General features: G+C 46.2%; 1 protein-coding gene across 2 annotated transcripts; it reads right to left on the bottom strand.

Annotated features, from left to right (window-relative positions):
• Positions 1–55,350: 55,350 nt before the first annotated feature.
• On the bottom strand, positions 55,351–143,405 carry LOC127568104 (thrombospondin-2-like). 2 transcript variants are annotated; one of them, XM_052011420.1, is made up of 22 exons: positions 143,236–143,405; positions 142,898–142,975; positions 142,244–142,797; positions 141,962–142,040; positions 114,692–114,888; positions 114,323–114,463; positions 103,392–103,485; positions 96,649–96,819; positions 91,700–91,876; positions 90,129–90,302; positions 88,749–88,876; positions 88,509–88,661; positions 87,453–87,671; positions 76,984–77,091; positions 76,215–76,374; positions 75,321–75,439; positions 71,668–71,902; positions 69,410–69,637; positions 66,241–66,512; positions 62,047–62,144; positions 59,582–59,721; positions 55,351–57,677 (listed from the first exon to the last, which is right to left on the bottom strand). In XM_052011420.1, the coding sequence occupies exons 2-22, from the start codon at positions 142,968–142,970 to the stop codon at positions 57,670–57,672; spliced, it is 3,528 nt and encodes a 1,175-aa protein (XP_051867380.1). In that variant the 5' UTR covers positions 142,971–142,975; positions 143,236–143,405; the 3' UTR covers positions 55,351–57,669. The 2 variants fall into 2 exon arrangements, with proteins under 2 accessions (XP_051867380.1, XP_051867381.1); XM_052011421.1 differs by lacking the exon at positions 143,236–143,405 and adding an exon at positions 143,095–143,233.
• Positions 143,406–144,179: the final 774 nt, after the last annotated feature.

Raw genomic sequence — 144,179 nt, 5'->3', positions numbered from 1 at the left:
GGAGCATGAACTGCCTCTGCTTTAGTTCGTTTCTGTTTCTTGGTCCTTTGACCAGGAAAGTGATAAGAAATGACCATCTCCTTGGGTTATGGAGAGTTGCTGAGGCCTACCCTCCATCGGAAGGACACCCGCAGCCAACCTCCTCCACAGTGGGAAAGAAGGCACGGTAGTGTAGCGGTTAGCATAACGCTTTGCAGCGCCAGCGACCCGGGTTCAATTCCGGCCGCTGTCTGGAAGGAGTTTGTATGTTCTCCCCGTGTCTGCGTGGGTTTCCTCCCAGTGCTCCGGTTTCCTCCCACATTCCAAAGATGTACGGGTTAGGAAGTTGTGGGCATGCTATGTTGGTGCCGGAAGCGTGGCGACACTTGTGGGCTGCCCCCAGAACACTCTACGCAAAAAGATGCATTTCACTGTGTGTTTCGATGTACATGTGACTAATAAAGATATCTTATCTAAGTGACAGACAACTTCACTTCCCCCTCCATCCCCACCCCCCGACCACTCCCACCCACACCCCCCATCACTCTAGGCCACAGACCTACTTCCTTCCAGTCTTTCTCATGCATTGGATGGAAGGAAAATGTATAGAAAAAAGGAGGAAGTGTGAGAAGGAGAGAAGGAGAGAGGAATAGGGGTAGAGGATGAAACAGAGAATGAGAAATAAGTGTAATAGAAATAGAGAGGGAAAGGAAAGTCTTCTCAAGTTGCTTGAAAGCCAGTGAAGTATTGTTGAAGTGCGGGCAGCTGTGTTCTGCAAGCTCCATTAATGTGCTCCTTCCTTAACTAGGTGTCCAAGGATGCTCACACCCACTCGGTGCAGGGCAGATGGGGCCTCAGTTTAATGTGTTGTCAGGGAAGCAGCACCTCAGACAGTGCTGCACTGCCTCAGTACTGCACTGCAGTGCCAAGCTGGACAGTGTGCTCAGATCCCTGGAGGGAAATAGTGAAGCCACTACCTTCAGCCTCAGGAGGTGCAAGTGTCGCCCAGTGGCCCACATTGCTGCCTCTCTGTGACTTTGTTGGCTTTAGAGCCATATAATCATAGACCAATATAGTACGGATACAGGCCCTTCTGCCCAACCAGTCCATGCTGACCACGGTGCCCACCCAGCTAGTCCCAATTTCCTGCATTCGGCCCATATCCCTCCAAGCTCCGCCCCTCCATGTACCTGTCCAAGAGCTTCTTAAATGATACTATTGCCTTTATTTCTTTATGAAACTTTTGCTTCCTCTTCTCTCTTTCTTACTCTGTCTCTTCCTCATCCTCTTTCTCCCTCTTTTTCTATGTATCTTTTCCTCTCGTTCTTTCGTTCTGTCTAATGAATGAGCAAGCCTAGATACAGCCATAGTCATGGGTGCAGAGGCGGAAGGTGACATTGGCAGTTGCTGCCTCCTGCCGTTGAATAGTTTAATGTACCAATGGACGACAGGATGAGGCAGATACAAGAGACTACAGTTGCTGGAATATGGATCAACCCTCTTCTCCCTTCACATTGCTCCATCTGTCTTTTCTCTCTGCCTGCCTCCATCATCATCCACCTGACTCCTAACTCCACCCCCCTTCTCCTGTCCCCTGCCTGGAACAACCTGCCTGTCATCCTTCACCCCTCCTCAGTCCACCAATCACCTCGGACTCCCGCTCCTCTTTATGCCGGCCCTCTCCCCGCTCCACTCTCGGTCCCGATGCAGGGTTTACGACCCGAGCCCTCGACAGTTCCTTCTCCCCTCACAGATGCTGCTCGACCCGAAATTTTTGTTGAACAGGAGGAGACATTTCACTCTCTCGCCAACTTAACGGCAAGAGTTGTCTGTCCTTCTTGATCACCACTCACTGTGCAGGGCTGGTGCACCGACTCATCCCACACATTAGTTACTGAAGACAGTTAGGGCGACACTGGGACAGTCTGTGTGATGTGATGTGTCAGCAGGTCCTACTGCAACTTGAAACCGGTATGAAAGAGGGATTTGTATTTATATACTAAGAACTTGGGAGAAGATAAAGTGCTTTGGAGCCAATGAGGTGGAGTCATGGTTGTAATTAATGACAAGCCCCATAGAACTGAGCATTCAAAGGGCATCTGTAGTTACCTAGGGGCATCGAGCACAAGGTAACACTGTATGACCAACCACACCTTACAGCAGGGTTGGAACAGATATTGTTACAGCATTCTGCTGGGTCGTATCATCCCGGCTGCTTTTCTTAAGGTGTCACCTTACGTAATCTCAGCTCTGGTCCTCTGGACCCATGTGGTGTTGCAGAGACTCAGCTATCTGCTACCAATTGATCTGACAAAGTGTCCTTTGAAGCCAACTTGTAGTAACACAGAATGGCTGCGTTACACAGTAACACAGATGGAGCAAATGGCTTCGCCTTAAGTTGTATATTTCTGTAATAGCGGAACACTACAGAACGAGACACTATCACCTCAAATGTAAAGGTTTTTGTTTTGAGAAGAGGGCTGCTATTTACAAAGCTGGGTGCTCCATTCGACTGGTTAACCACCTTATCAACTTACAATGCCACCCTCAAGGATTTGGAATCTGCACAATTCTTCCTTTCTGTTTTACTTTTCTCGTTACGCCTTTAGAAACATTGTACTGTTGAAAAATAATGTGAAGCTTTAAGTCCTTTCCCTTCAGATCAGTTGGAAAGGAAGTTTAATTCAAATTATTCACAATGTTTAATTTCTTTAGGTAATGTATTTGATTCTATAGATCTAAAATGGACGAGAATGTTTACCAGGAATTGTTTGTATTGTTAGACTTTTTCAATTTGTTTTTTTTGGTGACTTTTATCTTGTTAAAGATTTTTGTGTTTTATTCTCTTTTAAATACTACTTTAATAATTTTTAAAGTTTGTATGATTTTTGATTGTTTTCAAATGCTTCTGCTTGTCTAAACATAAAGGGTTTTTGATAGTATTGACAGCTGGCCACGACAGTGTTTAGCCATCTGTCTGACAGCCCCTTCTTAGATGTGAAGCCCCCATCCTACATTTGATTGCTTCACAACAAAGAGGGCCCTATTGATCCCCTCTGCTTATCAAGTATTTATCTACTGTTGCCTTAAAAATAGTATGACTCTGCTTCAAAATTCACCCCATCTCTGCTTTGAAACCAACTTATAGTAACAGAGAATGGCAGGCAATTCCCTTATTTTTAATATAATGGTTCCCAGCTTAGATTCTCCCCCAAAGGGAAACATCCTCTCCACACGCACCCTCAGAATCTTATGTTTCAATCAAGACCTCACTCACTCCTCTACACTCTGGTGGACTGCTAGCTGTTGAAACCAGAACTCAAGAGGCATAATCATTAGAGCCATGCCTTCCCGAAGTCCGTCAGTCATTGTGCATGTACCTGACAAGACTTGCAATAGCATCCTCAGACTGTAGTCCTGGCTGTTCAGCACTGAATGTAGGCAGCGTGCAGTCACCAAGAGGTGACCTGGTTTGTGTATGTGTTGGATTGTGTCACTCCATCACAGTTGGTCATGAACCTGGGTCTCCCCTGGCCAGGTAGAAGCCTAGCAGGTACACGAACAACATTTAAAAGGTACTTGGACAGGTACATGGATAGGAAAGGTTTGGAGGGATATGGGCCAAACACGGGCAAATGGGACTAGCTTAAATGGGAATCGCTGTCGGCATGGACCAGTTGGGCCGAAGGGCCTATTTCCATGCTGTATGACTGTATGACTCTAGTGGGTAAACTGCAGGATCTGTGAGTAACGGCTTGTTGATAAATGTTGATAAAGAGCATGAGGGATGGAGAAAAGATTTGAACTCTCCCTGCCAACGATCAGCTGACATGAGGCCAAGTGTTGACTTTAAGTCTGAGATTGATTAACTTTTGTTCGCAAAGGTGTGAAGGGATTTGGGGGTTGGGATAGCATCACGTAAATGAATGGGCTCAGGGAGGGCTGAAGGGCCTGCTCCCCCTCTGTTCCTGCAGTGACCTGTCAGTTTTCTTTCCTGCCGCGCTCACTAATGTACTAAGCCTGTCACATAATAAAATTTAAGAGCTTTTTGAAACAGAAACGATCTCCATCTGTTTCTCTCCCATCTGCTCTTTAAATTTGCACTTCCAAACTATTGTGCTACAAGGCAGAGGAATTTGTGAGGAAGGAAGCAACCCATTCCATAAGTCACTGCTCCAGTGAGGAACAGGTGCATGGAAATACCATCATCTCTGGGCTCCAGTAACTTGATTAGTCGATCTGGACGTCTTTTGTCATCGCCCCTTCATCATCGCCGGGTCTAGATTCTGGAATCCATCCCCAGAGTATTGTGGAAGTGCCTTCATCAGAAGGACTGCAGCAGTTGAAGGGAGCAGGGGGTGGGTAATGAATGCTCGTCCTGTTATCGACCCCTTAAGTAGTCGGAGAATCTTATTATACATTTAATAATAAAGTCTGAATTTGAAGCGAGAGTATAGATATTAAGTGGAGTGTAGGAAAACTGTCTGAAGTTGTAGAAAGGGGGGAAGGCTGGATAGAAGGGTTGTTTGTGATAGGATGTAGAGGGAGTCCAGGTAACACTGGTGGTGTTGAAGAGTGGCTGGTGAATGTTCGTTAATCAGAGAAAGCATCCCCCATCTGGATGCATCATGGCTTGGTATGGCGCTGCTCAGCCCAAGACTACAAGAAATGTCAGAGGTTTGTGAATGCAGCCCAGTCCATCACGTAAACCAGCCTCCTCTCCATTGACTCCGTCCGCACATCCCGCTGCCTCGGGAAAGCAGCCAGTGTTATCAAGGACCACAGCCAATCCAAACCCAGCCTGGCCACAGCCAATCCAAACCCAGCCCAGCCTGGCCTCAGCCAATCCAAACCCAACCTGACCACAGCCAATTCAAGCCCAGCCTGACCACAGCCAATCCAAACCCAGCCTGGCCACAGCCAATCCAAACCCAACGTGGCCACAGCCAATCCGAGCACAACCTGACCACAGCCAATCCGAGCCCAGCCTGCCCACAGCCAATCCAAACCCAGCCTGACCACAGCCAATCCAAACACAACCTGACCTGACTTACATGTTTTAAGCACTTTCAAACCCCTTCCCAACTTAAAGACCTCCATCAGTTCGATCTCCTAACTCGATAGAAGACTAACAGTAACGGGAGTTACCCTCTGATACTGACCCACTCTGACTCGTGGGGTACCACAGGTATCAGTGCATATTACTGATTTGGATGACAGAATTAAATATAATATTTCCAAGTCTGCATATGAGACAAAATGGTGGGAGGCTGAACCTTGAGAAGATACAGGTTGAGGAAATGGGCAGATACAAGGTAGAAGCAATATAATGTGGATAAACGTGAGGTTATCTACTCTGATGGTGTAACAGGAAGGCATATTATTATCGGTCCATCATGAAAGCCAGCTTCCCCTCCATGGACTCTGTCCTCACTTCCCACTGCCTCAGGAAAGCAGCCAACATAATCAATGACCCCTCCCACCCCGGTCATTCTCTCTTCTCTCCTCCGGGCAGATGGTACAAAAACCTGAGAACACATACCGCCAGGCTCAAGGACAGCTTCTATCCTACTGTTATAAGACTCTTGAACGGACTTCTTGTACTATAAGGGTGAATTCTTAATCTCTCAATCTACCTCTTCAAGGCTCTTGCAACGTACTTGTCTACCTGCACTGCACTTTCTCTATAACTATAACCCTATATTCTGAATTCTGTTGCTTTTCATTTGTACTGATCTGTCTAGATGGCACGCAAGCAAAAGTTTTTCACTGTATCTCAGTTCATGTGAGAATAATAAACCAATTTCAATTACCAGTGTTTTCTGTTAATTAGAGAAGCTTAAGTGTAGGTTATCAGAGCTCATACAGTCCTGATGAAGCAAATTTGGAACTAGTTGTCTCACTGTTGATGCTGCCAACACCAGAAGGAAAGGGAAAGGTGATCATCACCGCAGAATCACAGCAAGGTCACAGCGCAGAAGGAGACCATTTGGCCCATTGAATGACAGTTACTAGCCTGACTCTTTCCTCAGCTTCATTGAGAGAAGGGAAATTGGAATACCCAGCAATGACCTGCTAGTAACAAACAATTGGCTTGGTTATATTGGTTTAGTATTGTCACACGTACGGAGGTACAGCGAAAAACTTTGTTTTGCATGTCATCCATACAGATCAATTCATTACACAGTGCATTGAGGTAGTACAAGGGAAAACAATAATAGGATGCACAATAAAGTGCCACAGTTACAGAGAAAGTGCAGTGCAGGCAGACAATAAGGTGCAAGGTCAAAACGAGGTAGATTGTGAGGTCAAGAGTCCATCTTATTGTACTAGGGAACCGTTCAATAGATTTATAACAGCAGAATAGAAGCTGTCCTTGAGTGGTACATGCTTTCGGGTTATTCTATTTGAAAAACACGATGATGTTGGAGGAATTCAGCAGGCAGTATCCGTGGAGAAAAGCAGGTGGTCAACATTTTGGGTCAGGACCCTTCTTCAGGATTTATTCTATTTTCTGCCCAATGGGAGAGGGGAGAAGAGAGAATGTCGAGGGTGGGTGGGGTCTTTGATTATGCTGGCTGCTTCACCAAGGGAGTGAGATGTGTAGACAAAGTCCATGGAGGGGAGGCTGGTTTATGTGATGTGCTGAGCTGTGTCCACAACTCTCTGCAGGTTCTTGTGGTTTCAGGCAGAGCAGTTGCCATACCAAGCTGTGATGCATCCAGATAGGATGTTTTCTATGGTGCATCGATTAAAAAGAGAACATGCCAAACTTCTTTAGCTTCCTGAGGAAGTCAAAGTGCTGGTGAGCTGGAGGGTCTCAGTGGGTTGAGCAGTATCTGTGGGGGGAATGAATTGACACGGGCGGCATGGACTCGTTGGGCCAGAAGGGCCTGTTACCTTGCTATAAATAAAGTTTTAAAGTTTTAAGTTTTAGATATTTTGGGTTGTTTGTTGCTGCAGGTTCCAGCGTTTGCAGTCTCTCGTGTCTCCAATAAAACTGCAAGTGTTGAGTGGAGCACTCGTAAGGCTTGCACTCATCCCTACCCCTATCCCTTCGCTCATTTCTTGCAGTCTGAACCTTACAGATCATCCACTGAGCTGTGTAGTTACACGTCTCCTGAATGGAAACCAAAAGCTTCTCTTGAAATAGGTGTAAATTTGACATTTCGCAACACCACTTTTAATTAAGTGACGCTATTTCTTGAAATACCCTGACCCTTCAGTGTAGCAGCTTAACCACCAGCCCCTACACATTGTCCTCCACTGAACCTGTAATCCTCTCTACCATTTCCTGTAGTAGTCCCACTACTATGTCCCACTCAATGGATTTCTGATCGCTGACTTGGGTGGTTTCAACTTTATGATTCATGAGACTTTTGCTTGACATTGCTGCTAACTTTCTGAGCTTCAATGGCAGTGTGAGACTTGTAGTTTATATTAAATAAAAACCTTTCTACCATCTACATGACGTGCCAGGAGTTTGATGGATTACCCTCCGCTCATCTGAATAAGTGCAGCTTCAACGCTCAAGAAGCTCAATACCACCCAGGGTAAAGCATCCACTTGACTGACATCTCATCCACCTCCCTTAACGTTCACTCCCTCCACCACTGGCACACAGTGGCTGCAGTGAGTCCCACCTACAAAATGTGCCGATGCTTGCTTGCGCTTCCAAATCTCGACCATCAAGAAGGACGAAGGAGCAGATGCATGGAATGCTACAACCTGCAGGCTCTCCTCCTCCATCCTGACTTGGAAGTACGCCCACTGGTCCTTGCTGGTCGCTGGGTCTACATCCTAGAACACCCTCCTCAACAGCACAGTGGGAGCACCTTTAAGAAGGTGGCTCACTGCCACTTTCTCAAGGGCAATTGGGGATGGGCGATAAATGCTGGCATTGGCAACAGCCCCCACATCCTGCAAAATGAATAATAAAAAATATTGCGTGTGACTTCTTCCATCGACTCGGACACTGTCAGTCTGTTAGTCTTGTACTTGGAAACGCTTAAGGCTGTCAAAGTCACTGGTATCAAATATCAACTGCAATAAATGTGGTTTGAATTTTTCAGGCAGATTTTAAGAATGTCAAGCTTTGCGTTTCTTATGTTTTTCCTCTTTGCGCCTCATTCTCTTTCTTTCTATTAACCCAATGTTTCTTTAGCCAGTCTTCATTTCTCTTGGTGATTGAATTCATCCTTTTCAAGTTTCTCCCTGGCACTTCAACTGTACTTCACCGGCTGTCAAGTATTTCGGACATCCTGAAAGAGATGGGACAGGCGTCAGAGAAATGCAAGTCTTTCTTTCCTTATCCATCCCTGTCATTATTTCCCAATCCTTAATATCCATTGGTTGAGGGAGCACCCTGCTATTTGCCCCCAGGGCAATAGGAATATCATCACCATTATAATTTGTTTCTGTACAATCCATCCAAATATGTACATTTGTTGGTCCACTGATTATCCAACTACCCTAGATGATTTTGGTAAGCTTGACTGTTTACCAGTTACTTAAATCTGCTTTTGTTCATTTTCATCTTACCGTGGATAATTTCCACTTAAAGTTTGCCACAGTCTTGGACCTCTGGAATCTTGGACTTGAGAGCTGGATTTGTATCCTGTGTCTTCAAAGCTTCATTACTCTCTGTCAGAGAAGATGAGAAATGGATGCATGAATTGACCAAAGACCCAGCTGCAAATACCACATATTTATAGTGCTAATACATCCACAAGCCAGCTTCATTGAATCTCTTTCCTGTTAAACATCCAGCCTAATAGAAGGTATGACTCATGTCAGGAAGCTGAAAGCTGAGCACAATATTCGTAATCCAGTGCTCTTAGCAACGGTTCTAATATTCCCAAGTTATAGTCAATGTCTTCACTCACTATAGAGGTGATTGCATGTCATCTGTTGTTTGGAGAATATTGGAAAACTCTCCGAAAGCATCAAAGTTCTTTTTACCTTGCATTTGCTATAGTCTCAGGAGGACAAATATTTTAACAAGCTGTCATCCTGTTTAGTTTCAAGCTAACACTCATGGATATGGTGGTGTTTATGGTGACATGGTGGTTATATTACAGGCAATTTAGATTCATGATTAAATAAATCTGCAATTAAGATCAGAAATGGGGAAGTTGAAACTATTGGATTGTCAATAAAGGCCATCTAGTTCACTAAGATGCTGTCTGACCCGCTGAGTTCTTCCAGCAGATTGTTTGTTGCTCCAGATTCCAGTGTCTGCAGTCTCTGGTGTCTCCTCCCTCACCCAGTCTGGCTTAGATCTGACTCCAGGGCCACTGAGTGTTTGATTGTAACTTCCTCCACAGTTCAGGATCAGTTGGGGTGGACAACAAATGTCCACAACCAATGAAGGAATAAGTAACTGAAATATTAAATGCTCATGTATGTGGAAATATCACCTCCAGGCAATGCTTTTTTGTTTGCCTTCTGGGATACAGACATCACTAGGAGCGCCGGCATTTATCACTCATATGACCCTTCAGAAGATGGTGGTGAGCTGCCTTTCTGAACCGCTGCAGTCCTTTCGGTGAAGGTGGGCAGGGATTTTCAGGATTTAGATCCAGTGATGATGCAAGATATTTCCAAGTGAGGAAAATGGAGAGAAATCTGCTGGTGGTGCTGATCCCATGAGCCTGCTGTCCTTAGCCATAGAGTTATAAAGTAATATAGCACAGAAACAGGCCCTTCGGCCCAACTCAACCATGCTGACCAAGGTGCCCACCTAAGCTAGTCCCATTTGCCCATGTTTGGCCCGTGTCCCCCTAAACCTTTCCTACCCATGTACTTATCCAAATGTCTTCTAAATATTGTTATTGTACCTGCCTCAACGACTTTCTCTGGCAGCTCGTTCCATGTACACACCACCTTCGGAGTGGTCCTTGTCCTTCTTGGTGGTAGAGATCAGAGGTATGGGAGGTGCCATCAGGGGAGTTCAGGCTGTTGGATCTCAAAGTGGGGGCTTGACCCTTGGCTGGGTCATGGGATGTTACAAAATGGGTTGTTATCTCCATTAAGTAAACTGCAGGCTGGGAGTTTGTAATTATTGGGCCAGATGGGAGAAACTTTTGTTTGAAGTGGGTCACCTGTAAAAAAAGAGTTTGAAAGGCACTGGCCTGGGCAAGTAACTGCATTGCATTTTGTGGATGGTGCACACTGGTGGTTCAAGAGGTACCAGTCAAGTAGGTGCTTTGTGTCGGATGGTGTCCAGCTGCTTGAGAGTCGCTTGGCTGCACTCATTCAGGCAATTGGTAAATTGGTTTATTATTGTCACATGTACCAAGGTACAGTGAAAAATTTATCTTTCATACCATACCAATCAATTGGTATTGGTATTGGTATTGGTTTATTACTGTCACTTGTACCGAGGTATAGTGAAAAACTTGTCTTGCCCACCGTTCATACAGGTCAATTCATTACACAGTGCAGTTACACTGAGTTAGTACAGAGTGCATTGATGTAGTACAGGTAAAAACAATAACAGTACAGAGTAAAGTGTCACAGCTACAGAGAAAGTGCAGTGCAATAAGGTGCAAGGTCACAACAAGATAGGTCATGAATTCAGATAATGAATTCATTCATTACAACTCAATTCATTACACAGTGCATTGAGGCAGTACAAGGTAAAGACAATAACAGAATGTAGAATAAAGTGTTACAGTACAGAGAAAGTGCAGTGCAGGTAGATAGTAAGGTACAAGGACACAACGAGGTGGATTGTGAGGTCAAGGATCCATTTTATTGTGCTAGGGGACCATTCAATAGTTTTATAACAGTGGGATAGAAGCTGTGTCCTTGAGCCTGGTGGTACGTGCTTTCAGGCTTTTGTATCTTCTGCCCGATGGAGGGGGAGATGAGAGAATGTCACGGGTGGGTGGGGTCTTTGATTATGCTGGCTGCTTTATTGAGGCAGAGAGAAGTGTAGACAGAGTCCATGGAGGGGAGGCTGGTTTCTGTGATGTGCTGGGCTGTGTTCACAACTCTCTGCAGTTTCTTGTGGTCTCAGGCAGAGCAGTTGCCACACCAAGCCATGATGTATCTGCATAGGATGCTTTCTGTGGTGCATCTATAAAAATTGGTGAGGGTCAAAGGGGACATGCCAAATTTCTTCAGCCTCTTGAGGAAGTAGAGGTGCTGGTGAACTTTCTTGGCTGTGTTGTCTATGTGGTTGGACCAGGACAGGCTATTGGAGAGAAGTGGAGAGTATTTCATCACACTCCTGATTTGTGCCTTGCAGATGGTGGAAAGTCCTTGGGGTGTCCAGAAGATTAAGATGCATGGGATCCACAGTGACTCGGTCATTTGGATTCAGAATTGACTTGCCCCTAGAAGAGGGTAGTGGTTGATGGGACTTACTCTGGCCGGAGTTCCGTGACTGGTGGTGTTCTGCAGGGATCTGTACGGGGGCAAATTGTAAATGGAAACTTAAAGGCAAAGTAAAAGATGTTCACTGCAGGAAGATCAAGGCTGAGATTGTCAAATCCTCTCGTGGAACCACAGCTTATGTAAAGTGCAGCCTTCATACCGACTCTTCACAGGGCTGTTCTGCAACATATTGAGGTAAACCCAATGTAGACGTACTTCTGGGATATCAGTTATCAAGCACCTGGTATTGCATGGCTAATTAAAATGCACTGGACATAGTAGGCATGAGTTACGTGTGGAGAACCAGCTTCAAGCTCATATCAACATCAGGTACAAGCATGCTTGGTGCTGGAAGGTTGAAACAGGTCGTCACAGAAGGGCCTGAGCTGAACTTGCTGCACTCAACCGGACGGATAGGTCAATAATTAGCTCCCGGAAGGAGAAGTATCCATCGTGTTTTCCAGTTGCTGTTAATCAACTCCTGCAGGACACAAGGTTGAGAAGGGAGGCTGAAGTTTGGTGGTGATGGAACATCCAAATCTCCATGGCCAGATTCACGTACCTGGGGCAAAATGGCAGAGTGTTAGTCCCACCCATGGAAGAATGGTTTTCTACCTTCAGAACAGCATAGAGAAATGAATGACTGAACAGGACATTGCAACTGTGATGCTTCTTTGAAAGTCCTTCCCTGTAGCCCTGCAAAATGTTTCCGGCATTTATCCAATTCCCTTTTGGAAGTGAGTTTGCTTCCACTCTTCTTTCAGGTAGCTCGTTCCATATCAGAACCAGTTGGCAGGGAGAATGAAGCAACTTAACCCACAGGGTAATTTTGTGCAGGGGCAGACCCACCACAACAGGCTGATGGTGTCGGAGCTTAAACAGAAAAAGCAGGCACACCTTCGGGCCCTGCTGGATAAATGTGCCCTGACAAATAGCTGGACAATAAGAATGATTTATGGAAACTACCGTGGAGACTTTCCCATTTATTGCTGTTCAATTTACTTTAGACATAGTTGGTTTTGCAAAGAGAAGCCAAACAGCAGATGGAAACATTTTGTAACCACATTCCTATATTATTGCAGAGTAGGTAAGTCAGTGTACAGTGAACTAAGCATGTAGGCAGCCAGCAGAGATGTCTGAGCTTGTGGGGGTTGGGAGCAGTTTGACCTTTAACATTTTCCGGCAAAGGAAGAAAATTAAGACTGTCACCATCTTGCTTGTGGATATGTGGCCAATTCATAGAGTCAGAGTCATACAGCATGGAAACAGGCCCTTTGGCCCAACTGGTCCATGCTGACCAAGGTTCCCATCTAAGTTAGTCCCATTTGCCTGTGTTTGACCCATATCCTTCTAAAACTTTCCTATCCGTGTACCTGTCCAACCGTCTTTTCAAAGTTAATGTACCTGTCTCAAACACTTCCTCTGGCAGCTCATTCCACATAGGTACCACCCTATGTGTAAAAATAGTTGCCCCTCAAGTTCCTATTAAATCTTTCCCCTCTCACCTTAAACCGATGCTCTGTAGTTCTTGATTCCCCAACCATGGGAAAATAGTCTGAATGCATTCACCCTATCTATGCCCCTCATGATTTTATACACCTGTATAAGATTACCCCTCAGTCTCCTACCCTCCAAGGAATAAAGTCCCAGCCTGCCCAACCTCTCCCTATAATTCAGTACATCAAGTCCTGGCAACGTCCTTGTAACATGAGATCTAGTTGGTGAAGCAATCTTATTTCTCCAACTTTCTACAGAGGAGGTGGCACTCAGTAGAACATAGAACATGGAACAGTACAGCACAGGAACAGTCCCTTCAGCCCACAACATCTGTGCTGACCATGATGCCCAATTAAACATCCCATCTGCCTGCACGTGATCCATATCCCTCCTTTCTCTGGATGTTCATGTGCCTGTCTAAATACCTCTTAAACGTCCTGGGTTGGGTAATGTTAGGGGACCAGCAGCTTTCAACTAAGCATAGACTGAGAACAGAGAAACGAGGACGATGCTCAAAAGAATGAGTTAATGGATTGTGGATGCCAGGGAAATTGGAAGCAGTGCTGGAGGAGGGGAATGGTGAAACAGCAACACAGGGTCCTTGCCATTGTTGATAATGAAGTGTTGAGGCCTTGTGAATGCTCCAAGCAAGAGTACTGCCCAAGAACAGTTACCTTCATAATTCTTCAGTCTCCGGGGACGGGGAGGAACATTAGATGCCAAAGGCAGTAAACGTTACACGTTCTCTGTGTGTGCTGCACGCATTCATTTGTAGAGGTGCAGCAAGAATAACATACTCTCCAATCCAGTTCTGCACTCATAATCTGTTACTGTATGATCCTTTCCAATATCATTAAGGATACTTGACATTTCAACAGTGTGCTGATTTTCTATTCGAGGGGAGACCTATTAAAATTCCATCTGGGAAGGTGTTGATACCACACTGTGATCTGGCACTGATCCTTTCTTTGGAATGGGTCATCTGTTCCCAATATAAGAGAGCTCACGTTAGACTCCGTCCCAAACAGCAGTCTGGCATCCAGATTTTGTTGAATCAGGATTCTACCTCTGCGGTCTCCCCAAGCACCGCTCTGCAGACAGGCACAGTGTCTACTGAGGGGAGCTGCTCCGTCACTGGGACTGAGGACAGTCAAAGTGACACCCTTGGCTGGCAAAATAGCCTGAAATAATTTCATACCAAAGATGGTACATCATCCCAACAGGATACATAATGCTTCAGGATGGCTGTTAGGCTGTTAATTAGTATCAGGCTGAAGAAAAAGCTGAAAGGCTGTTTAATCCGCTGGGATTTGGATGACACGAGATGAGTCAAGACATTAGGTAATGAACATAAGCCCCTCTTGTTGATTTGCTCAGTCCACTCTAATGCATTTAAGATGTCAACTGCTGGTGGGACCATGTAAGTAAACCCCTCCCTGGATAAAAATAGCCGTCAGCTGGGGCGCTGGACTCTGTGAACTCTCCCTGGGCCTAAACAACACCAAGAAAGTAGTGGACCCCTCCCATGCAGAGTGTGCTCAGAATGAGAGACTGAACCCACTTCCCATCAGACTGTGAGGAGTAGAGGCGAGCCTTGCATTACAGGGGGATTGTGCTTATAGAAAGAGGTCCATATCGCGGTTTTCTACAACACAGATCCACGTCATCTGCGCATGTGTCAAGGAACGACGGTTCATAAAAAAATTGGGTTTATTTAACCAGCCTCCCCTCCTTGGACTCTGTCTTTACTTCTCACTGTCTTGGTGAAGCAGCCAGCATAATCAAAGACCCCACCCACCCGGGTCATTCTCTCTTCTCTCCCCTTCCATCAGGTAGAAGATACAGGAGCCTGAGGGCACGTACCACCAGGCTCAAGGACAGCTTCTATCCCAGTGTGATAAGACTATTGAACAGTTCCCTTATACGATGAGATGGATGATGACTTCACAATCTACCTTGTTGTGAGCTCGCACCTTATCACACTGCACTCTCTCTGTAGCTGTGACACTTTGTACTGTTATTGTTTTTACCTGTAATACATCAATGCACTCTGTACTAACCAAATGTAACTGCACTGTGTAATGGATTGACTTGTACGGTCGGTATGCAAGACAAGTTTTTCACTGTACCTCGGTACAAGTGACAATAATAAACCAATACCAATACCAATACTTTTCTTTCCACACAGATTCTGTAAGACCAAATCTTATTCCGTATCTCAAATTTCTGTACAGTGACTTGTGAATTCAGTAAGGGAGAATTCCTGTTAGCCTATCGGTTGTAATGTGAGGGGAGGACTGCACTAAAAGACAGAAAACCTGTTTCTCTAACCCAGACCTTCCATTGGTGATATTATTGGAGACACAAGCGATGGCGGGTGCCGGGGCAACAATCAATCTGATGGAGGGGTTGAGCAGCGTCTGTAGCGGGGAAGGAACTGTTGACGTTTCAGGTCGAGAGTGGAGAGGGAGGATAGTCGGTCTAAAGAGGAGAGGGGGAGTGCAGAGACAGGGGCCAGAGGTGGACTGAGGAGGGGTAGGGGAGGAGAGGGGAGGGGTGGAGTTGGGAGGCAAACAAAAAAAAAGGCAGGCAGAGCAAGGTGGGGGGAGGTTGGAGGCGATGAGGAAGGAGGTAAGGAGGAACACAAAGAGCTGAAATTTGATGTGTAAGGAAGGTGATCACAGGAACCATCGGGGAGATGTGAAGGGCAGATGGGGAAGGGGGGGATCTGGTGGGTAAAATGTGTGGGTAGGAGCTGGATGGTGATATAATTGCTTTAGACACTATCCCCTGGCAACTGAACCAGACCAGCTGGAGCCAGGGTTGAGGTCTGGATCCCGCCATGACTAACGCTGCCTAGTTCTATCATTGTCAGAGTTCTTGGCTCTACCCCTGCCCCTACCCACCTCCTGCTAAAAGCCTCATCCTTTGTTACCTCAAGACTTGTCCATCTTTATGTAAGGTGATTAAAACAACAACTTGCATTTGCATGGTGCCTTCAACATACATGAGGAGTCATACCGTTATACAGCATGGAAACAGGCCCTTCAGCCCATTGAGTCCATGCCAGCCATTTACACTAATCCCATTTTGTTCCCCCCTCACATTCCCATTAACTTCTACCCCTCACCTACACACTCAGGGCAATTAACAGTGGCCAATTAACACCCCCCAACCCACATACCTCAGGGATGTGGGTGGAAAACTGCAGCACCCGGGGGGAACCTATGTGGTCACAGGGAGAACGTGCAAACTCCACATGGACAGCACCGGACGTCAGGATCGAACCTGGATCGCTGGAGCTGTGAGGTAGCGGCTCTACCGGCTGTACCGCCGTGCTGCACGAAGAGATTGGTTTTAAGGAGTGCTTTAAAGAGAGGCGGAGAGGTTTAGGGAGTGAATTGCAGGGCTTCAACTGTGTTATCTTGGCACCCAACAGTTCCAACACACTGCAGGATGTTCTCCTTTGATCTCGAGCTTCAGACATTCAAAACTTTGCTGCTCTGGGCCCATTGTTCACCCTCTGTACTCAGTGTCAATGTTAGAACATAGAACGTAGAACAGTACAGCACTATACAGGCCCTTCGGCCCACAATGTTGTGCCGACCTTTAAACCTCGCCGAAGACTATCTCACCCCTTCCTCCCACATATCCCTCTATTTTAAATTCCTCCATATGCTTACCTAGTAATCACTTGAATTTGACCAATGTACCTGCCTCCACCACCGCCCCAGGCATTCCATGCCCCAACCATGCTCTGGGTAAAAAACCTTCCTCTGATATCTCCCACCCATTACTTTAAAGCCATGCCCTCTTGTATTGAGCATTGGTGCCCTGGGAAAGAGGCGCTGGCTGTCTATCTATTCCTCTTAATATTTTGTACACCTCTATCATGTCTTCCCTCATCCTCCTTCTCTCCAATGAGAACAGCCTTAGCTCCTTTAGTCTCTCCTCATAATCCATACTCTCTAATCCAGGCAGCATCCTGGTAAATCTCCTCTGCACCCTTTCCAACACTTCCACATCCTTCCTATAATGAGGTGACCAGAACTGGACACAGTACTCTAAGTGTGGTCTAACCAGAGCTTTGTAGAGCTGCATCATTACCTCGCGGCTCTTAAACTTGATCCCTCGATTTATGAAAGCCAACATCCCATAAGCTTTCTTAACTACCCTATCCACCTGTGAGGCAACTTTCAGTGATCTGTGGATATGGACACCCAGATCCCTCTGCTCCTCCACACTACCCAGAATCCTGCCATTAACTTTGTAAATCCTGCCATTAACTCTGTTGGCTCCTAGTAAATCATACATTAATATTCTCAGCCTTCCCTTCACTTGCATTGCAAACCTCTGAGGTAAACTGTGCCCCTGCAATTCTGGCCATCTCTGAATTTAATCTCTGTGCCTCAGCTTCCAGGGTCTAAGCCCCACCTTCAGAGTCCCTCCTTCAGTTTCTCCGCCATCCTTTAAGGCACTTCTCAGCACCAGGATCTCAGGTGAAACCTTTGGTCTTTGGTGTTATTTTCACTGGAGGTGTGACCACTGGTGTTCCGCAGGGATTAGTGCTGGGACCTCCGGATGTAGTAGTTGGGAAGTCATACTGAGCTGTACAAAACATGGGTTAGACCACATCAGGAGTATTAGTGATAGAGAAATGGGAGGGAAGGGTTAACATTTGGGAGGGAAGGGTTAGATGGATGTTAGAGCAAGATAAAATGTTGGCACAACATTGTAGGCCGAAGGGCCTGTACTGTGCTGCAGCGTTCTATGTTCTATGACCTCTGTTGTTTGTGATATAAATGATTTGGATGAAAATGTATCTGGGCTGATTAGTAAATTAACAGATGACACAAATGTTGTCAGAGTTGTGGATATTGAGGAAGTTTGTCAAAGGATTCAGCAGGATACAGACCAGTTGGAAATGTGGGCAGAGAAATGGCAGATGGAGTTTAATCCGCACGTGTGAGGCATTGTACTTTGGGAAGTCAAATGTAAGGGTAAAGAATACAGTAAATGGCAGGACCTTTAGAAGCATTGATGTACAGAGGGATCTTGTGGTGAAAGTCCATAGTTCCATGAAAGTGGCAACAAGATAGCGAGGGTGGAGAGAAGACGTATGGCATGCTTGCCTTCATCAGTCAGGGGACTGAGTATAGAAGTTGGGAACTCATATTGAGCTGTACAAAACATGGGTTAGACCACATGTGGAGTACTGTGCGCAGTTCTGGTTACCACATAACAGGAAGGATGTGGAGGATTTGGAGAGGGTGCAGAAGAGGTTCACCAGGATGCTGCCTGGATTAGAGAATATTAGCTATAAGGAGAGGTTGGACAAACTTGGATTGTTTTCTCTAGAGCATCGGAGGCTGAGGGGTGAGCTGATAGAAGTATATAGAATTATGAATGGCATTGATAGGATAGATATTTGAAATCTTTTCCCCAGGGTGGAAATGTCAAATACTAGAGGGCATGGCTTTAAGGTGAGAGGCGGAAAGTTTAAAGGAGATGTGTTGGGTAAGTTTTTTACACATAGAGTGGAGGGTGCCTGGAACTGGCTGTCAGGGATAGTGGTGGGAACAGATATGACAGGAACATTTAGACAGGTACATGAACGGACAGGGAATTGAGGAACATTGACCATGTGCGGGGAGAAGATGTTAGTTTAATTTGGCATCATGGTCGACACAGACATCGTGGGCTGAAGGGCCTCACACCTTGTTCTGCGGCTGTTTTTGGTAATGCTCCCGTGAAGTGCATTGGGACACTCAAGGCACCATTTGAATACAAGCCGTTGTTGTAACCAATAGACACAAGAAGATAAAGCAGCAGTCAGCAATGTGAGACCAGAATCATGTTTATTACCACTGACTATGTTGTGAAATCTGTTGTTCTGCGGCAGCAGTATAGTGCAAAGACATAAAAATTACTATAAGTTACAGAAATAAATAAATAGTACAAAAGAAGAATAATGAGGTTGTGTTCATGGGTTCATGGACCGTTCAGAAATTTGACAGCGGAGGGGAAGAAGTTGTTCCTGAATCGTTGAGTGTGGGTCTTCAGGCTCCTGTACCTCCTCCCCGATGGTAGTAATGTGAAGAGGGCATGTCCCGGGTGGTGAGGGTCCTTAATGATGGATGCTGCCTTCTTGAAGCACTGCCACTTGCAGATGTCCTTGATGGTGGGGAGGGTTGTGCCTGTGATGGAGCTGGCTGAGTCTACAACCCTCTGTAGCCTCTTTCAATCCTGCACATTGGAGCCTCCATATCAGGCAGTGATGCAACCAGTCAGAATGCTCTCCACTGTACATCTGTAGAAATTTGCAAGAGTCTTTGGTAACATACCAAATCTCCTCAAACTCCTAATGATGTAGAGCCACTGATGTGCCTTCTTCACAATTGCATCAATGTGTTGGGCCCAGGATAGATCCTCTGAGATGTTGACGTCCAGGAACTTGAAGCTGCTCACCCCTTCCACCGCTGACCCCTCAATGAGGACCGGTGTGTGTTCTCCCGACTTCCCCTTCCTGAAGTCCACAATCAATTCCTCAGTCTTGCTGACGTTGAGTGCGAGGTCGTTGTTGCGACACCACTCAACCAGCCGATCTGTCTCACTCCTGTATATCTCCTCATTGCCACCTGAGATTCTACAACAACAGTGGTGTCATCGATGAATTTATAGATGGTGTTTGAGCTGTGCATAGCCACACAGTCATGAGTGTAGAGAGAGTAGAGCAGTGGGCTGAGCACGCATCCTTGAGGTGCCCCTGTGTTGATAGTCAGTGAGGAGGAGATATTATTACTGATCCGCACTGACTGTGGTCTCACCTGTTTTTTCAATAAGACTGTGGTGAATACGAATTATAAACCAAGCAAGGGGCACTTCGTTACTGCAGATTCCCTCTCATGAAATGCAGGCATTTATGTCATAGGGAAACACAGTTATTTTAGATCGTGTTGTGGGAACATTCAAAAGGTTGATAGAGCAAAGGCTGTTAAAGGGTGCAATGGAGGGTTATCATTCCATCATTGAGCAGCTAACTCGGTCAGAGATAATTCTGGATCCAATCTTTCGTCATGACTCAGGCACTTTGTTTAGTCTCAGTTGGGGAATGGATAGATGTGATAAACCTATTGAATAGGCTTCATGTGAACTTTTTGGAAGGATTTCTGGACAGAGGGAGTGGGAAAAGGCAGCATGTTGGGTCTGGATGTGAGGGAGGGAGGGCTGGGTAAGGGGGGGTGGGATTTAGCATAGAAGAAGGGAATGTGTGGGGTATCGAGGGGTAACATGCTGGGGGAGAGGGAATGGGGGTGGAACGTTGGGGGAATAGATAGGAGCCGGGGAAAGGCAGGTGTGGGATATCAGGAGAGGGAAGAGCTTGGGAAAGGAGAGGGTGGGACTGGGGAAGGAAGAGGATGGGGAAGGAAGGGGATGGGCACTGGTGGGAGTTGCCTGCCCGGGAGGGAGAATATAAAGAAGGGAGGGGGCGGGATATCAGGGAAGGGAGAGGACAGGGAAGAGAGGAGATGGGGAGTGGTGGGGATGGGATCAGGGAAGGAAGAGGATGGGGATAGGCAGGGATGGAACATATGGAAGGATGTGCGGTATGTGAGCAGAGAGGGGATTGGATATTGGTGAGATGATGTGGAGGGGAAGGGGAAGGATCGGGAACATCTGAGGAAAGAGGAAATGGGAGAGGGAGGAGATAGAATGTGGGAGGGAGGTGGGACGGGAAGAGAGAGGTTGGAACATTGCAGGAGAGGATGGAGGTACTTCTGACTTGTAGTCACTGAACTAGCACACAACAAGCTGCCTCAAACAGTATAACGAGATAATAACCAGATAATAATCTCCTACTGAGTGTTGACTGAGACATGAACGTTGTCCAGGACACAGAGGGGAGCTCACCAGAACAGACCTCAGCAAAGCCTTCTCCCAAAGGTGGTTCCTCTGACAGTGTGGCATTCCTTTGGTACTGCGGTGGAGTTTCAGCTTCTTGTTATACATGCAAAGGAGGCAGACATCTCTAGCAGTGCCAGCTCTCATTGCCTATTTCCAATGAGCCAAGCAACACTCCCATAATCCAATTAAGAGTCACACGTAGATACTGGTGGAGTTGGAGCAGCAGGTACACCTTCCACATCAGAAATAACGAACCAGTTGTTTTTTCACAACTATCCAGAAGTCTCATGGTCACTGATACAGATTTCAGGTTCCTGATATTAAGATAAAATTTTTATTAGTCATATGTACATCAAAACACACAGTGAAATGCATCTTTGCATAGAATGTTCTGGGGGCAGCCCACAAGAGTCGCCACGCTTCCGGCGCCAACATAGCATGCCCACAACTTCCTAACCCGTACGTCTTTGGAATGTGGGAGGAAACCGGAGCACCCGGAGGAAACCCGCGCAGACACGGCGAGAACGTACAAACTCCTTACAGACAGTGGCTGGAATTGAACTCGGGTCACTGATGCTGTAATAACGTTACGCTAACCGCTACACTACCGTGATTCAGATTTACCTCGGCGATTGGATTTAAATTCCCAGCTGCAATGGTGGAAGTTGAACTCAGTCACTGGAGCAGTGGTCCAGGCTTCTCCAGTGACTGGTCCAGTTACATAATCACATCCCACATTCACAAATCATGTTCATCATCCCAATCCAGCTCTGATCTAATGCAACAAACAATCTGTTGGAGGAACTCAGCGGGTCGACCAGCATCTGTAGGAGGAAAGGAATTGTCAGCGTTTCGGGTCAAAACCCTGCATCAGTCCTGATTCATCAACAATTCCTTTCCTCCCACAGATGCTGCTCGACCCACTGAGTTCCTCCAGCAGATTGCCTGCTGCTTGGGATTCCGGTATCTACAGTCCCTTGTGTCTCCTACTCTGGCCTCTCAGTCTGTGGCCTCCTACAATGAGGCCCAACCCAAGCTCAAGGAACATAACCTCATATTCTTCCCGGGCACGTTACAGCCTGCAGAACTCAGTATCGATTCTCCAACTTTAGGTGACTCTCTCTCTGTATCAGAACCGTCTACTTCTGCTGTGATCCATCTGTGATTTTGGCTCAGTTCTTCTCTCTCTGCAGATGCAGCCTGGCCAATTGGACGTGTCCCACATCCCTGCTTTTAGCAACGTAATGCAAACAAAAGAGAATAATCACCTTTACAGCCACATTAACCCATTTGGTCTCACCCATCGGAGATATTCCCTGTGTCCTATCCTTCTCACCACCTGATTGAGCCTTAACAGGCCTACAGATCAAGAATTTCAAAGGTCATTGATCTGAAACACTGTTTCTCTCTCTCTCCACAGATGCTACCTAACCTGCTGAGAATCTCCTGCCTTTTCTGTTTTTATTTCAGGTTTTCAGCATCTGCAGGTTCTGGTGATTACCTCTTATGTAATCACAATGCTAACAGAAAATCAGGACAGACTCAACAGGTCAGGTAGCATCTGTGGGAATAGAAACAGAACTAAAGTTTCAGCTCGAAGACCCTGTTAACATGGCTTCTCCCTCGCCAGCCACTGCCCGATCTGCTGAGTGTTTCCAGCATTTCTTTTTTTATTTCAGATTTCCAGCAGTTTTTAGATTAATGCAAATTGCACAATCAAATAGACCATAGAACATAGATCAGTACAGCACAGGAACAGGCCCTTCAGTCCACAATGTTGTGCTGAGCTAATTAACTAGTAATTGAATGCCTAACTAAAATAGTCCTTTCCGCCTACACAATGTCCATGTGCCCTCATTCTCTGCACATTTATGTGCCCTTCTAAGAGCCTCATAAACGTCTATATTGTATCTGCCTCGACCACTACACCCCTGGCAGTGCATTCCAGGCACCCACCACTCTCTATGCGAAACACTTGCCTCTCACATCTCCTTTGATCTTACCCCCCTCTCACCTTAAATGCATGCCCTTTAGTATTAGACATTTCGATCCTGGGAAAAAGATACCAGCTGTCTACTCTATCTATGCCTCTCATAATCTTATAAACTTATATCAAGTCTCCCCTCAGCCTCTGCCACGCCAGAGAAAACAACCCAAGTTTGTCCTGGGATACAGAAAGATACAAAAGCAATTATTTCCATTTTCCTCTGCACAGGCATCTGCACAATTCACAGGTTTACAGCAGCTTCATGTGCTTTCACATTGTCCGTGAGTAAATCTCTGATTTGATCCATTGAACTAGATAACCCAGCTATAGTCTAAAGAAATTGTGATTTAGCATTACCTCACATCTGGCATCTAAACAGCAGATACGTGTCATTAGATTTGAACAAATAGAACAGAATCTTCACAACTGGTTATTCCCCCATCTTTCCATTTCATTCAGTGGCCTCACCATTGTACACCCCCTCACTGTCAACGCTCTGGTGGTTAGGATCAGAAACTTAACTAGACCAGCTACAAAACTACCACAGCTGCAAGATCTGGCCAGAGACTGAGTACCAGTAATGGACCCTTGGGCAGGAGATGCAGGAGCCTGAAGATCCAAGGTTCAACAACAGCATCTTCCCCATTGCCATCAGGTTCTTGAGCTGACCAGACAAGCCTTAACACTACCTTGGACTATATATATACCTTTTCTTTCTCAGTCTTGCAAGAGTGCCGTTATGTTTATCTTGTTTTTTTATTTGCGCATGTGTAAGTTATGTATAATTTATGTTAATTTAAATTTATGCTAACATGTTTGCTCTTGTCTTGTAATGTACTGTGCTGCTGCTGCAAAAACCTCGTTTTCTTGGCATTTATACCCTGTGTGTGCCTACGACAACAATAAGCTTGAACTTGAACTCATCTCCGTCACTGGCACTGTGACTTCAGCTGCCAAGATCCTAAGCTCTGGAATTCCCTCCCTAAACCTCTCCACCTCACTGCCTTTCTTTCCTCCATAAGTCTTACCTCTTTGACCACACTTTCTCTTATGACACAGAGAGCCCATTCAGACCATCAAGTCTCTAGCAGCTCTCAGTCTCATTCCCCTACTTATTACCCTGGAACCCATTCTCTCTCACACGCCCATCAACTGCCCTCTGATTCTTCTGTCACCCAACCACACCAGGGATCACTTCCATTGGCCAGTTAACCTACCAATCAGCACAACTGGAGCAGCCTCGCAAAAGCCCTGTTTCCGTGCTGTATGGTTCTATGACTCCATGACAGAGGTCCAATGGGAAGTCATTTCCCAGATGTATGTGAATCTTTGGGATTTTCCAGCCTCTGGGAAAAGACATCCCATCCCTTCAGCCCACTGAGTCTGTGCCAACCATCAAGCATCCAGTTTACAGTCATCCCATTTTATTCTCCCCACATTCCCATCGACTCTCCCCCAGATTCTGCTTACGCGCCGGAGGCAGATCACAGCGGCCAATTAACCTGCCACCCAACATATGGGAGAACCAGAGCAACTGGAGGAAACCCACGCAGTCACAGGGAGAACGTGCAAACTCCACATAGACTGCACCAGGGGTCAAGATCGAACTTCCACTGTGTGGCAGCGACACTAACTATTACACCACTATGCCACTCACCTGCCTGAATATCTCCTTATGGCTTGTGTTAGTTTTGTTGATGACATTACTATGTAGTATTTTGGGATGTCTTGCTACATTTAAGGTGCTACGTAAATGCAATTTATTGTCTGGGACTGGGAAATAATGCTTACATTAATAAGTTTAAGGTATTTATTCTTTAAAATAAAAACAAATGTGAAAATTCCTTAACAGCAAGCAGAAGTATTTTGAACAATTGCAACGTTTTTGAGTTAATCCCTCCAGTCTAACAGATCATTGCAAGCATTCACATTCTTTGATGAAAGAGATGCTTCCTGATATCTGTTTTAAATTTCCTTCCCATTGATTTCCAATCGTGTCTCCCTGGTCTGATTCTGCCAACTAACTTGATGATTTAGGCTCAGTTGGTTGGAGTAGATTGACAGCTGGAGAAATCAGCCTTTGATCACCAGTGCTAAACACATGCACAGCGATCGGCCACTGGTTGTACTCGCCCCCCAGCACTTCATTCCATTGATGTCAGTGCCCAATACTCATACAGTGCTGGTGTTTAAAGATGAATTTCTCCTTTGAGAGCACAAACCCCACACATGAACTTAAGCAGATAATCTAGATCAAAACTTCATTGCGGTCCTGAGGGAGTGCTGCGTCGTCAGACAGCCATTGTTCAGGTGAGATGAAAAACGGATCCAGATTACCAGGTGGCTATTCAAGATTCATAGCAAAGTTTAAAAAGAGCTGAAATCTCCCAGAGCAACACACAAGAAGCTGGAGGAACTCAGCAGGTCAGGCAGCATCTGTGGAGCAAAATAGACAGTCAACATTTCGACTTTTCAAGTCGAGACTCTTCATCTTCAGTTGAAACCATTTCCCTCCATAGATACTGCCCGACCAGCTAAGTTCCTCCAGCATCTTGTGTGTTGTTCCAGATTCCAGCAAGTGCAGACTCTTGTGTCTCTGAAACCTCCCAGAGTCCTGCCTAATATTCTTTCCTCAATGACTATTTTCCCTGGAGCAAAGGAGGCTTGGGGCGACCTTATAGAGGTTTATAAAATCACGAGGGGAATGGATGAGGTGGATCGTCACAGTCTTTTTCCCAGGGTAGGGGAGTCTAAGACTAGAGGACAGAGGTTTATGATGAGAGGGGAAAGGTTTGAAGGTGATGTTAGGTGGGCAACTTTTCCACACAGAGGGTGGTGGGTGTATGGAATGAGCTGTCAGAGAAAGTGGGACGGACAGGAACAATAATAGTATTGAAAAGGCATTTGGACAGGATCATGGATAGGAAAAGTTTAGAGGGATATGGGCCAAGTGCAGGCAAATGGGAGTAGATCAGGAAGGCACCTTGGCATGGTGCATGGATGAGTTATGCCAGAGGGCCTGTTTGCCATGCTGTATAACTCTATGCTGGGTGCCACTGGCCAGCTTCCATTTCCTCACTGTTGGGCCATTCCTCTGTACAGTTTGCTTCTCACATCCTGCTCTGTAAGGATTGATTGAAATTTGGAACTGGAATTAGCTATTGTTGTCAATAAACTTGTCTTGCATACTGTCCGTACAGACCAATTCATTACACAGAGCATTGAGGTAGTACAAGGTAAAACAATAACAGAATGCAGAATAAAGTGTAACAGCTACAGAGAAAGTGCAGTGCAGGCAGACAATAAGGTGCAAGGTCATAACCAGGTAGATTGTGAGGTCAAGAGTCCATCTTATCTTACTAGAGAACCATTAAATAGTCTTGTAACAGTGGGGTAGAAGCTGTCCTTAAGCCTGGTGGTACGTACTTTCAGGCTTTTGTATCTTTTGCTAAATAGGAGGGGGGAGGTGAGAGAATGACCGGGGTGGGTGGGGTCTTTGATTAAGTCACCTTAAGTCTTCTGCTACGCAAGAGGCAGGATAACTGAAGCTCAGCCAGGTCCCCAGAGCTCTCAGCTACACTTAAAACCTTTCATCTCTGGTTCGGCAAAGCGATCATTCTTGAAAGGAATATTTTTGTTTTATAGTTCACGAGTTTTCCAGCAACTGTATGAGTGTAGCAGGCTGGAGATGTGGTACAACTTTGTTGCTTGTTAAACTGACTCTGAACAAATAAAATCTCTGGTTTCCTTCCAGATTTTTCAACAAACCATAGCTAATCTCTTGAGAAACTTCTCCTTCGGAGTGCTGAGTAAATGGGACTCCCACAATAAATAACTCATGGCCTACAGATAATTATGGAATCTGGTAACGTGGCATCATCCATATCACAGGGGAAATAATAGCATTAAAATTACTTCTTTTAGTAAGGCAATGTCTTTTTAACTAAATGTGGAATGTTTGTAATAATAATAATATTTATTTATTAGTCACACGTACGTCGAAACACACAGTGAAATGCGTCTTTTTGCGTTAACAACCAACACAGTCTGGGAGCGTTCTGGGGGCAGCCCGCAAGTGTCGCCACACTTCCAGTGGCAACATGGCATGCCCACAACTTCCTAACCAGTATGTCTTCTTTTTTTGGAATGTGGGAGGAAACCGGAGCACCTGGAGGAAACACACACAGACACGGGGAGAACGTATAGACTCCTTACGGACAGCGACCAGAATTGAAACCGGGTTTGCTGGTGCTGTAATAGCGTCACGCTAACCGCTACACTACCATGCCGCCCACCACCGTTTGTAAGGTTGACGTTAGAATTCCCAAGTCACAAGGTTTAAGAATGGTTGGAATTCCTTTCTGTTATGAATCCAGCTCTGCACGTTTCTGCAGATCTGACAAGTAGATCACATCAGTAGAGTCACAGAGGGATACAGCACAGAAACAGGCCTTTCAGCCCTACACGTCCATGCTGACTAAGATGCCCTTCTAAGCTAGTCCCCTTTGCTTGTGTTTGGCCCATATCCCCTTAACAGTAATGGTCATATTCTGATAATGGAAGGGTTAACGATGGCCTGGGAGGCTGAGGCCAAGGCTCAGGGTAAGGTAATTTAAGGCAGCAATGAGGAGGAATTTCTTCCTTGTGGACCTTTGGAATTCTCTACCTCCAGCAAGCTCAGTTGTTGGAGCTCGAGGGAGTCAAGGAATATGATGTCAGGCAGGAAAGTAGAAGGAATGGACTGGTGTGGGGGAGGTGGTCCTTTAGCTTAACCCTGCTCCTATTCCCAATAGACCAGGTCACAATGCAGAAATAGGGATTTGCAAAAACGTTGTTGGCTCAGTGCAGTGTGCACTGTACAGATTCAGCTGGAGGCTGATTGCAAAATCCTGATATACTGTCTGGAATCTGATTCGAGGGCCACAGAGGAATAAGGTGACTGGAACAATAAAATAGAACCATACAATGGGAATTGGAAAGAAAGGATCTTTGACGTTTGGGGAAATGACTTACCTTCTGAACTGACCACAGTTCACTGAAGCTAATTCACTGCTTCCAACTCTCTGTTCTTTACCCAGCTCCTTATATCACATTTTCTTCCAAGTCGTCTCCCAGGAGCAACCTAGACAGCCTGAAACTAGGCAATCCATGTAAAATATGATTTCCAGATAAGTCTGCTCTAGTAGCTGGCCTAAGTGATAACGTTTCAAAAGATATTTTCAACTATTGATTCAATATTAATTGAGCAACCACAACTCAAGGTCATCAATGCACTCTGTACTAACTCGATGTAACTGCACTGTGTAATGAATTGACCTGTAAGATCGGTTTGTAAGACAAGTTTTTCACTGTACCTCGGTACAAGTGACAATAATAGACCGATACCAATAATGTTTATTAGAAGGAAAAAGTTCAAAGTCAAGGACAATATACTGCAGCCCTTGCCATTGCTAACATTACCAGGACATGGAGCAGAGATAAAGGGCTGAAAATCTTGAGGCCAAAATGCTCAAATATTTTTCATTCATCCAAATACAACAAATCTGCCTGACTTATGGAATTACTGGATTTACCTGGCATTTGCCCTTGGAGCGATGTTGCTGGCTAACCGCATTCTGGAATAACAGAGCATGTGCTTCATTCTGGCCAATGTTTCGAGTTTAGTCCTAATGAAGGAATTGAGTCCAGCTGAGCTTTCTCGGAGAGCAGAAAGTCAGATAGTCAGAAAGTAGCAAAGTCTCTCAAAAGAGAATTTTAATGGGTTCTCATCTTATTATACTCAGGAAATAATTTGCTTTTCTATACTGTCTTTAGTGTCAATCAACAAAAAAATACCTGAAGATGCTGGAAATCTGAACTAAAAGAATATAAGGTACTTAGATAGGTAAGATAAGACTAAGATATCTTTATTCGTCACACGTACATTGAAACACACAGTGAAATGCATCTTTGCATAGAATGTTCTGGGGGCAGCCCACAAGTGTCGCCATGCTTCCGGCGCCAACATAGCATGCCCACAACTTCCTAACCCGTACGTCTTTGGAATGTGGGACGAAACCCATGCAGTAATGGGGAGAATGTACAATCTCCTTACAGACAGTTGTCGGAATTGAACCCGGGTCGCTGGCGCTGTAGTAGTGTTACGCTAACCGCTGCACTACCGTGCCGCCATAGGAAAGTTTTAGAGGGATATCAGTCAAACGCAAGCAAATAGGACTAGCTTAAATGGGAATCTTGCTCAGCATGGACCAGTTGGGCCAAAAGGCCTGTTTCCATGACTGTATGACTGTAATATCCTGGAGATTCTCAGCAGGTTGTAGCATCTGTGGGAAGAGAAAGAGTTAATGTTTCAGATCAATGACTTTTCATTAGATGAAGCTTTGGAATTCTCTAATCCAGAGGGCTGTGTAGGTTCAGTCATTGTGTCCATTCAGAACAGAGGCTGATGGATTCATAGACATTAAGGAAATCAAAGGATATGGAGACTGTGCTGGAAAATGGCTTTGAGGGAGAAGTTCTGTCATGTCCTTTATGAATGGCGGAGCAGACTCAAGTTGGCCCAGCATCTCGGTACGTATGACAATAATAAACCAATTACCACTACCTACTCCTGCTCCTACTTCTTGTGTCCTTCTGTTCTTATATACCTATGACCTTGGTGCAATGTCTCTTCTGCAAGATGGCGCCTCCAATAGTGCAGCACTCCCTCAGCACCGCACGATAACTGTTCACCCGAGAACCTAGGGGAGATTTATTAGAGATGTACAGAATAACAAGGGACTTTGAAAGATTAAGTGAGCCACTGGAGGATGGTCAGTGATACAGATTTAAGATAATCCCCAAAGACCCAGATGGAAGATCAGCTCATGGTCGATCTTTTCTATTCTAACCCAACGTGGCAATAATCAACAGAAGGTTTTTTTGAGGGTGGGGTGGGGGGGGTGGATGTTCTTGGATCGATGGCTCTAACCATGGAGGGTACAAAAGCAAGGGAGTTCTGCCAAGCCTTCTTGGGACACTGGTTATGCAGTTTTGGGCATCTCACTCTAGGAGGGAGGTCAAGGCCTAGCGAGGGTGTAGAGGAGTGGTAGCAGGGCTGTGGGGAATTTAGCTTACCTGGAGAAACTAAAGCAGCTGGAGTTGTTCTCCTTAGAACAGATGAGATTAATGGAGATTTGAAAGATTGGTTCAAAACCTATGGGGATCTTTAGTAGAGAATAACTGACAGAAGTGGATGCTAGAACATAAGGTCACAAGAAATAGTAGCAGGAGTAGTTCAAATGGTCCCTTGAGCCTGATCTAATCTTGCCCCCAGCTCCACTTTTCTCACAGTTTCTTTTAACCCTTGGTTCCCCATGGAACAAAAATCTGTCCACCTCAATAACCAGAGGGAAGATGAGGAGAGTGTATTTTTAACTGAAGCGAATAAATTTCAATTGTACATGTAATTAAAAGGTAGCAGGGCTCTGTGGAAGGAAGAATGGGGTGTGACTAAATGGTTCAATGGCTCAGTACAGACATGATGAGCCAAATGGCCTCTCTCTGTCCTGCTCCTACTCCAGGAGGCGGTTCCTGAAGTCATTGGTGCTAAGGCTCCTCACAATGTGTAGAGAGCTCTTATTTATGTAGAAACTTCTCATCATAAACCACTTTGAGGAAATGTGAGTCAGTTTATCATAAACTCTTGCCAAAGTTTGTAAATCAGCCAGTCAGCTGTGGTTTTAGCCTGGCCCACAGACACGAAAATAGCTTTACACACTGCCCATTCTGACTCCCACTGAAGGGAACATCTTATTGTCTCTCATTGGCATTACCATCACTGACACCCTCCATTATCAACCTGAACAGAAACTAAATTGGAGATAGTGGCCTGGGTGTAAATATCACCAACAACTTTAAAGTAATGGGTGGGAAGTTCAAGGGAGATATCAGAGGAAGGTTTTTTACTTAGAGAGTGGTTGGGGCATGGAATGCACTGCCTGTGGTGGTGGTGGAGGCAGGTACATTGGTCAAATTCAAAACATTGCTAGATAAGCATATGGAGGAATTTAAAATAGGATATGTGGGAGGAGGGGGTTAGATAGTCCTAGGTGAGGTTTAAAGGTTGGCACAACATTGTGGGCTGAAGGGTCTGTATTGTGCTGTACTATTCTATGTTCTATGTTCTATGTTCTAATTTGTCCTGGTTCATCCACTTCCTCAGAAGGCTAAGGAAATTTGGCATGTCCCCAATGACCCTCACTGATTTGTACAGATGCAGCATAGAAAGCATCCAATCCGGATGCATCACAGCTTGGTATACAACTGCTCTGCCCAAGACCGCAAGAAACTGCAGGGAGTTGTGAACACAGCCCAGTCCATCACACAAACCAGCCTCCCCTCCATGGATTCTGTCTACACTTTCCGCTGCCTCAGGAAAGGAGCCAACATAATCAAAGACCACCCTGCTCCCCACCCCCCACCCAAGGAGGAGTACAGAAGCCTGAAGTCCCACACCACCAGGTTCAGGAACAGCTACTTCCCTACAACCATCAGGTTCTTGGACTGACCTGCACAACCCTAACCTCACCTCAGCAACAGAACACTACAGACCACCTCTTGCACTACCGTGGACTTGTGTCTGATTGTGTTCTTCTTGCACTAATGTCTTGTTTTATACAGTCTTTTTCTCATATAATTTATGTTCTGTGTGCTGTCTGTACCTATGTGTCTGTGATGCTGCTGCAAGTAAGTTTTTCACTGTACCTGTACCTCACCGTACTTGTGCACATGACAATAAACTCGACTTGACCTGACTTGACAGATCTTCTAGCTACACCATCGTGCTGCAGTGGTGGTCAATCTCTCTAAACCTCCAGTGTAGGGTGGAGGAGCAAGTCAACAAATGATCCCCAACGCTAATTGCCACATTTTTATATTCTCATCTGTTACCATTTTCCCTTCGGATTGAGTTTGGCTTTTTTTTATTATAAACATTTGCAGATTTATTGAGAACAGGAGCAAGTGCGATCAGGCAAAGGTTGGTTAGCCCTGCTGTCACAGTCCATCCCTTCCCATGTGGAGCCACACCAGGACCAATTGTTATTTACCTGAAATTATTATGGAAGGAATCTATATATAGAATAACCGAACATACTGTGAACATCTGTCTCACCTAAAAATATCCTCTACTAGCAAGCACAGCTTTGAGGAGAACCTGGAATAATGTTTCCCTGGAATACAAAGAACATAGAACAGTACCGCACAGAACAGGCCCTTCAGCCCACAATGTTGTGCCGACATAGCTAATCCCCCCTACCTACAGAATGCCCATATTTCTATATTTTCCTCTCATTCATGTGCCCATCCAAGTCCCTCTTAAACACCCCCAATGAATTTGCCTCCACCACCCTATCAGGCAACGCATTCCGGGCATCCACCACTCTCTCAGTAAAATATGTACCCCACACGTCTGTTCTGAACCTACCCCCTCTCACCTGAAATGCATGCCCTCTGGTATTGGATCTCTCAATAATGGGAAAAAGATATTGCTTGTCCGCCCTATCTATGCCCCTCATAATTTTATACACTTCCAACAGATCACCCCTCAGCCTCCACCGCTCCAGAGAAAAGAGGCCAAGTTTGTCCAGCTTCTCCTGATAGCAAATGCCCTCTAATCCAGGCAGCATCCTGGTAAACCTCCTCTGCACCCTCGCTAAAGCCTCGGCGTCCTTCCTATAGTGAGGTGACCAGAATTGCACGCAATACTCTAAATGCGGTCTAACCAGAGTTTATAGAATGTTCAGACTTTAATGTTATCTGTAACTCAAAATACAAAAGCCTGAAAGCATGTACCACCAGGCTCAAGGACAGTCTATCCCGCTGTTATAAGACTATTGAATGGTCTCCTAGTATGATAAAATGGACTCTTGACCTCACAATTTACCTTGTTATGACCTTGCACTTTATTGTCTGCCCTTTTGTAACAAGCACTGCACTTTCTCTGTAACTGTAACACTTTATTCTGCATTCTGTTATTGTTTTCCCTTGTACTACCTCAATGCACTGTTGTGATGAAATGATCTGTATGGATGGCAGGCAAAACAAAGTTTTTCACTGTATCTCAGCACATGTGACAATAATAAACTAATTCAATTCAATTCAAAAAGGGGTTCTTTGGCCCACCACGTCTATGTTGATCTTTTTGCCTATCTACAACAATCCCATTTGCCCAGATTAGGTTCGTATCTTTCTGTGCCTTGCCTATTCAAGTGTCTCCAATCATACTGAAACTGCAGGACTTCCTCTCTTTGTCCCAACCAGGTTCCGTTCTAGCAGGTAGGAAGGTCTGGAAGTGGCGAGCTGAATACGTTGGGATATAATGCCCTTGAGGAATTTTTTGACCTTCCTTTCTAACTTGGCTGACCACTTTCTGTGCCACGACCTGGAAGGTAACAGTTAAGGAGTCAGGAGGTGGGATTCAGCCAAGTAGCTCTTTCTTGGCTGATGTGGAACCATAGAACCATAGAACAATACAGAACAATACAGGCCCTTTGGCCCACCATGTTGTGCCAACCTTTAAACCACACCTAAGACTATCTAACCCCTTCCTCCCACATATCCCTCTATTTTAAATTCCTCCATATGCTTATCTAGCAATCTCTTGAACTTGACCAACGTACCTGCCTCCACCACCACCCCAGGCAGTGCATTCCATGCACCAACCACTCTCTGGGTAAAAAACCTCTCTCTGATATCTCCCTTGAACTTCCCACCTATTACTTTAAAGCCATGCCCTCTTGTATTGAGCATTGGTGCCCTGGGAAAGAGGCGCTGGCTGTCTACTCTATTTATTCCTATATCTACTCTATCTATGTCCTGGGCCAATTAAAATCGCCCTAAAATCCTGAGATACTAGTGCCCTTGCATCAGTCCATCACTGGCGGAAGTGCCTTTGGCTGTCTCAGGCTTAAGTCACTAATTCATTCACTGATTCACTCTGTTCTTCCATCTTCTGCTTGTTAAAATCTGCCACTTTCTCTAAATTTGTGGCCAACTGTACTAACATTTCTTTATGTTTCTTCATGTCAAATGTCATTTGATAACCCTGTGAAATGCTTTGGAACAATTGACTAAGTTGAAGGCGCACTGTAAACGTAAGTTAGTGTTGTTGTGAAGTCCAACACGAGAAGATAAGAACGGGAGCAGGAGTAGGCCACTCGGCCCCTCAAACCTGCCCCGCCATTCAGTGTGGTCATGGCTGATATTCCCCAGGCCTCACCACTTCTGTGCCAGCTCCCCATGACCCTCAATTCCCTGATCTTTCAAAACTTCTGCCTTAAGTACTCCCAATGATCTAACCTCCACAACTCTCTGTGGTAGAGAATTCTAGAGATTCACCATCCTCTGTGAGAACCTCCTACGCAGTATTAAATGACCGCACCCGAATCTTTAACTACGTCTCCTTCTTCGAGTTTCTCCTGCCAATGGAAACATTTCAACATCCACATTGTTGTATTCCTTAATCATCTTAAATGTTTCAATAAGATCACCTCTTATTCTTCTGAACTACAAAGAATATCATCTCTTTAGCCACTCATGATAGGACAATCCCCGGAATTATCCCAGTGAAACTCTTTTGGACTTCCTCCAATGTCAGAATATACTTCCTTAATTAAGGGAACTAAAACTAAACCTCTCTCAATAGAAACATTACCTGAGTTAACACACAAAATGGTGGAGGAACTCAGCGGGTCAGGCAGCACCTATGGAGGGAAGTAGTTGACATTTCAGGTCGGGACCCTTCATCTGGACTGAAAGATAGAGGGGACATAGCCAGTACAGAGAGGCGGGGAAGGGTTGGAGCAAGAGCTGGCAAGTGATGTGGATCTAGGTAAGGGGTGTGATAGGCAGATGGGGGAAGGGGGGAGATGGGGATGGCGTCAGAAGCCGGGAGGTGAGAGGTGGAAGGGACAAAGGGTTGAAGATGATGGAATCTGGTAGAAGGTGGACCATGGAATAAAGGGAAGGAGGTGGGGAGGGGAACCGGTGAGGAGAATGTGTGGGCGATGGGCAGATGGACGGGATGGGGGAGGGACGAGAGACAGGATGATGGGGACCAGGTGGATCAGGAGGAGAGAGAAAAGAGAAAAGGGGCAGAAAGGGAGCAGTTAGCGGAAGTTGGCGAATTCAATGTTCCTGCCGTCAGGTTGCAGACTACCCAGGCTACCTGAACTCTTTTGCTTTATAAATCACGGGGAAGGAGGGATGTTTGATCTCCCACCTGTCACAGGTAGGAAGAGTTGTGTCTGGGCGTAGGTATGTATTTATGGAAGATCACCTCAGGTCACCTTTGGACCATTAATCTAAAGACGCACGTTTACTGGGGAATTTAAATTCAAATAATTAGATACATCTGGAACTCTAAAGAAATCTTTTCTTAGTCATGGAAAGCATAAAACTACTGAGTTGTTGTAAAACCCCAAATGGGGTTTACTAATGTTTTTCAGGGATGGAACTTTGTTGTCCTTACCTGCTCTGGCCAATCAAAACAGCGCAGATACTGGAAATCTGAAAGGAAAGCAGAAAATGCTGGACACACTCAGCAGGTCAGGCTGCAGCTATGAATTAAGAGAACTGGATCGATGCATCATAACCTTACCACTATAGCTATCCTAGCCCCAGCCAATCACAGATATCCTTTCGATCCACCCTCTCAGTCACTGACTGATTCCTCCCTTTCCCTGTTCTGATGAAGGGTCTTTTGTCTGAAATGTTAACTTTATTTCTCTCTCCACTGATGCTGCCTGACTTGCTGAGTGTTTCCAGCGCTTTCCATTTTTGTAATGCATGATACATGATTCCAAACTCACCAATGTTGTTGACCCTTATCTATGTTAGTTTATGGGCAATTAGAGGTGGGCAGTACCATCCACACCCCTCATGAGCAAATAAATCCCAGTACTGTCCTTCCTGGAGAAACTTCTCTTTTTCCCCTTATTTCTTCTTCATGGCATTCCGAGTTTGGCAAATGTCAAGCTTGGAATCCTGATTCAAAGAGTGGAAGTCGAAGTAAGGAAAGAGGGAGACAGAGTACGTCTGCCATAGGCAGGCATGGTAGTGTAGCGGTTAGTGTAACGCTTTACAATGCCAGCGACCCGGGTTCAATTCCGGCCGCTATCTGTAAGGAGCTTGTACGTTCTCCCCGTGTCTGCGTGGGTTTCCTCCGGGTGCTCCGGTTTCCTCCCACATTCCAAAGATGTATGGATTAGGCATGCTATGTGGGCTATGTTGGCACCGGAAGTGTGGCACCATTTGCAGGCTGCCCCCAGAACACTCTACTCAAAAGGTGCTTTTCATTGTGTGTTTCAATGACTAATAGAGATATCTTATCTTATCTTGCTATGCTCTTTGCAACCAAAATACTTCTTAGTCAATGGTGTTTGTAGGTAGAGTCACTGTTGTAATGTAGGATACATGGGAGCTGGGGTGTGCATAGCAAGATTCCACAAGCTGCCATGAGATAGTGATCAGACAAGTTCTTTATCTGTTGTTGAGTGGGAGATAAACACTGGACACGTCTTTGGGGGAGCTCCCACCTGAGTGAACTGATGGGACCCAATGGTTTAATGATCCATACAACATTGCAGCACACCCCCAGCACTGTTCTGGAGCCTTCTGCAACCTGTTCTGCAACCAAAGAAGCAAAAGAAAAATAATGTGTTGCTGTTTTTTTCTCTGAAGCAAAGATGTTAGCAACATGAAGAAGTACAAATGCACTCCAATTGATCTCAAAACTTGTGAGAAGTAAACTCACCTTTTATTGACCGCTACAGTAATTCAGGTCCAGGCTATAGTAGGGTTAGACATGCCCCATCAGCATACACCGCACTGCAGTGCACATTTAACACTTCAATAACTGTGTATATCATCGGATCAAGTGGAGAGATTAGTGAATGGAAAGAGGCTAAGGCGATACTGTGCCCAGCTGTGTATCTAACCCTTCGATGCTGAATCCAGCATTAAAGTGATCCAACATGTGGGTGCAACTTATTCTTAATCATGGAAGTTCTTGTCACGCATGTTGTACTAGCAACTCTAGCCAGGGAGTGGAGCATACCCCACACAAGACAGAAGTCAAATTCGTGGACTAAGGCCATTTATACGCATGCCTTCCCTGAAGTTCTGGCTGATCAGCAGTGGGAGGATTAACATTGGCTTAATTAGTGGCACTGTAATCTCTGAGTCGAGGGTTCAAGGCCCACAGAAGGGGCTCGGGATGGAATGTAGTCTGAGGATACTGAAGGAGCACTGCATTGTTGGGGGTGCTGTCTTTCAGCAGTTTTGGGGTGCAAGATCATGCCAGGCTATTTGTGGAACTGTTAGCCAATGTTTGACGTCACCAATTTTTTTATAATTCATTCATCCATGGGATGTAGAGATTCCTGGCAAATCCAGCATTTATTGACCATTCCCAATTACTCTGGGTCACTTCAGAGAGCAGTGATGGTCTGCTATATTTATCATGGGTCTGGGGCCACATAAACGGTGGGGTACACATGGAATAATTCCTTCTCCATAGGCTTTAAGTGAAGCAGATGGGGTTTATATCAGTTTGGTAGTTTCATGGTCACTTTTAATGATGTTAGTTTTTTTTAAATTCCAGATTTATTTAAATAGTTGAATTTAAACGTCCAAGTTTCTATGGTGGGATGTGAACTTGTATTGCTTGATCAGCAGAGCAGGTTGCTGAATTACTAGTCCAGTAACTTAACCACTACATTACCATGCCCATACATTTGTATTGGACTTGCCATGAAACTATAAGGGCATAATAACCTAATGTAAAATATGAATAGTACCACCACAACAACAAGCATATTATATTTTTAACATGGGAATCTGTTTAAGAGGCTGTACAGGAGCACATTATGGATACTGAGAGAAATGTAAAGGGATATTAGACTTGTATTTAGATAGTGCTTGTTTCAAACTCAAAGCACCCAAAGTGCTTCATACCCAATGAAATGTGATCTCTGTTACAATGGAGGATTTGTCTGTGAAGATCTTCAGGGTGACCTGAGGTGATGAAAGGTGCTGTATAACTACAAATCTTCTCAATTGTTGAGAATTTACATCATGTCCAGCTATGCAAAACAACCTTACATACTGAATCTAGAGTTACATCATAGGTGTATGCCAAGGCACGGCATGGGTAACATGCATTTTGCTGGTCTGTGGGAGTAGGTAGAGCAAAACCCAAAGGGTGGTTTGTAAGAGAACATACAAATTTTACAGCATGTTTGTGTGTTTGTGTGTATGTGTGCACTTGCACAACTATGTGTGTGTGTCTCTGTGTGTGCACTCACACAACTGTGTGTGCACAGTCGCATAACCATGTGTTTATGTGTGGGTGAGCATGTGTGCGTGAATGTATGTGTGTGCATTTGCATGACTCTTTGTGTGTGTGTGTGTGTGTGTGTGTGTGTGTGTGTGTGTGTGTGTGTGTGTGTGTGTGTGTGTATGTGTGTGTGCTCATGCAACTGTGTATAGAACATAGAAAACCTACAGCACAATTCAGGCCCTTCGGCCCACAAAGTTGTGCCAAACATGTCCCTAACTTAGAAATTACTAGGCTTACCCAAAGCCCTCTATTTTTCTCAGCTCCATGTACCTATCCAAAAGTCTCTTGAAAGACCCTATTGTATCCGCCTCCACCACCGTTGCCAGCAGCCCATTCCAAGCACTCACCACTCTCTGAGTAAACGACTTACCCCTGACATCTCCTCTGTAACTACTCCCCAGCACCTTAAACCTGTGTCCTCTTGTGGCAACCATTTCAGCCCTGGGAAAAAGCCTCTGACTATCCACACGATCAATGCCCTTCATCATCTTATACACCTCTATCAGGTTCCCCCTCATCCTCCGTCACTCCAAGGAGGAAAGGCCGAGTTCACTGTATGTTTGTGCACTCGTGTGACTCTGTGTGTGTGTGTGTGTGTGTGTGTGTGTGTGTGTGTGCGCGCGCATAACAGCATATCTGTAAGAATACACCTATATGCCTTTTTATGTGGATACCTGCATGCCTGTTGCGACATGTATACATTGATACCTACATGTAGATGTTAGTCTTGTTTGTGTGGACTTTTACTCTTCAGCCCTCTGCTTGATGATTTACATTGCCTCCCATTGAAATTCTCAGTCATGTAACCAAAGTTTTACATGGTCTCTCCTACTTTCATCTCCTCCAGATCCATAAGCATCTGAGATACTCCAATTATGACCTCTTCATCGTCTCTGGATTTAACCACTCCACCACTGGTGGCCTTGCGTCCTGCTCTTTAAACCTCCCTACCCTCTTCTCGTCCATTAAGGTGGTCCTTAAGTAAGCTTTCAGTCATCTGCTTTCATGTGTCTTATGTGGCTCAATGTTGATTTTTGATAAATGGAAATGAGGCAAGGTGGCCGTGAAAGTCTGTAGGGGAGGGGTCCTTGAAGGACTGACATCCTGCATAGTTTCAAAGCTACGGCAAAGATGCAACAGCTCTCAGCAGGAACCTCATTGGTCTCATAACGCAAGTTTTATGTTGCTTTGTTTCTGACTTAACTTTATCCAATTTCACAAATTTTTCTGGGGGTCTGATTGGGTGAATACTTAGCTCACCAAAACAGGGTGAAATCCAATTTCCATGCACTAATATCTCCTTAATGTATGTCAGTATCAACATTTGTTTATTCCTTGGAGATATTTTGCTACATTAAAGTCTCTGTATAAATGCAAGTAGTTGCTTTTACATTATGTGACCATAGCAACTCCATTGTAAAACAATCCACTAGGTCTGTCAAAATGCAATTTTTATTTTTTAATAATTTCAACAGAAAAAGTCAGTTTATTTTTAGACATTTGATTGTTACCAATTTGAATTTTCAAAAGTGCACTGATTAGGGGTTTGGGATGGAAGATTTTATCCATGAGAATAAATCATTATAAGCTTCATATCTCTTCTCAAAATGTAGAAAGTAAATGTGTATAACTTAATAAATAAAAAACCTTACCTGCTTTAATTCAATATGTTCATTGGGAATAAGATTTTCTCATATTTTCTTCTGACATTGGAAATCATTCAGTTCCCTGAGTCTATGTCAGAACATTCCCATCAAGGCTATTCCCTCATTTATTTCCTATTAATCTGTTCTCTTTCACATTCCTACACCCAACACACCCTCCGAATTCTTCTAGCACCTACTTACACTAGGGCAATTTTCAGTCACCAATTAACCTACCGTGTCTTTTGGATGTGGGAAGAAGCCAGAGCAACAGGGGGAAACCCACATGGTCACAGGGAGAAGGTGCAAACTCCACACAGACAGCACCCGGGGTCAGGATTAAACCTTGTCGCTGGATCTGGGAGGCAGCAGCACTAACTGATATGCCACTAGATGCCAATAATGTCATATTAATGAAAAAAAATAGAAATAGTCAAGAAAATCTCAGGTCTTTTGTTTTAGTTACTATAGAACATGCATTAATTGATTTTAATTATTAACGATAGAAATATTTTTGTTTATTTAAGGTGAAATCAAAATTTATTGACATGTGACAATAAAAACAAATTCTGTCAAGCCTACTGTTCACATTAAGTCAACGTGCTGAATAGAATTCTTCCCTGCCTGCTTTCCATTTTGTTTTACAATAAAGAAACAATTTTTAAAAATAGTCCTCACTTTTTTTTCCATATTTGAATTTCTGGCACAGGACTTTGAAGGAGGCAAATAAATCTTTCAGGAAAAGAATGTTTCCTAGTCTGGGGCATCCTTCCAGAGCCCCCTCGAGTACCGTTAATGGTTTCTGAAATAGATTTGTGGAGATTTAGTAGTGATGGGTCAGTGGCCAAACTCCAAATCATTCACTGAAGAAGGCAGGAGACCCCTGCGGTGCACCACAGGATGTACGCTATTGAAGAAGCAGTCACTTTTTCCATTGAGGTTCATTGACTATAAACAGCCACAAAGTATCTGCATAACCAAGTCAAGGCTGCCATCAAATACACCCCATGAATGTTAAATGTACTGAATTTCTACTCAAAATGGAGACGTGGAAAGAATTTCATTGATCCACAGAGGATGTCTGCTTGCCAAGATCGAGCAGAGGAAGCTGGCAAGGTTGTAGTCGGAGATGGTGTTCGCCAAAGCCTCTTCCATAAAGAACAGACACTTGTGGAGGCACTGGAGATGAATGCCAGCCCAGCAGAGACAACTAGATGGTCTTCAACCTTGGTCACTGGTACTACACATAGAACATAGAGCAGTACAGCACACCAACAGGCCCTTTGGCCCACAATGGCTGTGCTGAACATGATACTAAATTAAACTAAACCTCTTTGACCTGCACATGATCCGTATCCGTCCATTCCCTGCATATTCATCTGTCTATCTAAAAGCCTCTTAAATGCCACTATCATATCTGCTTCCACCACCACCCCTGGCAGCCCGTTCCAGGCACCCACTGCGCTCTGTATAAAAATCTTGCCCCACACATCTCCTTTAAACTTCGCCTCCCTCACCTTAAATGCATGACGTCTCGTATTCGACATTTCTACCCTGGGAGAAAGATTCTGACTGTCTACCCTATCTATGCCTCTCATAATTTTATAAACTTCTATCAGGAGTCATAGAGAGACACAACATAGAAACAGGCACTTCAGCCCACCGACTCCATGCCAACCAGCATGCACCCATATTTATACTAATCCTCTCTAACCCATTTCATTCACCCACATTCCCATCAACTTCCCTCCCCTCCCACCCCCCCGCAGATTCTACCCCTCACCTACACGCTGAGGGCGATTTATGGTGACCAATTAACCTACCAATCTGCTTGTCTTCAGGATGTGGGAGAAAACCAGAACACTTAGGGGAAGCCCACACGGTTATAGTGAGAATATGTAAACTCCATCCATTCAGCACCATAGGTCAGGATCGAACCCAGGTCACTGAAGCTGTGAGGCAGTGGCTATACTAGCTGCGCCACTGTGCTGCCCTTACAGACTTGCAAGAGATTTGGTGGGAGTCTGTACTCTCATTCTGATTATCTCAAGGGAAGGGTGGGTTCGGATGGTGGTCCCTGGTCTGCAGAGTCTTTAGTTACAGTGCTTATAACTAAAGTCAAACCTCTAACCCAAAGTCTTCAGGAAATGTTGGATGAATTGGAACTGGAATTGGTTTATTATTGGCACATGTACCGAGGTACAGTGAAAAACTTGTCTTGCATACCGTTCATACAGATCAATTCATTACACAGTGCATTGAGGTAGTACATGGTAAAACAATAACGGAATGCAAAATAAAGTGTCACAGCTACAGAGAAAGTGCAGTGCAGGTAGACAATAAGGTGCAAGGTCATAACCAGGTAGATTATGAGTCCATTTTATCGTACTAGAGAACCATTCAATAGTCTTACAACAGCAGGACAGAAGCTGTTCTTGAGCTCAGTGTTAATAGTTGGCAGCGAGAATTGGGAATAGTGACCATAGGAGGCCCTTGAGTCACCCAAGCCAACTCAATCACGCAATGACTGAACTTCACCCCTTGCTGCTGTGGTCTTAGAGTCATGGAGTAATACAGCACAGAAACAGGCTTTTCAGCCCAAACTGTCCATGTCGACCAAGATGCCAACCTCAGCCAGTCCCATTTGCCCACATTTGACCCATAACCTTCTAAACCTTTCCTATCCATGAACTTGTCCAAATGTCTTTTAAATGTTGTCATTGTACCTGCCTCAACCACTTCCTCTGGCAGCTCGTTCCACATACCCACCACCTTCTGTGTGAAGAAGTAGCCCCTCAGGTCTCTTTTAAATCTTTCCCCTCTCACTGTAAACCTATGCCCTTTAGTCTTTGGTTCCCTTTCCCTGGGAAAAAGACTGTGTGCATTCACCCTATCTATGCCCCTCATGTTTTTATACCATTTTCTTTAATGATTTGCCAAATCATCAATGTCAATTTTGAAGTTTTCTATCCAGATGTTTCTTTGCAAGAATTCTGAATCCACAGCTATGATCATCCATAAGACCATAAGATTTAGGAGCAGAATTAGGCCATTCGGCCCATCGAGTCTGCTGTGCCGTTCAGTGTCCGATTTTTTTAACCCCATTCTCCTGCCTTCTCCCTGTAACCCCTAACCCCCCCTTACCAATCAAGAACCTATCAATCTCTGCCTTAAATACACTCAATGACTTGGCCTCCGCAGCCCTCTGTGGCAACCAATTCCACAGATTCACCACCCTCTGGCTGAAGAAATTCCTCCTCATCTCAGATTTAAAGGGATGTCCTTTTATTCTGAGGCTGTGCCCTTGGATCCTGGACTCTTCTCCTGATGGAAACATCCTCCCCATGTCCAAGCATCCTTGTCAAAGGCCCTCTGTACAGATGTAGGCCTGGAAGTCAACCATTCTACCACTGTCTTGCTGTGGCTCCGTGGGTAATTCTTCTTGCTTCGATGCTGAAGGCTATGAGTTCATCTCCAGCAACTGAACACAAACATTTAGGCTGGCCACTCAGTGCAGAACCAAGTGCGTGGAACACTGTCAGCTATACCAGCTTCTCTGTTGGATATTAAACTGTTGCCTCCTAAAGTGGACGCAAAAATCCACGTGGTGCCATTGTGAAGAAAAGTTGGTGGAGTTATCTGTACTGTCCAAGCTGAGAGTTCTCCTTCACACCACATTAAGATTAGATAAGCTAGAGTTGTTTTCCTTGAAATGGATAAGAAAAGATAAGGTATTTATTTATTAGTCACATGTACATCGAAACACACAGTGAAATTCGTCTTTTTGTGTTACTGAGAATGCCGGGGGCAGCCCGTAAGTGTCACCACTCTTCTGGCGCCAACATAGCATGCCCACAGCTCCTAACCCATATGTCTTTGGAATGTGGGAGGAAACCGGAGCACCCGGAGGAAACCCACGCAGACACGGGGAGAATGTACAAACTCCTTACGGACAGCGGCTGGAATTAAACCTGGGTCGCTGGTGCTGTAATAGTGTTACGCTAACACCTATGCTACCATGCCGTGGCGGCTGTGGAGAGACTAAATTGAGATTATAAATTTATGAAGGTCCCAAATAAATAGGAAAACCTATTTACCTTAGAAGAGGGGTGAAAAACCCAAGAGCAGAGGTTTGAAGTAATTGGTAGACGAGGAAATGTTTTTCAGTCAGAACTCACGGCCAGAAAGGGTGGTAGATTTAGAAACCCTCAGCTCATTTAAAAAGTTCCTGGATGTGTGCTTGAAGAAGCCAGAGCCTTGTAAATTCATCCCAATTAGATACTCACCCAGCTCCTTTTTGAACACAATAATTGAATCTTCCTCTGCTACTGGTGGCTAATGTTGTGCAAGTATTTAAGAAGGGCTGCAAGGACAACAAGCCATTGAGCCTTACATCAGCGGTGAGAAAGTTACTGCAGGGGATTCTGAAGGGCCAATTATCTGCATTTGGAGTTGGAGTTTATTATTGTCACTTGTACCGAGGTACAGTGAAAAACCTATCTTGCATACCGTTCGTACAGATCAATTCATTACACAGTGCGGTTACACTGAGTCAGTACAGAGTGCATTGAGGTAGTACAGGTAAAAACAATAACAGTACAGAGTAAAGTGTCACAGCTACAGAAAAAGTGCAGTGCAATAGGTGCAAGGTCACAACAAGGTAGATCATGAGGTCATAGTCCATCTCATTGTATAGGGGAACTGTTCAATAGTCTTATCACAGTGGGGTAGAAGCTGTCCTTAAGTCTGTATCTTCTACCTGATGTAAGAGGAGAGAAGAGAGAATGACCTGGGTGGGTGGGGTCTTTAATTATGCTGGCTGCTTCGCCAAGGCAGCGAGAAGTAAAGACCAAGGAGGGGAGGCTGGTTTCCGTGATGCACTAGGCTGTGTCCACAACCTTCTGCAGTTTCTTGCAGAAAAGCAAGGACTGACTAGGGATAGTCAGCATTGCTTTTTGCGTGGGATATCATGTCTCATGAATTTAATTGAATTTTGTGAAGAGGTGATCAAGAGATTTGACGAGGGCAGGGTGGGAGATATTGTCTACACGGACTTTAGCAAGGCTTTTGACAAGGTCACGCATGGTTGACTGGCCCGGAAGGTGAGATAACATGGTATACAGGGTGAGCCAGCAAGTTGGATACAAAATTGGCTTGGTGGAAGGAGTCAGAGGGTCGTGGTGGAGGGTTGTTTTTCAGATTAGAGACCTGTGACCAGTGGTGTGTCACAGGGGTTGGTGCTGGGTTCTCTTTTATTTGTCATAAATATTAACGATTGCGTAGTGAATGACAGGGCCTTGAGGAGTGTTGTACAACAGAGAGACCTTGAGGTAAAAGTACACAGTTCCTTGAGCGTGGTAACACAGGTAGACAAGGTGGTGAAGAAGACGTGTGGTACGCATGCCTTCATTGGACGGGGCATTGATTGCAAGACTTGGGACATGTGTAGCGGTTAGCGTAATACTATTACAGCACCATTGACCTGGGTTCAATTCCAGCCACTGTCTGTAAGGAGTTTGTACGTTCACCCTGTGTCTGCGTGGGTTTCCTCCGGGAGCTCTGGTTTCCTCCCACATTCCAAAGACGTACGGGTTAGGAAGTTGTGGACATGCTATGTTGGCGCCAGAAGCGTGGCGACACTTGCGGGCTGCCCCCAGAACACTTTACGCAAAAGATACATTTCACTGTGTGTTTCGCGTACATGTGACTAATAAAGAAATCTTATCTTACTTTATCTTATGTTGGTGAGACCATACCTGGAACACTGTGTGCAGTTCTGGTCACCATACTGTAGGGAGGATGGTGATTAAGCTGGAAAGATGCAGAAGAGATTCACAACGACGTTACCGGGACTGGAGGGCTTGAGTTGGAAGGAGAGATTGAATAGGCTGGGACTACTCTCCCTGGAATGAAGGAGGCTGGAAGGGTGACCTTATAGTTCATAAAATCATGAGAGGTGTAGACAATGGTCACAGTCTTTTTCCCAGGGTAGGGAGTCTAAAATGAGAGAGTATAGGTTTCAGGTGAGAGAGAAAAGATTTAAAGGGAACCTGACAGGTAACATTTTCACACAGAGGGTGGTGAGTATATGGAATGAACGGCCAGAAGAAGTGGCAGAATTACAGTGTTTAAAAGACATTTGGACAGGTTCATAGATAGGAAGAGTTTCGAGGGATATGGGCCAAATTCAGACAAGTGGGACTAGCTCAGGAGGGGACCTTGGTTAGCGTGGACTAGTTGGGCTGAATGGCCTGTTTCCGTGCTGTATAACTCTATGACTCTACTACCCCTGTCAGTACACTCCAGACCCTAACCACTTGCTGGGTACAAAAACGGTTTCCTCAGTGTGCTGTGGCCTGGCGGAATGTGTAATGAAAATCATGCACAAAAGAGTCTAAAAAGAATAATAACTTTACAACTGAGGTTATACCTAATAGAAAAATATTAAAATGGCTGTGGCTCCTTTCTCTAGTAAAGTGAGGAAGGAAGGATGATTGATAGGTGTCTTCGAGATCAGGGAAGGGTCTCACTGGGGTGATGTGTGGATGAGGATAGTGGTGTTGTTATAGCAACGATGATCATAAGAGACCCCCACCCACCCACCTACCTACCTTCCCCCTCTCACCTGAACTCACCTATCACCTGCCTGCGTGTGCTCCTCCTCCTCCCCCCACTTTCTTATTCTGGCTTCTGCCCTCTTCCTTTCCAGTCCTTACGAAGGGTCTCGGCCCGAAACGTCGACTGTTTATTTCCCTCCATAGATGCTGCCTGACCTGCTGAGTTCCTCCAGCATTTTGTGTGCGTTACTCCAGACTCCAGCATCTGCAGAATTTTTTTGTGTCTCACTACCAAATCTAGTTCAGGACAAATTCTTTTACCCATAGAGGGATGGGAAGCTTCAAAGAATCATAGAAACTGTGCAACACAGAAGTAGGCCATTCAGCCCATTCTGACTGTGCCGGTCAAAAAACTGCAACCTTACCCAATCCCACCTTCCAGCCCCAGGTGCCGAGACGTACAAGTTACGGGTCTTCAAGCACACGTCTAGGTACTGTTTAACGATGATGAGGGTTTCTGCCTCTCTCACCCTCTCAGGCAGTGAATTCAAGACCACCCCACCCTCCTGGCTTGAGAAAATAATCCTCCTGCCCCCTCCGGTCCTCACACCAATCACTTTAAATCTCTGCCCCCTGGGTTTTGACCCCTTTGCTAAATGTCAAAGTCAAAGTCAAGTTTATTGTCACATGCAGAAGTACAGGTGTAATGATAAACTTACTTACAGCAGCATCACAGGCACATAGCATCAGATAAACGGCATGCACAAGATAAACATAAATTAAATGTAAATTATGCACAATTTTCACAAGAAAGAACATAATTAGAACAGAAAAAAAACAAAGTCCATTACAGTGCAAAGTGATCATAGTGTCGTTATGCTGAGGTAGTGATTAAGGTTGTGCCGGTTGGTTCAAGAAGTGAATGGTTGAAGGGAAGTAGCTGTTCCTGAACCTGGTGGTGTGGGACTTCAGGCTTCTGTACCTCCTGCCTGATGGGAGCTACAAGAAGATGGCATGGCCCGGATGGTGGGGATCTTCAATGATAGATGTTGCATTCTTCCTCTACCTCAGCACGTCATCAATTTATATCGCTCCAATACAACCCCCCTCAGCTTCCTCTCTTCCAAGTAACACAAACCAAGCCCATCCAATCTTTCCTTAAAGTTATAATTCTCCAGTTCTGGCAATCTGCATCCTCTGCAGTGCAACTTCAGAGTAGCTGCGTTCAATGACATGACTGCATTTAGTGAAAGGCTAGACAAAGGAGAGGTTGAAAGGAATGGAAGAATATGATGATGGAGTTTGTTGGAGAGGGGTGAGGGAAGTCCAGGTGGAGCATTGATACCACCATGGGACCTGTCAGGTTGAATAGCTTGTCCCTCTGCTGTAACAGAGTCATAGAGTCATACAGCACAGAAACAGGCCCTTCAACCCAACTGGCCCAGGCCAATCGTGATGCCCATCTAAGCTAGTCCCATTTGACTGAACTTGGCCCATTTCCCTCTAAACCTTTCCTATCCGTGTACCTGTCCAAAAGTCTTTTAAATGTTGTTGATATACCTGCCTCAACCACTTCCTCTGGCAGCTCCTTCCATATACAGACCACCCTCTGGGGGAAAAAGTTGTCCTTCAGGTCCCTATTAAATCTCTCCCCTGGTACACTTTACTCTGTACAGTTGTTGTTTTTACCTGTACTACATCAATGCACTCTGTACTAACTCAATGTAACCGCACTGTGTAATGAATTGACCTGTACGATCGGTTTGTAAGACAAGCTTTTCACTGTACCTCGGTACAAGTGACAATAATAAACCAATACCAATACCAATACCAACCTATGCCCCCTCGTCCTTGTTTCCCCAAGCCTGGGAAAAAGACTATGTGCATTGGTCTAATCTATGCCCCTCATCATTTTATACACCTCTATAAGATCACCCCTCATTCTCTTACGCTCCAATGGAAAAAGTCCCAAGCTGCTCAACCTCTCTCCACAACTCCATCCCTTAAGTCCCGTAACATCCGCATAAATCGTTCCTGCAGTCTTTCCAGCTTAGTGATACCTTTCCTATAGCAGGGTGACCAAAACTCCAAGTGTGGCCTCACTAACGTCTTGTACAACTGCAACAAAACTTGTGAACACGGTGGATGAATTAGGAGCAGCAGTGGGTCACTCAGCGCTTCAAACGTGTTCTGCCATTTAATAAGATCACGGCTGCTCCAATGGTAACTCCCGTCTTTGCAATTCCCTCCCACCTACCTCTGCATCCTACCACTGTGGCTTTTGACTGAACCCTCACTTTCTGTGCTCCACCATTGACTCCTGTGACCCCAGCTGCCTGATCCCAATGCCAGGGAACTCCCGACCTGATTCACAGTCTCTAAATATGGAGGCTAGTTAGGAATGAGATTAAACTTTTTAAACTTTATTTATACATCACGGTAACGGGTCCTCCCGAGCCTGCACCGCCCAATTACAACCATGTTAACCTACTAACCCGAACATCTTTGGGATGTGGGAGGAAACCGGAGCACCCAGAGGAAACCCACATAGTCACGAGAAGAATGTACAACCTCCTTACAGACAGCAGCGGGAATTGAACCGCGATCACTGGTACTGCAATAACGTTGTGCTAACCGCTACACTACCATGCCGTGGAGAAATCTCTCCATTCAGAGGAGGGCTGGGAAGGCTCGGACTTTTGAGCTCATTCAAAACACAGATGAATTGTGGGCATCAAGGGATACAGGAATAGTTCCTAAAAATAGAGCTGAGGTAAGAGATCAGCAGTGATAGCGATCAATGGTAGAGCAGAGATGTTCTTAACTAGGGCACCTATGGAAAGACAAAACTAAATTAACCTTCCATTGCTTTTCCCCCTTTTCCCCACATGGGACTCAAGAAGAGGCACAAAAACACATGATTTCTGGAGCAGGTTATTTGTTACTCTTGTGAGAAAAGGAGGCTGCAGGGTACAAAATGAAAATCAAAAAAGACGCAGATGCTGGAATTCTGAAATAAAAACAGAGAATGCAGACCCGAAACGTTAACTCTGTTGCTCTCTCCGCAGATGCTGCCTGAATTGCTGAGTGTTCTTCTGTTTTTATTTCAGGTTGCCGAACATGACAGCTTCAATTGGACTGTCTTTACCTCTTGCTGTCTTGGTGAAGCAGCCAGCATAATCAAAGACCCCACCCACCCAGGTCATTCTCTCTTCTCCCCTCTCCCATCAGGTAGAAGATACAGGAGCCTAAGGGCACGTACCACCAGGCTCAAGGACAGCTTCTACCCCACTGTGATAAGACTATTGAACAGTTCCCTTATACGATGAGATGGACTCTGACCTCACGATCTACCTTGCTGTGACTTTGCACCTTATTGTCTACCTGCACTGCACTTCCCTGTAGCTGTGACACTTTACTCTGTTCTGTTATTGTTTTTACCTGTACTACATCAATGAACTCTGTACTAACTCAATGTGACTGCACTGTGTAATGAATTGACCTGTACGATCGGTATGCAAGACAAGTTTTTCACTGTACCTCGGTACAAGTGACAATAATAAACCAATATTAATACCAATACACAGTGTTGCAGGATGCATTAGATGTACAAGGTTGTATGTCAAACTGGAAGGGAAAAGGAGGTATCAATGTACTAACTTACACTGGGACTGAGTGCTTCACCAGGATCCCAATTATGTGCAGGAAGCTTTGTCAGGAGGGTCTCAATCCAGCAACATGCAATTTTCTGGGGGTAAGAAAATATTTTGATGGTGGGATTCTCAAGCTCCCAAGAGAGGGGGAGATATTTGCCCTGAGGCTGTGGTGCCTTTCAGCGAGATTTACAACAGGCAAAGTTGAAATGACAGGTGGGATCATTGAACTAATTGGTGCCCAGATCATGATGTGAGCTGGTGGACTTCCTCAGTCCGTCCTATTGTCAACTCCTGTGACAACTTCAGGAAGCTGTTCTTCTCCGTTACCGAGGATGGAATTCCTGCCAATCTTACCCAGTGCAGACTCCCTTAGTGTCCCTGAATGTCCCTCTCACTCTGCAACTTTTGGTCAGAATTGGCACATCCATTCCGAGCTCAGAACCCGAGGAGGAATTCCCCACACTGACTGACACCCTGAAGTCGGTCTTTGGACTTGTTCTTGGAATGCGATGCAGCACGGACACAGGCCCTTCATCCCAGCTGGTCCATGCTGACTAAGGTGTCTTCCTGAGCTTCCTTTGCCTGCATTTGGCCTATGTCCCTCTCAACCTTTCTATCCATGAATCTGTCCAAATGTCTTTTAAACATTGTAATTCTAAATTGGTAAATTTAAGTAAATCGGTTTATTATTGTCACATGTACCAATGTACAGTGAAAAACTTTGTTCTGCATGCCAGCCATACAGATCATTTCATCACATCAGTGCATTGAGGTAGTACAAGGGAAAAGCAATAACAGAATGCAGAATAAAGTGTTACAGCTACAGAGAAAGTGCAGTGCAGGGCAGACAGTAGGGTGCAAAGTCATAACAAGGTAGATTGTGAGGTCAAGAGTCTATCTTATTGTACTAGAGGACCGCTCAATAGTCTTGTAACAGTAGGATAGAAGCTATCCTTGAGCCTGGTGGTACGTGCTTTCAGGTTTTTGTATCTTCTGCCCAATGGGAGGGGGGAGAAGAGAGAATGTCCGGGGTGGCTCTGACAGCTTTTTCCATATATCCACGACCTTCTGTGTGAAAAACTTGCCTCTCAGGTCCCCTTTAAATCTTTCCCACCTCACCTTAAACCTGTGCCTACCCTGGGTAAAAGATTGTGACCATCCACCTTATCTACGCCCCTCATGATTTTATAAACCTTTGTAAGATCACCCCTCAGCCTCCTTCGCTCCAGGGAAACATTCCCAACCTATCCAGACTCTCCTTATAATTCAAGCCCTCCAATCCAGGCAACATCCTTCTAAAATATTTTCTGTACTCTCTCTCGCTTAATCACATCTTTCCTATAGTATGGTGACCAGAACTGCACACAATACTCCAGGTATGGTCTTACCAACGTCTAGTACAACTGACGTCTCAACTCTTGTACTCAATGCCCCATCTGATGAAGACAAGTGTGCATACACCTTCTTCACTGCTGTCTACTGTGTCACCTGTGTACCTGTATCCCTAGGTCCCTCTTTTCAATAATGCTCCCCAGGGCCCTGGCATTCACATCCTGACCCAGTTTAGCTTCCCAAAATGCTTGCCGAATCACTTTGTACTTGTCTGAGTTAAACTCCATGTGCTATTCCTTTGTTCCCTTTCCCAGTCGATCTAGATCCTGTTGTAAACTTAGACAACCTTCTTCACTGTCCACTACACCGCCAATTTTGGTGCCACCTACAGACGTATTAACCCTCATTCCCAGACCCACTTCATTTTCCACACTACCTTGATGCCCAAATATTCCCTTGCTTTCTCCTTAATGAAAAAGTACATGGCTCCCTCTGAGTTTCTTGTTGGGGGTTTTCAAGGGTTAACCTTGTAGGATCATCAGACTAGCCCATTTTGTCCATCTCATCTGATGGTTCTTTGGAAGAATGTTCAATCAGTCCCAGTCCTGCTGCTCTCACCTCACAGGCCTGAAATATTTGTTTTCCAAGTATTTATCCCATTGTTCCCATTGAATCTGTTTTCACCCTCTTCCACATCACAATTTGGTGCATATCAACAAATTCTCAGTTACCCCTGGAGAATGTGACTCCTTTCCACAGTATGGACCTTTTTTGCAAATTATTTGCAATTTATGCATTGAGATACTTGTATATCTCCCCACAGATTGTCTTTGTTTTACTTAGGTTTCTAGAATCTTACCCATGGTGATGTTTCTGAAGTAAAACAATTATAGCAATCAAGCATTTGATGGCTCTGGGCCTGTACTCGATGGAGTTCAGAAGGATGTTGGGGGCATCTCATTGAAACCTACCGGATACTGAAAGGCCTGAATAAAGTAGACCTGGAGAGGATGTTTCCATTAGTTGGAGAGCCCAGGATCCAAGGGCACAGCCTCAGAATGAAGGGACATCCCTTTAAAGTGGAGGAATTTCTTCAGCCAGAGGGTGATGAATCTGTGGAATTCATTGCCACAGAGGGCTGTGGAGGCCAAGTCATTGGGTGTATCTGAGGCAGAGATTGATAGGTTCTTGAATGGTAAAGGGCATTAAGGGTCTTGTGGAGAAGGCAGGAGAATGGGGTTGAAAAAGAATCAGCCATGGTTGAATGGCGGAGAAGAGTCAATGGGACAAATGGCCTCATTCTGTTCCTAAATGTTATGGTCAGCTATTAGTATAGTCACTGTGCAATAGTGATGGCTGATGTCCAGAGAACATGTGGCTCATTTGGCTTAACTGGTCCAAGCAAGGGTCTTTGCTTGTCACAGGCTTTCTCCAGGTCCCCCTTCACTGAATGCCACCAGGATTCAAGTATTCAGAGAAAAAGACACTGAATAAGGACTCTACACACTGGCAGAAAATTCATTTCTTGAAAAGCAGCAGAATTATGGAGCGAATTCGCATGGAGGTAGACGTGAATTCAAGAAACGACAGGAGGTGTGTTACTGGATAGAGAAAGGATAGGGTGAGCTGATGGGTTGGTCTCCCAAAAACATGCATTGTTGGGCTTATTTTTCAATGAAGGAGTAACCAGTGTTAGAAGACATTACATTCATCAGTCTTTCCTCATCTTTTATTTATGCGGTGCCAAGTTGCGTGTCTTCCAGTTGTGCCTTTCACCACCTCAGGTCACAGAGTAAAACAGCAGGCGGCACGGTAGTGTAGCGGTTAGCATAACGCTATTATAGCACCAGCGACTCGGGTTCAATTCCGGCCGCTGTCTATAAAGAGTTTGTACGTTCTCCCCGTGTCTGCGTGGGTTTCCTCTGGGTGCTCCTGCTTCCTCCCACATTCCAAAGACGTACGGGTTAGGAAGTTGTGGGCATGCTATGTCGGCGCCGGAAGCATGGCGACACTTGCAGGCTGCCCCCAGAACACACGACGCAAAGGTGCATTTCACTGTGTGTTTTGATGTACATGTGTCTAATAAAGAAATCTTATCTTATCTGACCCCACATCCACGCCAACCATCAATACCTATTACCAGCACTTGGGCGGTAACCTACTCTGCCTGGGCAATTCAGCTGCTCGTCCAGATGCTTCCTGAGAGTACCTGCCTCCACCATCTTCTCAGGCAGTGGGTTCCATATTGTAAGCACCCAAAGCGCTTTACAGGCTATGAAGCGCCTGGCATGTAGTCACTGTTGTAATGTGGCAAATAATTCTGTGCACATCAAACTCCCACAAACACCGGTCTGATAATGTCCAGGTCTCCCTTTTCTGGTGACGGATGAGTGTTGGTTAGAATATCAGGGAGAAGCCCTTTAGAATACCCCCACAGTATAGCTAAAAGAGCAGATGGAGCCTTGCTTAAATGTCCTGCCAAGGATCTCTGGTAACACTGCACTCCCTCAGCACTGCACTGGATCACCCTCTGGCATGTTGTGCTTAGGTTTCTGGAGACTATTGAACAGTTCCTTTAAAAGATGAGAAGGACTCTGACCTCAAGATCTCCCTTGTTGTGACCTTGCATCTTATTGCACTGCACTTTCTTTGTAGCTGTAACACTTTACTCTGTACTGTTATTGTTTTTACCTGTACTACCTCAATGCACTCTGTACTAACTCAATGTAACTGCACCGTGTAATGAATTGACCTGTATGATAGGTATGCAAGACAAGTTTTTCACTGTACCTCAGTACAAGTGACAATAATAAACAAATACCAATAAACCAAGACCAACAGGACTTCAATGCACAACTCCCTGACTCAAAAGCAAGACGTAGCGCACTGAGCCACTGCAACGGCAACAGTTAAACCAAACGAGCATGTTCGTGGCTTCGGTGGAAAGGAATGTCATGCTCAACAGTAATGGAAAATGAATAAAACTGCAGATGCTCGGATCAGATACAAAAACGGAAGTGTTGGAAGAATTCAGCCAGTCAAGCAGCATCCGTGGAAAGAGAAAGCCCCTGTCAATGTTTCAGGATAGGAGACACAGGAGACTGCAGATGCTGGGATCTGCAGCAACACACAATCTGCTGGAGGAACTCGGCGGGTCGAGCAGCATCTGTGGGGGGGGGGGGGGGGGAAAGGAAATGTCGGCATTTTGGGTCGAAACCCTGCATCAGGACCTGGAACGCTGTCATTTCCTTTCCTCCCACAGATGCTGCTCGACCTGCTGAGTCCCTCCAGCAGATTGTGTGTTAACATTTCGGGTTAGTTCTGAATATGGGTCATTGACCCAAAACACTAACTGGTTTCTCCCTCCACTGATGCTGCTTGACTGGCTGAGTTCTTCCAGCATTTCTATATTTACTTTAATGACACGCTCAATAGTACTGCACTGATGGTTTCAGGCAGCGTTAATGAAGGGATCAGCTGTGGCTCAGAGAGGACACTTGTGGTTCTGAGTCAATAGACTGTGGGTTTAAAACCTTCTCCTGGGACATCAACATGTGATCTGGGATGACACTCAACTGCAATACTGAGAGAATGGAACATCCACCTCAGCAGGTGGATTTAGAAAGAACCCATGATTCTGCTTCGAAGAACAGTTCGATAGTTCTCCTGACATCCTGCCAACCAACCTCACTAATGGATTTCTTAATCGTCATTCTGTTGCTGTTGGTGTGATTACTCTGTGAATGCGCTGACTGCCGACGTTTGACAAGCACTGTACTACAGGTTGCTGGAAATGCAAGCTCTTTCTTTAATCTTCACCAGTCGCTAACACCCTTGTCACAGGGCAGTCCGCAGATTGTCACGCACCAGAGCCTGGAACAGAATGACACTGTAAATGCAAAGGTGTTGGTCTGAGAGAGGGAGCAATGTCGACCGGCCAGTTATCGCTTCTCCTTATCAAAGACACTGCCAAACAGCGGGTGGGAGTGTGGGGCCTGGAAAATCACTTCTGGCAGACGCGAGCTCCAACTCCGATACAAGAATTCTTTATTATGTGCTTCATTAACAATCTGCACCCTTTGGCTGTATACAGTTAATAACCTTGTGTGCGCGATATATATACCAAAGAGAAACCAAACATGACAAGCTTTAAAACCTGATGAAAGGAAACAAATTATCCTGAAACAATACAATGTGAAGTCATGCACTGGTACAATAAGGTCAAATCTAGCAAAACCAATATCCTGCTGCTCGAACCCTGTTCGCTCACTGTGAAATGTCTGAGATAGCAGAAGACCATTAGAGGGCCAATGAAAAACGTGAGAATTGGCAGTCAATGACAGGGGTTGATGGGACGGCGGGTTGTTGGAGGGGGAATGTCGTCCAAACCAAGGCCTCCAGCTTGCAGTCTAACAGGACAAGTGATTTGGTCTAACGGAGCCCATATTAGCTACTGGCTGAAGACAGAAGATACTGCAGATGCTGGAATCTGGAATGAAAGCACAGAATGCTAGAAGAATTTAGCAGGTCAATCAGCGTCTGCAGAAGCAAAAGGCGTAAGTCGACACTTCAGGTTGAGATCCTCCATCTTGAGTCTTGATGCTGGGTCTCGACCCAAATCATTGACTTCTACCCTTTGTCTCTGCAGATGTTGATTGTCCTGCTGAGTTCTACCAGCATTCTGCTGTTAAGTTACTGGCTAGCGTGTCCAGTCAAGGGAACGGACAGCTGCTCCGAGGTTTGGAAAAATGTTTGTTCAGATATTGAACCAGAGAAGCCAAAACTCTAGTGTCAACTTCTTGAGCAGATTAATAGGGATGTCAGTTAACTGCTAGATGTGGCCTGAGAATTTCCATTAAAGGATCACAAAGCCAACCAATAGAGGCCTACTTTACACTACACCACTGCTATTTACAGCCTAAAGCAAACGAAATTCCGCAAGTTTATTTAACTAATGAAGATGGTGTATGAACACAGATCCGTTTAACTCACAGAACACTGTTTGAGCCTTTTTGATAGTTTATTTGCCTAACATTAATCAAAAAATAAAGACTAGGGTTTGTCGGCCAAGTTTCGCTTTCAAATTTCGATATTACTTCAGTGTAAACAAATAAATAAATTATTTACAGTTTTTGGCAAAATTCACTGCTCCCCACAAACATTTTTTGCAAAGAATGTGTGAGAGATAGAGAGGGAGAGAGAGAGAGAGAGAGAGAGACAGACAGACAGACAGAGAGGCAGAGAGAAAGAAAGAGGCAAAACCATAAATAAATTAAATAGGAAAATATGATACAATCTAAATATTCACATCTTTTCCCCTCCCCCCCAACTGCAAGTGTCATTTCTTTTATCCTCGAAAGACATTCGCCCTTGAAGTCGACCTATAGGTCTGCTGGGATTGTCTTCATCCAGAATTAGGTGGTGGGGAAAGGAACGAATCAGGAGAGGGGAGGGGGGAAGGTGACAGCAAAGGTAGGGTGAGGGTCAGTTGCTTCTTATGTCTGAAAGTTTCTTGATAGATGTTGCTTAACACTGAAAGAGCCCGCAATGTGCATAATATCCAGAACAAAGTGATTCTCAAAAACGACATGCTATATGTAGAATATATCTCTCTCTCTGCATATATGTTCATATTAAGCAGATACATTATTGGTGTTATTTGCTTTGCCCCTATCCCCTTAATACCAGCTGTAACTTTTACTCAGTTGGTGCTGACCAGCTGAGGAAGCAACGAGCACATCAGACGAAGGATTAAATGGTAAAGAGAGAGTGCCTGCTGGATACTGTCACTTGCAATAGTTGTAATGCTAATACCTGAAAGCTTCTATGTACAGACAGTGAAATGTGATAGAAAAAGTTATAAACAAAGTGGTTTTAAAACTTTTTTTTTGTAATTCATTCTTGTTTCCCAGAAAATGTCATCTTAAACATTGTTAAATCAGGTTCTTTTCTTTAAACAAGAAACAGTCCGCTGTTCAGTTTCCATGACATTAGAAAACAGTCGGGGCAGACTCGTATCTTAGCGGTATAAGTTTGTTAAATGAGCACTAATCCCTCTATCTAGGTATAGTCACTGTGCAAGACGTTGAGAAACAGTCAGCTTCCAGCTGCTGCGGTCTCGGTTGCTGCGTTTGGGCCGGGCCATCCAGAGAGCCAGTGCGCACAGAGCGAGGGTGGGTCACCACAGTCAACCGTAGGGGCAGCGGGGTGAAGGCGAGGGGCGTCAGAGGTTACACTCAGGGAGAGAGAGCGAGGAAAGAGTGGGCGGGAGTCGAGGCGGCCAGTCTGATTGAGGTGACGAGGCTGCGCAGCATGTTCAAGGTTCCATGATCTGTGCTGCAGGCAGTACTCAGTTATCTGTGGAGACAGGACATCATATCATTTATACATTGTATTACCTACAACGTAGAAGGAGGCCATTCAGCCCATCGTTTATGCTCGAGCGTTCCCTTCAGCGCCATCCTACTTGCTTCCCAGTACACATTCTCTTTTACAAGAGCATCAACTCCCCCCGATTCTCCTACCCCTCACCTACACACGGGGCCATTTACAGCAGTCAATTAATCAACCAACCCGCACGTCTTTGGGATGTGGGAGGAAACCGGAGCACCCGGGGGAAACTCAAACAGTCACTAGGAGAACGTACAAACTCTACACAGACAGCAACGGAGGTCAGGATCGGACCCAGGTCGCTGGAGCTGTGAGGATGCAGCACTAACTGCTGCACTCTGAGACATTTCTCTCTCCACAGATGTTGCCTGACCTGCTGTGTATTTCCAGTGTGTCCCGTTTGGTGACGAGAAAGAAATTTGTCCTATACGCAGTTACAGGTGGGCCTTCTAAAATTCAGCCTGTTGGCTTCAGTGGAACCAAGTTGAGGAAGTGGAATTGAATTTAGGAGCTGAGAGGTAATGTTGCAGCTATATAGGACCCTGGTCAGACCCCACTTGGAGTACTGTGCTCAGTTCTGGTCACCTCCCTACAGGAAGGATGTGGAAGCCATAGAAAGGGTGCAGAAGAGATTTACAAGGATGTTGCCTAGATTGGGGAGCATGCCTTACGAAAACAGGTTGAGTGAACTCGGCCTTTTTTCCTTGGAACGACGGAGGGTGAGGGGGGACCTGACAGAGGTGTATAAGATGATGAGAGGCATTGATCATGTGGATAGTCAGAGGCTTTTTCCCAGGGATGAAATGGTTGCCACAAGAGGACACAGGTTTAAGGTGCTGGGGAGTAGGTACAGAGGAGATGTCAGGGGTTTTTTTACTCAGAGAGTGGTGAGTGCATAGAATGGGCTGCCAGCAACGGTGGCGGACGCAGATACAATAGGGCCTTTTAAGAGATCTTTGGATAGGTACATGGAGCTTAGAAAAATTGAGGGCTATGGGCTGGGTAAGCCCAGTAATTTCCAAGGTAGGGACATGTTCGGCACAACCTTGTGGGCTGAAGGGCCTGTATTATGCTGTAAGTTTGAAAAAACAACGTTCAACCTCTGCTTAATGCAAGCAGCCAGGGGCAGACCTCCCCACACACTCATTCCTCAGGAAGTGGCAGCCTGTTTTATGTGATGCTGGAGGAGAAGTGAATGCCCGGTGGCCAATGACGGCAGGCACCTCCAGACATAAGGCGTGCTTGGCTGGGAGCTCCCTCTGGCTTGCCAGCAATGCTGTAGGGTACGGTTCAAGCCACTTGACGGGCAGCCCCAAGGGCGAACCTGCAGTGCACACTCAAGGGCAGCTAGTGACACGGACTGTGGTGAAGCCCACAGACAATTCAATGCGCTTCTGGAGACTGGACAATTCAATGTGCTTCTGGAGACTGGAGTGGGAAATGGGACTGATCGCTGCACTTATGTAAGGGGCACCTTGGAGTTTCCCATTCTTATGGAATGTATACATTCACAGCACAGATGGAAGCCATTCAGCCCAAGACAATGCTGGCCAACATGGCCATGATAGTTAATTCCACTTAGCAGCCTTGAGGAGTTCGCCGAGGCACTCACTAAATGTGATGAGGGTTTCTGCCTCCCCCACTCTTTCAAGCAATGAGTTCCAGACCCCTAGCACCCTCTGGATGAATATATTCCCCAACTTTAGTTCATGAGCAACGTTGCTTTAACTGTGAAGATGGGCAGCAGCAGTGAGTGAGTGTCGAGTTTGACACTGAAATCGAATACTGAGTGTTGCAGTGATTTGAGGGCCACTGAATCACTGGTTCAATGAGGAGTGTGTTCATACAGGGGCTGGCTACAGTAGACTTACCTCGACACTCATATTTGAGATCAGAGAAGTAAACGGCCTCTTGGGAGAAGACAAACAGCCCTAGTCGTCCACCGGCTAACGTCTTATCATAGATGGGACCAGAATCAGACATTATTTGTTTACCTTCATAGACAACCACCCTGTGGAAGCAGAGACATCTTTACTGTTGCTGCTTACTATGGCAAACGACAAGAGGTAGAGCTACTGATAAAACATCCTTAACTGGAGGCAGTTACTCTCAACTGGCCACAGTGGCTGGTACAGCGATGTATCAAAGGTTATAGCACATGGCACACTCACTTCCTAAAGAGTGGCAATACCCTTAAATTAGATTCATCTTAACACATCTGGGCTGACCTTACAGATGGCATACACAATGCAAGGCAGATTTCGGATATTTACACCAGATTTTGAACAGAGGTAGGTCAGAACTTCATTGTAGAGAACTGTGTGACACAGAACTGGTGTGTGTAAATTCAATATTCATGCCTTTCAATTTGACTCAAAGAATACATAGAATACTATCAAAATATGTGCAGTTTATATGTATATTCCAGAATATATACAGTCAGAATACATGCATAGCCAACATTTTGTATGAATATAATGTGAATGAACATGGTGTGTGTGTTTGTGTGTGTGTATTTGTGTGTGTGTGTGTGTATTTGTGTGTGTGTGTGTGTGTGTGTGTGTGTGTATGTGCATATTTCTCTATTTTGTTCTACTGTGTGTGTGTGTCTGTGCATGTCTGTGTGTGTATTTGTGTGTGTGTACATATGTGCATATTTGTCTATTTTTGTGCTATTGTGTGTGTGTCTGTGCATGTGTGTGTGTCTGTGCATGTGTGTGTGTGTATTTGTGTGTGTGTACATATGTGCATATTTGTCTATTTTTGTGCTATTGTGTGTGTGTCTGTGCATGTGTGTGTGTCTGTGTATGTGTGTGTGTGTTTGTGTGTCTGTGCATGTCTGTCTGTATGTGTCTGTCTGTGTGTGTGTGTGTGTGTGTGTGTGTGTGTGTGTGTGTGTGTGTGTGTGTGAGTGTATGTATGTGCATATCTGTCCATTTTTGTGCTATGGTGTGTGTCTGTGCGTGTGTATGTGTGTCTGTCTTTGTGTCTGTTAACAGAAGAATTTTGTTTGATTGTTCCAAGTGTTATTCAAGAAAGAATCTATAATTACATCTTATTAATAATCATCATGTTCAATTACTTTTTCCTCTTGAACGACAGTGGTTGTTCTGCGGGTCCTGAACTGACTTGATGGGCTCACTTGCAATGGGGGTAGAACCACAGCACAGCACGAGGCTATTTGGCCCATCGAGTCTGTTCCAGCACTCTGAAACAGCCGTTAGTTAATCCCGTTCCCCGTGCTTCTCCCCACTGTGTGTGTTCTGGACATTGTGCTGGGGCCTCCTTTTTATTTTACACATGTTCTGTTCAAAATATTAATCCTGCTTCATTTTAAAATATATAATGGGTATTACTGCCAACACTATTTGTGGTTAAGGCAATCTATGAGCTTGTAACCCCGGCGATGATTTTGTTTATCCTCTGGTCCTGATTTACCTTCTAAGAAACTCATTCTCCCCCTTTACTTTGTGCTCTATTCCTGGATGAGCAGATCGCAGGATCCTGCATGTTCTATTCAGCGATTCCTTTCTCACTGCTCACATCACTCCGGCTCATTTCTGACAACATCTGGAGATCACCACTTGGCTTGTGGAGATCCCTCATCCTCCCTGAATGATAGAAGCCCTCATAATGCTGAACATCTTACCAAATTCCCTTCCCAGCTCCGAGAACCATCCCAGCTTCTCTGGCCTCTCCACTTAAACAAGCTCCCTCAACCAGCATTGTGGTAAGCACCTCCCATCGCTCCCGTCCAACTCTCACCCTCTCAAAGGAGCCGATGAACAGAATAGATTGCATCTCACCTGAAGATAAAGGAGTGATCTAAGGGAGGCTAGGCAAGGGCCGAAGAGTTGGGCTTGGCCATTCAGGATTGAGAGCTTTCTTCACAATGAGGGCTGTGACTCTTTGGATTGCTCTGGGTGCTCAGTCACTGAGTTGAGGTCTCAATGGAACTGAGAGACGAAGGGGGCACGAGGTGGAGGTTGTGGTGGGAAGCAGATGGGACAGCTTTGATCCCAGTGTTATCAATCTCTTATACGCTAGAGATGAATCCTTGATTTCCCAATAGTCTTAATAGCGGAGCAGACTCAACAGGGGCTGTGTGAACCACTCTGGCTCCTGTTCCTTGCGTTCATACAACAGAGAACAGGATCTGACTGGCCCGAGCTATTCCCAGGCCAGAATGGCATAATGTCCCAATCCTTAATCCCCACCCTTCACTGCACCCACCACCACCGGATAATCCCCCCAATGAACAGCAGGAAAGGTGGTGGGTGGGTCGCTGTGTTAATCGCCAGGAGCTGTGATTAACTTCTCTCCCACACCCAGTTACCTGATGAAGCCTGTTTTGGGCCGATGGATCAGGTGCCACCTGTAGGCGGTGTAATCCTTCCAGCCAATATTCTTGGGGTCATGCCATAGAGTTCGTACCTGCAACATGAACAGATCCACATTCACTTTGGGGGAGTCCACAAGGTACACACTAGCAGCAAGGAAGTTTACAAACTCAGAGCAATGTAGCAGTGTCTGATGTCAGATCGGAACAGGAGACCATTCGGCCCTTTGAGCCTATCCTATCATTCAATTATACCACGGCTGGTCTGCACCTTTATTTACCCATGTTGTTTTCATATCACGAACACTCTCTAAACATCGGAGAAATAAAGGACTGCAGATACTGAAATCTAGATGAAAAACGCAATGATGCTGGAGGAACTCAGCAGGCCAAGCAGCATCCTTGGAGAAAAGCAGGCGGTCAACGTTTTGGGTCAGGACCCTTCTTCAGAACGGAAGATGGGAAAAGGGGAGGCCCAATATATAGGAGAGAAAAGCAGAGCAGTGATAGGTGGACAAAAGAGGGGAGGCGGGGTGGACACAGGGTGGTGGTAGGTAGATGCCCTCTGAGGACAAGGGGGCCCCTCTCCCTGTTGGGTCTGGGAGGGGTGGGGGTGAGAGCAGAGGTGCAGGAAATGGCAGAGATATGGGTGTGAGCTCTCTCGACCACAGTCAGAGGGAAGCCCCGGTTAGAAAAGAAGACGGACATCTCGGATGTCCTGGAGTGGAAAGCCTCATCATGGGAGCAGATCTACCTATCACCGTCCTGTGCTCACCCCGCCTCCAGCACCATTGTGTTTTTCACTCTCTGAACAACTTCAGATTTTGTGGGAGAGAGTTCTAAGATTAAGCGATCTTTAGCTCCATTAGCAGAGAATAGCAGAGCAAAGGCATCCTACTGAACCTGTGTAGTTTGCTAGCCTGGTCCTGTGGTGGAGAATTGCAACCAGATCTGTGCACCTCCCTCTGGGAAGGAAGCCAAGCTCTTGATGTGAGTGCAGGGCAGAGGTGTGGATGACAGGGCTGAGGGAACTGAGACTATGTAGAGAGCAGAAGCAGGGATTGGATAGGGAGTTTGTGGCAGGGAGAAGGTGGTTTTCGTGGGAGGAGGGATGATAAGCCAAGGTTCCGGCTCTGCTCTCCTCTTCAACAAGTTATTTTTAAGCAACAACCACAAAGTTGGAAGAACTCCGCAGGTCAGGGAGCATCTGCGGAAGGAAATCTGGCCTCCAGATTCTGGCATCTGCAGTCTCTTGTGGCTCCAAGACATTTTTAAGGTCTGATTCCCAGAACTGCTTGGCAAAGGCTACACCAACCAAAACTTGCTTGGACTTGGCTGTAGCCAATGAATAGGTCAAGGATCTTTTCTTGGGGAAAGAAATATGGTTGAAGTTGTCTATGCAGTTACAGATGGTTAGGTGGAGAGAATGGGTGTCTGCTTCTGAGGAGATTGCAAATAAGAGCTGTACCAAATACATATTGGCGAGTAGGCTGTGGCCAGTGATTAAGACATGGTGGAGGTGAGGTGTATGGTAAGTATGAATTATAGGGGAAAGGGTAAGAAAGTCATGTTACAGCTACATAAAACTTTGGTTCAGCCACACTTGCAATATTGTGTGCACCATTCTGGTCGCCCCATTACAGGAAGGACATGGAGGCTTTGGAGAGGGTGCAGAAGAGGTTCATCAGGATTCTCTCTGGATTAAAGGGTATGACCTACAAGGAGAGGTTGGACTAACTTGGATTGTTTTCTCTGGAGCGTCGGAGGCTGAGGGGAGACCTGATAAGATTATGAGAGGTACAGACAGGGTAGACAGTCAGAGCCTTTTTCCCAGGGTAGGAATGGCAAATACTAGAGGGCATGAATTTAAGGTGAGAGGCTGGAAGTTTAAAAGTGAAGTGTGGGGCAAGTTTTTTTTTACACAAGAAGTGATAGGTGCCTGCAACGGGCTGCCAGGGGTAGTGCTGGAAGCAGATACAACAGTGGCATTTAGACAGACACATGAACATGCAGGGAACGGAGGGATCTGGATCATCTACAGGCAGAAGAGATTTAGTTTAATTTGAAGTCGTGTTGATTTGAAGGGCCTTTTCCTATGCTGTGCTGTTCTATGTTCTATGAATAGAAAGGAACAGCATTAGGGACAGATGAAGTAATGTGTGAGCAAAGTTGTGTGCTGTTTGAACGAAGCATTGCTGATGCTGGATCAAGAGTGCCTGAGGAACGAGTTCAAGTCTGGACTGAACAGAATTGAACATCCCCCTTGCAGGGAGGTTAGAGAGACAAAGGCAAGGTAATTATTGGAAAGATTAGAGAGGAAATGAGGAAGAAAGAATGAAAAACACAATGATGCTGGAGGAACTCAGCAGGCCAGGCAGCGTCTATGGAGAAAAGCAGGTGGTCAATGTTTCAGGTCAGGACCCTTCTTCAGGACTGAAGATAGAAAAAGGGGAAGCCCAGTATATAGGAGGGAAAAGCAGACCAGTGATAGGTGGACAAAAGAGGGGAGGAGGGGTGGACACAATGTGGTGATAGGTAGATGCCCTCTAAGGAAAAGGGGGACCCTATCCCTGTTGGGTCTGGGAGGGGTGGGGGTGAGAGCAGAGGTGTGCGAAATGGCAGAGATGCGGGCGCAAGCTCTCTCGACCACAGTTGGGGGGAAGCCTTGGTCAGAAAAGAAGTTGGACATCTCGGATGTCCTGGAGCGGAAAGCCTCATCATGGAAGCAGATCTACCTATCAGCACCCTGTGCCCACGGGGAGATGGCTCAAAGGTAAGGCGAGAAAGGGAAAAAAAGGTAGAAGGAAGAGAGAGAGGCTAGGAAAGGGAAGAAATGAAGAAGCATGGTTGGGGGGGGTGTTGTAGGGAAGGGGGGTGGGAATTACTTAAAGTAATGAGGATTTTCTTTTCACCCAAAGAGCAGTGGTCCTGGAACACACAGTCTGATAGGGCGGTGGAGGCAGAAACTGCTGGCACCTTTGAAGAACACCTGGATGAGTTCTTGGAGCTAAAATTTTTAGGACTATGGACCAGGAGCTGGGAAGTGTTTGACTTCCATCCATGGAATGTGGGCACTGCCGGAAAACCGAGGTGCTTAGAGGTTTCTCCTCACAGAGCGTAATGAACCGCTGGAACTCTTTACCCCAGAGGTTGGATCGATAGAAGTACTGAAGGTCAGGGAATTGAGGGCCACGGAGAACTGGTACAGAAGTGGAGGTGAGGCCTGGGGCAGATCAGCGACGATCGTATTGAACGGTGGGGCAGGTTTGAGGGGCCAAGTGGCCTACTCCTGCTCCTGTGTTCTTGTGACAATGGCAGTGTGTATTTTCTCTTTTGAACTACTGTGGCTGGCTGAGTTAAATCAGCCACATTGATGTGGCTGGAGTCACATACAGGCGTGTTGCCTTTGATGAAGGACAACACCTATCCTTGTGGCCAACAGGGTCACAATAGCCTCCTTCCGTAGTGTAGCGGTTAGCATAATGCTATTACAGCGCCAGCAACCTGGGTTCAATTCCCATCTCTGTCTGCAAAGAGTTTGTACATTCTCCCCATGTCTGCGTGGGTTTCCTCCGGGTGCTCCGGCTTCCTCCCACATTCCAAAGACGTACAGGTTAGGAAGTTGCGGGCGTGCTATGTTGGTGCCGGAAGTGTGGCGACACTTGTGGGCTGACCCAGAACACTCTATGCGAAAGATGCATTTCACTGTGTGTTTCGATGTACATATGACTAATAAAGATATCTTATCTTAACTTATCTAGATAAGATATACTGTAAGATAAGGTATTTATTTATTAGTCACATGTACATCGAAACACACAGTGAAATACGTCTTTTGCGTTACTGAGAATGTGCTGGGGGCAGCCCGCAAGTGTCGCCACTCTTCCGGCGCCAACATAGCATGCCCACAACTTCCTAACCCGCACGTCTTTGGAATGTGGGAGGAAACCAGAGCACCCGGAGGAAACCCACGCAGACACGGGGAGAACGTACAAACTCCTTACAGACAGCAGCCGGAACTGAACCCAGGTCGCTGGCGCTGTAATAGCATTGCGGTAACCGCTACACTTCCTACAGTGCCTGAAGCAGTGCCTCTCTCGAGGTGATCCTTTCGTGAAGTAGTGCACTGTGAGCCCGCAGACCCAGGGGTTTGGGAGTTGGACCAGCTTACCGTAACTCAGGCCTTCCTACCTGTCCAGGGGTGTTGCCGGTATGCCAGAGCGCGTTACGCAGGTGCTCTCCCCGACCTGTGGTGGAGTTCACCACCTTGAGGGAGACACCGGCGTATCCGTGGGCTTTGGACGGCTTCTCCTCCCAGTAGGTTTGGGTGACCTGCTTCCACATTACCACGTAGAACCGGCTGCTGGACTGGTAGCCAAAGACAAAGCCAGCGTAGTCATCGTCGCGGTCTGTGTTGATGTAGAAGGTGCCGCTGAAGTCGATAGCGTTGAACTCATCGAAGCCTGTGGATCAGAAAAGGACACGTTTCCTCTCAGGGAGGCCTCACCATTTTGTGCTGTCCATTTCAGGAGAGAGAAGGCTTCATTATCGGGGCATGGGGCATCCCCGGCAATTAATGCTCATCCCTGACACTTGGGCAATTTTGGGGCAGGCCATGTGGCTGGAGTCTGGAGTCACATACGTTCTAGACCGGGTAAGGGTGTCAGATCTGCTCCCTTTCAGCAAGCGGGGTGGTGCTCACACCCCTGAATGTATCAGTGGTGCTGAGGTGGAGATGGTTGAGAGCTTCAAGTTCCCAGGTGCAAACATCACCAATAGCCTTTCCTGGTCCAACCACGTAGATGCTATGGCCCAGAAAGCTCATCAGCACCTCTACTTCCTCAGAAGGCTAAGGAAACTCAGCATGCCCCTGTTGCCCCTCACCAATTTTTATAGATGCACCACAGAAAGCATCCTATCTGGACTTATCACTGTTTGGTAGGGCAACTGCTCTGCCCGGGACTGCAAGAAACCGCAGAGAGTTGTGAACACAGCCCAATCCATGACAAAAACCAGCCTCCCCTCTATGGACCCTGTCTACTCTTCCCGCTGCTTCGGGAATACAGTTAACATAATCAAAGACCCCACCCACCCCGGACATTCTCTCTTCTCCCCTCTCCCATTGGGCAGAAGGTACAAAAGCCTGAAAGCACGTACTACCAGGCTCAAGGACAGCTTCTATCCTGCCGTTAGAAGACTATTGAATGGTCCCCTTGTAACGATAAGATGGACTCGATCTCTCAATCTATCTCATCAGGGCCCTTGCACCTTATTGTCTACCTGCACTACACTTTCTCTGTAACTGTAACACTAAATTCTGCATTCTGTTGTCTTTTCACTTTTGTACTACCTCAATGTACTTGTGTATGGAATGATCTGTATGGATGGTATGGAAACCAAAGCTTTTCACTGCATCTCGGTACAAGTGACAATAATAAACCAATTCCAATCAGCTACAGAACACTAGTGAAGCAGATAGGCTTTTACAATGCAGTACATTTCTGGTCTCCATCTCTCTGAATTAACTGAATCTAATTTCCCAGTTACAGTGGTGGTATTTGAACCAAGTCTCCAGATCAATAGGCCAGGCATTAAGATTGCTACACCAATGACATATCTACCGTGCTACTGCACCCAATGATGTATCTCCATGAACCATGTGGTGAAGATGCTCCCACAGTGAGGTTAGTAATGGGATGGAGGGGAGGAGATGATGGTGGGATTTCATCCAACAGAGGGTTGGGTGTTCCCTACCCATAACGAACTGGCAGGAGGTACAGAAGCCTGAAGTCCCACACCACCAGGTTCAGGAACAGCTACTTCCTTAACCATCAAGTTCTTGAACCGACCTACACAACCTACACGACCCGAATCTTACCTTAATCTGTATTCTGTTACTGTTTTATCCTGTACTACCTCAATGCACCCAGTACTACCTCAATGCACTGTATAATGAATTGATCTGTATGAACGGTATGCAAGACAAGATTTTCACTGTACCTCGGTACAAGTGACAATAATAAACCAATACCAATACCTCTTATGTCTGATTGTGTTTTCTTTTTAAATATCTTGTTTTGCACTGTCTTTTTTTTCTCTTCACTGTCTTGTATAATTTATGTTTTGTTTATTGTCTGTACCCTCATGCCTGTGATGCTGCATCAAGCAAGTTTTTAAGGATATCTTTATTAGTCACATGTACATGGAAACACACAGCAAAATGCATCTTTTGCGTAGAGTGTTCTGGGGGCAGCCCGCAAGTGTCACCACACTTCCGGCACCAACATAGCGCGCCCACAACTTCCTAACCCGTACGTCTTTGGAATGTGGGAGGAAACTGGAGCACCTGGAGGAAACCCACGCAGACACGAGGAGAACGTACAAGCTCCTTACAGACGGTGTCCAGAATGGCAGGCATGGTAGTGTAGTGGTTAGCGTAACACTTTTCAGCGCCAGCGACCCGGGTTCAATTCCGGCCGCTGTCTGTATGGAGTTTGTACGTTCTCCCCGTGACTGCGTGGGTTTCCTCCGGGTGCTCCAGTTTCCCCCCACATTTCAAAGACATACGGGTTAGGAAGCTCTGGCATGCTATGTTGGTGCCGGCAGCGTGGCGACACTTGTGGGCTTTCCCAGAATGCTCTACACAAAAGATGCATTTCACTGTGTGTTTTGATGTACATGTGACTAATAAAGATATCTTATCTTATCTTAATTGCACCCAGGTTGCTGGCGCTGTAATAGCATTACACTAACCGCTACACTACCGTGCCTGCCATTGTACCCGTACCTCACTGTATTTGTGAACATGACAATAAACTCGACTTGACCAACAACGCCACCAGAATCTATAGCCCACAACCCGAGTGTTTTTCTACAATGATTCACTGTACACAGCGTCCGAACTGCAGTGGGATCACTGAGCTGGGGCTTTTGGCTCTGGGTTGGCCAACCTCAAGTAGAAAGGTCCTTGGAGAACCCTAACATTGATGTAGGGGGATGGATAGGTTCAGATGGGCTGAAGGTTGGTGGCAATGATGAGGAGGTAGCAGGAAGGTCCGGAGCACAAAGGCCACCCAGGAGCTAATTCTTGCTGAGCCTCTCCTTTGTCACCTGTTGCTAACAGCTGATGGATAAATGGGTCACGGCATTAACATCCCACCACTGCCCAACAAAGGGACAATAACCTGCTTGAATTTCCTACCTGGGAGAAGGCAGGAAAATAGGGTTGAAGACAAATATCAGCCATGATTGAATGGCGGAGCATTCTCGATGGGCCGAATGGCCTAATTCTGCTCCTATATCTTATGGTGTCATGGAAAGAGCCCCTGTCTTCCCCTGGAGTGGCTCCAATGTTACCTACCGACAGCCAGGCCGGGGTCAGAGTTGGCAGTCTGCAGCAGCTCCCTGCCCTGGTTGCGCACCACCCAGTTGGGATCGATCTGCGTCGTCCCCTTTGGATCCAAGTGGACCATCTGGAACTTCCTCAGGTCAGTCTCGCTGATAGCGTTGTTCTCAGGGCACACGTCGTAGATATCAGGGATGCTGTCGTTGTCAAAGTCGTCCTTGCAAGCGTCCCCTCTCCCATCACCTGAAGGGCAGAGTCAGATGTGGTTAATCCCCCTCCTCAGGATCAGACACAGGGGAGGGAGTCAGCACAGGGGCAACAAGTGAAGTACAACATGATATCAGCACACTGCTAAAGCACAATCACTTCAGAATAAAACACATACATAGAAGAGGTTTGACACAAGGTCTGTTTTACACATTAACAAGTTGGTTGTGAATGTCGGAGGTAGGATTAGTGAGTCTGCAGATGATCACGTTGACCACTTTGCACTACAATGGACTAACACACACTGGGTCAGGCAGCATCTATGGAGGGAAATGAACAGTCGACATTTTGAGTCGGGACCCTTCATCAGGACTGGAATGAAAGAGAGCAGATAGCCAGTATAAAAAGGTGGGAGGGGAGGGGAAGGGGTGAAGTAAGAGCTGGCAGCTGATAGGTGGATCCAGGCCAGGGTGGGGGTGGTGATAGGCAGGTGAAGGGGGGGGGGGGAAGAGTGGGAATGAAGTGAGAAGCTGATTTGAAGATGGAATGGATGGCTTTTTTTGTTCTAGTTGTGTTCTTTCTTATAAAAATTGTGTATAACATCTTTAATTTATGTTTTTCTTGTGTATGTTGTATATCTGATGCTATCTGCCCGTGACGCTGCTGCATTAGTTTTTCATTGTACCTATACGTACTTGTGGGGTGGGCACAAGGTGGTGATAGGTAGATACAGGTTAGAGATAGTGACAGGCAGGTGTGGGGGAGGAGGGAAGAGCAGATCCACTGGGGGATGGGTCAAAGGTAAGGAGGAAAAAAAAGGGGGTAGAAGAAAGAGATGGGCTAGGAAAGGGAAGAAGAGGCATGGATGGCGGGTTGAGGGGGGGAGTTGTGGGGGTTACTTAAAGTGGGAGAATTCAATGTTCATGCCGTTAGGCTGTAATGTTCCAAGAAGGAAAATGAGGTGATGTTCTTCCAATTCACGCTTGGACTTCTGGCAGTGGAGGAGGCCGAGTACTGACATATCTGTGGTGGAGTGAGGGGGGAGTTGAAGTGACTGGCAACGGGGAGATGCAGATTCTGTTTGCAGTTGGCTTTGTTTGCTGTACAACAAATGGCTTTGAATCAGACCCTTTTTCCAGTCTCCAGCTTTTTGGTTGACACAGAATTAAATTAATATTCTGTATAGCCATGGCAAGGGAGAAGGCAGACTCTTGGCTTAACCTCTCATCCAAAAGACAGCATGACAACAATGCTGCACTCCCTCAGCACTGTAGCCTTGATCCTTGTGTTCCAACCTTTGGGGTGGACTTGAATCTCTCGGCTTCTGGCTCAGACCAGGGAGGTACTGGCAGCAGAGTCAGTGACTGGAGGAGAGCCGACAAAAGACTTTGCGACCTTGCACCTTATTACACTGCACTTTCTCTGTAGCTGTGACACTTTACTCTGTACTGTTATTGTTTTTACCTGTACTACCTCAACGCACTCTGTACTAACTCAATGTAACTGCACTGCGTAATGAACTGACCTGTACAATCGGTACGCAAGACAAGTTTTTCACTGCACCTCGGTACAAGTGACAATAATAAAAACCAATACTGATACCACATGCAACGATTCGCTGTTTGGAAGGACGTTGGAAGCAAGTTCCAAATAACTCTCAAAAAAGAATTGGATAAATATTCAGAAAGCCAAATGCTGAAGGAGAGGAGGAAAGGAACAAGGCAATGGAACTCTCAAAGAACAGATCGTAGGCACGAGTATTCATCAGACGATTGTCTAGACACTCAGCATTTCAACAGACTATTGTCCAGACAAGAGTCCGGACAGAGTGTTGCAGACAATTTTCCAAAATCTCAATATACAGCAGCCGACTCTCTGGTGTCCTGTGCTGAGGAGAATATTCACCCTAAACATGTTGTATTTAGCAGGATTTTAGTATATTATAGTACTGAATATTCCTTCCCTCTAAGCCAGGGTTAGGAACCTGCTAATGCCAGGGTTCCTCTCACTGCCTTCTCTGGGACTGTGGCAGGCCCCCGCTGAGTTATTTACCAAAAAGCACTCACCATCGGCATCGATCTGGTCAGGGTTGGGGACGAGGCGGCAGTTGTCCCTCTCGTCAGGGACCCCGTCATTGTCGTCATCGGAGTCACAGGCGTCTCCCCTCCCGTCCTTGTCGTGGTCGGCCTGGTTGGAGTTGGCGATGTATGGGCAGTTGTCCAGATTGTTCTGGTGGCCGTCCTCGTCAATGTCTTGATTGTCGTCGCACTGATCACCCACCAGGTCCGAGTCGGAGTCCTCCTGTAGGACGAGACAGCGCCACAAGCTGAACCTTTACTGTCCAAGGAAGAAGCCGTGCATTCTACGGTGAAACAATGAGCTTAATTGCTTATGAACTAATGTTGGTTTAGTCATTGTTGGAAGCTGGATGATACATGGCAAGATCCCACAAACTGCATGTGACAATGGCCAGATTACTCTTTCTTTCAGCATGTCTCCGTTGATCCTCACCAATCTATATAAATGCACCACAGAAAGTATCCTTTCTGGATGCATCACGGTTTGGTACGGGAACTGCTCTGCCCATGACTGCAAAAAACTGCAGAGGGTTGTAGACACAGCTCAGCACGTCACAAGAAGCAGCCTCCCCTCCATGGAAGTCTACACTTCCTGCTGCCTCGGGAATACAACTAACATACTCAAAGACCCCACCCACCCCGGACATTCTCTCTTCTCCCCTCTCCCATCGGACAGAAGATACAAAAACCTGAAAGCATGTACCACCAAGTTCAAGGTCAGCTTCTATCCCGCTGTTATAAGACTAATGAATGGTCCTCTTGCACAATGAGATGGACTCTTGACCTCACAATCAACCTCGTCACTGCCTTGCACCTTATTGTCTGCCTGCACTGCACTTAACTGTTATACTTTATTCTACATTCTGTTATTGCTTTTCCCTTGTACTGCCCTGATGTACTGTTGTATGTGAAATGACCTGTATGGATGCCATGCAGGACAAAGTTTTTCACTGTACCTCAGTATATGTGACAATAATAAACCAATTTACCAATTTACTTTAGTGATGTCACTTGAGGGATGACTGCTGGCCAGGACACTGGAGAGAACTTGCCTCTGTACAGTGTCACATGACCTTTCTCTTTCACTTCCACTGGAAGGGCACAGCTAGTAGAGCTGCCTCACAGCCTCAGAGACCCTGGTTCAATCCTGACCTCGGGTGCCATGTGTTTGACGCGTTCTTCCTGTGGACCACATGGGTTTCCTCCGGGTGTTCCAGTTTCCTCCCATATCCCAAGGGCATGTGGTAACTGGCCACTATAAATTGCCCTTTGCGTAGGCGAGTGTTAGAATCTGGGGGGAGTTGATGAGGATGCAGGATTCATGTCGGATTAGGGCAAATGGGTGGCTGATGGTTGGTGTGGGCTGGATGGGCTGAAGGGCCTTTTCCATCCTGTATCTATGACTCTGAGAGGAAGGTGGGCTTCCATCTGACATCTCACCTGAGCTTGGCCCCAACAACAGAGCAGTACTCTGTTAGGGAGACATTGGAGGAAAGCCTTGATGTGAGTTGGGCCTGTACTCGATGGAGTTCAGAAGGATGAGGGGGGATTTCACTGAAACCTACCAGATACTGAAAGGCCTGGATAGAGTGGATGTGGAGAGGGTGCTTCCATCAGTGGGAGAGTCCAGGATCTGAGGGCACAGAATAAAGGGACGTCCCTTTAACACTGAGATGAGGAGGAATTTCTTCAGCCAGAGGGCGGTGAATCTGTGGAATTCGTTGCCACAGAGGGCTGTGGAGGCCAAGTCATTGGGTGCATTTAAGGCAGAGATTGATAGGTTCTTGATTAGCAAGGGGGTCAAGGGTTACAGGGAGAACACGGGAGAATCAAAAATAAATCAGCCATGATTGAATGGTAGAGCAGCCTCGACGGGCCGAATGGCCTAATTCTGCTGCTATACCTTATGGTCTTCTGCAGTGGGGGATTTGAATCCACAGCCTGTGAACACAGAGACCCAGGTAGTGCACAGGCAGTGCTGGTCTGTTAAAGGTCTGATGGAACATCTCCTTAGCAAAAAAAACAAACTGCTTTAAGAACTCAGCAGGCCAGGCAGCATCCATGGAGGCGAAGGGATGGTCGACGGTTCGGGTCGAGACCCTGCAACAGGACTGAGCCCCAGCAGCAGTTTGTTTTTCTGCTCTAGATTACAGCATCTGCGGTCTCTTGTGTCTCCAAGGAACTTCTCTCTATATGTTCCAGAGACGTGGCCGATACAAGCGTTTGTTGCCCCTCCAATGGTTTTTCCTGGGTACTAGGTTCAACTGTAGAGGAAGGTACTTGTACTTCTATGGAGCTTTTCATGATTCAGGTTGATTCCAGGTTGATTTTGGAGATGAGGGGGTTAGTCTATAAGGAGAGATTGAGTCGCCTGGGACTATACTCGCTGGAATTCAGAAGAATGAGAGGGGATCTCATAGAAACATATAAAATTATGAAAAGGATAGACAAGATAGAGGCAGGAAGGTTGCTCCCACTGGTAAGTGAGACTAGAACTAGGGGACATAGCCTCAAGATTCGGGGGAGTAGATTTAGGACGGAGATGAGGAGGAACTGCTTTTCCCAGAGAGTTGTGAATCTGTGGAATTCTCTGCCCAAGGAAGCAGTAGAGGCTACCTCATTAAATATACTTAAGACACAGTTGGATAGATTTTTGCATAGTAGGGGAATTGATGGTTATGGGGAAAAGGTAGGTAGGTGGACCTGAGTCCACGGCCAGATCAGCCATGACCTTATTGAGTGGTGGACCAGGCTCGACAGGCCAGATGGCCTCCTCCTGCTCCTATTTCTTATGTTCTAATGAGCTCAATAACCCACACCCAGGCAAAGTGCTTTATGAAGTGCTCGGGGAACACAGGCAACCAATCTCCACACAGCAGTGCCTGAGCCCAGTGGCACACTTCTGTGGAGATAAGCAGAACTTTTGCAAGCTGGAGTGGGTGAAGTGATGCCGTTTCCTGGGCCTCATTCAAGACTCTGACAGTTTTTGTTCCATTCATTTGTGGGTCGTGGACGTTTATTGCCCAACCCCGATCACCCTTGAGAAGGTGGTGGTGAGCTGCCTTCTTGAACCACTGCAGTCCTTCTCACAATGCCCCCGGTGAGGTTAGAGGGAGACCGGGGAACAATGTAGTTGGGCAGGGAGTTCCAGGATATAGAATCGACAACAGTAAAGCAGCAGCAAAGCACTTCCAAGTCAGGATGGTTTGTGTAAATTGTAATTGGTTTACTATGGTCACACATACTGAGGTAGAGTGAAAAACTGTTTTGCATGCCATCCGTACAGATCATTTCATCACATCAGTGCGTTGAGGTAGTGCAAGGGAAAACAATAACAGAATGCAGAATAAAGTGTTCCAGTTACAGAGAAAGTGCAGTGCAGGTAGACAATAAGGTGTAAGGGCCATAACGAGGTAGATTGTGAGGTCAAGAGTCCATCTTATCGTACAAGGGGACCATTCAATAGTCTTACAACAGTGGGATAGAAGCTGTCCTTGAGCCTGGTGGTACACACTTTCAGGCTTTTGTATCTTCTGCCCAATGGGAGGGGGGAGAAGAGGGAACATCCGGGGTGGGTGGGGTGTTTATGTGCCTGGTAATTATAGCAGCAGTATAGGTAGAGCAGCAACAGTTTTCCTTACCTGGTCAGGGTTATGCATAAGTGGACAGTTGTCACACATGTCTCCAACACCATCCTTGTCGGTGTCCCTCTGGTCAATATTATAAACATAGGGACAGTTGTCACCCTCATTCAGGATGCCTATTGACATGGGAATAAGATTATCATGGTTACAATGGTTACAGACTAATAAAGATTAAATCAACATGTCTAATACTAGAGGGCATGCACTTCAGGTGAGAGGGGAAAAAGTTCAAAGGAGATGTGTGGGGTGGGGCAAATTTCTTCTAACAGTGAGTGGTGGGTGCCTGGAATGCTCTGCCAGGGGTGGCGGTGGGGGCAGATACAATAGAGGCATTTAAGAGGTTCTTAGATAGGCACATGAAAGTGAAGAGAATGGTAGGATATGGACCATGTGCAAGCAGAGGAGATGAATTTAATTAGGCGTCATTAGCTTAATTAGTTCAGCACATCGTAGGCCGAAGGGCCTGTTCCTGTGCTGTACTGTTCTATGTTCCAAATTCCCTTCCACCCCGTTCCCTGCAAAGGATTAGTATGGGGTCTCATAGAATGACGGAACTTTTTGCACAGAAGGAGGCAATTGGCCAATCCTTAACAAATGTCTCGGGGACTTGATACACAGATGTAGGTTTTGGATGAAGGGGACAAGAGGGAGACAAACGTATTTTGTTCAGAGAGCAGTAATAATCTGCCTGTAGGAGTGGCAGTGTAGGCCCCAGTAAAGGAAGTGGATAGACAGAAAGAATGGGATTGTAGGGATTGGTCTACTAGGAATCGGCATGGACGTGATGGACTGAATGGCCTCCCCCCTGCGCCGTAACAATTCCATGCATCCAGAGGCTGCGGGGCAGCTGGGCTTGAGCTGGGTCTGTCACAATGGGCCTGTCACACTCACCATCCCCGTCGATGTCAACGGAGCAGGCGTCTCCTTCGCCGTCCCCGTCCGTGTCGATCTGTGTCGGGTTGTGGTCGTACGGGCAGTTGTCGCACCGGTCACCCACGTCGTCCTTGTCATAGTCAGACTGCCGGGGATTATAGAGCAGGGGGCAATTGTCCTGGAAGAGAAGGGCATTGGCTGTGTTATCCCACAGAGCAGCGGGTTGTAACATGCAGTAAAACTTGGGAAATCCTGATGGTATGGCATCTGTTTCACTGAGGACCGCATTTCCCACCCCTCATTAAACTCACTAGGGCCCCATTTCCCATCCCCCATTAAACTCACCGAGGACCCCATTTCCCACCCCCCATTAAACTCACTGAGGGCCCCATTTCCCACCCTCCCTCTCACCGAGGGATGCATTTCCCACACTCCTTTTAAACTCACTGAGGATCCCATTTCCTTCCCCCCATTAAACACTGAGGGTCCCATTTCCCCTCCCCCATTAAACTCACTGGAGCCCCATTTCCCACACTCCCTTTAAACTCACCGGGATCCTGTTTCCCAAGTTCCCTCTGAACTCACTGTGTTTACTGAAAGACATATTATATCACTGAAAAAAAAGTGAATTAAACATATGTTGGGGTATTAATAGGGGCAACATCCAATAGTCTGGAAAATTGGCCAGTCCGGCGCCACCAGAGTCCGGAGGGTGCCAGATTATCAGGTTTTACGGAGTGCTTTATTGGGCGAGGGTTGAATTTCACAGGAAGGTTCCGGAACTCACTAGCTCGTCGTTTCTCCCATCATTATCATCGTCCTTATCACAGGCGTCTCCCTCTCCGTCCTGGTCGAAATCCTCTTGTCCAGAATTGGGCAAGTGAGGGCAGTTATCCTGATGGAGGAGCAATGGAATTAAATCAGTAAAAATTGGTTTATTATTGTCACATGTACTGAGGTACAGTGAAAAACTTTGTTTTGCATGCTGTCCATGCAGATCATTTCATTACAACAGTGGATCGAGGTAGTACAAGGGAAAACAATACAGAATGCAGAATAAAGTGTTACAGTTACAGAGAAAGTGCAGTGCAGGCAGACAATAAGGTGCAAGGCCATTACGAGGTAGATTGTGAGGTCAAGAGTCCATCCTATTGTACTAGGGAACCATTCAATAGTCCTATAACAGTGGGATAGAAGCTGTCCTTGAGCCTGGTGGTACGTGCTTTAAGGCTTTTGTATCTTCTGCCCAGTTGGAGGGGGGAGAAGAGAGAATGTCCGGGCTGGGTGGAGTCTTTACGTTGGCTGCTTTACCGAGGCAGCGAGAAGTGTAGACGGAATTAGCAGCACGTTGTTGTTGGGACAGAGCAGTACCAAGCCTCACCCACCCCGCCTGCTACGGTCCATGTACAATTGCCCCGGCACCCCCTCCATTTGTCCTTCCTGCTGTCATACCCCTTTCCTTTCCTTTTTATAACCACAGTGGGCAGAAGGTACTTGTAGGTGCATCGCTCAGTGGTCCGTATCTGCTTCCACCATCTCCCCTGGCAGCACGTTGCTACCCCTCTCTGTGTTTGAATCTTGCCTTGCAAATGTTCTTTAAACTTTACCCCTCTCACCTTAAAGCTATTCCCTCCAGTACTTGACATTCCCAACCTGGGAAAAAGACCACCTATCCTCTCCGTGCCTCTCATATTCTTACTTCAAACAGGTCGATATATAAGGTGGTGTTATCGGTCAGGGTGTGAGGAGGTTGCCCTCTGTGCCAGTTGATGGGCATCGTCACTTTCTCAAGTGTGACGGGGCAGGAGCTTCACAATCCAGTAACAAACCTACTTCGAGGACACAAAGGACTGCAGATGCTAGAATCTGGAGCAACATATAAAACTCTGGAGGAACTCAGTAGATCAGGCAGCACTTATGGACATTCTGGACCAGAAATAACATCCAGTCCAGATGAAGAGTCTCGACTTGAAACGTCGACTATCCATTTCCCTTCATCAATGCTGAGTTCCTCCAGTGTTTGTGTGTTGCAACAAACCTACTTCAGCTGATTGAAGCCACGTTGAAGGGGATGATAATCTAATGACTGCCCCCTTCTTCCGGCTATTCCATCCCCACCTGCGGTGACAAAGATCAGGTACTCTCTAGCCACAGCTTTCACATAACCTGCTCATGTCAGAAGTCAGCAGTCAATGGAAAAGATGGTCTTAAAGGAGAATTACCATTGGGATGCGCATTGCTCACAAACCTAGAATATATGGTATAAACGATAGATGCCCTTCTGAAGCAGGTGAGAACCTCAGACTGCAGAAGCGAGAGGTTAAAGATGTCCTTTATATAGTGTTACAGTTACAGAGAAAGTGCAGTGCAGGTAGACAATAAGGTGCAAGGGCCATGACGAGGTAGACTGAGAGATCAAAAGTTCATCTTTATCGTATTAAGAGGTCCATTCAAGAGTCTGATAACAGCGGGATAGAAGCTGTGCTTGAGCCTGGTGGTACGTGTTCTCAAGCTTTTGTATCTTCTGCCCAATGGAAGGGGGGAGAAGAGAGAATGACTGAGGTGGGAGGGGTCCTGGATTACGCTGGTTGCTTCCTCAAGGCAGCGGGAAGTGTAGATGGAGTCAATGGAGGGGAGGCTGGCTTGCATGATGGCCTGAGCTGTGTCCACAACTCTCTGTGTGGGGCAGAGCAGTTGCCGTACCAAGCAGTGATGCATCTGGAACATCTCCATACTCAGCTCCTGCACACCTGATGTGTTGGTGCTGGTAGCTAAGGGCAATTTCTCCTCTGTAGAGTGAGATGTTGGAAGGCCAGGAATCATCAATGTCGCCTGGCCTACGTGCGTTACCCTGACTACACGAGGCAGGTCTGCTTAGGCTCCAGCTCATTGGTTGGGTGTCCTGGTCAGTGGGGGAGGGAGAGCAGGGGAGGGGGTGGGGTCGAGGGTTGTGTTAGTGCATTGGTGGGGAGTGGGGGGACTATCAGAATCAGATTTATTATCACCAACATATGTCGTGAAATTTGTAGTTTTGCGGCAGCAGTACAGTGAAAAAGGTAAAAATTACCATAAGTTACAAAAATAAATAAATAGTGCAAAGGAGGAATAATGAGGTGGTGTTCATGGGTTCATGGACCATCCAGAAATAAGATAAGATAAGGTATCTTTATTAGTCACATGTATATCGAAACACACAGTGAAATGTATCTTTTGCATAGAGTGTTCTGGGGGCAGCCCACAAATATTGCCACGCTTCCAGCGCCAACATAGCATGCCCACAACTTCCTAACCCATACGTCTTTGGAATGTGGGAAGAAACCGGAGCACCCGGAAAAAACCTACACAGACATGGGGAGAACGTACAAACTCCTTACAGACAGTGGTGGGAATTGAACCCGTGTCGCTGGCGCTGTAAAGTGTTACGCTAACCGCTGCACTACTGTGCCTGCCCTCTGTTGGAGGAAGCAGTGGCGGGGACCCCTAACCTGGGTCAAGTTCGAAAGGTTCCTCCTCTGTTCAGCCGGCCCCATGAACAAAGTCCAGGGACTTGGACAGACTTAGGCAGGTTGTTTTGGACTGTGCAGATCTCACACATGCCCAAGAGAAGTGGCTTCCAAACAAATGTCAGACATCATAAAGGAACACTGGGCCTGTCTCAACACCCATGCATGTTGGCGCGTCACATACAGGGGAACCTGGAAGCCACACTGCAAAGTTTGTAAATGACACAGGATATTGAGTTCAAGAGCCATAAAGTAATGTTGCAGCTCTATAGAACTCTGGTCAGACCACACTCGGAGTATTGTGTTCAGTTCTGGTTGCCTCATTATAGAAAAGGTGTGGAAGCTTTAGAGAGGGTACAGAGGAGATTTAACAGGATGTTGCCTGGATTGGAGAGCATGTCTTATGAGAATAAGCTGAATGAGCTAGGGCTTTTCTCTTTGGAGAGAAGGAGGATGAGAGGTGACTTGATAGAGGTGTACAAGATGATAAGAGGCATAGATCGAGTGGACAGTCAGAGACTTTTTCCCAGGGCGACAATGGCTAACATGAGGGGACATAATTTTAAGGTGATTGGTGTGTGGAACGCACTACCTGCAGAGGTAGTGGGAGCAGATACATTAGAGACATTTAAGAGACTCTTAGACACATGAATGATAGAGAAATGGGAGGCTATGTGGGAGGGAAGGGTTAGACAGATCTTAGAGCAGGATAAAATGTTGGCACAACATTGTGGGCTGAAGGGCCTGTACTGTGCTGTAGTGTTCTATGTTCTATGACACAACTTGAGCCCAAACCCAGCTCTGGCCTTCCTGACAAAGTTCTAGTGCTCAGTTACGCCACGTTATAGAATTTCTGGAGCATAATCATTAACAGGAGGTTAAAACAAAGTGGGGAGGGTTTTGAAAAATCATGCCAGATACAGACTTTTGCTTTTCCTGATGTAAGTAGCGGGTGTCTGATTACTGCCTGGAGGAGGTCTTAGGGCTTGACAGAGATTGTGAATGAGGTTAAAGCTCTCCCTTCAAATTAGGAACATATTTAAAATCTATTCCTGCCTCCTGAAATAACAAAATGACTATAGACTCTCCTATCATTTTTCAAGCAATGAAGTAAACATTTTTCATCAGAATCAAACCAGTTGTATGTTATTTTAGTTTTATTAATGACCTTCTTTGGAATTCCACTAAATGCAATAGGGTCATGGTCACACTGTCTGTGTGAATGGGTGTGCAAGTGAATATGTGAGTGAGTGAGTGTGTGTGTGCTTGAGTATAATGTGTGTGTGTGTCTGTGTGTGTGTGTGTGACTGCAACTGTGTGTATGTGAGTGCATGCATGGGCATATGAATATGTATGTGAGAGCACAAATAAGTGCATGTATGACAATATTTTGGGTGTGTGTCTGTGTGCACGAGTGTGAATGTGGAGTGTGAGTGTACGTGTATGTGAGAGACTGTATGAGTTTGTGTGTGTATGTGTGTGTGTGTGTGTGTGTGTGCGTGCGTGCGTGCGTGTGTGTGTGTGTGTGAGAGAGAGAGTGCGTACCCGTGTGATAGAGAGTGAATGTGCGTCCATGCAGTGTGTGAGTTGACTTGCAGATAGGAGGTTCTGTGGCAGTGAGCATGAATCCCGGATGGTATGTTGTCTCCCAGGTGCCAGGGTCCGGGATGTCTCTGATCGGGTCCACAGGATTCTAGAGCGGGAGGGAGAACAGCCAGAAGTCGTGGTTCATGTTGGTACCAGTGACATAGGTAGGAAGAGGGATGAGGTCCTGAAAAGTGAGTTTAGGGAGCTAGGCAGAAGACTGAAGAACAGGACCTCAAGGGTAGCAATCTCGGGATTGCTGCCAGTGCCACACGATAGTGAAGGTAGGAATAGGAGGAGATGGCAAATAAATGCATGGCTGAGAAGTTGGTGCAGGAGGGAAGGTTTTAGGTTTTTGGATCATTGGGATCTCTTTTGGGGAAGGTGGGACCTGTACAGAGAGGATGGGTTACACCTGAACCCGAGGGGGGCCAATATCCTTGCAGCCAGGTTTGCTAGGGTGGTTCGAGAGGGTTTAAACTAGTTTGCGAGGGGGATGGGAACCAGAGGGATAGGTCAGAGGAAGAAGGGGATGGTGAAAAGTCAGATCTAACAGGTAGAGAGGCTTTGAGGAAGGAGAAACAGAGTACAGGCTATAAAAGTAGAAAGGTGGATGGGCTAAAGTGCATTTACTTAAATGCAAGAAGCATCAGGAATAAGGGTGATGAACTGAGAGCATGGGACTACGATATTGTGGCTTTTACAGAGACATGGCTGACACCAGGGCAGGAATAGATATTGAATATTCCTGGTTTTCAGTGTTTTAAAAGGGAGGGGGGGGAGAAGAGGAGGAGGGGTGGCAATACTGGTCAGGGACACTATTACAGCTGTAGAAAGGGAGGATAATGTAGAAGGATCCTCCCTAGAGTCAATATGGGTGGAAGTTAGGAACAAGGAAGGAGCAGTTACTCGACTGGGAGTATTCTATAGGCCCCCCGGTAGCAGCAGGGATACTGAGGAGCAGATTGGGAGGCAGATTTTGGAAAGATGCAAAAATAACAGGGTTGTTATCATGGGAGACTTCAACTTCCCAAATATTGATTGGCACCTGCTTAGTGCCAAAGGTTTAGACGGGGCACAGTTTGTTAAGTGTGTCCAGGACGGATTCCTGTCACAGTATGTTGACAGGCCGACCAGAGGGAATGCCATATTAGATCTAGTTTTAGGTAATGAACCAGGTCAGGTGACAGATCTCTCGGAGGGTGAGCATTTGGGGGACAGTGACCACCGCTCCATAACCTTTGGCACTGTCATGGACGGGGATAGGAGCAAAGAGGAAGGGAAGATATTTAATTGGGGAAAGGCGAATTATGAGGCTATAAGGTGAAAAGTTGAGAGTGTAAATTGGGATGACATTTTTGAAGGGAAATGTACTATGGGGATGTGGTTGATGTTCAGGGATCTCTTGCAGGATGTTAGGGATAAATTTGTCCCGGTGAGGCAGAGAAGGAATGGCAGGGTGAAGGAATCATGGGTGACAAGAGAGGTGGAACAACTAGTTAGGAAGAAGAAGGCAGCAAACGTAAGGTGTAAGCAGCAAGGATCAGACAGGGCTCGTGAGGAATATTAGCAAGGAAGGAACTTAAGGAGGGGCTGAGGAGAGCAAGGAGGAGACATGAAAAGGCTTTGGCAAGTAGGGTTAAGGAGAATCCCAAGGCTTTTTTCTCATATATGAAGAGCAGAAGGATGGCTAGGGTAAAGGTAGGTCCGATTAAAGACAAAAGCGGGAAGATGTGCCTGGAAGCTGTGGAAGTGGGGGAGGTTCTCAATGAATACTTCTCTTCAGTATTCACCAAGGAGAGGGGTCTTGATGACGCTGAGGACAGTGTTGGTAAGAATAATGTTCTAGAGTATGTAGATATCAAGAGAGAGAATGTGTTGGAGCTGCTATAAAATATTAGAACAGATAGTTCCCGGGTCCTGACGGAACAGTCCCCAGGCTGCTACGTGAGGCAAGGGAGGAGATTGCTGAATCATTGGCTAGGATCTTTGAGTCCTCATTGGCCACGGGAATGGTACCGGAGGATTGGAGGATGGCGAATGTTGTCCCCTTATTCAAAAAAGGTAGTAGGGATAGTCCAGGGAATTACAGACCAGTGAGCCTTACGTCTGTGGTGGGTAAGCTGTTAGAAAGGATTCTAAGAGATAGGATCTATGAGCATTTAGAGAATCATGGGCTGATTAGGAACAGCCAACATGGCTTTGTGAAGGGAAGATCTTGACTCAGAAGCCTGATAGGGTTCTTTGAGGAGGTGACCAGGAAGATTGATGAGGGTAGTGCAGTAGATGTGGTCTACATGGATTTTAGTAAGGCATTTGAAAGGTTCCACATGGTAGGCTTCTTCAGAAGGTCAGAGGCCAAGGGATCCAGGGAGGCCTGGCCGTGTGGATTCAGAACTGGCTTGCCTGTAGAAAGCAGAGGGTTGTGGTGGAGGGAGTGCATTCAGATTGGAGGGCTGTGACTAGTGGCGTCCCACAGGGATCGGTTCTGGGACCTCTACTTTTTGTGATATTTATTAATGACTTAGATGAGGGGGTGGAAGGGTGGGTTAGCAAGTTTGCAGATGACACAAAGATCGGTGGTGTTGTGGATAGTGTGGAGGGCTGTTGAAGCTTACAGAGGGATATTGATAGGATGCAGAGCTGGGCTGACAAGTGGCAGATGGAGTTCAATGCAGAGAAGTGTGAGGTGGTACACTTTGGAAGGACAAACTCCAAGGCAGAGTACAAGGTTAATGGCAGGATTCTGGGCAGTGTGGAGGAGCAGAGGGATGTGGGGGTTCATATCCACAGATCACTGAAAGTTGCCTCACAGGTGGATAGGGTAGTTAAGAAAGCTTACGGGATGTTAGCTTTCATAAATCGTGGGATTGAGTTTAAGAGCCGCAAAGTAATGTTGCAACTTTACAAAACTCTGGTTGGGCCACACTTAGAGTACTGTGTCCAGTTCTGGTCGCCTCATTATGGGAAGGATGTGGAGGCGTTGGAAAGGGTGCAGAGGAGATTTACCAGGATGCCGCCTGGATTAGAGAGTATGAATTATGAGGAGAGACTAAAGGAGTTTGGGCTTTATTCATTGGAGAGAAGGAGGATGAGGGGAGACATGATAGAGGTGTACAAAATATTAAGAGGAATAGATAGAGTGGACAGCCAGCGCCTCTTTCCCAGGGCGCCAATGCTCAATACAAGAGGGCATGGCTTTAAGGTAATGGGTGGGAAGTTCAAGGGAGATGTCAGAGGGAGGTTTTTCACCCAGAAAGTGGCTGGTGCGTGGAACGCGCTGCCTGGGGTGGTGGTGGAGGCTGATATGTTGGTCAATTTCAAGAGGTTGTTAGGTAACCATACGGAGGAATTTAAAATAGAGGGATATGTGGGAGGAAGCGGTTAGATAGTCTTAGGTGTGGTTTGAAGGTTGGCACAACATGGTGGGCCAAAGGGCCTGTATTGTGCTGTATTGTTCTATGGTTTAAAGGGAATTATGAGGCTATCCGGCAGGAAATTGGAAGCTTAAATTGGGAAAAGTTCTCAGGGAAAAGTACGGAAGAAATGTGGCAAATATTCAGGGGATATTTGTGTGGAGTTCTGCACAGGCATGTTCCAATGAGACAGGGGAGTCACAAGAGTATACAGGAACCGTGGTGTAAAAAGGCTATAATAAATCTGGTCAAAAGGAAAAGAAAAGCTTACAAAAGGTATAGAGAGCTCGGTAATGTTAGAGATCTGGAAGAATATAAAGCTAACAGGAAGGAGCTTAAGAAGGAAACTAGGAGAGCCAGAAGGGGACATGAGAAGGCCTTGGCGGGCAGGATTAAGGAAAACCCCAAGGCATTCTACAAGTATGTGAAGAGCAAGAGGATAAGATGCGAAAGAATAGGGCCTATCAAGTGCAGCAGTGGGGAAGTGTGTCTGGATCCGGAAGAAATAGCGGAGGTACTTAATGAATACTTTACGTCAGTATTCACTACGGGAAAAGATCTGGAGGATTGTAGTGAGGACTTGCAACAGGCTGAAAAGCTTGAGCATGTAGATATTAGGAAACAGGAGGTGCTGAAACTTTTGGAAAGCATCAAGTTGGATAAGTCACCGGGACCGGATGAGATGTACCCCAGGCTGCTGTGGGAGGCGAGGGAGGAGATTGTGGAGCCTCTGATGATGATCTTTGCATCGTCGATGGAGAAGGGAGAGGTTCCAGAAGATTGGAGGTTTGCGGATGTTGTTCCCTTATTCAAGAAAGGGAGTAGAGGTAGCGCAGGAAATTATAGACCAGTGAGTCTTACCACAGTCATTGGTAAGCTGATGGAGAAGATGCTGAGAGGCAGGATCTATGAACATTTGGAGAGGTATAATATGATTAGGAATAGTCAGTATGGCTTTGTCAAGGGCAGGTCCTGCCTTACGAGCCTGATTGAATTTTTTGAGGAAGTGACCAAACACATCGATGAAGAGAGAGCAGTAGATGTAGTGTATATGGATTTCAGCAAGGCATTTGATAAGGTACCCCATGCAAGGCTTATTGAGAAAGTAAGGAAGCATGGTATCCAAGGGGACATTGCAGTGTGGATCCAGAACTGGCTGGCCCACAGAAGGCAAAGAGTGGTTGTTGAAGGGTCGTATTCTACATGGAGGTCGGTGACCAGTGGTGTACCTCAGGGATCTGTTCTGGGACCCTTACTCTGTGATTTTTAGAAACGACCTGGATGAGGAAGTGGAGGGATGGGTTAATAAGTTTGCGGATGACACAAAGGTTGGATGTGCTGTGGATAGTATAGAGGGTTGTCAGAGGTTACAGTGGGACATAGATAGGATGCAAAGTTGGGCTGAGAAGTGGCAGATGCAGTTCAACTCAGATAAGTGTGAAGTGGTTCATTTTGGTAAGTCAAATGTGATGGCAGCGTATAGTATTAATGGTAGGACTCTTCGCAGTGTGGAGGATCAGAGGGATCTTGGGGTCTGAGTCCACAGGACGCTCAAAGCAGCTGCACAGGTTGACTCTGTGCTGAAGAAGGCATATGGTGTATTGTCCTTCATCAATCGTGGAATTGAATTTAGGAGCCGGGAGGTATTGTTGCAGCTATATAGGACCCTGGTCAGACCTCACTTGGAGTACTGTGCTCAGTTCTGTTCACCTCACTACAGGAAGGATGTGGAAGCCATAGAGAGGGCGCAGAGGAGATTTACAAGGATGCTGCCTGGAATGCGGAGGATTCTTTATGAAAGCAGGTTGAGGGAACTTGGCCTTTTCTCCTTGGAGCGACGGAGGATGAGGGGGGACCTGATAGAGGTGTATAAGGTGACGAGAGGCATTGATCAGGTAGATAGAGGCTTTTCCCCAGGGCTGAAATGGTTGCCACAAGAGGACATAGGTTTAAGGTGCTGGGGAGTAGATATAGAGGAGATGTCAGGGGTAAGTTTTTTACTCAGAGAGTGGTGAGTGTGTGGAATGGGCTGCCGGCAACGGTGGTGGAGGCGGATACGATAGGGTCTTTTAAGAGACTTTTGGATAGGTACATGGAGCTGAGAAAAATAGAGCGCTATGGGCAAGCCTAGTAATTTCCAAGGTAGGGACATGTTCGGCACAGCTTTGTGGGCCGAAGGGCCTGAATTGTGCTGTAGGTTTTCTATGTTTCTATGCACGTGGTGTATGTGAGAGGCTGTGTGTGTGTGTGTGTGTGTGTGTGTGTGTGCATGCACATATGTGAGAGGCTGTATGTGTGTGTCTGTGTATTAGTGTATGTGAGAGGCTGTCTGTGTGTGAATGCGTGTGTGAGGTTGCGTGTGTGTGTAAGTGTGTGTGAGAGGATGTGTGTGTGTGAATGTGTGTATGAGTGTGTGTGTGTGAGGGGTTGTGTGTGAGTATGTGTGTGAGAGGATGTGTGTGTGTATGAGTGTGTGTGAGAGAGGATGTGTGTGTGTGTGTGTGTGTGTGTGTGTGTGTGTGTGTGTGTGTGTGCGCGCACCAAAGGCAGTGTATGTGGGAGAGTCTCCAGTGAACAAAGTTCACCATGAACTCTGGGGGTGGACTGGGGGAGGTGGTTGGGGTCATATTGTTATTGCCCCAAATCTGTGGGTGTAATTCAGACACTGCACCCTCTGACGACCTTTGTAACTAGTGCAGCACCTACTGCTGGCACTCCGGGTCACCCTGCCTACGGGTTACCCTCCTCCTTACCTTCTTACAGTGGTAGGTGGCATTGGCCGTGCAGGCCAGATGCTCATTGGGCCAGCCATCCAGGTCGGAATCCTCTCCGCAGATGATGCCATCCCCGGCATATCCGATCCGACAGTCGCACTTGTACATGGGTTCGCTGAAAATGCCCAGGTAGATGCACCTGGCGAACTTGTGGCAGTTGTGAGAACCGTCCTTACAGGGATTGTGGGGCTCACAGACCTGTGGGTGGAAGAGCACAGAGTCACTGCAGAGGCAACAGGTCAGGCCCGGGGAAACTTCCCACCTCCCGGCATTTCACAGCAGTGTTACCGGGCGGAGAGTAGAAAATACTGGGACAGGTAGTCACAAGGGAAATACCGGGTCAGGTGGTCACAAGGGAAATACTGATAGGAAAGGTTTAGAAGGATATGGACCAAATGCGGGCATATGGGACTAGCTTAGATGGGAATCTTGGCCGGTACGGACTAGTTGGGCCGAAGTGCCTGTTTCCGTGCTGTAAGACTCCATGACTCTCTCTCCTAAAGGTACAGGGAGAGAATTACGGAGGGAATTCCAGGCCATCTTTCCCTTGGCAACTGAAGGCACGGCCGGGAAAGGAGGAGGTCAGTGAGAGGGCTCTAGGGATTACAGAGACAGGGGTGAGGCTTCTAAAGGCCGGAGACTTTCAGTGGCAGCCACAGCCAAGATGCTGGAGGAACTCAGCAGGTCAGGCAGCATCTGTGGAGGGAAATGGACTCGACGTTTTGGGTCAAGACCCTTCATCTGGACTGAAAGATAGAGGGGAGATAGACGGTATAAAGGCGCGAGGGGAAGGGGTGGAGCAATGGCAGAACAGGCTGGAGGTCCAAGTGGCCTAATCCTGTCCTGTTCATTCTTTCTTTATATTCTAGGTGCTAGCACCTCTGTGGCAATATGACAGGGGACCTGTTCTGTGGACAGACATCCTGCTCGCCATTCCGGGTGCCAAGAAGCCCAACTTCTAAGCCACATTAATCCCCACAAGCCCAAACCGAAGGTCTTCTTTTGCTTAACTGTGGTATGTTGGGTACTCCTTACTTGCTTATCTGTCTGGGCTGCTTCAATTCCAAGACCAAAGGGTTGGTTGCCTCTGTAGCGTGGAGGGCAGGGCAAGCAGTGGAACCCTGGCTCAGTGTTCACACACCGCGGGACGCCGTGCACTTGGTAGCAGACGTCAGGGACCTCCTCGCACTGCAAGCAAATCAGAGGGGGTCAGCAAGAGCCCATAATGCGTTGGATCTGAAGCACGGGGCTGCGCTTCTTTTGCATTTCCCATACCTCATTGATGTCCACGCAGAAGGTGCCGTTGCCCCGGTAACCAGCGGGACATGGGCCACATTCCCAGGAGCCATCAGGGGAGCTGCTGCACTCCACCCCAGCGAAGCAGGGATTGGATAGACACCCATCTGGTAAAGGGTAGAGGAAGAGGCTTCAGACATGGCACAGCGATGGGAATAAGCACCAGAGAAGATCAGTCCACCGATCTCACCAAAGCCCACAAACCCACTTCTCCTCCCCCCCACCCAACCTCGGACTGCTGGAAGGACCCAACGCCTTGACGAGCGATCTTCTCAACCGTCAATGACTTGGCCTCCACAGCCCTCTGTGGAATTTGTTGCCGCAGAGGGCTGTGGAAGCCAAGACAGTGGGGATACTTAAGGCAGAGACTAATAGGTGAAAAACACCATGATGCTGGAGGAACTTGGCAAGCCAGGCAGCATCCATGGAGAAAAGCAGGCGGTCAACGTTTTGGGTCAGGATCTTTCTTCAGGACTGACCCAAAACATTGACCACCTGCTTTTCTCCACGGATGTTGCCTGGCCTGCTGAGTTCCTCCAGCATCCTGGTGTTTTTCATCTAGATTCCAGCATCTGCAGTCCTTTATTTCCTTGGAGATTGATAGGTGCTTGATTGGTAAAAGGGGTTAAGGGTTATGGGGACAATGGGGTTTAAAATAAAATCAGCCATGATTGAGTGGTAGAGTAGACTCGATGGGCCGAATGGCCTAATTCTGCTCTTATATCTTATGGTCTTGAACCAACCTGCACAACCCTAACCTTATCTCGGCAACAGAACACTATGGATCCCCTCTTACACCACCATGGAGTTGCCTCTGATTGTGCGTTGTTTTGCATGTCTTGTATATGCACGGTATTTTTTTCTCTTCACTGTTATATATAATTTATGTTTATTTTATGCATAATGTTATGTTCTGTGCATTGTCTGTACCTACATGCCTGTGATGCCACTGCAAGCAAGCTTTTCATTGTACCTATACCTCACCGTACTTGTGCACATGACAAGAAACTTGACCTGACTTGAACCTGGCCTATTTGTGACTCCAGTCTCACACCAGAGTACTTGGCTTCACTGGGCTCAGAAGGCAGTGAGGAGATGACGGCAGTGAAGGCTTTTCAATAAATGATGTTGAGAGCAAAAGAAGAGATGGCGACAGATGGTGCAAGTTGTGTAGATTTTTAAACACATTCGGACATTAAACAGTGCTATGATTGCTGTTTTGTTTCAAATGGCACTAACTGCAAAATGTACAACTATATTGTAGGCTTATCTTATAAAAAACACTGGACTTAAAATAACTTTAACCATGTGACAAAGTGCACGGTAATGTGGTGCAGCTTAGAGCAGAGTTCAACCTACCTATGGGACAGGGCTCCTTGTTACATAGCTTACTGTCCTTGGTGTCTCCCAGGCACTTCTTGCCACCGTACTTGGGCACGGGGTTGTTGCAGTTCCGCTTGCGTTCATGGAGTCCACCGCCGCATGTGGCCGTGCAGGTTGACCAGGGGGACCAGGGGCTCCAGCTGCCGTCAACTGATGAGGAGGAGGACAGAGTGCGTCACATGAAGCGACCGGTTTATGGTTGTCCTTAATGGTGCAGGGGTGGGGAGGAGGGGGGTGAAGAGAGGAGAAGCTGGTACCATCACCCTCCCACAACCCAGTTATGATATCTCCTGTGGAGGTCCAACCCTGGGGTCCTGGTGGATCGGGAAGCAGGGGTTACCAGGAGTGATGACGTCGAGGAGGTGGGAGTCTTAGGACAGAAGCAGGGCTTAGAAACCAGCAGGTAACATCCCCTCCTTCAGGGATCCCAAGGCCAGGTTGATAACGCAAATCAATCGGCCGCTTTGCTGCCTCATTGGGGTCTGCCTCTCACCCCGACTGCCACTGGGTCTCCTACCCTGTCCGTAATGGGCTGGGTCCTAATGGGGTTAGGGATGGACACTAAATCTTAACTGGGAGCGTAGGCCTAAGTGACAACTTCTCCCCGCTAAGGACTTTTCCAAGTGCTCTTTAATGATACCTTTGAACATTTTGTCTGTGGCAGAACCACTCCCGCTAAAAACAAATCTTTGTGGAGTCCCAGAGCACAGAAAGAGGCCCTATGGTCCACCATATTCATGCTGACCATCAGGCACCCATCTACACTAATCCCATTTGCCAGCACATGATCTGTAGCCTTCTATGCCTTGATGATTCAAGTGCTTCTTAAATGTTGTGAGAGTCTCTGCCTTCACCACCAGTGCGTTCCAGAAGCTAACCATCTCCTGGGTGAAAAGTTCTTCCTCAGAACCCCTCTAAACCTCTTATCCTAAACCTAAGTCCTCTAGCTTTTGATTTTAGCCCCTTTGTAGTTTTGTCCAGAGGTCTAGATTTGTTCTTGAACCATCCATTAATTTGAACAGCTTTGCTGTATCAAACCAACGCAACCCAGTCACGATCTTGTGAGCATCCATTGGATCTCCTGGCAACATCCTTTGTTAGCAGCATTCCAGTCTAACCTTGCAGTCTGTCAATGCTCGGAAAACCTTGTGCCTCAATGAGCTCACCTCCAAACCGCAGAGACAATGGAACAATCTACTCAGCATTCCCGTTTAGGGAAAGCCCTTGTCCCCACATCAGTGCTGTGTATGGAAAGATATACGGTCCGTTACTTGTGATGTTGTTCACTCCGTTTTTACGCAGATACAATAGCAACGTTTGAGAGGTATTTAGACAGTGACAGGAAGAGGCAGGGAATGGAGGGGTATAGACATGTGCAGGCGGATGTGCAGTTTAATTTGGCATCGTGTTCAGCACAGACATCATGGGCCGAAGGGCCTGTTCCTACTGTTCTACGTTCTATGGACCATGTCACAAACCAGGTTCCGAAGGGGCAGACAGAGTCGTGCCAGTCACAGTGAGGAGTCGCGAGGGGCAAAGGGACTTACTGGGGCACGGGGCCTTCATGCACTGCTTCGTCTCCCGACCGTTCCCCTGGCAGTCCTGGCCACCCAGCTGCGGCACGGGCGAGTTGCAGAGGCGGATGCGGGTGGTGATGCCGTCTCCACAGGTGACCGAGCAGGGAGACCACGGTGACCAGTGGCTCCAGCCTCCATCCTGTCGAACTGAAGACACAGGAATTCACGTCAGCACACCAGCGGAGAGTGTTCCGATACAAGACAGCAAGCACAGTCAACGACTACCTCCATTTCTATAGCACCTTTAACATTGCAAACCATTCCGGGGTAGCCAATAGGAGAAGATACGGATGGACACAGAGTTAGCATCTTGGAAGTACCCAGGCAAATGATCAACCAGCTGTCAAAGAAGAAGGCTTCAGAGACATTAAAGGGAGGGAGGGAGGTTCGTGGCAGGAAGTTCAGAGGTCATGGTCCTCAAAGCCGAAGGTGCGGTACCAGTGGAGCGATTAAGTTCAAGGTCATGGACGGAGGAGTGCAGAGTGGCTGGCACGGTAGTGATGCGGTTAGCGTAACGCTTTACAGCACCAGCAACCCAGGTTTGATTCCAGCCACTGTCTGTAAGGGGTTTGTACGTTCTCCCCATGACTGGGTGGGTTTCCTCCGAGTTCTCCAGTTTCCTCTCACATTCCAGAAGTTGTACAGTTTAGGAAGTTGCGGGCATGCTATGTTGGCGCCAGAAGCGTGGCGACACTAGCAGGCTGCCCCCAGAACACTCTACGCAAAAGATGCATTTCACTGTGTGTTTCGATGTACATGTGACTAATAAAGATATCTTATCTTAGATATCAGTGGTTTATAGGGCGGAGGTGGCTGCGGAGAGACGTGGGAGGGATTGGAAAATAAGTGCGCAAATTTTAAACTTGAGGACCTTGATCCAGATCAAAACAGAACAGAGAGAGGTGGGCTTTGGAGGGAGCACAGATTCAGGCAAGCTGACCAGAACAACATCGGGATGGGCAGATATGGAAGAAACAAAAGCAGGGTTGGGGTCTCAGCAGCAGATAGATGGGGAATTGGGCCCTGCTACAGAAGTGGGAATAGGCAGTCAGAGGTGATGTGGTCCAACACTCAGCCTGTGATGTGAGGCACTGGGGTCCGGTGGTGGTGTAGTGGTTAAGTTACAGGAGTAGCAATCCAGAGAAGCAATCCAAAGACCTGAGATCAAATCCTACCAGGGCAGCGTGGAGTCCAAATCCCATTTGTGATTTGGAGGGAAACAACAGCTGATCTTAGTAAGGACCAGCTTGTTGTAACAGCCCATCCAGTTCACCAATGTCCTTCAGGAGAGGAAGTCTTACTTGGTCTGGCCCAGATGTGAGTCGAGGCCTGACCCAGCTCACATGGTTGCCCCTGTTGGCTGTTCAAAATGGCCAAGCAGGCCACTATGTTACAAGAAGCTCAACACCCACCTTCTGAAGGGACAATAAAGGATGGGCAATAAATGCTGGTTCTCAATAAATACATTAATGAACAGATAGATAGATAGATAGATAGATAGATAGATAGATAGATAGATAGATAGATAGATAGATAGATAGATAGATAGATAGATAGGTGGGTAGATAATATGTAATATGTCATCCGATGGTAAAAATGAATCTAAGGTAATTGGTGGCTGATTTCAGTGGAACCACTGATTGATGGGATTTGGCAGATAACGAAAACTCCCGCAGCTATGAGCTTATGCCTGTGGTACAGCAATAATTAGACATGAGTGTAAAAACAGGAAACCAATAAACTGTCCTGACTTGGAAATATATCACTATTCCTTGTCGCCGGGTCAAATCTTAGAACGTCCTAACCAACAGAACTGTGGGAGCACGTTATCCATTCAGTTTGATGCAGTTCCAAGGAGAGGGCCTATCAGCACCTTCTCAAGGGCAATTAGAGATGGACAGTTGATAGTGACATAGATGTCCTTAAGTGTTAATAACTTTTAATAAAGAGCTGATTTGAATCTTTCTTGAGCCATGTTCTGTAATAGAGGAGTCCTTTGTGTAAAAGTTACATAGAATAGGACAGCGTGCATTCAAGTTTTAGAAGAATGAGGTGTGATCTCACTGCAAGGGGCTGAATGGCCTACTCCTGCCCAAAATTATTAAGGGATTGCACACTGTTCTGGAACCAGAGCAATCCTCTCAAGGTAAGCAGTTAGTTACTAAAGCCTGAGTAGAGGAGGAATGTACCTAATGTAGGTGGGTAATATAGGACAGGCATGGTAGTGTAGCAGTTAGCATAACACTATTACAGCGCCAGTGACCCGGGTTCAATTCCCGTCGCTGTCTGTAAGGAGTTTGTACGTTCTCCCCATGTCTGCATGGCTTTCCTCCGGGTGCTCCGGTTTCCTCCCACATTCCAAAGACATACGGGTTAGGAAGTTGTGGGCATGCTATGTTGGAGCCGGAAGTGTGGCGACACTTGTGGGCTGCCCCCAGAACAATCTATGCAAAAACATGCATTTCACTGTGTGTTTGGATGTACATGTGACTAATAAAGAAATCTTATCTTAAATGTCTTCTCAGAGGACTGTGAATCTTTGGAATTCTCTCCCCCCAGAGGGATGTGGAAGCTGTGCCAATGAGTATAAACATAGCTGGAACCAATAGGTTTTTGGGAACCGACAGAATCAAGGAACGTGGGGATCTGTTGCACATGTGGATGAGGTTGAGAACGAACCTTGGTCTTACTGAATAGTAGAGCTGGCCCAAGGGGCTGAATGGTCTACTCCTGTTCCAATCCTCATCTTTTAATGTACAGTTATGAATGAGCAGTGAGACAATTGTTCTGATTTTAACTCTTGGTGGGAAGCAGGCTTTGGGGGGCTGGGAGGCTAATTGGCCACTGCAAAATTGCACCTAATGTAGGTGGGTAATATGGGAATGTGGGGAAAAGTAGTGGGGGATTGCTCAGTGAGCCAGCATTAACTTGATGGGCTGAATAGCCTGATGGAGAACGAGCAGGCAATTCAGCCCCTCAAACTTGACTTCTATCTTTTAGTAACTTCAAGGGAAGATTTGCTGCACTTTTTTGATCATGTGCATTGTTTAACAGGCTACTCTCCAATGCAAATATATTAGTGTTAGAGCAACCTAACAGACGTTCTTTACGTGCAGAGTTCAGTGAAGGAGAAGGGAGCTCAGAGAGACTTTGGACACGTTCCAGATCAGGGCTTTCTCACAAAGTCTGCTCAGAAGCAGCTGTTGAGCCTGACTGTGGCTTCAGGCTCTCCAGACCTATCTTAAGGTCAGGGCCATGCTACTTGTCAGCTGCCCTGATTAAATGTGACAGGGAAGGCCTTTCAGAATTACAGCAGCGTTAGGTTGAACATTGGTGGAAACAGGAACTACGAGAGGCAGGGAAACAGTCCCTGGTTCGCTAACAACTACTCGACACTGTCACTCCCCAACTGCAGGATCCATTCACTTCTTAAATTCATTCTTTAGAGAGGGTGCAGAAGAGGTTCACCAGGATGCTGCCTGGATTAGAGGGTATTAAGGAGAGGTTGGACAAACTTAGGTTGTTTTCTCTGGAGCGTCGGACACTTGGGGGGGAGACCTGATAGAGGTTTATAAAGTTATGAGAGGAATAGATACGGCAGATAGAGTCTTTTTCCCAGGGTAGAAATGTTGAATACCAGAGGCTTAGTTTTGAGTTGAGAGGGAGAAAGTTTAAAAGGGATGTTGGGTGGGTGGGGGGGGGCCAAGTTTTTTTACATGGACAGTGGTCGGTGTCATTCCCTCTTCTCCCCTCTCCCATCAGGCAGAAGGTACAAAAGATTTAAAACATGCTCCACCAGGCTCAAGACAGCTTCTATCCCATTGTTATGAGACCATTGAACAGACCACTTGTACGATAAAGATGAACTCTTGACCTCACAATCTACCTCGTCATGGAGCAACACACACAAAGAATGCTGGAGGAACTCAGCAGGTCAGGCAGCATCTAGGGAGGGAAATAAATTGTCGATGTTTTGGGTCAGGACCCTTCATCAGGACAGGAAAGGAAGAGGGCGGCCATCATGGCCCTTGCACCTATTGTCTACCTGTACTGCACTTTTTCCTTAATACTATATTCTACATTCTATTATTGTTTTTCCCTTGTACTACCTCGACGTACTTATGTTGTGAAATGATCTGTATGGATGGCATGTAAAACAAAGTTTCTCACTGCACCTCGGTACATGTGACAATAATAAACCAATTACCATATAACATAAGATTTCTTTATTGGTTACATGTACATCGAAACATACAGTGAACAGCATCGTTCTGTGTTACTGAGAATATGCTGGGGGCAGCCAGCAAGCGTCGCCACGCTTCCGGCACCAACATAGCATGCCCACAGCTTCCTAACCCGAACGTCTTTGGAATATGGGAGCACCTGGAGGAAACCCACGCAGATACACGGGGAGAACGTACAAACTCCTTACAGACAGTGGCGGGAATTCAACCCGGGTCGCTAGCACTGTAAAGCGTTATGCTAACCGCAACACTACTGTGCCTACCGTTATGGCCTACCCCCAAAAAGGTGGTGGTGAGGTACCTCCTTGAACTGCCGTGTGGGGAAGATATCCCCGCACCACTGTCAGGGATAGGGAATTCCAGGATTTAGACCCTGTGGCAAAGAAGGAAAAGTGACCCATTCTGATTATGGATGGCGCATGGCTTGGAGGGAGAGTTTGGGATTGTCCCAATACATCTTCCGCCCTCAGAAGGGGTGGGAGTCACAGGTTTGGAAGGTCCCATCCTCGCGGTGACCTGTGAGTGTTGTGCTTCCGGTCAACATGGATGTTAACTCATAGATACTGGTGCAGTTAGGAGATCGCACCTCCTCCGAGTGGGATTGATTAAGACAGCTGAGACCCCCCCTTCAGCACCCCCCTCACCACCCACCCCGCCCCCATCAGCGAGACTTACTCCGTTTGTCGCACTCCGCCGGCTGGCAGGACTTTGTCTGGATCGATGGGCCTTCGCACAGGCTGCTGGTGGGGTCACACGACCTTCCCCGCTGCTGCGTCCCGGTGCCACAGGATACAGAGCATTCTGTCCATTCCGACCACGGCGACCAACCGTCTTCGCTGTCTTTAGCTGGAGAGGGGACAAAGAAACAGCTAAGTGCTGGGGCACACACATCTTCCCTCCGCCAACATGGATGACTTGTTCTGTGTGTGTCCAGGTCACTACGTGAGCCACTGCCCCGGCTGAAGAGAGCCAGTGGGAAGGGACAGATCAGGAGGTGAGGGATGGCTTGCTTTGGGATTGCAAGATTGCAGGAGAGAGGGAAGACTGGGGAAAAAGAAGAGCTTAGAAGACTCTGAATAATGATTTATTAAAATGTAAGGCTGTCCAAAGACTCTTCATGGAATCACGATGGCACTCAGAAGGCCATTCAGCCCACACCAACCCATCCCATCGGAATAGCCGGCTCCTTCTCCGTACCTCTGCAAGTAACGTTCCCTGGACCCATCCAATTCCTTTCTGAAAGGCGATTTCCACCACTTTTACCAGCAATGAGTGTGTGATCATTACCCCCTCTCTGGGTAATCAGGGTTTGCTCACCTCACTCCATCCATGATACCTTTTGCACATCATTGATGGGAATTGGATGACCTGTCCCGGGCCCAGCACATAGAAGCAACCACAAGGAAGGCGTGCTAGCATCTTTAATAGAAGGTTAAGTGGGTTCGGCTTGTCACCGAACAATCTAGCAAACTTCTACAGATGTCTTGTTGAAAGTATCCTGACTGGTTGCATCATGGTCTGGTACGGCAATTCGAATGCCCAGGAACGTAAAGAGGCTGCAAAGAGTAGTGGACAATACATCATGGGCACACCCCTCCCCACCATCAGTAGTATCTACAGGAGGTGCTGCCTCAAGAAGGCAGCATCTGCCACCAAAGATCCCCACCATCTGGGCCATACCATCCCTGTAGCTGTGACACTGTATTCTGTTATTGTTTTACCATGTACTACCTCAATGCACTCTGTACTACCTCAATGCACTGTGTACTACCTCAATGCACTGTGTAATGAATTGATCAGTACAAACGGTATGTAAGAACAAGTTTTTCACTGTACCTTGGTACATGTGACAATAATAAACCAATATCAATAATACCATCGGGCAGGAGGTACAGAAGCCTGAAGTCCCACACCACCAGGTTCAGGAACAGCTACTTCCCTTCAACCATTCGGTTCTTGAACCAACCCTAATCACTACCTCAATATAGCAACACTGTGACCACTTTGCACTACAATGGACTTGGTGATTTTATTTGTTCTAATTGTGTTCTTGTTAAAATTGTGTATAATTTATGTTTAATTTTTGCTTTTCTTGTGAATGCTGCTTATCTGATGCCATGTGCCTGTGAGGCTGCTGCAAATAAGTTTTTCATTGCACCCGTGCACACATGACCTTGTGCATGTGACAATAAACTCGACTTCTATGACTTTTTATGACTTTTTAACAGCATCTCTCTATTTACCACCATGGTCTTGTCCATCAAGTCTCCTCTTGACCTTCTTTGCTCCAATGAGAACACTCTCAGCTTCTCCTGTCTCACCTTGCAGCTGAAATCCCTCATCCCTAGAAACTTTCGGCACCTCCCTCACGCTCGTCCTGTCTGGTGTGGTGACCAGCCTTGGATGCAGTACTCCAGCTGAGTCCATGGCAGGTCAGAACATTGGAGGGGGTGGTGGGAAGGAATAGTGACACCAATCTGAGGGAGCAACTGATGGGACAGAGAGCTCCTGGACAGAAAGGGCTAGATCATTTCACATCTGGTGACTTCTCCAGTGATCATGGCTTGAGCTCCATTTGGCCAACTCACAACCCCTCGCCAATGAATTGCCAAGGCTCAGGAGGACATGGACCTCATGGATAACTAGGACTAGCATAGATGTGCAGTGGCTGGTCAGTGCAGACATGGTGGGCTGAAGGGCCTGTTTCTGTGCTATAAGACCATTGACCATAAGATATCGGAGCAGAATTAGGCCATTCGGCCCATCGAGTCTGCTCTTGCCATTCAATCATGGCTGATTTATTTTTCCCTCTCAACCCCATTCTCCTGCCTTCTCCCCGTAACCTTTGACACCCTTACTAATCAAGAACCTATCCACCTCCACTTTCAATATACCCAGTGACTTGGCCTCCACAGCCATCTGTGGCAATGAATTCCACAAATTCACCACCCACTGGCTAAAGAAATTCCTCCTCACTTCAGTTCTTAAGGGACGTCTTTCTATTCTGAGGCTGTGACCTGTATGACCCTCAGTGCCAGATACACATGCACCAATGGGGGCTCGAGACTTTGCTCAGCTGACTTGGATATCAGACCAAGTTATACGTTACCAGACATTCCATTTCAAATCTGCACACCACGCACAATGGTCACTGGTTCCCGAGTTAGGATCAGCAATTCCTACACACGCAGGTCAGACTTGCAAATGCTCATCTCCTGTTGACAGTTTGGAATTTGGAATGGACCCTTACAAACTTCCCAATCTTTTAGGTTTCTCTTTCAAGTCAACTCCATATAGGGTTGGAAAATTACTTTCCCATCCAAGTTCCCGAGACAATAGTTAATGACTGTTTTCCTATAAATCGGGCTTTGAAATAGGAATTGGTCCACACACTAATCAGCACAATTCTATAATCACAAATTTATTCCTGAAACGTTTCAATCTAACTGGCAATTTGCATGAAGCCGTTAATTATTTCAAGGCATGTTTTTCTGTTGACTGTATTTGCGTGTTGTGAATGACCTAAGCGTTATTAATGATTAACCTATGTGAGAGAGAGCTCAGTGCTTGGGATGGCTTTAACACAACCTTTTATTTGGTCAGAAGCTGGCTTGAGCAGCCCAGTGGCACAGCTGGTAGAGCCGCCACCTCGCAGTGCCAGAGACCCAGGTTCGATCCTGACCTCAGGTGCTGTCTGTGTGGAGTTTACACGCTCTCCCCGTGACCATGTGGGTTTCCCCCGGGTGTTCCGACATCCCAAAGACATGCGGGTTAATTGGCCACTGTAAATTGCCCCTAGTGTGTAGGTGGGTGGTAGATTTTGGGGACAGTTGACAGAGAATAAAATGAGTTGGGGCAGGATTGGGGTAAATGGGTGCTTGATAGTCAGTGGACAGTGGGCAAAAGGGTCTGTTTCCACGCTGCGCCTCTACACCACTCTGTGCTTGACTCAATGATCTCAGTAAAATATTAGTTTTGCAGGAGTTAGACAGGGTATGTGCAGGGGTCACATTTCCCCTAATGGGGGTGGGGGAGGTGTCCAGAGTCAGGGACAGTCTCGGGATAAGGGGTCAGACATTTAGGATGCAGGCAAATGGGACTAGCTTGAATAGACACCTTGGTCAGCATGGACCTGTTGGGCCGAAGGACCTGTTTTTGTGCTGTGTGGCTCTATGACTGAGATCCAATGGGAAGTCACTTCCCAGAGATATCTTTGTGAATCTTTGGGATTTTCCAGCCTCTGGGAAAAACATCCCATTACTTCAGCCCACTAAGTCTGTGCAAACCATCAATCATCCAGTTTACAGTCATCCCATTTTATTCTCCCCACATTCCCATCAACTCTCCCCCAGGTTCTACTTACCAGAGGCAAATCACAGTGGCCAATTCACCTGCCAACCAACATATCTTTGGGATGTGGAAGGGTAACAGGAAACCCACACGGTCACAGTGAGAATGTGCAAACTCCACACAAACAGCACCACAGGTCAGGATTGAACCCGGGTCTCTGGGCTTGTAAGACAGCGGATCTAATAGCTGCACCACTGTGCCCCTCCCCACACACCCCCTCCCCAAAAGGCTGATACTGATGGATATTTGGATCTGGGGATCAAGGGAGTTGGGATCTGTCAGGGGAGCGAAGTTGAGGTATAAAATCAGTAGGTGAATGGCAGAACATGGGCTCGAGGCTCATGATCCCTCGCATGCCTTATTTTCTCCCCCTGCAGATGCTGCCTCGAACTAGCCAAGCTCTTCCAGTGATTCCAGTCTTGATTTCAGAGTTGCATCACCTGTCTACCGAGCTACAGCATCTACTGCCCCTCGCTGATTACATACACATCCCTCTTGGCCTTCTTTTGGATTCCTCCTCCAATCCATCCTCCTTTCTCCCGCTTCCCTCTTGGAAGCTGGAAAGAGTGCAGTGGAGATCTATGAGGATGTTGCCAGGACTCGAGGGACTGAGTTATGTGGAGAGATTGAGCAGGTTGGGACCTTATTCATCAGAGCAGAGGAGAACGAAAGGTTATAAAATCATGAGGGGGCAGAGATAGGGTGAAGAAAAAGAGAAACAAAGGACTGCAGATGCTGGAATCTAGATGAAAAACACGACGATGCTGGAGGAACTCAGCAGGCCAGGCAGCATCCGTGGAGAAAAGCAGGTGGTCAACGTTTCGGGTCAGGACCCTTCCTCAGGACCGAAGATAGGAAAAGTGGAAGCCCAAGATATAGGGGGGAAAAGCAGAGCAGTGATAGGTGGACAAAAGAGGGGAGGCAGGGTGGGCACAATGTGGTGATAGGTAGATGCAGGTAAGAGATAGTGACAGGCAGGTGCGGGGGAGGAGGGGAGAGCAGATCCACTGGGGGATGGGTCAAAGGTAAAGAGGAAAAAAGTGGGGGGGGGGTTTAGAAAAAAGAGAGATAAGCTAGGAAGGGGAAAAAAAAAGAGGCATAGTTGGGGGTGGAGGGAGTGGGGGTTACTTAAAGTGGGAGAATTCAATGTTCTCGCTGTTAGGCTGCAAGGTTCCAAGATGGAAAATGAGGTGCTGTTCCTCCAGTTTGTGCTTGGAATTCTCCTGGCAGTGGAGGAGGCTGAGGACTGTCATATCAGTGATAGTGTGGGAGGGGGAGTTGAAGTGACTGGCAATGGGGAGAGGCAGATCACGGTTATGGACAGAGCGCAGATGTTCTGCGAAACAGTCACCTAGTCTGCATTTGGTCTCACCAATGTAGAGGAGGCCACACTTGGAGCACTGAATGCAGTCGATGATATTAGGAGAGATGTAGGTGAATCTCTGTCTCACCTGGTGTATGTGCACAGTCTTTTTTCCAAGGGTTGGGCAATCAAGAACTAGAGGACATAGATTTAGGATGAGAGAGGAGAGGTTTAATAGGAACCTGAGGGGTAACTTTTTCACCCAGAGGGTTGTCCATATATGAGCTGTCAGAGGAAGTGGTTGAGGCAGGTACATTACAACATCTAAAAGGCACTTGGGCAGGTACATGGATGGGGAAGTTTCAGAAGGATATGGTCCAAATATGGGGAAATGAGACCAGTTTAGATGGGAATCTTGGTCGGCATGGACCAGTTGGGCTGAAGGGACTGTTTCTGTGCTGTATATGACTCTTTGACTCTATGACTCCTGGCCCAGGTCTATCATGAGCTGAGAGAGTGAACTGTTCCAGCACAACTCTGACAGCCCGCCACAAAAACTTAACCTCGAAACATAAAACTCTCAGAAGTCCTGTGACGTTCTCCATAGACTTACACCAAACTCATCACCTCACCTCCCCATGATCAGTTCGTAACACAGTATAAATAAATCCCGGAGAAAGCTCTGCTTAGATCATCAGAATCTAATCGAAAAAAGGAGTGAACAACATTTCTTAAACTGCACTTGTGTGTGTTCCAATTTGGAACAAGTATCTGTAAGGGAATATAAACCCATTGCCAAAATCCTCAGGAATATCTCAGAGCCCAGAGCATATGGGAGCAGAGTAGACAGAAATCTCAGGGTGGAGACAGATGGGAATCTTGGAATGTCGAGGATAATGTAATCTCAGGAGGAAGGATAGGTTACTGGATTCTCAGGGGAAAAGGGTTTGGGAATCTCCAAGGAGAGGGTATGGGAATCTCTGGGAGAGAGGGAACAGGAATCTCAAAGGTGAAACATTTACTGTTGAGCAGGAAATCTGATTTAATGCCGTCATTAGTGGAAGGGAGTTTGGCTGTGCACATCACCTGTGACACTCACTCAACAGCCCATGGGGCTGGACCCCACATGGGGCTGGACACCACATGGGGCAGGTCACACACTTGGAGCAGGTCACACACACGGAGCCAGTCTCCACATGGAACGGATCCCCCACATGGAGCCAGTCCCTATATGGAGCAGGTCCTCCACATGGAGCAGGTCCCCCACACGGAGCCAGTCCCTATACGGAGCAGGTTCCCCACACGGAGCTGGTCCCCATATAGAGCAGGTTCCCCACATGGAGAAGGTCCTCCACATGGAGTAGGTCCCCCACATGGAGCCAGTCCCCACACGGAGCCAGTCGCTATATGGAGCAGGTCCTCCACATGGAGCAGGTCCCCACATGGAGCAGGTCCCACACATGGAGCCGGTCACACACACAGAGCAGATCACATACACAGAACAGGTCACACACACGGAGCAGATCATCCATGTGGAGCAAGTTACACACACATGGAATGGGTCACACACACGGAGCCAGTCTCCCACATGGAATAATTCACCCACACGGAGCAGTCACACACACATGGCACCACAGACATTACTTTCAACCTGTGGTTTCTGCCCTGTCACCTCAAGGGTCTTCCGGTTCTGACCCCCACCAGGCAATCATGGAAACTCGCTTTGTAGTTGTGAACTTCAGCACGAAATGCTTGGGATACTCACGGAGACAGGAGGGGCAGCACTCGCCCTCAATGAAGGAGGGACTGGCACACGACACAGGTGGGCAGGTAATCCGGCGGCAGATGATACTGAAATCCTGTACAAAGGCAAGCACAATAATTACCCTCCCGGCAAGGAATGCTGGAGAAATACTTCCACACTGGACGGGGAGTGTCCGAGTGTTGGTATCCCAAGAGTTCAAACACATTCAGCCTCTCGTTCTCTGCAGGGGGAGAGGGGATGGGAATCTCTGGGGAGAGGGGACGGGAATCTTTAGGGGAGAAGGTATGGGAACCTCTGAGGAGAAGGTACGGAAATCTCATGGGGAGAGGGCACAGGAATCTCAGGAGAGAGGGGCCGGAAACTCAGGAGAGAGGGTATGGGAATCTCGGGGGGGAGGGGGAATGGGAATCTCAGAGGAGAGAGTACAGGAGTTTCAAGGGAAGAGGGTACAGAGTGTACATACGCTCTGTTCCAATACCACTGCCTACATCCTAACTCACTTGGTGCCTGGTTCCCCTTTTGGAAGCCCATGCATTTGAACATTCTCACACCGGTATCCTTTGTCTCACTCCTCCCCATTTCTGCAAACCCCTCCGACCCTCCGCCATCTTTGCTTTAATTCAGCTCTCTTAATGGCTGCTCCCCCGTCAACAGCTCCACTGTCCGGTCTGGAACCTGCACCCTACATCTTTCTGCTTCTCCCCAAAGACAAGGGGCCAAAGGTTTAGGGAGATCTGAAGGGTAAGTATTTTTACACTGAGAGTGGTTGATGTCTGGAACTCACTGCCAGAGGAGATGGTGGAATCAGACACAATCACTACTGTTAAGGGGCATTTAGACAGGCACTTAAATAGAACATAGAACATTACAGCACAGTACAGGCCCTTCGGCCCACACTGTTGTGCCAACATTTTATCCCGCTCTAAGATCTATCTAACCCTTCCCTCCCACATAGCCCCCTATTTTTCTATCATTCATGTGTCTATCTAAGAGTCTCTTAAATGCCCCAATGTATCTGCCCCAACAACCTCCGCCGGCAGTGCGTTCTACACACCCACCACTCTCTGTGTAAAAAACTTACCCCTGACATCCCCCTTATACCTTCCTCCAATCACCTTAAAATTATGCCCCCTCGTGTTAGCCATTGTCACACTGGGAAAAAGTCTCTGACTGTCCACTCGATCTATGCCTCTTATCATCTTGTACACCCCTATATCAAATCACCTTTCATCCTCCTTCCCTTCAAAGAGAAAAGTCCTAGCTCGCTCAACCTATCCTCATAAGACACGCTCTCCAATCCAGGCAACATCCTGGTAAATCTCCTCTGCACCCTCTCTAAAGCTTCCACATCCTTCCTATAATGAGGCGACCAGAACGGAACACAATACTCCAAGTGTGGTCTGATCAGAGTTCTGTACAGCTACAACATCACCTCGTGGCTCTTGAACTCAATACCCTGACTAATGAAGGCCAACACTCCATACGCCTTCTTAACAACCTTATCGACCTGCGTGGCAACCTTGAGGGATCTATGGAAGTGGACTCCAAGATCCCTCTGTTCCTCTACACTGCTAAGAGTCCTGCCATTAACCTTGTATTCTGCCTTCAAATTCAATCTCTCAAAGTGTACCACTTCTTACTTATCTGGGTTGAACTCCATCTGCCACTTCTCAGCCCAGCTCTGCATTCTATCTATATCCTGTTGTAATCTACAGCAAACTTCTACACTATCCACAACACCACCAACCTTTGTATCATCAGCAAACTTACTAACCCACCCTTCCACATCCTCATCCAAGTCATTTATAAAAATGACAAAGAGCAGGGATCCCAGAACAGATCCTTGCGGAACACCACTGGTCACCGACCTCCAGGTCGAATACGCACCATCTACAACCACCCTCTGTCTTCTATGGGTGAGCCAATTCTGAATCCACACAGCCAAGCTTCCCTGGATCCCATGCCTCCTGACTTTCTGAATGAGCCTTCCATGAGGAACTTTATCAAACGCCTTACTAAAATCCATGTACACCCCATCCACTGCTCTACCTTTATCAATGTGCTTTGTCACATCCTCAAAGAATTCAATCAGGCTAGTGAGGCATGAACTGCCCCTCACAAAGCCATGCTGACTGTCTCTAATCAGCCTATGCTTCTCCAAATGCCCATAAATCCTGTCTCTAAGAATCTTCTCCAGTAATTTGCTCACCACTGAAGCAAGACTCACTGGCCTGTAATTCCTAGGGTTATCCCTTTCTTGAACAAAGGAACAACATTTGCCACCCTCCAATCATCTGGCACCACTCCTGTGGCCAGTGAGGACGCAAAGATCGTCACCAAAGGCACAGCAATCTCTTCCCTCGCTTCCCGTAATAACGTAATAAAATCCCGGAATAAAAGGATCCAGACCCAATGCAGACAAATGAGACCGATGAGCAAAATGGTTAGTGTGGATGTTGGGTACTGAAGGGTTCATTTATGTGCCGTACAACTTCATGACTCTATGGCTCTATGACAGTACGACATTGTGTATTTAGCTGCTACAAACAACACTGGACCAATCTCTGAAACAAGCTCCAGTCTGCTGGAGGAATTCAGTGGGTCGAGCAGCATCTGTGGGGGGAGGGGGGAAAGGAATTGCCCACATTTCGGGTTGAAACCCTGCAAACTTGCACCCTCTTTGTACCGCACATGAGGTCCACACCCGACACAGCTACGCTCTGCTGCAGGTCTGGCTGAGGCAGCTCATGTGCTGCTGGCGTGCATTCAACGAGCCCATCATCTCCTTAACCTCTTGTGACATCTATCGATCCCTCCACAAAAAACATATCTCCACCCAAAAGCTGGCTTCATCCCCAAATGACAGAATTCCCTGCACAAGTTCCCTGAGACTGTGTCTGCTCAAAGGCCCTCCAAGCCACTGGCAGATTCCCAGGCTCAGCAGCAAGGATCATCTTACAGCAATTGTTTCTTAAACTTCGTCTGCACCCAATTATCTGTTTCTCTGAATGAATTTTTATGGCATCAGTCTGACTCACATGAAACATTGATGTGCTTCCCTGATTCTTAACATGTGGTGTTGAATAAGTATGACTAAAAGTTAAAGGAATTAAACCCCTAACGTGCATACTTAAAGAAAAAGTCATTTGAGTTCAGAACTTTCATTACTTACACCTATTAGCCCCCAATTTTATGCTTGGCTGCATGCTAATTGGATTGACAATGTGCTCAGGGATTGGAAAATAAAGGTGGGAAAGGAGACAAATTTCAAAAATAACTTCCGGATTCAGATTAAGACCTCGGTCTGTCCATCCCCATGGCAGTTGATTGACAAGTCACCCCACGTTAAAAGCATTCATACTCTGGCATCTTCCACCCTGCATCCTAGTTTAAGCAGGTCATCCTCAATCCCAATGGACTATCCAAGAAGAGGAGAATCCCAGTCGAATGGGGGAGTTCAGGAATGTGGACTTCAGGAAGGGGAAGTCAGGAGAACACACGTCAGTCCTCATTGAGGGGTCAGCAGTGGAAAGGGTGAGCAGCTGCAAGTTCCTGGGCGTCAACATCTCGGAGGATCTACCCTAGGCCCAACACACTGTTGCGATCTCGAAAAAGGCATGCCAGCTGCTCTACTTTGTTGGGAGTTTGAGGAGATTTGATATGTCACCAAAGACTCTTGCAAATTTCTACAGATGTACGGTGGAGGGCATTCTGACTGGTTGCATCACCGCCTGGTACAGATCCTCCAATGCACAGGATTGTAAGAGGCTGCAGAGGGTTGTAGACTCAGCCAGCTCCATCACAGGCACAACTCCCCCCACCATAGTGGACATCTGTAAGAGGTGGTGCCTCAAGAAGGTGGCATCCAAGTCCCCCACATGGACCCTCACCATCCAGGACATGCCCTCTTCTCGTTACTACCATCAGGGAGGTGGTACCGGAGCCTGAAGACCCATACTCAATGATTTAGGAACAGCTTCTTCCCCTCTGCCATCAGATTTCTGTACAGTCCATGAACCCATGAACACTACCTCATTATTCCTATTTTTTTTGCACTATTTATTTTGTAATTTATAGTAATTTTATGTCTTTGCACTGTACTGCTGCCACAAAACAACAGATTTCACGACACATAAGTCCATCATAATAAATCTGATTCTGATTCTGAAGGGGGGCCTGATAATTGAGAGTCTCCCAGTTTCCTCCACCAGAGTTGCAACGACACTCAACTCAGGGGTGCAGACGAATGCGATGCAAGTCATGTTAAATCAACCTCGGCTTACTTGGGCACTGAACTTGACTTAGGTCAGGCAGAAGGAGAAAGGGTTGTGGGTTATACCTCAGGGTCTGACCTCACCTCTGAAATCCTGGGCAGGGAACGGGAGCTTGAGATTGGAGAACCACTGGTTCTCTGGATAAGGGATCTGAATACAAGGCAGGTAATATGTGATGAGGGCTTCCAGCTCACACAGAAGGCAAATGCCAATACAGGCTAATTGGGCCAAAGAGCCTGTTTTGTGTGCTATTCCTTCAATGCATTTGTCAATGTCGGTAAAACAAGAGAGCTGCTCATTGACTTCAGGAAGTGGGGTCGGTGCACATGGTCTTGTTTACATCAATGGTGCTGAGGTCAAGAGGGTTGAGAGCTTCAAGTTCCTAGCAGTGAACACCACCAATAGCCTGTCCTGTCCAACCACGTAGACGCCACAGCCCAGAAAACTCACCAGCACCTCTACTTCCTCAGGAGGCTAAAGAAATTTGGCATGTCCCCTTTGACATTCACCAATTTTTATCGATCACCATAGAAAGCATCCTATCTGCGTGCATCACAGCTTGGTGTGGCAACTACTCTGCCTGAGACCGCAAGAAACTGCAGAGAGTTGTGGACACAGCCCAGCACATCATAGAAACCACCCTCTCCTCCATGGACTCTGTTTACACTTCTCGATGCCCCGGTCAAGTGTAATCAAAGACCCCAACCACCCTGGACATTCTCTCTTCTCCACCCTCCCATCGGGCAGAAGATACAAAAGCCTGAAAGCATGTACCACCAGGCTCAAGGACAGATTCTGTTTCCTGTTATAAAACTATTGAACAGTCCCCTTGTACGATAAGATGGACTCTTGACCTCACAATCCACCTTGTTATGGCCCTTGCACCTTATTGTCTCCTGCACTGCACTTTCTCTGCAAATGCAACACTTTATTCTGCATCCTGTTATTGTCACCATCGGTAGTATCTATAGGAAACCCTGCCTCAAGAAGGCAACATACCTCGTCAAGGATCCCCACCATCCAGGCCATGCCACCTTCTCGCAGCTACCGTCAGACAGGAGCCTGAAGTCCCACACCACCTATTTCCCTTCAACCATTCATTCTTGAACCACTGGCAAAACTCTAATCACCACTACAAGTTAGCAACACTACGACCACTCTAATCACTTTGCACTAAAATGGACTTTGATTTTTTTGTTCCAATTGTGACTTTTTTCTTGTAAAAATTATGCATAATCTATGTTTAATATGTTTTTCTTGTGAATGCTGCTTATCTGATGCTATGTGCCTGTGATGCTGCTGCAAGTACTGTAAGTTTTTCGTTGCACCTGTGCATACGTGTACTTGTGCAAATGACAATAAACCAGACTTTGACTTTTGACTTTGGCGTTTCCTTGTACTACCTCAGTGCACTGTTGTAATGAAATGATCTGTATGGATGGCGTGCAAAACAAAGTTTTTCACTGTACCTCAGTACATGTGACAATAATAAACCAATTTACCAATTTTTTTTACGTGAACAAATTGTAAATAATGGGAGAACTTAAATCAGGGAAGATATTTGTCTCCCCCATTCACACAGAGAGAAGGTAATTTACAGCCTCCTATGTTCTGGGGTGGAAGTTGGTTCATTAGTAATTTTCAGAAGGGAGTTGGATAACTAATTTACAAGAAGAGGTTCTCAGGAGAGGGGGTAGTGGTATTAATGGAAGAACTCTTTCAAAGAGGGGTGACAAGAACAAGGGGCAGAAGGTGTCTTACTGTGCGTATCGTTCTATGGTTCTGTGATAGCGGGGTGGGCTCCCCACAGCTTTTACTGATTCTTTCCATGGCAAGATCTTCCAAGGGTTTAGAAAATTCTCTTCAAGTGGAGATACAGCAGAGAGCAGACTGTTGTCACTTTCGGCTTCACTCCAGGACCCAGGACCGGATGTGTGGGTGATGGGCAGAGAGGCTTAATCCACAGGGGGATAACCAGATAAAGCTTGTCATCACATGACCCTTCCTGAGTTTGGGATGTCCCAAAGTGCTTTTACAGCCTGGCAAGTGTAATGTGGGGAGACTTGGCAGGCAATCTGTGTACAGCAAGCTCCCACAAACATCAATAAAGTAAATGAGGCTGTTTTAGCGATGTCAGCTGAGGGATAAACACTGGCCAAGGCATCAAGGAGAAGAAGGCTTGAATGCATTCAGAGCTCCACCCCAGTAATAATTAAAGACACATTCAGGTGGTTTATCCCTCTACCAGGCGCGTGGGAATGGTTTCACTGATTGGAACCATTGAGTACCGAAATTTTTCACAGACTGCAATTACGTCTGTAACAAATCTGATTTGAAAAGTCATTATTCACCCTTTGCTGTGGTTTTCTCTGCAGCCTGGAAGCTGGCTGTGTGTGCATTACACCGCCTCTCCACTGGGCCTCCTAGCTTCAGGTTCCTCAAATTCTAAGCAGCCCAGCCTCACACTCAGACGAAAGCAATTCCTGCTCAGAACTGGGCATGGGACATGTGGAGCAAACCTCCCTGGGCTGGGGGTAAAGGGGAAGGGTCTGGTTATCAATGAGGATGGTCACTGAACAGGAACAGGCCATTCAGCCCAGCTTATTCATGCTGCTGTTATGGCTCCACAAGAGCCTCACTCCCCTCTTTTGTCCTCCGGTCTTTACCCAGTTTCACCTAAACTCCATCTTCAGTGCAGTCTGGCTAAAGAAGTTCTTCCTGAATTCATAATAAAACCACAAGGGGCATTGGTAGGGTGAATGCACACAGTCTTTTTCCCTGTGTTGGGGAATCAAGAACTAGAGGGCATAGGTTTAAGGTGAGAGGGGAGAGATTTAATAGGAACCAGAGCATGGCCCATATATGGAACGAGCTGCCAGAGGAAGTGGTTGAGGCAGGTACATTAACATTTAAAAGGTACTTGGACAGGTATGTGGTTGGGCAAGGTTATATGGGCCAAATGCGGGCAAATGGGACCAGCTTTGATGGGCATCTTGGTCAGCATGAACTGGTTGGGCCAAAGGTCCTGTTTCTATGCTGTACAGAGTCATAGGGGAATAGGGTACTTGGACCCTTGAGTTCACTCCACCATCGGTTGATCTTTCACCACAGCAGTACTTTCCTGTACTCTGTACTAACCCCCCCAATCTCCTTCAATTCTCTTAATTCCCAAAAATCTATTGCTCTCTGTCCTGAATATTATCAGTGACTGAGCCTCTACAGCCCTCTTGGGTAGAGACTTCCAAAGATTCCTGGATGAAGGAATGTCTTCTTCTCTCATTCCTGGAAAGAGCTCCATGTCCAATCCTGTATTTTTTATGTGTCACGGCTTTTTACCAATCATCTCATATCAAGAAGCTCAGCTTGTGATCTCCACCTGGAAACATGGAGTCTATGTCCACCCCATCGCACCCCTTCATAACCTAAAAGGTGTCAGTGAGCTCACCTCCCTGTCTTCCTTCTTCAGGAGAAGAGCCTCAAGTGTTCCCATGTAGGAACATGCACAGGAGCAGGAGTGGACCACTTGGCCTTTCCAGTGCTGATCTTCTATCTCAGCACCATTCCCCTGCAACATCCCCATATCATCTCTGTGAATCTCTCCCTTGCAATTTTCCACGGCCCCTCTACCTTTCTCATAACAGTGAGAGTCAGAAACTGCATTCAGTTTTGGTCGCCCTGCTATAGGAAAGATGCCTTTAAGCTGGAAAGAGTGCAGAGGAGATTTACGAGGATGTTGCCGGGACTTGAGGGACTGAGTTATGGAAAGAAGTTGAGCAGGTTGGGACGTTTTTCAATGGAGTGTAGGAGAATGAGAGGTGATCTAATAAAGGTGTATAAAATCATGAAGGGCATAGATAAGGCGAATGCACACAGTCTTTTTCCAAGGGTTGGGCAGTCAAGAACTAGAGGACATAGATTTAAGGTGAGAGGGGAGAAATTTAAAAGGAACCTGAGGGACAACTTTTTCTCCCAGAATGTAGTCGGTATATGGAATGAGCTGCCAGAGGAAGTGGTTGAGGCAGGTAGAACATAGAGAACATAGAACAGCACAGTACAGGCCCTTCGGCCCACAATGTTGTGCCGACATTTTATCCTGCTCTAAGATCTATCTAACCCTTCCCTCCCACATAGCCCCCTACTTTTCCATCATTCATGTGTCCATATAAGTCTCTTGAATGTCCCTACATTCAATGTACATTAACAACATTTAAAAGGTACTTGATCAGGTACATGGATAGGAACGGTTGAGAGGGAAATGGGCCAAACGTGGTCAAATGGGACCAGCAAATGGGTTGGCATGGACAAGTTGGGCTGAAGGGCCTGTTTCCGTGCTGTATAACTCTATGACTCTTAAAACAGGCAAATGGGACTAGCTCAGTTAGGCAGCTTGGTTAGCACAGTCAAATTGGGCTGAAGGGCCTGTCTCCGTACTGTATGGCTTGATGACCCGATGAGTGAGCCACCGAAACTGTGTGTAGAGGCTGCCAGTGAGAGCAAGTGGGCAGAGACAGGGGGTGTGACCACACAGAGCTGATGTGGGCTGAGGGCTGAAAGCCTCGCTGATCCAGTGAGTGAGGACGGGCAGGACCTGCTCCATATGTTGAGAGACCTCGCAGAGCCTTCAACCATCTCATCACCTCCTGATGGCTCTCTCCCCTTCTCTCTACTGGGCTTCTCATCCTGGAGATTCCTCCAGTGTTATTTACACATATTAACTTGAGGCAAGCAGCATTATAAAATTTAAGGGAAGGTGGATATACACTTGAAGGAGAATGTTAATCCCCAACCACCCGGTTACCAAAGGAGCTGGTGGGAGCTTTGGTAACAGGTTAGGTCACATTGACAGCTGTAGAACCACTGGCTTCCGGTAGTCCACACAAAGTCATAGTCATAGGCTTATATAGAATGGAAACCGGCCCTTCGGCCCGACTTGTCCCTGCTGACCGAGGTGCCTGTCTACTCTAATCCCACTTGGGCATCTTGGTCGGCATGGACCAGTTGGGCCGAAGGGTCTGTTTCCGTGCTGTGTAACTCTATGACTTGCCTGCATTTGGCCCACATCCCTCTGAACCTTTCCTATCCATGTACCCGTCCAAGTGCTTTGTAAATGATGTGATCATACCCACCTTTACCACCTCCTCTGGCAGCTCGTTCCACAGATCCACCACCCTCTGTGTGTGAAACTGCACGGTCCTGCATTCTGGATACCTGCACCCACGCACTGCAGCACTAAAGCACAGAATGCAGTGGAGGTTCAATGCTGGCGCATTTAACCTCCTGCTGCATCCCGCAATCCAGACCACAGCTTTACATCAGCACGTAGACAGACAACCTTCACTGGAAAGATTACTGAAGTGGTATTTGTGTTTTTCCCTTTTTATTTTAATTAATATTAATTTATGTTATCTAAGTACACTTTCAACTTATAATTTTTAGTGCTTTAATTTTTTTTGTAAGTAACTAATTTTCTGAAGTTATTTAAAAGTTGCTGGTTGTCAGAAACATGCAGAGACACTGATAAGGCCTTTGATAGACAAGCTGTCAGTCGGCCATCAGGGTGTGGAAGGGGAGGGGCATGAGCACCACATGATGCAGGGGACTTGGAGTCATGCACAGCCGGAGAAGGTAACTACAACCACAGAACTGGTGCAGGGCACTGTACCTAGGGTGCAGCCTGCCTTGAGTACAGTCCAGCCCTTGAGTTTATGTCCCTGAAAGTGGTAGACAGGGTGAAGAAGGCATTTGGCATGCTGGTCTCCATTAGTCAGGGGACTAAGTACAGAAGTTGGGAGGTTATGTTGCAGTTGTGCAAGACATTGGTGAGGCCACACTTGGAGGGCTGTGTTCAGGTTTGGTCACCCTGCTATAGGAAAGACATCATTAAGCTGCAAAGAGTGCAGAAAAGATTTGTAAGCCTGTCACCAGGACTCGAGGGCCTGAGTTATAGGGGGAGGTTGGGCAGCCTCGGAGCGTAGGAGACTGAGGAGTGACCTTATAGAGGTGTATAACATCATAAGGGGCATTGATAGGGTGAATGCACTCAGTCTTTTTCCCCAAGGAAAGGGAATCAAAAACTAGCGGGCATAGGTTTAGGGTGAGAGGGGAAAAGTTTAAAAAGGACCTCAGGGGGCAACCTTTTCACCCAGAGGGTGGTCAGTTTGTGGAACGAGCTGCCAGAGGAAGTGGTTGAGGCAGGTACATTAACAACATTTAAAAGACACTGGGACAGGTTCATGGAGAGGAAAGGTTTAGAGGGATATGGGCCAAATGTGGGCAAATAGAATGGACTTAGATGGGCAACTGGGTCAGCATTAATGAGCTGGGCTGAAGGGTCTGTTTCTGTGCTGTATTACTCTATAACCCTCTGTCCTGGGAACAGTGTTCCTGTTGTTTCTTTAACACACATTGCCCAAAGGTCATGGTACACCTGAGATAATTTTACATAAATATTGAGAAATGTTTAGCAGCAACCGAATAAGATATTCCAAATGCTGATTACTTCCTGTCTGCAAACTCTGTTCTTCTTCCCCAGCCCTGAGCAACTTTGATGCCTTCAGTTTAAGAACCCGATCTGCATGATTGACCAACTGGGCACTCAGCTGTAGCGCCGACTGTTCCCACTGCCATGCACATAGGGGTGTTTCAGGCCCAGCCCACCTGGCAGGTGCACTTGGTGCAGCTGTCCACGGTCCACTCCTCCTTGTCGTCGAAGAGTCGTCCGCTGTGCCAACATTGCCCTGGACGCACCTTCCTCAGCGACTCCTCCAGGATGTCACGGATTATCACGTTTTCTTCCGTCTGCAAAGGATTTGACAGGTGCAGCAGAGTTACTGTTTCATCTGCATTTCACAACACACACTGAGGTACATTCCCCTGTTTACCTTCACCCTTGTACACAGTGTGAGGTACATTCCTGTGTTCCCCCGTGTACACAGTGCGAGGTACATTCCTGTGTACCTGTGTTCCTCTCTTGTACACAGTGTAAGGTGCATTGTATTTGATAAAGGAGTGCTTCTGTGTACCTACCACTTTAACTAGCCCATCAGCCAGGTTGCTGACAAGCACCCTTAGTCCATGAAGTTCCTTAAACATGTTCCCGATATCGGAGCAGGAGTGGTCACAGAAATCCACCACTTTGTTGGTTTTGTGGCCAATTAAGTCATTCTTGATGGCCGGGCTGACACCTGCAAACTCTTGGCTCTCGTGGCTGCTCGTGGCTTCAGCTGTGGTGGGAATGAAAGAACAGGAGGTATAATTTGCGGTGTTGCATTAAATGGGTGTAGGGAACGGAGGTGTCAAGATTTCAAAATGGCCACCAACATGCTGATTCCAGTTACTACGCGATTGCTTTGACTGAAAACATCCAAAAACTAAATCAGCAGAAACTTATCCACTTTAATGCGATGAATCTGTTTCAACAGCCATGCTGGTGATCGAATTAGAAGTAGTGCTATTAGGGAACAGATTCCAGAATCAACATGTAGCCAAAATAATCACTGCTAAGGACTGGGGAGGGTAATAATGACGGAAAATCGATGGCAAGTGCTCTTTCAGAAGCACAACCCAGATGTGAAAATTGCTGCCCTGCCAACGACTGGAATCCAACACACACCATCCTTTCAACACCTCAGCCCACTGACTAAACATTGCCGCTGACAATGTATTACTGAATTGCAGCCGAGTCCCTCACAGAGACAGGGAAACTACCACCCATCGCAGAATTTTGCTGAAATTATTATTTTTTTGGGACATTTTCCATTTTCTTTGGTTCCATATTTCTGCGCCATGGGCAAAGAAGGCCTTCATGAGATCACCTCCCATCAGCCTGGTTCTAATGCTGTGCTGTGCCCTCTGTCAGGGGAAGTGGCTTTTCCGCAATTCCCTCAATAAGTCCTCGAATGGTATTCAAACCTCAATTAAATGACTCATTAATCATCAATACAACACCCCATAAGCACTGCCTTGTGAGGGTCGGGTTTGTAAGATCAACCTTGTGCTTACACAAGCCAGGATCCTTTTACCCAGATGTGGTTGTATATTGGAAAGCACTGCCTATGAAGATAGAAGCAGGGACTCTCAAAACATTTAAGAAGCTTGAATGTTCTGCTCCTGTTCCTGTCCCTAACTGAACTTGAAGAAGATGGTGTGCAATACACTAACCCCAAGTACCGACCACTGCTTGGTTCTGAGCTGAGGATTTAGGTCTTTCCTAACGCCAAGGTCTTAAGAAAGATACAAACGCAAAGGCATTAGTAGTTCCCTGTAGTCCTCTCACTCTGAGATCTTAACATGTTGGCTTGCTCACTCCAGAGACTGGAGCACAAATTCTGACCTGTCACTCCCTTGTACATTCTCATCCAAATTGTTGATATAGGGATATAGACCAAACTCGGGCAAATGGGACTAGCTTGGCGGGCATGGTAGTGTAGCAGTTAGCGTAACGCTATTACAGCACCAGAGACCCGGGTTCAATTCCAGCCACTGTCTGTAAGGAGTCTGTATGTTCTCCCTGTGTCTGCGTGGGTTTCCTCCGGGTGCTCCGGTTTCCTCCCACATTCCAAAAGACGTACGGGCTAGGAAGTTGTGGGCATGATACGTTGGCGCCAGAAGCGTGGCGACACTTGCGGGCTGCTCCCAGAACACTCAACGCAAAAGATGCATTTCACTGTGTGTTTCAATGTACATGTGACCAATACAGATATCTTATCTTATCTTAGTCAGCATGGACTGGTTGGGCTGAAGGGCCTGTTTCTGTGCTGTATAACTTGATGACTCCCAGTGCAGGACTGGTGTTGCTACACATCCAGAGGTGACCTTTCTCAGATGCATTGTCTCAGATAGTCAAAGATTCCATGGCTCTAATGAGGGTTCTTCCTGATGTCCCATTACCCAGGTAATTCATCATCTAATGTCACTAGTGTATCATCACATTGCTGTTTTCTGGGATCTTGCTGTGCACAAATTTCCTACTTTGCAATAATGAGGACATGTCAGAATTGTCACGGTAGTGTAGCGGTTAGCGTAACGCTATTACAGCGCCAGCGACCCAGGTTCAATTCCGGCCGCTGTCTGCAAGGAGTTTGTACGTTCTCCCCGTGTCTGCGTGGGTTTCCTCCGGATGCTCCGGTTTCCACCCACATTCCAAAGACGTACGGGTTAGGAAGTTGTGGGCATGCTATGTTGGTGCCAGAAGCATGGCGACACTTGTGGGCTGCCCCCAGAACACCCTGCACAAAAGATGCATTCCACTGTGTGTTTCAATATACATGCGACTAATAAAGAAATCTTATTCCTTTACTGGCTGGAAAGTGCTTCTGGACATCCTGAGGTTGGAAAAGGTTCTCCAAAATGGATGTCTTTACCTCTTTGATAAGATGGACTCCTGACTTCACAATCTGCCTTATTATGACCTTGCACCTTATTGTCTGCCTGCACTGCACTTTTTCTGTTGCTATAACACTTTATTCTGCATTCTGTTATTACTTTCCCTTCCACTGTTGAAATGAAATGATCGGTGCGCAAGACAAGTTATTCACTGTACCTCAGTACATGTGACAATAATAAACCAATTCCAGTTCCAATTGCAATTCTTCCCCTTTATTATTCATCCTGTAAGGATTGATACAGCCTGTCACTTAATGGTGGACCTGATAATTTGCACTGCTCCTTATAAATGATCATGCAGTCAATTTAAACAGGCTAAATGGAAAGAAACAAGCCATGAAGCAGTGCGTTATCATGCATTAGCGAGATCCACTGGTAGACAGCTTTGAGGAAGCTCAAAGAAGTAGAACATAGAAGAGAGAACAGTACAGCACAGGAACAGATCCTTCGGCCCACAATATCTGATGCCAATTTAAACTGCACATCTACCTGCACAGGTCTATATCCCTCCATTACCTACCTGTCTAAATGCATCTTAAACATTACTATTGTATCTGCTCCCACCACCTCCCCTGGCGGATGCTGCAATGAATTCTGCTCCATCTTGGAGTTGAAGACAGCAAGACCAGACAAATGTTAAGCTTGCCTAACTGAGGAAAAATCACTTCCCATCGGTGTCAGTCAACTGTCTGTGTCAAAAACAAAAAAAATTGCAGATGTTGAAAATCTGAAATAAAGACTTAAAATGCTGGAAACACTCAGCAGGTCAGGCAGCATCTGTGGAAAGAGAAAGTGTTAAGGTTTCGGGTCTGGGACCCTTCATCAGAATTGGGAAAGAAAAAAGCAAATTAGTTGCAGAGAGGACGGGGGAGGGCTGGATAGCACAAAGGGAATATCTCTTTTCCCAGCTCTGATGAAGGAAATTACAAAAGCAAAGATAGTGCATGGAAAAATACTCAGAAATATGAACTAAGGATAGCCAAAGTGCTTAATAATGACATACATAACAAAATGATAACTAAGGAAAGAGCAGGGCCCATTAGTGACCAGTGAAGGAACATATGTGGAAGCAGATAACATGGCTGACATTGTTAGAATATTTGCCAGCTGTCTACAAACTGTTGATAATATTGTAATTTAGTGTGAAATATTGCAATAAACAAAATAAAAGAGGATGTATTAAGGTGTTCAACATCTTTAAAAGTAGATAAGTTGTCAGGCCCAGATGGCGTAGTGGTTAGCATAACGCTATTACAGCGCCAGTGACCCAGGTTCAATTCCAGCCGCTGTCTGTAAGGAGTTTGTATGTTCTCCCCGTGTCTGCATGGGTTTCCTCCGGGTGCTCCGGTTTCCTCCCACATTCCAAAGACATACAGATTAGGAAGTTGTGGGCATGCTATGTTGACGCCAGAAGCATGGCGACACTTGTGGGCTGCCCCCAGAACACTCTACGCAAAAGATGTATTTCACTGTGTGTTTCAATGACTAATAAAGATATCTTATGAAATGTATCCTGCAGTTCTGAAACAAGTGTCTGACCATCATTTGTCAATCCGCCTTGACCACAGGAGTGACGGCAGAGGGTTGGAGGGCTGCTAATCTTGTGTAAAGAGGGAGGCAGAATTAGACCAAGTGTGAAAAGTCAATGGAGGTTGACGAGAAGGCAGAGTGAAGGTTACAATCCAATTCTATCAACCATGCTTGCATTAAATAGTGGAACGGGTTTGAGGGGCCGAGTGGCCTACTCCTGCTCTTAATTTGAATGTTCACAGGTCCGTATAGGCAGCTTAGTTTAACCTCGGTGGGAAAGCTTTTAGATTCAGTTTGAAGGGACGGCATAATCCTTCATTTACAAAGGCACAAATTAATGAGGAGCAGTCAGCCCGGATTTGTTAATGAAAGATCACGTCTAACTAGACTGAAGTTTTTGAGGAGGTAACAAAGATACTCAATGAGATCAGTGTGTTTGACGTAGTCTACACGGGTTAGAGCAAGGCTTTTAACAATGTTCCACACACAGACTGAGTCTGTGGGATCCGAGGAAGAGTGACAAGTTGGATCCAGAATTGGTTCAGTGGCAGGAAGCAAAGGGTAAAGGTGGGTGAGTGTTTATCTGACTGGAAGGTTGTTACCGGTAAGATTCCTATTGGCTCAGAACTCAGTTCCTTGCTTTTTGTAATTAATATTACTGTTTTAATCAACACACAAAACACTGGAGGAACTCAGCAGGTCAGGCAGCATCTATGGAGGGAAATGGACAGTCGGGTTGAGACCCTTCATGGGGGCATGATAATGAAAATGGCAGATAACACAAAACTTGGCTGTGTGTTTGACAGGAGGAACACCTCATACCCCAGGAGGATAATGATGATTGGAAAACGGAGAGTAGAATTTAATCCAGAGGTAACAAGGTGCGACGATGCCAGGGAACATACAATTAATAGGCAGATATGGCACAGTGCGGAAGAACAAAGGGAATTCCGGAGTCCACAGGTCCTTGCAGAGAGCATGACAGGTTCATGAGGTTGGATAAATGTCATTTGGGCCTGGGGATTTATTTGCTTTCAAAGATGCTACAACTTAATAGATATTTATTTTGTTTATCCCATGCAAAGTTTCATGCAGGTAGTTATGTATAATGCGATGGTTATAATCTGGCATTATAAAAAGTCATGTTATAGCAGAATAGGCTGTAGTGCCTTCAAAGCACAGTTTCAAACAAGTTTTCCTGATCAGGCCATAACCAATGTGGCCTGCATAATAAAAATAGTGCTTCCTAATCCATCAAGCACATTATAACCATTTCACCTTATAAAAACACGCATTATAGCAGGACACTCTGTACTTTTTTGCTTTAACTACAACAAAGGCATCTTTTGTGTAGACAGCTTCAAAGCATTCTTTATGAATCATCCCCATATATTCTCCCTCCACGCATAGCCCCCTGTTGGTCCTTCATGGGCCAATGTGCATGAAGACTCTTCCCTTTGGTATCTTCTTACTCCTTACACGATCGGAATTCCTTTGATTTTACTTGCCATTACTTATTCACACCCTCTCTTCGCGTTCCCCTCATCAGAAGGATGTAGGTTTAATGTAATTAATAAAAGGATTAAAAGGGAGATGAGCAAAATATTTTTCACCCAGAGGGTGGTAGGTTTCTGCAACTCATGACCTGAAAGACACATGCAGAAACCCTCATCACATTTAAACAGCACCTAGATGTGTCCTTTTATTTACAGAGTCCTGCTTTTGCAGTCTTTCTCTCTCTCTCTTCACTGCCTTGTATAATTTATGTATAATTTGTGTATAATTTATGTTCTGTGTGTGTCGTCAGAACCTATGTGCCTGTGATGCTGCTGCAAGCAAGTTTTTCATTGTACCTGTACCTCTCTGTACTTGTGCACGTGACAATAACCACCTTGTGCCTGCCCCACCTCCCCTCTTTCGTTCACCTATCACTGCTCTGCTTTTCCCTCCTATATACTGGGCTTCCCCTTTTCCTGAAGAAAGGTTCTGAGCCAAAACGGTGACTGCCTGCTTTTCTCCACGGCTGCTGCCTGGCCTGCTGAGTTCCTCCAGCATCATCATGTAGTCCTTCGTTTCTCTGACAATAAGCTCAGTTTGACTTGACTTGGAAGAACGATGACCTGCAGGGCTACACATAGAACACAGAGCATAGAACACTACAGCACAGTACAGGCCCTTTGGCCCACAATGTTGTGCCAACATTTTATCCTGCTCTAAGATCTATCTAACCCTTCCCTCCCACATCGCCCCCCATTTCTCTATCATTCATATGTCTAAGAGTACGAGAAAGTACTCTTCTAGAGTACTAGAAGTACACAATAGTACTAGAGTACACTAGATTAACTAGAGTACACACTTAGTACTAGGTGGGATAAGGCAGGCGGTTATTTCTCCACCAATACAGACCTTACGGACCAAATGGCCTCCTTTTCTGCTGCAAATCTTCTGTGATTCTGTGATAAAGGCCAGGGAGAGCACTGTCCAGTCAGGTTACTTGCAATACTGCTGGAAGATGGATTGGACTGAAAGCTGATCTGTCTGAAAAGATTTTCCTCAACCAACCCGTGGAAAAACACTTATCGCTCATAGACTCTGAACGAAGAAGCGGATAGTGCTGAACACGCTAGCGATCTTTCTGCAAGCGTGTAGAACAAGAACAAGTGATCAGGCTATGACTGTGAATATGATCCTCACTGCTGTTTCCTAGTATGTTGTAATGCAGCAAATCACTCAGTTTATCAGCATTAAAAGGGAGTTGTACAACAGCAAACAGTGTAAAGGCAAACAGAGAGGTTACAGTGCACACGCAAACCATCACATAAAATCACCATGATGGCATTTTCACTGGTTATGTCTGTTTCTGTGGGAATTATAATAACAATATCCTATCTTCACAGCCTATTCCCTGCCAGCAAGCTTCCTGTGACCCTCACTATCTATAGAAAGGCAAAGGAACAACTCATGGGAACACCACCATCTACAGGTTCCCCAAGTCACACACCATCCTGGCTTGGAAATCTATCCCAGGTCCTTCACTGCAACTGGACCTAAATCCTGGAATTCCTTTCCAATAGCACCGTGGGAGCACGTTCACAGGTAGGACTGCAACGGTCGAAGATGGCAGCTCACCAGCACCTTCTCAAGAGCAATTAAGGCCGGCATTTATTTCAGATTTCCAGGGTCTGCAAGATTTTGCTGTCACTGGGAGGCACGGCAAAGTCTTGCAGATGCTGGAAATCTGAAATAAAAACAGAGAATGTGGAGAATACTTAGCAGCTCAGTCAGCATCTGTGGAGAGGGAAAAAGAAAGTTAATGTCTCACAGGTCAATAGCCTTTCAAGGAAATCTTTTATCAGATCCTCTTTGATATTTTGTTTATTAAATCCACCTCTGTATCCAGTTCTGATGAAAGGTCATCGATCTGAAACTTAAAGTTTCCAACTCCACAGATGCTGCCTGATCCGCTGCATATCTTCAGCACTTTTTGCTTTTACTCCGGACTCTCTGGGATGTTCCTGTCCAAGTGATACCCTGGGGAATAGCTTATATCACAGTCTGAGGGATGATAAATTCTAAATGAAGCTCCAAGAAGTACTAATGGGCAATAATGTTGCAGTGAATTGATCTGGGCTCTAACTATACAAAAGCAAAGGCAGGAGAACAATAGTATCATTGTGATATTATATTCTACGTGCATGATGACAACACAACAATTATCGGCATTTTAATATTAACACAATGGGAATATGCTAACACAGACCCGAATAATGTCCATTCTCCTATTTCCAACAGAGATTGTTGTTATCCAATGACAATAGTGTTGATTGCAAAGTTGCCAGAGCAGTGCCTTCAAAGCTCTATGAACTTCAGCGAGATGCATTCATGCTTTCTCATTAACATGCACTTTGTTCCAATTTTGTTCATTAAATCCATCCCTGTTTCCAGTCCTAGTCTAATGTGCTTTGTGGAGTATTGCACATGTTGCTCCCTAACAGTCAGAGTCTTTTTCCCATGGCGACAATGGCTAACACGAGGGGACATAATTTTAAGGTGATTGGAGGAAGGTATAAGGGGGATGTCAGGGGTAAGTTTTTTTTTAGACAGAGTGGTGGGTACATGGAACACACTGCCGGCAGAGGTTGTGGGGGAAGATACATTAGGGACATTTAAGAGACTCTTAGATAGACACATGAATAATAGAGAAATGGAGGGCTACGTGGGAGGGAAGCGTTAGATAATCTCAGAGCAGGATAAAATGTTGGCACAACATTGTGGACCGAAGGGCCTGTACTATGCTGTAGTGTTCTATGTTCCAACCTTCTAGACCAATTGATATTCCCAGGATATTGGCATTAAATTGGTCGTGCTTTTATTCTGCCTCCCAGATTCCATTACTGGGATGTGAATGATTCCCACTGAACACAGGAGACCCCCAAAGTGATACAATATCTAAAGGGCTTGTTTTCTCTCACAGCCTCCAACTTCAGAGCCAATTGTAGGTGCCCCATTTCCAGAATCTGCAATGGGAGATCAAGTATCTACAAAAGCTTCTGTGTCTCTGACAGTGAACTATCAGGTAGAAATGTCAACATCATATGATGTGATATTCCAGTAAATTCAATAATGATGCTGTGATACTGAGGGAATTGGTACCAACACAATGACACGGGGGGAACTGATATTAACACAATGACACGAGGGGATCTGATATTAACACAATGACACTGGGGGAACCGATATTCACATAATGACACTGGGGGAACTGATACTCACACATTGACACGGGGGGAACTGATACTCACACAATGACACCGGGGGGAACTGATACTCACACATTGACATGGGGGGAACTGATATTCACACAATGACACTGGGGGAACTGGTTAACACAATGACACGGGGGGGGGGGTGGAATTGATACTAATTCAATGGCAGTGGGGAATTGATACTAATGCAATGATTATGGGCAACTTCCCCTTTATTTATTCTGCTCGTACATCCCCAGAAAACTCTTAACAAATCTATAAAGTGATTCCCATTTCATGAATCCACGTTGACAAGCCAAACCTATTATGATTTTCTATGTGCCCTGCTATCACTTCCATAACAATAGATCCACTGCCAACCTGCCCCCACTGCACCACACTACCCTCTGACAATAGACAATCACAGCGAGATGCCGGAAACCATGACCCACTTCCCATTCTAAGGATACAACCAGACATAAGTGAGCTGGAAAGCTGGGCGGAGCGGTGGCAGATGGAATTTAATCCAGACAAGTGTGAGGTAATGCTCTTTGGGAGGTCAAATTCTGGACATGTAGACTAAATGGCAGGAACCATGGAGCACTGATGTACGGAGGGACCTTGGGGTACAAGTCCATAGGTCCCTGAAAGTGCAGAGGCAGGAGCATGGGGTAGTGAAAAAGGCATTTGGTATGATTGTCCTCATAGGGCGAGGCATTGAATATAAGAGTTGGAACGTCATGTTGCAGTTGTACAAAACATTCATTTTAGACAGCTCTTAGAGTATTGTGGACAGTTCTGGTCACCACACTACAGGAAGGATGCGGCAGCAATAGAGAGAGAGTGCAGAAGAGATTCACCAGTATGTTACATGGAATAGAGGGCTGTAGTTATAAAGAGAGACTGGAGAGGCTGTGTTTATTCTCACCGGAACGTAGGTTGAGGGGTAACCTTATAAAGGTTTATAAAATGATAAGATGCATAGGTAGGTTAGATAATCAGGACCTTTTACCCAAGGCAGAGGAGGCTAGAACTATAGGGCACAGGCTTATAAAAGTGAGAGGGGAGAAATTTGAAGGATATCTGTGGTTTTTCACACTGAAGAGGTGGTGAATATCTGGAGCAAGCTGCCAGAGGAGGTAGAGGAGCCATATATAATAACAACATTTAAAAGGCACTTGGACAGGTTTTAGATGGGAAAGGCATAGAGAGATGTCAGCTCCATTAATTTTTAACTAATGCTACTTGCTTCCAGTCCCTTGTTAACTCCAGAACTGTTGTTGTTTACTGTTTCCATACAGTTTGCTATGTCTTCTTCCTTGAAGACAGATGCAGAACACTTCTTTAGTGAATGCACTTTTTCCTTATTTACCAGAATAACTTATCCTCTTAAGGAAACCACATTAATTTTGCTAATCTTTTCTTTTTTACATATCCATAAAAGCTTTTACTGTCCATTTCTGTTTCACGGAAGATTACTCTTAAATTCTATTTTCCTTTTCATTAATTTCTTGGTTCTCCTTTGTTGAAATAATAGAATTTTCAATCCTTGGTTTTACTGCTCTTTTGGACAATATTAGATACCTTTACCTTTGATCTGATAATACCCCTGACTTCTTGTTAGCCACAGCCATCCAAACACTTCCCGTTGCATTTTTGTGCCTTATCCTGCATATACTGAATGCCCTCCTACATATACTGAAAGGCCTGGATAGAGAGGACGTGGAGAGGATGTTTCCATCAGTGGGAGAGTCCAGGATCTGAGGGCACAGCTTCAGAATAAAGGGATGTCCCTTTTGAACTGAGATGAGGAGGAATTTTTTCAGCCAGAGGGAGGTGAATCTGTGGAATTTGTTGCCACAGAGGGCTGTGGAGGCCAAGTCAATGGGTGATATTTAAAGCAGAGATTGATAGGTTCTTGATTGGTGTGGGGATTAAGGGTTCTGGGGAGACAGTGGGAGAATGGGGTTGAGAAAAAAAATCAGTCATGATTGAATGGCGGAACAGACTTGATGGGCTGAATGGCCTAATTCTGCTCCTATGTCTTATGGTGTAAATCATGTATATATTGTTATATACATAAGTTCTATCATATTATGATCACTCTTCCCTAAAGCCCCTTAACCATCAGATTATTAATTATCACCTTTCTCATTGCAAAAAACTAGCCCTTCCCTCATTGGTTCCACTATATACTGACAAAGAAAACTATTTCTGATACACTATTAATTCATCTCCTACACTATTACTGCTAATTTGGTTTGCCCAGTCCACATGTAGATTAGGACCCCCATGGTTATAATATTACCCCTGCCATATAATCTCTTTGGATTCTACTACCTTTTGTGGGCTTATTGACAACTCCCACCAATGTGTTCTGCCCTTGTTGTTTCTAAGCTTCACCCAAACTGATTCTACTTCTGAGTGAGGATCCTTTCTCCGTGCTGCTTTTACCTCAATCTTTATTATTGTACCTCCCCTTTTCCATTCTGCCCAAATTTTCTTCATTACATATCGTGCAGAAATTAATTCCCAGTCTTAGTCACATTCCAACCACATTTTTGCAATGAGATTGTATCCATATAGATTTGTGCCATTTATTCAACTACCTTGTAGCGTGCATTCAGACAGAGCCTGAAATGTTGGCATTTTACCATTGTACTCGGCTCTGGCTCCACCTGGAAGGTAATTCTTATGTTTTATGCATATTCCCTTCCTGACAAGACTCTGATTGTCATTATCCGTTTCACTCTCCTACACTCACATCTCATTTGTTCTCCCTAACTTTCTAAATTTTCTCCCACCAAACCCACTTACCCATCTCCGACTGAGTTTAAAGCTTTACCTACAGCCCTAGTTATATGATTCACTAGAATATTGGTCCCAGCCCAATATGAGTGAAGTCTATTCAATGAAAATGCTCGATTTTTCCCTGAAACTGGGAGAATTGATAATAATCCAATAATAAGAGGGTAGAGCTCCAAGTAACACACTCAGAGGAATTGATTATAATATACTCTGGGGAGAAATGATAATAACATGATGATATTGGGTGAGATTGCCAATATCACAATGATATTTATGGGAATTCAATATAACACAATGATATACCTGGTCACCTCACTATAGGAAGGATGTCGAGGCTTTAGAGAGGGTGCAGAGGAGGTTTACTAGGATGCTGCTTGGATTAGAGGGCATGTGTTATGAGGAGAGGCTGGACAAACTTGGGCTCTTTTCTCTGGAGTGGTGGAGGCTGATGGGTGATCTGTTGAAGGTGTATAAAATGATGAGGGGCATAGATAGGGTGGACAAGCAATATCTTTTTCCCATTATTGAGCGATCCAATACCAGAGGGCATGCATTTAAGGTGAGGGGGGTAGGTTCAGAACAGACGTGAGGGGTATGTTTTTTACTGAGAGAGTGGTGGATGCCTGGAATGCGTTGCCTGATAGGGTGGTGGAGGCAATCTCATTGGGGGCTTTTAAGAGGGACTTGGATGGGCACATGAATGAGAGGAAAATGGAGGGATATGGGCATTCTGTAGGTAGGAGAGAACAGCTATGTCAACACAACATTGTGGGCTGAAGAGCCTGTTCTGTGCTGTACTGTTCTATGTTCTATGATAACCTGCAGAACCAATAATAGCCCAATGACATTAGGTGGTAATAGCACACAAATATTGAAGAAAATTGGAGAAACAAGGTAATGTGACACTGTTGAATTGATAATAACACAATGACGCTGCTGGGAAATGATAATGACAGAATGATACAGCAGAATTTAGAATAACGCCATGATAGTCAGGGGACTAACAAGAACAAAATGACCCTGGTGGGTCTAGTACACAATGGTGCTGCGGAGAATCGGTAATAACGGATTGATAATTCATACCAGCACAATTATACTCTGGGAATTGACAATAACGCAATTCAGCTCTGGGGAACTGATATTAATACAATGAGAGTAGGGAAAATCCACAGAAACAGAACAATACTGGGAGATAATAACACCATGTTACTCCACCGAACGGATTATAATTCCCACAGAACTCAGGAAGTAATGGTAACAAAATGATACTGGGGAGACCATTGTAACACAACGGAGATGGGGAGTAACACAGTGATAGTGGGGCTAATTGATATTAACATAATGATACTGGGGGAAATGTCAATAATGCAGTGTTACTGAGGGTAACTCACACTAAAGTAATAATGCCAGGGGTAGTTGATTATAACATGTCTTAAGTTCCAACCCATGGCATCCACCTGACATTCACAGCTCAATATGCATGTTTTAATGTCTCACGTAACCTCCAACATTTAAAAACAGTTGAATTTGATTTAAATAATTCAAAAAATAAGTTATTATGAAAATGTGAAGTATAATGCATTTGACATATTAAACTACTGCTAATTAATTAATAAATAACAAATATGGAAAGAAATAAAAGAAATTACACAAAATATTTCATTAAACATACCATTTTAATTAAAGTCAGCAACACCATTCAAATGAGTGTGACTGTGTTCAGTGATCAGTGACAGAAAGCTGAGGACACAAAGTCTACCCAGCCCCTCAGCTCATTCAGTTAAGAAACAAGCTTAAACATAATGTCAAAACTGCCCATTTCCTACAAATGGATTGTGAATTATTGACAGAGAGAAATTATTCTGTTTTTTATTGGGCAATTATCTTCCCACCACCTCTCATCTTCACGGCGGCTGAGTTGATAAAGCCTGTAGAGTTGGTGGCCTGTATGCTGAGGTCACAGATCTCGGCAAGCCATGCATGGCGCTGGAAATTCCACCTTCTGAATCCCAGTTCCCTATTCTTCCTCCAAATGGTGTAATTTGCTAATTTCTAAATTAGTAACTCACCTCTTTTTGGAAAATTTCAGTTAATTTTACATTGAGTCATCGAGCATGGAAACAGGCCCTTTGGCCCAACTTGTCCACGCCAACCAAGTTGTCTACTTGAGCTAGTCCCATTTCTCTGCGTTTGGCCCATATCCCTCTAAATGTTCCCTATCCACGTACCTGTCTAAATATCTTTTGATTTCTGGACAGTGGGGTCACAAACCCTACAGTGAAAAAATACTTCCACAGCCTAAATTCAGTGGTGAATCAGGGACAGAGTGAGGGATCAGATAAGATAAGCTATCTTTATTAGTCACATGTACATCAAAACACACAGTGAAATGCATCTTTTGCGTAGAGTGTTCTGGGGACCAGGCTGCAAGTGTCTCCATGCTTCCAGCGCCAACATAGCATGCCCACAACTTCCTAACTCATACGTCTTTGGAATGTGGGAGGAAACTGGATCACCCGGAGGAAACCCACGCAGACATGGGGAGAACGTACAAACTCCTTACAGACAGCAGCCGGAATTGAACCCAGGTCACTGGCACTGTAATAGCGTTACGCTAACCGCTACACTACCATGCCTGCCAGTTAACTGAAGGTTCTCTACAATACAACCTGGTAATTATCAGTGTGATCTGCCCATTAACCTAATAATATTCTGGATATATGATAACAAATTAATGATACTCTAGGGAAAAGATTATATCACAATGACAGTGGGAAGAATTTGTAACAACATAAGGATACCCCAGGGAATTGTTAATGGCACAATAGATATCAGGCAATAGTAATGTAACACTAAAACTGCAGTGAATTATAACACCTCAAAGATATTCTTGGGTGATGATAATATCACAATAGTTTCCTGAAAGAATAAATTTACCACAACAGTATTCTGGGCAGTTGCAATAGGCTGTTTAGTGACACTGCAAGCTGCAAGTGTGTTAACACTCAAAGGATCAGACAATGCACGACTAACATTTTGAGATCAGATAACTCAGCAGTAACACTACGTCACTGACCACAATGTCTTGGGACAACACAACACCCAGAGGTATGGCAATTTTGCTGTAATGATATAATACTTCAGGAGAATATTTTCTCATTTTATTTAAGATTAAGTCATAAAGTAGTTTGCAAAGGACTTGTTTTGTTTATTGGTATTGGTATTGGTTTATTATTGTCACTTGTAACGAGGTACAGTGAAAAACTTGTCTTGCATACTGTTCGTGCAGATCAATTCATTACACAGTGCATTGAGGTAGCACAGGGTAAAAACAATAACAGAATACAGAGTAAAGTGTCACAGCTACAGGGAAGTGCATTGCAGGTAGACAATAAGGTGCAAGGTCAAACAAGGTTGATTGTGAAGTCAAGAGTCCATCTCATCGTATCAGGGAACCGTTCAATAGTCTTATCACCGCAGGATAGAAAATCCCTTACTCAGTTACAAATCATCCTATTTTCCACCCATCAAGAAAAAAAATCTTAAAGCCAACCCTCATTTGGAGCACTATTTGAGATTATTGGAGTATTCTGAATGTGCTCCAAGTTAAATAAAAACTTGCATGTAATAAAAGCTTGCATTGTATATAGCATTTCTCCCTACCCCAAGACATCCCAAAGAGAGCTGCTGAAACACAGTCACTATTGTAATAGAAAACACAACAGCCAATTGACATACGGCAAGATCTCATGAACAGCAAAGTGATTAAGACAGATAATCTGCTTCTCTTCTGATCTTAGTTGAGGAATAAAAATCATGCAGGACACCAAGGACAGCTCATCTGCTCTTTTCTGAAGGAGTCTCTTTTATATCCACCTCAGTGAGTTGACGGGACCTTGGTTTCATGACCCATGTAAAAGATAAGGGCACCTCCAACAAAGCAGTAATCAACCAGATTTGCACTGGAATTGTCAGTCTAGATCTCTTGACAGCAAGTCTCGTGAGTGAACTTCCTGAGCCAGTGTGGTGCTATTCCCAACACTTGGATAAGGGCTTTGAGTAGGGTATCTCTCTCAAATACTCCCACCCGTAGTCATTTCCACAAAAAACATTGTGGCTCACAAAGTTGCCTGATGCTCATGCTTAATTGGGAGAATACCTTGTCACAACTTTTAAGTAACTACTCAACTGAACAGCAGCAATGTAGAAAGTTACTTCAAACATCTAATTCAGGAAGCCACACTCCTGGAAGGAGGGCTCATTGAAATAGAGCATAAAACAAAGAACACTACAGCACGGTACAGGCCCTTCAACCCACAATGTTGTGCTGACATCTTATCCTGCTCTAATATCTATCTAACCCTTCCCTCACACATAGCCCTCCATTTTTCTATCATTCATGTGCCTACCTAAGAGTCTCTTACATGTCCCTAATGTATCTGCCCCCACAACCTCTGCCAGCAGTGTGTTCCACGCACCCACCAATCTCTGTGTCAATAACTTACCTCTGACATCCCCCTTATACCTTCCTCCAATCACCTTAAAATGATGCCTCCTTGTATTAGCCATTTTCGCCCTGGGAAAAAGTCTCTGACTGTCCACTTGATCTATGCCTCTTATCATCTTGTTACACCTCTATCAAGTCACCTCTCATCTTCCTTCTCTCCAAAGAGAAAAGCCCAAGCTCACTCAACCTATCCTTATAAGACATGCTCTCCAATCCAGACAGCATCCTAATAAATCTCCTGTGCACCCTCTCTAAAGCTTCCACATCCTTCCTATAATGAGGCGACCATAACTGAACACAACACTCCAAGTGTGGTCTAACCAGAGTTTTACAGAGCTGCAACATTACCTCATGGCTCTTGAACTCAATACCCTGATACTTGAAGCCAATACACCACATGCCTTCTTAAAAAACCTATCAACCTGCGCGGCAACATTAAGGGATCTATGGACGTGGACCCCAAGATCCCTCTGTTCCTCCACACTGCTAAGAGTCCTGCCATTAACCTTGTATTCTGCCTTCAAATTCAATCTTCCAAAGTGTACCATTTCACATTTTTCCGGGTTGAACTCCATCTGCCACTTCTCAGCCCAGCTCTGCATCCTATCAGTGTCCTGTTGTAATCTACAGCAACCTTCTACACTATCCACAACACCACCAACCTTCGTGTCATCAGCAAACTTACTAACCAACCCTTCCACATCCTCATCCATGTCATTTATAGAAATCACAAAGAGTAGGGGTCCCAGAACAGATCCCTGCGGAACACCAACCTCCAGGCAGTATACTGTCTATCTACAACCACCCTCTGTCTTCTATGGGCGAGCCAATTCTGAATCCACACAGCCAAGTTTCCATGGATCCCATGCCTCCTGACTTTCTGAGTGAGCCTTCCATGAGGAACCTTATCAAACACCTTACTAAAATCCATGTACACCACATCCACTGCTCTACCTTTATCAATGTGCTTTGTCACATCCTCAAAGAATTCAATCAGGCTCGTGCGGCACAATCTGTCCCTCACAAAGTCATGCTGACTGTCCCTAATCAGCCTATGCTTCTCCAAATGCCCATAAATCCTGTCTCTAAGAATCTTCTCCAGTAATTTGCCCACCACTGAAGTAAGACTCACTGGTCTGTAATTTCTTTCTTGAACAAAGGAACAACACTTGTCACCTTCCAATCATCTAGCACTTCTCCTGTGGCCAGTGAGGACACAAAGATCATTGCCAAAGGCGCAGCAATCTCTTCCCTTGCTTCCCATAATAACCTTGGATATATCCCATCCGGTCCCAGTGACTTATCCATCCTAATGCTTTTCCAGAGTTCCAGCACATTCTCTTTCCTCACGTTGACATGCCCGAGCGTATCAGCCTGTTGTACGCCATCCTCACAAACATCAAGGTATCTCTCACTGGTGAATACTGAAACAAAGTATTCATTAAGGGCCTTCTCTACCTCTTCTGACCACAGGCACATGTTTCCTCTTTTATCCCTGACCGGTCCTACCCTCACTCTAGTCATCCTCCTATTCCTCATATACGTGTAGAACACCTTGGGTTTTCCTTGGTCCTACTCACCAAGGCCTTCTCATGCCCCCTTCTAGCTCTCCTGTCCATTCTTAAGCTCCTTCCTGGCTACCTTGTAACTCTCCAGGGCCCTGTCCAATCCCTGCTTTCTAAACCCTAGGTAAGCTTCTTTCTTCCTCTTGACAAGATATTCTATGTCTCTTGTCAACCACGGTTCCTTCAGTCTACCACCATTACCTTGCCTCAATGGGACAAAGCTATCCAGAACCCCATGCAAGTACTTCCTAAACAATCTCCATATTTCCGCTGTGCAATTTTCGCAATTTACGCTCCCAAGTTCCTGCCAAAGAGCATCATAATTCCCCCTCCCCAATAAAATACTTTCCCATATCCTCTGCTCCTATCCCTCTCCAAGGCTATGGTAAAGGTCAAGGAGTTATGGTCACTATCTCTAAAAGGCTCTCCTACCGAGAGATCTGAAACCTGATCAGGCTCATTGCCTAGTACCAGGTCCAGTATGACCTCTCCTCTAGTCGGCCCGTCCACGTACTGTGTCAGGAATCCTTCCTGGACACTCCTAACAAACTCTGCCCCATCTATCCCCTTTACACTAAGGAGGTGCCAATCAATATTAGGGAAGTTGAAATCACCCATAACAACAACCCTGTTATTTTTGCACCTTTTTAAAATCTGCCTCCCATTCTGCTCCTCAGCGTCTCTGCTGCCATTGGGGTGTCTGTAGAATACTCCCAATGGAGTGATCGCTCCTTTCCTGTTTCTGACTTCTACCCACACTGACTCAGTGGACGATTCCTCCAGGACATCCTCCCTTTCTACAGCTGTGACACTGTCCCTGACCAGCAAAGCCACTCCCCCACCTCTTTTACCTTCATCCCTGTCTCTTTTGAAACATCCAAACCCCGGAACATCCAGCAGCCATGCCTGCCCCTGTGACAGCCAAGTCTCTGTAATGGCCACCACATCATAGTTTCACGTACTTACCCATGCTCTAAGTTCATCACCCTTGTTCCTGATGCTTCTCATGTTAGACACATTTCAGCCCATCCAACTGACTGCAATTCTGCCCTTTCAACTGCCTATCCTTCCTCACACTCTTTCTACACGATGCATCTACTTGTACAGTAAATGAACCAACCTCTGACCTATCACTGGGGTTCCCATCCCCCTGCCAAACTAGTTTAGACCCTCCCCAACAGTTCTAGCAAACCTGCCCACAAGAATGTTGGTCCCCCTCCAGTTCAGGTGTAACCCTTCCCTTTTGTACAGGTTATACCTTCCCCAGAAGAGATCCCAATGATCAACAAATCTGAAACCCTGCTCCCTGCACCAACTCCTCAGTCAAGCATTCATCTGCCAAATCAACCCAATTCTTACCCTCAGTGGTGCGTGGCACAGGCAGCAATCCAGAGATTACTACCCTTGAGGTCCTGCTTTTCAGCTTCTTACCTAACTCCCTATATTCCCTCTTCAGGATCTCATCTCTTTTCTTACCTATATCATTGGTACCAACATGTACCACGACCTCTGGCTGTTCACCCTCCCCCTTCAGGATGCTGTGGATCCAATCCGAGACGTCCCTGACCCTGGCACCCGAGAGGTAACATACCATCCGGGAGTCTCTTTCACGTCCACAGAATCTCCTGTCTGCCCCCCTAGCTATAAGAGTCCCCTATCACTACTGCCCTCCTCTTCTCTCCCCTTCCCTTCTGCGCCACACAACCAGGCTCAGTGCCAGAGGCCTGGTCACTATGGCTTTCCTCTGGTAGGTCATTCCCCCCAAACAGTATCCAAAGCGGTATAGCTGTTATTGAGGGGAATGGCCACTGGGGTACTCTGCACTACCAGCCTATTCCCCTTCCTTCTCCTGACAGTCGCCCAGCTACCTGCCCTCTGCAGCTTCGGAGTGACTGCTTCCCTGTAGCTCCTATCTATGAACTCCTTGTTCTCCTGTAGGAGCCAAAGGTCATCCAGCTGCAGCTCCAGTTCCCCAACACAGTCTGTAAGAAGCTGCAGCTGGATGCACCTCACGCAGATGTAGTTATCAGGGAGACTGGAGGTCTCCCAGAACTCCCACATCTCACAAGATGAACACACCACTGACCCTGGAGTCTAACTACTCTAGCCTGGCACTAGAAAGAAAGAAACAAACTTACCAGAGACTTACCTTAGCTTCTGCCTCCTCTCACCGAAGCCTCTTGAGCCAAAGCCTCAATCCCCCACTCTAACACTGGTCCACTCCAACAATGGCTGCTCCAAAATGGCCACTCTGCTTGACTCTACCTTCTTTTTATTGCATGCTATTAATTAGCCAGTCAACTATTCACAATTTGCAAATGTGCCTCTTTTAGACTCCTGCACACGCACAGAGACTCACCTCTTTCTAAAGCTCCCGCTACAAATCTCGCTCCAACTCCCGACTCTACAAGGTGAGACTCACAAGCACATCTTGCAGAATGAAGCATTACTCAGCCAAGCAGGCTCATATTATTACAGACCTATCTCTGACACACACCTGGCTGGTTAGGGTCCCTGAATTTTTCTCCCAAACTATCCTAAATTTATGGAATGGGTTCAGAGAGTGTGGATTGTAAGGAACTTTTCACCTTAGCATAGGGTTAACATAGGGGGTCAGATGTTTAGAGAAGATCTAGGGAAGAATGTTTTCTTCACCCAGAGGGTGGTTGGAATCTGCAATGGGTGGTGGAGGCAGAGAATCTCACTGCATTTATCTAGCTGACCATTTCAATCACCAGGGCATAGAAGGCAATGGAGCAAGTACCGGTAAATGGGATTGTATGCATGGGTGCTTACCATGGGAATGGTGGGTTGAAGGGCCTGTTTCTATGCTGTATGACTCTATGATTCTCCTTCGCATCGAGAAAGTTACAAAAATAACACTTGGAAGAAAGTGTCACGTGCATATGACTTTATGGTGGATGAGGCAGGTTAATAGATGGTGTCTAAATGAAGCACTTGACAAGATTCTCAACAAGAGATGACTAGAATAGACAAAAGCACAGGGAATTAATTGACGTGCACTTTGGGAAATGGGAGATATTTGATGGACAGGATGTCATTATTTTAAGTGACTCGCTCTCTGTCTCTCTCTTTCTCTCTCTCTCCATTGACTAATTTCATAACGATAACCTTTAAAGAAATACAGGTCATTTTCATCCTGTAGAGATGGAGAGAGTGCAGGAGAGTAGGAAGCAGAGAGAAGTGGGGGGCAGAGAAAAGAGGTAGGGAAGGAAAGAGGGTAGAGAGAGAGGGGAAGAGAGAGGAGATAGAGGGAGGGGGTAGAGGGAGGGGAGGAGAGAAAGAGGGAAGAGATTTATTTCTTTATTTATTAGTCACATGTACATCGAAACACACAGTGAAATGCATCTTTTGCACAGAGTATGCTGGGGGCAGCCCACAGGTGTCGCCACGCTTCTGGTGCCAACATAGCATGCCCACAACTTCCTAACCCGTACATCTTTGGGATGTGGGAGGAAACCGGAGCACCCGGAGGAAACCCACGCAGACACGGGGAGAATGTACAAACTCCTTACAGACAGCGGCCGGAATTGAACCCGGGTCGCTGGCACTGTAATAGCGTTACGTTAACCGCTATGCTACCGATACAGAGAGTGAGAGTGAGAGAGAGAGAGAGAGAGAGGGGCGGGGGGGGAGACGGAGGGAGAGGGACAGAGAGGCAGAGGGACACTGGAATGGCACCACTGTGAAAACTGCAAGCAGCCGTGGTCTCTTGCTGGCACGAATTCCATCAGAAGAACCTGTGAATCATTGTCTTAATCATCCACATTCCCCAAAGAACAGTTTATCTTCCACAGGGCACACGGTTCAAGTCCCAGTGTGCTATGTCCTGGGTACTACGGCAGACACACAAACTGAAAACAGACTACTGCTGACATCCACAGCACTGAGTAATGACTGGCAACAAATGGGGTCTGTTTCGATGCTTGTGTGCCTGATGGGATTCTGGCAATAACACTCAGGACCGTGATGGTTACAACCACTCTGCCTCCCAAAGTCATGCCCTCTGTCATGACAGGGCAGAACACTGGTACCAACAACACCCCTCCGAGTTGCAGAGCTTCCTGGAGACTTGTCACTAGTCCTTCATCACAGACCTTACAGCGTCCACAAGATCATGAGGGGCACAGACAGGGTGAATGCACAGAGTCTTCATCCCCGGTGAAGGGGAATCAAAAACCAGAAGGCATAGGCTTAGGGTGAAAGGAAAAAGATTTAAAAGGGACCTGAGGGGCAACTTCTTCACGCAGAGGGCGGTACGTATATGGAACAAACCGCCATAGGAAGTGGTAGCGGCAGATACAATAACAACATTTAAAAGACGTTGGACAGGTTGGAAAGGTTTAGAGGGATATGGGCCAAACGTGGGCAAATGGGACTAGCTTGGATGGGTATCTTGGCCGGCATGGTCTGAAGGGCCTGTTTCCATGCTGTATGATTCAATAATCGTTGGTTCTATAAACCTCAAATTCCTTCTCAATGGCACTTTGGGCCCAAATGAAAGGTGGACGGTGACGGTTCAGGAAAATGGCTCAACAACACCTTCTCAAAGGCCATTGCAGGTGGATGTTAGACACTGGCCGTACCAACGAAGGCCACAGCCTATGAATGATTCACCTTCCTGGCACATTCCAACAGTTTTAGCAACTGTTCATCATCGAAAATAGAGCGGAAACCGACAGACCACAGAGACCCCTTTGACCTTCAGGGGCTTCGCTGTGTTACTGATCTCAGGTAAGCTAGATCCTACCTGGTTAGGTGACACAGTGGCTCAGCAGCTGATGCCACAGCCTCACAGTTCCAGCACCCGAACTCAACCCTGACCTCGGGTGCTGCTTGTGTCGAGCATACACCTTCTCCGAATCCACGCAGGTACTCTGGTCTCCTCCCATATCCCAAAAACATGCTGGTAGGTTAACTGGACTTACCCACACTAGGAGGAAATCCATGCGGTCATGGGCAGAACGTGCAAACTCCACACAGACAGCACCGGAGGTCAGGATTGAACCTGGGTCTCTGGAGCTGCGAGGCAGTGGCTCTACTACTTATGCCACTGTGTTACCATCAGAAAGACAGCACCTCGGGAAATACAGCAGTAGTCAAGTCGCAGAAGATCCGAGACTCATTGAGATTGGCCCGTGCTGCTTTCCATCAACAGGGGACAGAATCACCACCGTCCCAACACAATACAGAACATAGAACAGTACAGCACTGGGACAGGCCCTTCGGCCCACAATGTCTGTGCTGACCATGATGTCAATCCCATCTGCCTGCACATGGTCCATATCCCTCCATTCCCTGTCTGTTCATGTGTCTGTCTAAATGCCTCTTAAACACCACTATCGTGTCCGCTTCCACCACCTCCCCTGGAATCGCATTCTAGACACCTACCACTCTCTGTGTAAAAAAAATCTTGCCCCTCACATCTCCTTTAAACTTTCCCCCTCTCACCTTAAAGCTATGCCTTCTAGTATTTGACATTTCTACCCTGGGATAAAGACTGACTATCTACCCTATCTATGCCTCTCATAATTGCATAAACTTAGAATGGGTTGCCCCTCAGCCTCTGATACTCCAGAGAAAACAATCCAAATTTTCCTTACAGCTACTACTCTCTGATCCAGGGAACATCCTGGCGAACCTCTTCTGCAGCTTCTCTAAAGCCTTCACATCCTTCCCGTAATGGGGCAACCAGAACTGCACACAGTTCTCGAAATGTGGCCTAACCAAAGTTTTATACAGCTACAACACGAAACCAAACTACAAATGTTGAAGGACAGAGTGAAAATAAACTGAAATAAAAATCACCAGCTCCCAAAGTGAGACAATTGTGGACCAGGATTCTAAGGCAAAGATCATGGACCAGAACTTCCTCAGAAGCTGTTCCCTCTCTGCAGTCAGGGCTACTCTGGAAACGTGATGGGATCTTTCATTCAGGCAGAGTTGTACAAAATAACACAAAGAGATCAAGAGAGAACTCTTGATGTACAGAGGGATCTTGGGATCCAAGTCCATCACCCCCTGACAGGGTCTGTACAGTTTGATAGGGTGGTGAAGAAGGTGTATTGCATGCCTGCCTTTATTGGTTGGGGCATTGAGTTCAAGAGTCAGGAAGTTATTACGTCAAGCAATCTCTGGATGGGAGTGTCCAGGACTCTGGATGGATTGCAGCCAGTGTTCTGAATGGAGTTGTCCCCAGTGCTCTGTATGAGGTGTGACCAATATTCTGGAGGGAGTATACCCAGCTCTTTGGATAGGGGTAGCCAGCTCTCTAGGTTGGCTATAGCCAGCACTCTGAATGGGCTGTAACTAGTGCTCTGGGTGGGTACAGTCAATGCTTTAGATCAGGCGTCGCCAGCACACTAGACAGAACTTGACCTGTGATTTGGGAAGAGTCTCACAGTGGGGTACAGCCAGTGCTCTGGATGAATTGTAGACTGTGCTTTGGATGAAGTGTCTTTTAAATCTTTTCCCTCTCACTTTAAACCTTTGCCTTCTTGTTTTGGACTACCCTACCCTGAGGAAAAGACCGTGACCATCCACCTTATCTATGCCCCTCATGGTTTTATAAACCTCTGCAGAATCACCCCTCAGCCTCCTACACTCCAGGGAAAAGAAGTCCCAGCCTATCCAGCCTGTCATTGTTACCCAAACCCTGCAGTCCTGGTAACATCCTCGTAAATCTTCTCTGCACCCTCTCCAGTTTAATGACGTCCTTCCTATAGCAGGGCAACCAGAACTGCATGCAGTACTCCAAATGCGGCCTTAACTACATCTTGTACAGCTGTAACAGGATGTCCCAACTCCTGTACTCAGCACTCCTCACTTCCTGCCATTTGGAAAACATTGATAAAGTATTGTCACTCCCCCACCCTGAACCAACTCTGTCTGCAATGGTTATTCAGATTGACGGGAGGGAACTGGTATCTCAGGCCACCATTCTTCTTGCTTTGCCATCCCCTGTCTGCTCCTTTACAGGAGGGTTTCTAACCTTCTCAATGATATCAGTTCAATTTGTCGTTGTGGAGAATGAGTGCCAGAAGGGAGGTTGTTCAAAGGATGTTGTGCACTTCATGTCATTCTAGAGATCCTTGAAACCACCTCTCAGTTGGCTTGTTCCCCTGGTAGACCCTTAAAATCCATCCATGAATGTCAGAGCATTTTATACTAGCTTAAGGAACAGGAGAACTTCCCATTTCCCAAGCCCTAGGACTCTGAACGTTTCTGTTCCTCCCATACGCCACGTGACATTTCAGTAGTTAGTATAAGTCTGCAACTATAACTCATCCACAAGAGTGTGAAAGACTGACCATTCTCAATGGTATTGGTTCACTATTGTCACATTTACCAAGATACAAAAACTTAGTTCTGTCAGCCATCCAGAAAGATCATTCCAAAACATCAGTACGTCCAGGTAGAACAAGGGAAAAGCAATAATAATGCAGAATATAGTGTTACAGTTACAGAGAAAGTGCAGTGCCGGTAGACAGTAAGGTGCAAGGGCCATGACAAGGTGGATTGTAAGGTCAAGAGTTAATGACAAGACCGCATGATAAATGATTAGAATTGGAATCATAGAATTGTTACAGCACAGAGGGTACCCATTTGGCCCCTCAACTCAATGCTGGTTGCTAGTATAGCAATCCCACCATAGCCATTCCCCAGACCTTGCCCTGTAGCTACCCAAATTATTCTCTCTCAAGTGCCTACCCAATGCCCCTTTGAAGGTGCTCGTTGGTCCTGTTTGCTCCATCCTCTACAGGCAAGAGCAGTTCAACCATCTTGGGAAAAAGCTTAGCTGCTTCGAAAGTGATGGAGTGATTTTGGGATCACAGGTAAAGAGCAGAGGAGTGGTGCAGATTGGTAGCTGATACAGGGACGATGGGCTGAGTGGCCTGTTGTGTATATCATCTAGGAGTACATGGACTTGAGTCCATATTGAAAGAAAGAAATCTCTGAAGGGGAACACGACTGGAGTTTCTGAAAGGATAATCACCCAGGCAAACCAACCGGACTTCAGTAAGATGAACGAGCTGTTCTTAAAATTAAGTCCATCCACTTGTGGAATAAAAACAAAAAATGCTGGAAACATTCAGCAGTAGTTCAAGGCTGTATTGGTGGAGAGAGAAACAGAGGCAACGACTCACATGGGAATAGACACGGAAAGGTTAACTCTTCCTCACCCTCTTCCCAGATGTTGCCTGCATCTTATTCCAGACTTACTGCTCTGCCCATGGAGTAGCCTGCCCCCTAGTGCACTGAATAATTAAACTAGCTTAAACAAAAACCACTGAAGCCCAAGTTTATCCAAGTAAAACCAGAGGTACTCAACAGGTTGAGCAGCATCTGTGAGGAGGCAGGCAGGTTCTGTAGAAAGTATGTGTGACTGAAACATTAGCTCTGAATCTACTCAGCCCACTGAGCAACTCGAACGTTTTCTGTTTTTATTCCAATAATTGTTCCAAGTTCTTGAGCCAGTGGAAAGACTGAGCTCCTCATGGTTTGTCAGACACAGACAAAATAAATCTGGGCTAGATCCTGATGCATGTGAGCTCAGTGAATCAAGTGCCAATTTATATCTCTTATCTTCACATCTCCAGGAACCTCCCCACCATTCATGACTTCAAATATTTCCCTGATGGATCCTCTGTCTTGGCCACTGTGGCATTGGAGGTTGTTTCTGAAGTTTCCTTGCAGCAATAACAGCTGCAGTTCTCCACAGCACAAGCTTTACATTCTGCTGATTGCTACTGTTCTGTAGACTGCCCTAATATTTTGACGTATCTTTCAAAACTTCTGACATAAACGATCCAGTTTTCCAGCCACATACTACTCCAATCAGTAGGGGTTTTATTTCTGAAGCAACCAGCAATCTGCCCAAGACAGGAATCTTAAACCAAAGTCTTCAGCATAAAGGTAACAACTCTGAAATCAATTCCAAGTCCTCTTACAACCAGAATCTCCTGTCAATGACATTCATGCTTTCCACCTGGACACCTCAGTTTCCTCCCTTTTGTCTCACAATGCTTCTCAAAATGACCCACCCAACCAAATTATCCAAATCCCCTTGTTCATTGAATTAGAGAAAATGTTTGCATTTCAGTGACACCATTCACAATGCCCAAAGCACTATACAGTCCATGAAGCACTTGTTGAAGTGGCTACTTCTGCATTGTTAAGGCACTCAGCAGCCAGTCCATGCACAGTGAGTAACAGCCGACAGCAATGTGATAATGGCCAAGCAAGCTGCTGTACTGTAAGTGGTGCTGGCTGACGGATTGATGCTGGCAAAGACCCCAGGAGAACTCCCCTGTACTTTTGACAACAGGGTCACCTGAGAACAGGCAGGGTTCCATCTCCACGTCTCACCCAAGCCTCCCACTCCTCAAAAGGTCTCCAGCATAGACCTTAATGCTCAAGTGTCTGGTACAGGATGTGAACCCACAACCATCTGACTCAAGACACAAGAGTGCAGCCCACTGAGCCAAGGCTGAGACTTATTGTTGCTATATGATAGGGGTGCTTAGCCTTGTGGGTGTGATCAAGCCAGGAAGCTCCACCCAATATGACAACAGCCTATGCAGCCTGTTAAGCCACATAGAAACCCTCACAGATACCTTAGAAAGAGGGGACCTTTCATTCTGGGATTATCCATTCTCCCTGGTGTATTTCAGAACAGATGCACAAAACACTTCAAAAGCCCTTTCACCCAACACAGCTGAGAGTTCCACCTTACCTGGCTGAAGGCAGCCTTTACTCTGGAGAACATCCGCCAGGGAAGATCCAAAAATAAACTGGACGTTCTGAAGGAAACCCTGTGCACAAGGCAACAACAACACCATTAGCTCCTTACAACCAGCACCGGGCAACCATTCACAAAATGTCAATAGAGGTAAGTACCCGGGATTATTGAAGAAGGGAGGCATTTATGACCTGTGGCGATTAGATTTACAAGATTGCTACCAATCTGATTGCTGGATGCTGGCCAATCACTAGGTGGTGACGTCCCAATACGTACCTTGAAGTTCTTGCCTGGAGTGAGTCCTTTGGCCACGTATAGCCGGCTGTTGGTTGAGGTCAGTTGTTCGTAGAAAGGGTCATCGAGGATGAAGCTATCAGCAAGCTCACAGCCCACATAGAGGTACGCGTTCTCTCCGTTCACGTGGATGGTGATGTTCTTCCACTGGGAATCAGCGATGTCCACATCCTGGAAGGAGACCAGATTCTGGGACTTCTCCACGGAGTACTGGAAATCCAGGGTGTTAGCGAGTCCATTGGAGATGATCTCCAGCTGGCGTTTGTAACCCGGGCCCTCGATGGACAGTAACGTCCCCTGGCTCTTCCTGTCTTGCCTTAGGCTGGCCACCAAGATGAAGCCCTCGTGGTACTGCATGAGCCTCACGATCTCCTGGAGCTTCTCGCTGGAAGCTGCTGGGATCTGGTCGAATCTGCTGAACCTGAAAGCCGGGGTGTTGCGGTCGGGACCTCGAAAGAGCTTCACTCCAACCGTGTGTCGATTCACATTGCTGATGGTGAACAGATCGAAGGTGACCTCCTCTTCGGGGACAACATCTAAGGGAGCACATCACACAGAGTCACCCATCAGCGGCCAACCCAAGCAGCCCGGCGGCTTAGATAAAGCGGGTACAGCAGTCCGGGGCTTGTTACTTACCGACAGACTGACCCCTGGCTCCCAACACCAGCATCAAAAGCAGGAGCCAACGCAACTCTTCGCTCGGCACCATCAGCCCTACAACAGAGCACAATAGCCTTGAATGAGCGCCGCAGACGCCTTCAAAACCCAACCCAAACTCTCCTCATTTACACTCTAGCCTTTGCAACTAAGTGAAGCAGATTCAGGGGACTTACCACTTTGCGATACAAAGACTGTGAACAATTTACCCAATAAAGGAAGGGAAATGTTTTAACTTAACATAGATAAATAGACATGAATAGGCTTTTCAAATATTGCAAGTTATTTCTTGTATTGCATTAAAAAAGGTCTCTCACCCGGTGTTTGAAGTCTGTGTTCGATGTAGCAAGTGATCTGTTGACGGGGGATGTGTGTGTGTGTATGTGTGTGTTGGGGAGGCTCGCTGGTTACTCTGTGTCTGTCTCTCTCCCTTCTCACTCACTGGGGCATGTCTGCCGCTGCGCTAACTAGCAGCCCAAGAGTAGCCAGGCTTCACAGCGCTCCGCTCCTTATATACCCTCCTGCGGGTGCTGTCAATCATCCGAGGGGAAGTGGTGCACACACACACATGCCTCCAGAGAAATTACATAATCCTCGCAGGCGCCTCGTCCGCAACCGTACAGCATCCCTTTGCAAACCCGGCTGCGGGTCCTGGCCAACACTCTGGGAACCAACACCCCCCCCCCCCCCCCCGGCCGGGTCACGGCTCCCTGCAATCCCGACCTCCCATTGCAGAAATCGGCAACCCCCACCTAGCCCCGCCGGGGGCCAGTCCACAGCTCTCGCGTGTGAAGGGGTAGGCAGGAACCTGACATCAATGTGACTATTGCAAATTAATAACAAAACGTTTAGGATTGCGCGGAATTCAGAGAGTTTTACCACGTGGAGAGAGAGGGTGTGTGTGAAGGATCAAAGGGGGGAATGAACCATTCACCCAACTAATGTAAACATTTAATGGATAGATTACACATAAAGGGCTAGATTAACGGGAGCACTGATCATCGCCGCGTTGATCCACATTGTAAGGGCTTCCAGTCTTATTTTGTGTAGGGTTACAGTTGGCAGTGGGTTATTTAGAAAAAGTGTTCTTTAAAGTGCGTTTTGAAAGTGCAGATCGGCAGCCGTGATTTATCGGAAGCATTGAGGCAGATTTGCGCTTCTGTGTTACATCCATCTGAGAGCAGCGCCTCACCCAGCCAGCGGAGATATGAACGGGGGGGGGGGGGGGGGGGGGTGAAATTCCGTCTGAACTTGTTGCGGA

Source organism: Pristis pectinata, chromosome 3 (assembly GCF_009764475.1).
Source record: "Pristis pectinata isolate sPriPec2 chromosome 3, sPriPec2.1.pri, whole genome shotgun sequence".
NCBI lineage: Eukaryota > Metazoa > Chordata > Chondrichthyes > Rhinopristiformes > Pristidae > Pristis > Pristis pectinata.
Note: the sequence above shows the minus strand (reverse complement) of the source record. Positions and strands in the feature narration are given on the sequence as shown.

Excerpts from the sequence above, each read along its gene's own strand:
- LOC127568104 (XM_052011420.1), bottom strand. The coding sequence starts at position 142,970 with ATGGTGCCGAGCGAAGAGTTGCGTTGGCTCCTGCTTTTGATGCTGGTG. Across the intron at positions 114,889-141,961 it reads TAAAGGCTGCCTTCAGCCAG|CTGAAGCCACGAGCAGCCAC; the intron begins GTAAGGTGGAAC and ends TTCCCACCACAG. Across the intron at positions 90,303-91,699 it reads CATGAAGGCCCCGTGCCCCA|TTGACGGCAGCTGGAGCCCC; the intron begins GTAAGTCCCTTT and ends CCTCCTCATCAG.